We start from the raw sequence: 144179 nt of genomic DNA, 5'->3' as shown, positions 1-144179 counted from the left end.
TTGAACCATAAGGCAAAACTGTTTTTTGCAATATGGTTCAATAATAATGCGAAAAATTACGTGAATTTTAATAAAAAATAATTATTTTAGTGTAAAACAAGCGTTATCTGACCTGTGCGCAATATTGGATAACTTTGCGCGTCAATAAAAAAATCAGCGTTGATCGTCGTACGAAAAAAATACAAGGGTTCTTTTTTGTTGCAAATTTTGTCCACAACAAGATGCATACAATAAAATTCGTCTCAAATAAATTCAAAGGCCTGAATAAAACAGCAAAAAATTAAGACTATTCCAAAAAATCTAAATTTTTTGCTTACAGCTAAACTAAAAAAAAAAGGTCTAAAGAATCGGTTACACTGTGAAAAGTATTCTTTGTAGTTCTCAGATGATGTCTCATTTTTGGAGGATTTTTAATTTTATTTTAAATGACGGAAAAAAATCACCGGCGCAACATAAAAAAACGATGAAATCGAAGGTTTTCGGGATCCAAGTTTTGGACTTTGACGGCGCGTGCAAGCTAAATGACTGACTTGACGATAAATGTTGTTCAGATCATTATTGTAGATAATTTTACGCTCTACAAAAAAGATCCGTATAGTTAGTTACCCTATCTTGCTTAGTTTTTGAGATATTTGAGAAAAAATAAAAATATCGCGTTTTTTGTTAATAATATTGTTAATAACTTTTTATTGCGCGTTAATTTTGCTTAGCAAAATAAATCCCACTTATAGCACCTCAAATCAAAACGATTCATGGTGGTTGCAACCTGGGAAGATTAATTGGAAGGTCAACCTCCTAAATTAGTCTAATATTAGACTAATGTACGTACGATAACGGTTACACTGCAGTTATATAACAATAATGCTTTAAATTATATTACTGCCATATAAATGTTATATAACACCGCTATATTTATATTATATAACTGCAATAATCCATGAGTGGGAAATTACAACTAACGTGTACATAACCTGATACAATTGTGTTATATAGCGTGTTACATTTGGTTATATAATGGCAATATAATTGTTATATATCTGTGTTATATATCTGGGATATGACTGGCCTAGTATTGCAACTGTTTTATGGCCGGTATTCATAATCAGGTCTTATTTCAAGACCGTCTTAAGTAATATTTTAAGATGCTAATACGGCTCTGTAATTGGTTAATGACATCTTAAGATTGTACTTAAGATGATCTTAAATATAAGAACCGATTATGAATACTGGCATATGATTCGCTGCTGAACGATTCTAAACGCACCTAAAGTCTCAACACGTTCACTCAGCAGTTGCCATGATTTTCAGCGAATTAAAAGTACGCAAAACGTCAAGCTGTTAAGTCCCCATCTACAATAGGTGTTTTAAGCCCTAAGCCTTAAGGATGTATCACTGGTACAATCTTAGACAAAAGTGCATGAAATTTGAAATACTTGAATATCTACGCCTAACGCATAGTAAATCTAGATGTAAGATACTCAAATGATAGTAGGAGTCTTATTTTTACTCCTACAAAGGTATTTTTTACGTTACAAATGTTTTTTCCAGTATTATTTGCAATTTTTGTAATTTATGAGCCTAAACTTTTGGCAGTAAAAATGCCCTGATTTCAACTTTATAACGTCAAATTATTAATAAAATTAATTATTAATTATTAATTAATAATTAATTATCATTAATTATTAATTTATTTCTTTAAAACGGTGTAGTGAAGACAATTGAAACTTGACAGATAGTTTCATCTATTTGTATACTAGATGTACAAAAAAATTCAAAATATTGGTAGCGCTCCTTCAACATTTTTTTAGCTGTTTTATCCGTCAAAATTGTCTCTTCCCATAAAAATACGTGTAAAATCAGTGAAAATTAAAATCGTTATATCTCAGCAACCGTTTAGTGGATTCGTTTCTACTTTTTTTGTAGCACATCAGGAAGACTAAAAGAACATTCTTACAAATTTTTATCCACTTGGTAGCGCTTTGAAAATAGAAATGTTTCTGAAATCTCAGAAATATTTCTGAAATGCTTCAGAAATATTTCTGAAATGCTTAAGAAATATCTCTGAAATGCTTAAGAAATATTTCTAAAATGCCTAAGAAATATCTCTGAAATGCTTCGAAAATATCTTTGAAATGTTTCAAAAATATATGGGAAATATTTCAGATACTTTTTCTCATACAAATTGTTTCGGATCACCCTGTATAGGGTCATCCGGAACAATTTCCTGTCCTTCGTAAAACATATTCTTGATCATAGTCATGATTTTGATTCGCCGGAGGCCTGTTTATATTAGATCCCAACTGAAATTTACTTGCGAGTTAGTCTTACCATTATGCGCCGCCTAGCGACGTCGTTGCATATTTCTCTGAAATGTTTCGTAATATTTCAGTGAAAAGGGTCATAAATGATTTCGATGAAACGTTTCAGAAATACTTCTGAATGATTTCAATGTTACATTTCAATATTAATTTCCAAGTTATCTTTTGGAAAGCTTTCAATGATATGATTTTGATGAAACATTTCGGAAATACTTTTGAATAATTAGCAAAAAAATTATGTTTGGCCCAACTATGTTCGTAGAGATGTAAAAATTGCAATGCTACGTTTATTGGGCAGACAAAAAGACATTTGTGCACACGTCTCAAAGAACACTAGAACGATATCAGAAAACCGGCGAGCAAGCATTCTGTAGTGAGTGAGCATTGAACATCCTATGGGCATGATTTCGATTGGGGGAAGCCAGAACTAATACATAAGAAGAGACAGATTAGAAAGAGGGAATCAGCGGAGATATTTTTTATTAAAAAATTTGCTGACACCATTAATTTACAAAAGGACACGAAGAATCTTAACGCTCTCTACGAACATATTATAAAAAAAACATAATTCTATCTCCTTCTTCTCTGTTTCCCTCTCCACGCTCTGGCTTTTAATATTGACATCATTAGTTTGTTTATTACTTGTCTGTTCCTCGTCAGTTACAATGTTACCACCGCACGGCTCTTACATGCCCTTTGACATAAATGAGTAACGAAAATGCCGTTTAAATTGTATTTTACTTCTGTGAATTTAACGCACAAATATGTAAGTTTTGATTTATATAATTATTTTTGGACTTATACTTATATTGTTGCGTGCCACAATTTTTGATGTTTAGTTTTTAGATTCGGCGTAGTTTGGACATTATGTCTGACTAATAATTAATATTAGTGTTTCTATACGCTTGAAAAGGACCGAAATCTGCGGTCGAAACGTAGCGTTTTGTGAACAATAAAATTTGCCAGTTGGGTCGAACATAATTCTTTTGCTAATTGTTAATTATTCACTGACGATTCAAGTTTTTACTTCTGAATAATTTCAATGTTACATTTTAATATTATTTTCCAAGTTATCTTTCGGAAAGCTTTCAATGATATGTATTTTAGACATTACGTACAAAATATTTCTCTGAAATATTTCGTAATATTTCAGAAATATTTCAGTGAAAAGGGTCATAAATAATTTCGATGAAACGTTTCAGAAATACTTCTGAATGATTTTAATGTTACATTTCAATATTAATTTCCAAGTTATCTTTTGGAAAGCTTTCAATGATATATTATTTTGATAAAACGTTTCAGAAATATTTCTGAATGATTTCAATTATACATTTCAATATTAATTTCCAAGTTATCTTTCGGAAAGCTTTCTGAAACAAGTTTTGCTGTGTGAGATTGGTCAATTTCTTAGGGCTTAGGGCTAAAAACACCTATTGTAGAAGAGCACTAAGCAAAATAACGTCATCGACATATAGTACCCAGTAAGCAAGGAACATTAAATTTACGTTTAGAAATATTGACTTTATGTGTATTTTTTAAACGTTTTTTAATAATATTATACACATATTTGAAAAATATTATTTCGTAATATGATTTTTCTGAATGTTGTTAAAATATTTTAAAAACGTTACAGAAAATATTTTTCAAATGTTACTCTGACATTTATTTGAGATCAATGCAACAGTTCAAAATTCCTTGTAATTTGGACTTGGAAATAACGTTGATAGTATATTAATTTTCTGTTGTTAGAATGTTATTGTTTCATATTGTGCGCAACGCTCATCGCGACAGACAACAGCCATGATGCGTACATTATCCTACGTACGATGCGTGAGTGCGTATACACGCGTGTGGATCGAGCAGTGCGGAGTGCTCTTTATTTACAGTATATTTATATATAAGTAAGTATATTAATAATAAGAACTCAATTAACCATACGTGCTATGAATAGTCGTAGCTGATATAATGATCTATAACCTATAATTTAGGTTAACTACAAATAACGTTCTTTGGGTATCGGTAGAAGCTATATAGTGGAATTATTTGCTATTTTCTTGCAATTTACTGCCGATTATTTTCAGCTGTTTGAGCGCGTCGAGATCATGAGCAGACGCACGCTTGTCGCAACAGCCAATCGGAAGCAGTAATAGTTCTGGAGACTGTAGTCGCATTATCTTACATATACGTATGATGCGTGAGTGTGTCATATATACGTATACGTTTGTGCTTGTGCTGTCGAGCACTTTTAATTGTATACAACATTTTTATATGGGTAATTATTATATTCTAAAACTTGCATATTAATGATAAGAACTCAATTATCTATATGTGCTGTAAATAGGTAGCTGGTGATTCAAGATCTATTTTTCGACCTATATATAAGAGAGAGATTTGCAGAAGAAAAGAAATATACCAAAGTATTAAGGATCGAACATATTTTTGATGTACTCGGACCGCGAGGCTGAACAATATTCTGAGGAAAGTATTATACAAGATACAAAGATTGGACAATATCTCCCCTTATCTTCCATTGACAATTTGAAGATATGCTAAAAACTGATCCAGAAGCTTTCATGCAAGTTGTAAGTAAAGCTGCTTATCACAATTATAATTAATTCTATAAACATTTACAAATAACATTTCGGGTTAGTAGTTACATAATCGTAGTAGATATAAATTTACACAATAAAATCAGACTTTAAAAATTTAAGAATTAAGAAAAGACTGTAAGAGATATCTCCTCTCCCTCTCCCTCTCTCTCCCTCTTTCTCCCTTTCTCTCCAAGAGTAGTAAATATAATATTTGCAATTTAGAGTCGACAAAGAGATCACCAGGACTTGTAATTTTTACCGATTTTTTGGTATTATTTTCAATGTAGTGCCTATAGCAAAGATAGTAATTGCGCATTATCTGTATCTACTATGTTTATAGTGATTTTGATTGTGGCGTAACATATGCATATATTTTTTGTTTATGACACAATTTATTACATGAAAAAATAGATGAAAACTCTAAAAGTGTCAGTAACATACAGACAAAATCATCCAAACGTCATATCAAATAAGTACTAACGCATTCACACTACATTGTTCAAGTCTTTTATGCATATAGATATTCTATATATAAATGTGTGTTGCTTTGTTTTACCATATTTAGCAGAAAGATTAAGTATTTATATATAAAAATCTTTTTGCAAACTTTTCGTATATTTTTAAGCTTTTAAATTTAATGGAAATGGTACAGTAATATTTTTTTACAATTTTCTTTAACGGACCAAACATACTGATAATATATAAAAGTTGTACAATTTTTGTAACAGATAAATATTTACATTGACAGCTCGAGATCTTTACTTTGAAATTTTTTAATCATTTTTGTGATATATTGAGCAAATGCTCTAATTGATTTACACCTATTTTTATTATGTAAAAGCATTTGTAATTCTATGCAACCAATGCGATATATGTAAATTTTCTAAAAGAAGGTAGAATTTTGTCGGTAAAGTTTTCAAATATGGTGTCCTTCAAAAATCAAAATGTATTTGTATTAATCTCTATAATGTATTCAACTGTATGTTTTATGTATAAAACGATCAAATAGAATCTTGAAGAGGAGCACCCAATGGGTCTAAAACCAAAAATGGTTACTCTGACTCTTTTTACAAACTTATATCTATAATATATGTCCTTTAATGTGTTCTATAATATCCCATAATATGTGTTATTATATTTTAAAAGTCTTCTGAATTATTTTCCTTGCAATTTATAATAATAAACTGCATTATATAGAATCCACTTTTAAAAAAGGCGTGTTACCTGAGTGAATTTCGTTTGTATCGTAAAATTGAAGCCTCCTTTTCCGCGATGCCGATTGGCTATCTCGATTGATTGCCGCGCCGCGTAGCTTGCTTCATCCCGTGAGGGACTGTCATCGCGGAGTGTGGCGAGTTTCGTGCGTGTAGTGCGTCGTGTGTGTCATGATGTGACAGCTCGCGTCGTGTCGCGAGGTTAATCGTCCCGCGTCGTGTCGCGATTATTATATAATAGCATAATGTTAAAGTTAAATGGCGCGCGCGAAGCGCGCGCGTCTGTAGTGTCTAGTTACAAGTATAAATTTTTCAGGTGAACAAGGTTATGTTAATTGGAGGGAAACATGAAAAGGATTTTATTAGAAAAAGTTTGAGTGCTACATTTTCTGATGTAAGTAAGTAATTTTTTAAGAGATGTATATATTACTTGCAGTATTAAATGCTATGTTTTATGTCTCAGAATTTATTAAAATTGTCTCCTATTTTTTTGTGGCAATCATCGTTAAAAAGCAGGACACACATACACGTTAAAAATTCTTACAAAATAAAAGAAAAATATATATATCCATAAACTAATACTTTTGATCGATTTAGTATATATGTAAACTATTCCGGAAACTTTTGTGTTATTTCAATAATTATCATAAGTTTTAATTGCCGTTAAATTAACATTATTTATTTCTTTCATCTAACAATAAATTGTATTGAATTTTTCTTATTCCAGAAGCTTTTAGAGCAATTATTCCCTCGGAATACAGAAAAAGATTTTGAACACTTTGTAATGGAGTGGTTCAGATTCGCAAACGTCCGTAAGGAAAGAAAAAAACATTAAAAAGGTAATGTAATGTATTTTGGTATATACTCTCTATAAAATAAAATTATTATAGTTTGCCGCGTTATAATTTATAAGTAGCTTTTTCACTAATTTAGTTCTACTTTTATTTTTCAGGAAGTGATAAATATATTATCTTACTTGCGTGGCTCCGCGCGAGTGATTATTATAGTAACAAATTTTTTTATTTGAAAGATGAGTTTTATCCCAAAACCTTACGCTAGGATCAGTGATCTTCACCAAAGATATTATTGTGATAAACTGAAAACTGTAATATATGGTATATATTATTTTTATATAAATAAAACTTTTTTATGATAATTAGTGAATTATTCCCTAATGCAGATTGGTATATAACAGGCCTGGGCAACTTCGAGCTCCGGAGCCACGACACTCCCCTACTTTCCGTGGATAGAAAAGAAGTGTCGTGGTTCTGGAGCTCAAAGTTGTCCAAGCCTGGTCTATAAAAAAGCAATCTAAATAATAATTAGACAATAAATATTGAGATATTTTATTACTATTGCATATTTATTGAAAACATGTTGCCTGTAATAGAAATAAAACATCAATAAGAACTTTAAATAAATGTTAGAATTAACATTACGGTAATCTTAATATAATATTGTAATAAAGTTGTAATAAAGTTGATAGTACGTTTAAATTTTGATCTCAAAAACATTACAGGAATGATAGAAAAACCTTAGCGCAATGTTATTTGCAACGTTATGGCACTCCCATTTCAACATTACTGAAATTTCGGAATCGTGGTCAAAGTATGTTCATAATGATGTTCTATACAACATTAAGAACTACATATTTAACAACATTACAAGTTCTAGAATATCGTTGCAATAACATTGTAATAATGGTTTTTTGCTTACTGGGTATGGACTACGCGATGTATAAATATGTATGGCCCAGATAACAAAATGCCCGCTAAGTGAGCTCACGACGCGTGCACGTCGTGCGGGTAATTTGCACGGCGTGAACTCATATAGTGCTAGACATATGCGTCCTCAAATAATGCTCATATGACTCGCACGCGTGAGTGCCGCATGCGTGCGGGTCATATGAGCATCAATTGCTCTCATCTTGTACCCTACTTTTTAATCTATGTAATATGTACTATTGCAGTTATAAAAACGTTAAATTAAAGAAACAAAATATATTTTATAAACATTTTTATTTTAAAATTTGCACACGTGAGTGTCGCATGCGTGCGGTCATATATGAGCATTAATTGCTCTCACATATGTATACATACATGCTCTCATATATATACGCTCTATATACATATATTACGCTCTCTTATAATGCTTCACGTTCTCTGGTGCTGATTTTGTCCCATTCACCCTCCTCGAAGGCTTTTTTAGCGGCCCTGATCCAGCATAAAAAAAAGCATGATATTCAGCTCTTGACTTCATTTTATAAACATTTTTAAAACATAAACGCTAAAACATAAATGCTATATATAATAGTAGATAAACGCGTTTAATTATCCGATTCGTATTCGGTCATCTCCTCGGATGTAATGTACACTCTTGATCATCATTGGTTCCATCATCTTCGGGATCCCCTGCTCTTCTGTTACAAATGCATTTTTTTAAATCTAGTACGGATTCTCTGCTTTGCCGCACGCAAAACCTCCTGGCGATGTCCATTTTAAATTCCATTTTGCTCTCTGGCCCTTTGAAGAACGGACAATTTTGAGCTGCAACTGAAAGATAAAAATAAACATTTGAAAGTTACACTACAAGGCTAATTCACCAATAAATTTTCGTATAGTCGGTTACCTTAGTTCCTTTATTGCTTGTTTACAAAAATCAACGAAAAAAAGAAGTGAGAAAACCGTATGAAAATTCATGCTGTAGATTTTAAAGAGTTAACCAATGGAAAATATTTTGGCACAACTCCAGTCATTTGCCATTTGGTATAAACAAATAAAAATTGAGTGGAAATTTTTCAATGAAAATTGTAGGAGAATTTTTGCAACGATTGGTTGTATATTATATAAAAAATGTCTTACGATATAATAAGATATGGACAATTTTTGTATCGCCAAAATTTTTTGACTCAGCACCACCAGACCACGTAAACTTATTGACCAACTCGTCGGTCATAATCTTTTTTAGAGAGGAATGTAAGAAGTCACGCAATTTTGAGCCTCCAAACTTTTCAAATAATATGATACTGAAATAATAAAATAAAGTATGTTTCAATATTGTATCCAAGTAAAATTCAAGTAACTAATAAATATCTATTTCATTATAGGGATAATAATAAAAAAATACAATAGTGCTGCCTGTGATCGGCCTCTGGTCGCACGGTCGCATAGGGAGGGATGACGCACACAAGCGAGCGACCGTGTGCGCTCGGCACTTCGGCCAGCTTCGGACGGTAGAAGATTGCGGACATATGTATGTACAATCTGCTGTCTCTTTCTTTCCCGCTATAGCTATAGCTAATGCCGCCAGCCGCGAGAATCGTACTCGACGCTCGTATGTCTCTTTTCGTACCTGTAAATAAATCTGTAAATGGAAATATATTCTGTACATAAAAAGATAAAATAATTAAAGAAACAAAGAACAAAAGAAGCATAAATGATAAATGAATATTAGAAATCCACTCTTGGCCAACATGTATATATGTATGTCTTTTCCTTGCAAAAGTTCCGTTGTTAAATTGGAAAAATAACTTATTGTTAGTACAATAAAAATTAAATTAAATGTTATTTGTGTTATAAAAATTATTCTGTTAATATACTTTTTACTTTTATAACAAATATAGTAAAATTAAAGGGGAAAAATTATTTTTGCAATAAGTTTTGGTGTTTTTCATTTTTACGAATGAAATTGTTGCTCGACAGAAACCGCAAGAAGGTGGTGGTCTTTTTCGTCATGAAAATTTAAACAATTGTTAAATCGACAATTCAATAATTAATTAATAAAAAATATAATTAAAAAATAACGTTTTATAATTGTAATGCATGTTACAATTATTATTGCATAGGAATATATATAACTACTCAATATATATACTCAAGTATTAATATTATTACAATATTAAACAATTGTTTATATTTCTTAATAGTATATAGTATATTGCAAAAGGAAAGTTATGCAGAGTGTCGCGCGATTACTTACATTTAATAAAGCGTTCATATTTTACGTAATATAATATTTAAAAAATGATACTTTCAGTAAAAATAGTTTGCAAATTACACCAGCATATGAATGAAACACACATTACATAAGTAATAATTTATTGAAAACAACAGATAAAATACAATTTATTTATCACGGATCGCTATGTATTTATTTTTCACGCGTAATAATCCGTGCAAAATAAATTATTTCTAATTATTTGCTGTTTTCAAAAAATTAGTTATGTCTGATATTTCTGACTTTTGCGATGTCTCATCGCGGTAAATAAACTGTATTATTAGGTTTGACTTTCGGATTGAAGCCATGTTCTTTTTGGTGTAGAATCGTACGTTTCGTGAACATTTCAGTTCACTTTAATAGGGTGACAAACAACTTGATATATTGAAATATTCACAGGATGTCGGATACTAAATCGAGTACAACGTAGCTCCAATCTGAAGCCAAATCTAGTAGTTAGTATGTTTACTTCGACAATTATAATTATTTTTGTTACTTTTTAATAACATTGTTCAAAAAAGTTGTGAAATTCTTTTATCTCGCCAACAAATGTCACATTTTTAATTATTTTAATGTGGGCAAAAAAATTTGAGTAATTTTAAAACAGCATTTTAAAGAGCAAAGCTTATCTTTTGAAGCGTTTTTTCAAATGGTTGGAATCTTTCTTTCCCATGAAACTGTGTATCTTATCAAATAAGGGATTCTCTTCCTGAAAAACCATTTTTAACGCATTTTTACATGAAAAATTTCTTTCGCGATATGCATTGCAACTATACGGAAAATTGAAGTTTTCCTTTTTTAAATATATTTTTTTTTTATATTTTGTTTATCAAAAAGTTATATGATTTTTAAGATACTTGATATTTTTACTAATATCACCGTACATCGCGTTATGATACATAACACTACGCCTAAAGATTAATCGGTCGTTTTATTTAAATGTGTGTGGACGAGAATAATAGTAGAAATAATAAATTTCTTTTGCCAGTATAGAATAACAATTCAAGTAATTTCTTTAAATCGACCGTGACTGGCAATATATAACGTCTTTTCGATATGAACATTGAAAAACCGTGAGCCAACTTGGTTTGTTGGATTCACACAGCACTTTTTTTCGGATCAATCATCGAGACATTATTAATTTCGACCATGGGTTTTGGTCAGTTGATGTAATTTCTAAATTAAATAGTTTTAAATTTTTATTGCGAAAAATATTACCCCAGTCAGGGTTTGAACCTGGAACCTCCCCGTATACCGTGCGGATGTCGTGCCAATTCGAGAATAATAGTGTTTTTTGTTTCTTGGATAAAACATCTTGCTTCTTTTACTAGTGATCTCGTCGAGTTAATATTCCATGTTCTCTCGAATCGCCTTCTCCCAAATTTTGTATTACGTTCCAATTTTGTGCAAGTGCTTCTTTTAATTCTACGATATTTCTGCACGATTCTTCTTTCTCCTCCTTTAATACCATTTTTTTCCTTGATACATATATCCAATGGAAAATCTAGATTATCCATAATATAATCTAGTAATGCTTTACTGTCGTATTGCTTGAAAAAATCGTTTCTTGAAGTTACCCTTGCTTTCCTGGATGATCAACTGTATCTGGAAGCAATATTTCACATGATCTGTGTGCAAATTATTGCACTTTTTTATTTCGGCGTTGCCCTTCGTTTTTTTTTCGAAATTCCAAGGTATAGTTGTTGGCCTTTGAGGTAATGCACATAAAATAATTAAAAGTAATATCCCCTATCGTTAACGATTCTTGAAGGGACACCAGTAGTGCGATTCTGTAACTCGTTATGCTGTCGTTATGTGTTTATAACGACAGTTGCGCAGGTATACTATATAAGAAAAAAGCTGCGCAACTGTCGTTATGAGCACATAACGACGCATAACGAGTTACAGAATCGCACTGCAGTACCCCTATTCTGTATCTCTTAACGACAGTGTTGTTATCGTTATGATGTCGTTGCGCGGGTATATTATATAGAAAAAAGCTGCGCAACGACGAATAACGATACCGATACTGTCGTTAGAGTTACAGAATAGGGCTACTGCAGTGCGGATTACGGATTGCGTGATTACACAAGATTCATCTGCTAAATCGTACAGAAGCAATCGGTGATATATTTTCGCCGATTAAACGCTGGCCGTTGCATGCCATGGTAGGCGGCAGTGGGGGACACATTTATCTCTTCTTTAACAAACTCTCCTTTAACATTTATTGTTGATGCTATACTGTTGCATTAAAAAATCAATATATTGTTTTGATAAAAGATTTACAGCAATATATTATATGGACGTTATGAACGCGTATTATACGCAATATATATAACTATCACCAATTTTCCAAGCATCTTTGCAGCAGATGGATAAAAGCAAAATTTGTCGAAGTAATTACGTTGACTGTGTTGTTATTCAGTCTATTATTTGACTGGATTAATATCCTGGGCAATCATACGATGATCAAGCGTTCTGTTCAGGATTCCCTAATTTTATACGTTAGGCATATATAAAATTCTTTAGATCGATATAACATTAGCGTTATATGCCATTAAGTTACGCGATCCGATTTGCGGGTTTGAATCTGCTGTACGTAAATCGCTTAAGTTCATGCTCACACGCTCCGATCATGTGGTTCTCTTGTGCTCCTGTCACACATCGCTTTCAAAAATTTCGTGTTTTGCTAGGAGTAATTCTCTCACGACTTACGGAAGTGTAACTCACCGATTTTAATGAAACTTGGCATACTTGTAGAACATCAAAAAATAATCGAAACGTATTTTTTTATTTCGGCAATGGTGCGAGTTTAAGGATAGAAACCATCCTTTGAACGTTAGGGGTGGTCTTCAAGCATAGACAGAAAACAATCATTTAATTTAGAAGAAAAAATACTTCTAGGGAGGTTTTAGTACAGCTGATTCAGAATCTGACGTCAAAATTACAAAATTTAAAATTGCGGATCCAATATGGCGATTAAAATTACAAAAATTCTTCTGGTTTGAAATGCTCTGCAGTAAGCCAATAAAAATTATAGTTTTCATGGTTTACTGCGAGAAGGTTGCAGACCGATTTTAAACCCCTTTCTGTACTTATTTTAATGCTTGATTAAAGTGAGTTCCCTCGCCTCTCAACGTACTATTCGGGGTGCTTGATTAAAGTGAGTCCCCTCGCCTCTCACTATTCGGGGTGCTTGATTAAAGTGAGTCCCCTCGCCTCTCACTATTCGGGGTGCTTATTTATAGTGAGTCCCCTCGCCTCTCACTATTTTAGAAATTTATATATCCTCAATTTTTATAATTATTAATTTATTGAGAATCAAGAGACACGGTAGTGTCTCGCGCCAAGTACACGCGGAGCGAGACCGACCGTGACTCTTTTACGCGACGCGACGGGTTGCGAGTACCCGAGATGTTGAGATCTCGATAACGAGTGAACGGATCGAGTTCTAAGTAGGCTTGATCGATAGCTTGGGGTCCAATTAGGGGGGGGGGGTTTCTCTCATAATATTCCGCTACGTGCCCTACGAGCGGAGATATTGCGACGCAAAGTCCAAATGGGAAAATTTATTTTTAAGATACTCCTCCTCCTCCTCCTCCTCCTCCTCCTAACGCCGACGTCTCAATATTATTATGATTATCACAGAAACGTCCCTTTCACTTTTTCGACGCTGGCGGCGCAGGTATCGCCAGTTTCGATATCGCGCGCGTATTTCGAAATTAGGTCGATAGACTTATCGGTCAGGAGGAAGATTTCTATTTAGGTAAATTAGGTAATATATAATATATATTGAGTCAACGGAAAAGAAGGTTCTCTACGCTTGGCAGAAAGTGCCGCTAGGGAATTTTTAAGTCGATTCTTATGAATCAAGCTTGATATATTAAGTCAACGGAAAAGAAGGTTCTCTACGCTTGGCAGAAAGTGCCGCTAGGGAATTTTTAAGTCGATTCTTATGAATCAAGCTTGAATTCGATGTCTAGGTATCCCAGGTTGCCGATGAGGAGGTCCAGATAGTGCGCTTCATAGTTTTCGGTGTCCAGGTGTAATAATACGTTGAATTCGATGTCTACGTGTCCCAGGTTGCCGATGACGAGGTCCACATAGTGCGTTCCGTAGTTTTCGGTGTCTACGTGTATTAATACCTTGAATTCGATGTCCACGTGTCCCAGGTTGCCGATGACGGGATCCAGATAGTGCGCTTCATAGTTTTCGGTGTCCATGTGTAATCGTACGTTGAATTCGATGTCTAGGTGTCCCAGGTTGCCGATGACGAGGTTCACATAGTGCGCTCCGTAGTTTTCGATGTCTACGTGTATTAATATATTGAATTCGATGTCCACGTGTCCCAGGTTGCCGATGACGGGATCCAGATAGTGCGCTTCATAGTTTTCGGTGTCCAGGTGTAATCGTACGTTGAATTCGATGTCTACGTGTCCCAGGTTGCCGATGACGAGGTCTACATAGTGCGCTCCGTAGTTTTCGGTGTCTACGTGTATTAATACCTTGAATTCGATGTCCACGTGTCCCAGGTTGCCGATAACAAGATCCAGATAGTGCGTTTCATAGTTTTCGGTGTCCAGGTGTAATCGTACGTTGAATTCGATGTCTACGTGTCCCAGGTTGCCGATGACGAGGTCCACATAGTGCGCTCCGTAGTTTTCGGTGTCTACGTGTATTAATACCTTGAATTCGATGTCCACGTGTCCCAGGTTGCCGATGACAATATCCAGATAGTGCGCTTCATAGTTTTCGGTGTCCAGGTGTAATCGTACGTTGAATTCGATGTCCAGGTGTCCCAGGTTGGCGATGACGAGGTCCACATAGTGCGCTTCGTAGTTTTCGGTGTCCAGGTGTAATAATACGTTGAATACAATGTCTAGGTGTCCCAGGTTGCCGATGACAATGTCTAGATAGTGAGCTCCGTAGTTTTTGGTGTCTACGTGTATTAATACCTTGAATTCGATGTCTAGGTGTCCCAGGTTGCCGATGACAAGGTCCACATAGTGCGCTCCGTAGTTGTCGGTGTCTACGTGTATTAATATCTTGAAATTGATGTCTAGGTGTCTCAGATTGCTGATGACGAGGTCCAGATAGCGCGCTCCGTAGTTTTCGGTGTCTAGATGTAATAATACCTCGAATTCGATGTCTACGTGTCCCAGGTTGCCGATGACGAGGTCCACATAGTGCGTTTTGTAGTTTTTGGTGTCTAGGTGTATTAATAACTTTAAATCTGAATGTAGGACACGTAGATATTGAATTCGAGGTATTAATACACGTAGACACCAAAAACTACGGAGCGCACTATGTGGACCTCGTCATCGGAAACGTGGGACACCTAGACATCGAATTCAACGTATTATTATACCTGGACACCGAAAACTGTAGAGCGCACTATCTGGAACCCGACATCAGCAACCTGGAACACGTGGACATCGAATTCAAGGTATTAATACACCTGGATACCGAAAACTATAAAGCGCACTATGTGAACCTCATCATCGGCAACCTGGGACACCTAGACATCGAATTCAAGCTTGATTCATAAGAATCGACTTAAAAATTCCCTAGCGGCAGAATCAAGAGACACGGTAGTGTCTCGCGCCAAGTACACGCGGAGCGAGACCGACCGTGACTCTTTTACGCGACGCGACGCCGACGGGTTGCGAGTACCCGAGATGTTGAGATCTCAATAACGAGTGAACGGATCAAGTTCTAAGTAGGCTTGATCGATAGCTTGGGGTCCAATTAGGGGGGGGGGGGTTTCTCTTATAATATCCCGCTCCGTGCCCTACGAGCGGAGATATTGCGACGCAAAGTCTAAATGTGAAAATTTTTTATTAAGATACTTCTTCTATCTACTTCTAACGCCGACGTCTTATATGACACTACAAAAAGGCGTGATATCCGTACAAAATTACCTTTTTCAAAAAAAAAGGTAAAAAAATGCGCCAAGTACACGCATAGTAGTATATATGTATTATGTTGTTACCTCGAAAAAAACAAAGTGGTAGTATTATACCTCAAAATAACACCCTGTACATATTGTTTATACAATGTGTAACACTACAAAAAGGCGTGATATCTGTACAAAATTACCTTTTTTAAAAAAAAGGTAAAGAAAGGCGCCAAGTACACGCATAGTAGTGTATATGTTGTTACCTCGAAAAAAAAACAGTGGTAGTATTATACTTTAAAAAAATCTAAGTAAGAAGTGGTAGACGAAATCTTTGTATCTTGAAAAATCTCGAAAAAACCTAAACAGTAGTATCTTCACCTCGAAAAAAAAAACAAAGTAGTAGTATTATACCTCGAGAAAACCTAAGTAACAAGTGGTGGACGTAATCTTTGTATCTCCAAAAATCTCGAAAAAACCTAAGCAGTATTATTTTTATTTCCAAAAAATTATTACTCAAGTGATACACATCACAAAATTACGTTACCTTATCAAAAAATGAGTCGCGCTTCAAGTGATCTATTATTACAATTACAAAAAAGAAATGATATCTCTTTTTAAATTACAGCGCCAATTACAGAGAACATATATTTTTCGAGATACAAAGATTACGTCTACCACTTGTTACTTAGGTTTTTTCGAGGTATAATATTACTACTGCTTTTCTTCGATTAGAATAAAAAATTGAATCATGAAGAATTACACAGAGGTAACAGTACAAAATACAAATATTTTATTAAAATATTTAAACCCAACAAGGAAATACAAGGTATTTAAATACAAAGTTTATATATGTATTTTAAAAGATTTAATCGCATCGCAAAGAATTACAGAGGTAACAGTACAAAAAATAAGAATATTTTATTAAAATACATAAATTTTTCTTGTCAAAAAACTTGGCGCTGCTAGAGAGAGAGAGAGAGAGAGAGAGAGAGAGAAAGAGAGACCTTTTACAAATGTAGATATTATATACTTATTCTATACTTATTCTATACTTAATTCTAATCGCTTTAAAAATCTAAACTTATCCTAACTTATCCTATACTTAGTAATAAGCCGCATTATTCACCGTCACACACACACACACACATACACACACACACACACACACACACACACACACACACACATCGCCCACACCCACTCGCTCGCTCGCACCAGGCTGACCTAATTTTAAGGTCTAGCAGCGCCAAGTTTTTTGACAAGAAAAATTTATGTATTTTAATAAAATATTCTTATTTTTTGTACTGTTACCTCTGTAATTCTTTGCGATGCGATTAAATCTTTTAAAATACATATATAAACTTTGTATTTAAATACCTTGTATTCCCTTGTTGGGTTTAAATATTTTAATAAAATATTTGTATTTTGTACTGTTACCTCTGTGTAATTCTTCATGATTCAATTTTTTATTCTAATCGAAGAAAAGCAGTAGTAATATTATACCTCGAAAAAACCTAAGTAACAAGTGGTAGACGTAATCTTTGTATCTCGAAAAATATATGTTCTCTGTAATTGGCGCTGTAATTTAAAAAGAGATATCATTTCTTTTTTGTAATTGTAATAATAGATCACTTGAAGCGCGACTCATTTTTTGATAAGGTAACGTAATTTTGTGATGTGTATCACTTGAGTAATAATTTTTTGGAAATAAAAATAATACTGCTTAGGTTTTTTCGAGATTTTTGGAGATACAAAGATTACGTCCACCACTTGTTACTTAGGTTTTCTCGAGGTATAATACTACTACTTTGTTTTTTTTTTCGAGGTGAAGATACTACTGTTTAGGTTTTTTCGAGATTTTTCAAGATACAAAGATTTCGTCTACCACTTCTTACTTAGATTTTTTTAAAGTATAATACTACCACTGTTTTTTTTTCGAGGTAATTTTTACAGTAATGATCTTCCGTAAAAAAGTGTATGATGCATAAAAATTTCTTACACTACGCACACCTTATCACGGCAATAACTGTGCACAAATCGCAAAATGCTGCACAATCTTGGAAACAAAATTTTACGGGATTTTCAGACTCAGGTGGTTTTTCTTCTAAATAACCGCTTTTGTACCACGCATAACTAATAAGATTTGAAAATCCCGTATAGTGAGAGGCGAGGGGACTCACTTTAATCAAGCACCCCGAATAGTACGTTGAGAGGCAAGGGAACTCACTTTAATCAAGCATTAAAATAAGTACAGAAAAGAGTTTAAAATCGGTCTGCAACCTTCTCGCAGTAAACCCTGAAAACTATAATTTTTATTGGCTAACTGCAGAGCATTTCAAACCAGAAGAATTTTTGTAATTTTAATCGCCATATTGGATCCGTTATTTTAAATTTTGTAATTTTGACGTCAGATTCTGAATCAACTGTACTAAAACCTCCCTAGAAGTATTTTTTCTTCTAAATTAAATGATTGTTTTCTGTCTATGCTTGGAGACCACCCCTAACGTTCAAAGGGTGGTTTCTATCCTTAAACTCACACCATTGCCGAAATAAAAAAATACGTGTCGATTATTTTTCGATGTTCTACAAGTATGCCAAGTTTCATTAAAATCGGTGAGTTACACTTCCGTAAATCCCCTCAGTGGGCTCTGAAGTCTGATTCGTGGCGCGAGTCAGCCTTGCCAGCTGATCTGAAACAAAAAACACAACAAATTTATTAAACTAGACTAAATTTGGGGAGGCCTTATAGTTTTCCGATTTTTAAAAAACCCCCGGAAAACAAAATGGCAGCTATTTGAAAAAAAAACCCATTTAACGGAAACAATGGGTTTTTTTCAAATGGCTGCCATTTTGTTTTCCGGGGGTTTTTTAAAAATTGGAAAACCATAAGGCCCCCAATCTAGTTTAATAAATTTTTTGTGTTCTTTGTTTCAGATCAGCTGGCAAGGCTCAGGAGCGCCCCGCGCGCATAAACTCACGTCGTTTGTGGCTTCATGGCGTGGAAGCGAGAGCCGCCATTTTGACATAAAAAAATAAAAATTTCTTATGTAACAGTACAAGAATAAAACCTCTTAAAAGTTTTTTTCAAATTCATTTATTTTATATTAAAAAAATTCCTGAAAATCATGCATTTTTTAGGCCTCTGAACGGTAACCTCCCCTTAAGTTGCCCTAAACAAAATTACTATTGTTCCGGTGACAGCAACATGATGGCAACTGAAGGGAAACTTGTGCCAAACAACCATTTCCTTTCTTATGCTAAAGAACGCTTTGCTATCTGGGACGTTTATTTTTTTATGCAAATACGAAGTAAAAAACATTTAAACGTAAAAATATTTATGAGAAATAAGACAATGTAAAAGTAATCTTTTGAACAATGTTTATTATATTAAGAAATACAAGACAAACAAATACACATAATTTACATTTATATAATATGCATTTTTTATATCGGCAGAATTTAAATTACATGATTATTGTTATGTGCAATGTCGATAATTTTGCAATCTTACCGGTAACGCATTCACGTTTCGCGCGATGCGATTTTGTTTATCCTAGCCTCTTTGCCGTCTTGCAAATTGCCGTGTACAAAGGTACAGAGATATCTCGGTATTCCTAGCGATTTTCAAGGTGAAAGAAGATATTTTATTCTCTTTTTTGCATTCTTTTCGCAAGCATTCATCATTACTTACTCTACGCACACATACACGTAAATAGAGAGGGTTTGGAGTCGGTAATTACTGTGGGAGTGACGAACCACGGGGTCCTGATCTCTATTTGCAACACACACTACACACATAAATTTCTTTTTACTTCTTTCATTTTCATTTTTTCTTTATTCATTTCTTTCGCTTTTTCTTTTTATTGCTTTGTTTCCGATATGAAAACGTGTGATGCATTGCCCAAAAAACCTAATCGACGTTTTGTAGAAGCTTGGCGCTTATTAGTGATAAGCGTTAATTATAAAGATTGGATACGTAAAGTATCATCTAATAAAAGTCTTTTTATTTTTGTACTGTTTGCAATAAAAGTTTTTCCTGCAATGCAGCACATGTTAACAGACATGCAGGTTCTGCGTGCCACCGAAAGAATTTAAAAGAAAATGTGTCATTATCTAATGATGATGACGTAGCTGTACAACATAAAACACCGAAAACGTCAGTGTTTAAAATCGAATGGTTATATATTGATGATTTTAAGTTATGGTTACGTGAGGTTCCGCATGATAACAAAATATGTTTTTGTGCAATTTGCGATTAATATTTTGCTGCTCATTTATCGCATATTCGTCGGCACGCAGAATCTGAAAGTCATTTAAGCTTAATCTCCTTTGTCGTTAGATGAGCGTACAAAATCAGTGAAAATAAAATTAGCCGCTTTTGTTGCACAGAAAAATATTCCTCATCAGACGACACAAGAATTTCTTCAGTTTTTTCAACACATAGGACAAGATCCTGAAGTGTTGTAAAAGATGAGGATGGGTCGAACGAAATATAAAAACATAATTTCTAACGTTTTGTATCCAGTTGAGAATGAACATGTCGTTCAAAATCTTCAGAGAACACAATTCTCCGTTTTTGTCGATAAGCATCTAATATTTGCAACGAAAAATGGATGACATTTTTTGCTCGGTATATTGATCCCGAGACATTAGATGTTCGCTCGCAATTAATGAAATTAATCAATATTTATGCGAGAGATTCGAGTGCTGAAAAGTTATTCAATGCATTTAAGAGTGAAATGTGTAAGTTACAAATTCCCTTCTTAAATATTGTTGCCCTGTCATGCGACAATGCGTCGGTAATGACAGAAAAACATTTATCGTTTAAAACGAAAGTATACAACAGATGTGCAAACATCTATTAACATTTCCATGCCCATGCCACTCAGCCGCGTTAACTGCGCACGCTGCATGTGCGAAAATACCTTCATTTTGTGACGAATTTATAAAAAAATAGCTTCTTACATTAATAGTAGCTCGAAACGTACGGCAATTTTTCATGAGTTTTGCAATTGTTTTCAAGACAAATATCGCAAAATTCTAAAATTGAGTGAAACGCGCTGGCTGTCTCGCCACGCATGTGTCGAGAGACTTTTAAAATCATAGGATAGGATCCATTATTTTTTATAGGAAATGGTTGTGAGCAAGAAGTCTGGAGAACATCTTTTGTCTATGATAGATAATTTAGAAATAAAGGCTTATCTTCTATTTCTTAAATATATATTAAATTTCTTTAATGCATTCAATGCATTTTTCCAATCGGAACAAACAAGAATTCATTTATTGCAGTTAAAATCTGCAAACTTTCTCTCCCAAGTCTGCGAAAACTTTGTTAAAAACGAATTTCTCTAAAAGACGTAGCCACAAATATTAATTTTTCACAGAAAGAAATTTAGAAAGATATAAATGAAATTTTTCTTGGAACAGATTGTGAAGAGTATCTTAATAATCTAATGATAGAAGGTTATGTATATAGATACAGTTGCAATCGTGCGACAAAATTGTTTACAATTTTACCTTACTGCTGCGGAGGAAATACGTAAAAGATTGCCTATTACGAATGATTTTTTGACAAAATTACAAGTTTTTGAACCATCTACAGCTTTATTCTGTATAGTAATAGGGAATCTTCATTCCAGCATGTTTCTTCCGTTGCCATTTCTCTCGGTGGTTTCGATGAAGACTCCTTAAGAGAAGAGTGGCTTGCATTATCAGCAGATTTTACTGTTGAAGAAAAAGAGAATTTGTGCACATTAAATTTTGATAAGATGTGGAAAGAAATTTCAACGCCACTTGTTGAATAATACTTACAAGTATCTCAATTTGAGGAATCTTCTGAGCGCTGTTCGATATCTTCCCAATTCAAATGCAGATCCAGAGAGAACGTTTTCAGTTTTAACTGATTTAAAATCTCGACTGTTAGGTGGAACGCTCTCGAATAATCAATCCGTTGGTGAAACTAATTATATTTCACATATAAGTTATTTAGCAACTTATAAATTGAGATTAGAGATTTTACAATGACCAGATTTCGGCCAGGCAACAATGGCTTAAACGACGAACAGCGAAACGAAGATCTTGCCCGCGCACGGAAATCTTGACGCGCAAACGGAGATCGTGCCAACGATTAATCCAACCATTAATTACACAACAGTATCCACGATTATGGCTTAGCAATTATAACGATATCGCGACGTAATTGGTAGGTGCGTTACTCGCGGCGAGCGCCCCGCGCGCATAAACTCACGTCGTTTGTGGCTTCATGGCGTGGAAGCAAGAGCCGCCATTTTGACATAAAAAAATATTTAAAAGTTTTTTCAAATTTATTTATTTTATATAAAAAAAAATTCCTGAAATTCATGCATTTTTTGGGCCTCTGAACAGTAACCTTAACGGTAACGGTAACTCTTGCGATCATTTTTTAAGGTATGACAATTTATTTTTGTTTAATTTAATTCTTCGTATGGAATTAAGGTAACAGTCACGTTGAGGATACGAGATCCACACTCTCATAATCGGAGAGCGAAATAACTGCATTTTTGACTACTTGTGACCACTGCATTTCACTCGACCAGCTATATGTACTGAGAAGGGTCCAAACCAAGGACCGAAACGTTTACTTTGTTATATATATATTTTATTCAATTTGTAATATTTTATTACTGTCGCCCGTCTATCGTCGCGAACGAGCTCTCATTTGCCTTGTTTTGTTTATTTATTGACAGTATTTTCGTAAGCTGGAATAATTTACAGGATTAAACTATAGTTTGAAGTTAAAATGTTAATTTTCTTAATGCAAATTGAAGAAAAACAATAGAAACAATTATGTAATGCAAGGCAATTACGCTATGCAAGATTATAATCTTGCATAGCATAATTTTCTTGCATTACATAATGGTTTCTATTGTTTTTTTTTCGTGTTTCTCTGTATTTTTATTTTTTCTATGAGCTTTGTCGTAGCTGATGTTCGGTCGCTACAACACTAGCGGCGAGTGAGTTTCCGATATGGTTCATTATATTTTTATTTGCACTTGTAATCGCTTTGCACTTGAAGCTGCGTTTTATAGTACATGTAACGTGCACTATAGAAATTCCCAGAAAACAGCTACTTCAGGTGGAAAGCATTATTGACCGCGACTGTACATCCAAATGTCTGGTAGTATAGATATAATAAAAAATTCAAACATTTTTATGAAAGCATGGTTAATAAAGTCATATTAAAATGTCATCTCACAGTGTACACTTTATGCCAATAAGTCATACTTTGCAATGCATATCCTTTTTGTACGGAGACTGCAATAGCTTATACTTTATTGTATATGGTTTAATTTTCTTCTTGAAAACTACTTTCTTTGCATATATTTTTGTATTTCAAATTAAATCTTACTCGTCTTTAATATTTATATAACATATATTTTACTAATATAATATATAGAGAATATATACAGCATAAAACCTGCGCTTCACAGTTTAGTGCATAATGTTTTAAAACAGTTTATACATTTACTGAATACCAAAACCTAGTTGTATGTTAATGTAGTCACTTATATTAATTTTTTTTATAACAGATCTGAATCTAATAATTTAATAATGAAGATCCAGTTTGAAGCTTTCAATTCGCGCTATTACAAGCCTCTTCATGCGGTATCGAAAAGACAACAAAGATTAAGATTAGCCCGCCGGAAGCAAATTATAAAAAAAACAATTGGTGTGACAAAATCACTTTTGATAGATAATAGTCTGATTTGTCCTGTAAATACTTAGCGTGAAAATATTACTTACTTAACTGAAAATATTATGAAACCTCAAAATTTTGAAGACTGCAACGTAAATTATTTTGTACAAGAAAGGCTTGCTCCGGTTGCACACCTTCCTTCAAATGAAGAATTTCCTTTATGTACAAACAACGTAGGTAGGGTAGACGTTATGCATAGAAGTGATGAAGCAATTTTTCAGGAAAACAGATGTTTTAGTCGATGCAAATCACGTTCTTGGTAACCATATTTTAATTGTTCTAAGAACTCATAATTGCTTCACATTTCTACCTAAAGATATACGAATGCTCTTCACACCACAAATTCGCCTAATTCTACATAAAATTGAGCCAGGAGAATATTTACATTTTGGGATAAAAAAATGCTTAGCCCGAACCTTTGAATAGATAAATTTTTCATCAATTCCAGAAGTTTTTGAAATTGACATTAGTACGGATGCACAATTGCACAGAAGTAGAAAACATCACATCTGGCCAATTCAGTGCAGAATTGCTAATATTCCAAAATCTATTCAAGAAACTATAAGGGTGTACAAAGGTCCATAAAACCTAACAGTTTACAAGAGTTTTTCCAGTATTGTAACTCAGATTTACATGAAATTTTTAATAGGGTGGTATCATCTTTAAAGATAGAAAATTCTCAATAAAATTGCGATGCTTTATCGCAGATGTGCCTGCTAGAGCGTTTAATTTAGGGCATAAAAGTCACCGTTCTTCCTGTCCATGCTCAAAATGTACAGTTCACGGGTTTAATATTGGAACCCACACAGAACCAAATATCCATTGGACGTCCATAATTGGTCCATAGGTCTGCAAAACGTCCACATCCACGATGGACGATATATGTATGTCATTTAAACGTCTACAGCAGGCTCTTAGTTGGATTTGTCTCGATGAATAAAAGCGGGACATCTATTGCACATACATGATACGTGCCGCTTTGAACGTTTATAATGGATGTAAAATGGATGTCCATAGGACATCCAGAAGAATACCTTGATTAGCTGCAACTGTAGTACTCTAACTGGACATCTAATAGACGTTCTAAATCCGTCTTCAAGGAAACGTATTTGATGGACGTGAAGGGAATGTCTATTGGATGATCAATCCAGGATCCTAAATGGACGTTATGCAAGACCGTAAAGTGGCCATACACCAAACATCTAGAAGAATACCTCGATTAGCTGCAACTGTAGTACTTTAACTGGACATCTAATAGACGTTCTAAATCCGTCTTCAAGGAAACGTATTTGATGGACGTGAAGGGAATGTCTATTGGATGATTAATCCAGGATCCTAAATGGACGTCATGTAGGACCGTAAAGTGGCCATACAATAAACATCCAGAAGAATACCTCGATTAGTTGCAACTGTAGTACGTCAATTGAACATCCAATAGACGGTCTAAATCCGTCTTCGAGGATACGTACTTTATGAACGTGAAGGGAATGACTATCGTATGATCGATCCAGGATCCTAAGTGGACGTCATGCAGGACCGTAAAGTTGCCATACACTAAACATCCAGAAGAATACCTCGAATGGATAATTTATAGACGTTAACTAGACGTGTTTAATGGAGCTTGGTGGATATCTAACGACGCGACCGCGAGCGTTAGTAACGCGCACTGCCGCGACGCGGCTACCATGCGCCAGTACTTTCTCGTAATAAAAAAACATCACGCGCTAGTATAAGAGGCGAGCCGAGCCTGTGAGAGACCTGACTGCGATAATTCTTTGCTGCAGATCATCTAAAGTGATACCTCAGGTATCACATAGCAGGGGTCTGCAAAGCAATTTTTGATAATTTGTTGGATACGACTTATAAATAAATATCTAATTTGTTATATCTATCAATACGTCTAATGGAGGTCAAATGGAGGTGTGAAATGCGGAACTATGAATGTGCAGTAGACGTCCGTGGGAAGTTACATGGATGTCTAATGGAGGTTTTTAATCTCCATGATGGACGTCTAGTAGACGTCTATTAGAGCTTTTTGTTCTGTGTGGGGAGGACATGCATAAGCATCTATCAGCTATCTACAAACACTGGTAATAAGCACCAATTCTATGTAATGTCGTCGTCCTTTGGACATACCGGTAGATGTTTATTAGATGTACATTCTACGTCTGTTGAACGTATAATATTGAACATCCATGAGACATTTGATGTACGTCTAATATATACCTCGCGGTACGTTCAAAGAACGACCACATTACATAGAATTGGTGCCGATTACCACTTTCTGTGAATATGTAGTGGATGCCCACGGATGTCCCCGGGACGATTGATTCATCCATCATGGATGTTTAATATTATACGTTCCATGGTCGTTATGTTCTGTGTGGGAAGGTACATGGTACTTAGAGGTATTGAGCATAGGCATCGCACAAATGAAGATTACAGACGACAAATAGATGAGGAGCATCATAAATGCTCAAGTCCATTATCTCATTTACCCTTTGATATGGTCAAAGATGTTGTTTTCGAATATATGCATAGTGTTACCTAGGAGTAATGAAAAAAATAATTTTAACATGGTTACGCGGAACTTATACAAAAAACACTAAATTAAGAGGGAGTCAAATCCAAATTATTTCAAATATTGATGATTGAAGGTTCTGTCAAAGTACTGCCCACGAGAATTTGCACGCCACGTTGAATCGCTTGATGACTGTGATCAATTCAAAGCCACCCAGTGGCGTTTAATTATGTTATATGTTGGAGTAGTATGTTTCAAAGAAGTTCTTAAAGATTATGTATATGATCATTTTTTGCTTTTTCACATCTCCATGCATATTTTAGTATCGTCGGTATATAATACAAATAGAAATCTTGTTTTTTCCAAAATGGCTATCAAAAAATTTGTGTTACTTTGTGAAGACATTTATGGATCAACTTTTTTATCATACAATATGCATGGAATTATACATTTAGTTGAAGATGTACTCCGATTAGGCCCTTTAGATAGTTACTCAGCATTTCCATACGAAAACAACATGGCTTATTTCAGAAGAATGTGTAGAAAACCACATCTTTCTTTGCAGCAAATTGCTGCAAGACGTGCAGAGCAAGAGCAGTGCAAAAAAAGAACTATTGTACAACATAATTATATTAAAGTGTGGAAAAAACACGAACAAGGTCCATTACCTTTACAATAATTTTAGAACGTATGACCAATACAAATTTTTAAAAACTCCGGATATGACAATTGGCGTTTGTGTACGCGACAATTGTTGTATTTTATCAGACTTAAGTATATGCTGCGTAAAAAATATTTTACAATATGAAAATAATTATTTCATTGTCGTTAAGAAATTTCTGCAAGTAGTAGATTTTTATAGTATTGGCATCAGCTCATCTTCAGTCGGTATTTACAAGTGTTCTGAATTAGCTCATGATTGATATTATTCCATTAGAAAATATTAAAGCTAAATGTTTTAAAATGCCTTATTGGACTTGTCTCTCTGTTTGAAGTCAACGTATAAAGAGAGAGAGAGATTGTATAAGTACAGCCATCTATGGCATTCGTCTTGCGGTAGGTCAGAGAACGATAATGTTTATGCGAAAAATAGGTCCCGACGCGTAGTAATCCAGGCGTTTGAGAACGGCCGAGCGCGGGCTTCCCGCGCGCTTGCGTAAGGATATTGGGAGGGGCGCGCAGCCCGGGCGAGCGAGCATTCGTTACCCAGATCTCGTGCACGATACATCGTGCGTTATATCTAAATTTCGATACGTAATTGCGTCATCTTTTCGCGATAAAGTTGTGCGGTCGCTGAAATCTGCCTATTTCGTGTGCATTAAGAAAATATAACTATTTATCATACATCAATTAACGTGGTTGATACGGACAACTACGATCGTCACCGAGAGGAATCCAGGGATATCCGTCCCAGCGAGCCATGCCGGCACGTGGAACGAAGGAAGGCAGCCATTTGCTGCAACGTTCGAGAGAGCCTTTTCGACAGGAATCACGAGCCCTTTCGAAGTCTTGGATAAACGAGAGAGATAAGGATTGAGCCTTTTTGATATATACTCATTGTGTGAACATCCTAGGTGATGTTATCGTCTATGAAAGGTAAACTGTTTAAATATACTCGAGTGGAAACGTTAGACTTTCGTCTACCGTTACAGAGAGGGAACGTTAGACCTTCGTCTACCGTTACGAGAGAGATAATCAATCCTCTCAGAGATCACGAGAGCAAGTGAGAGGAAAACTTCCTCGCCTTTTGAAAAAGACAGTAAAAAGTTATCTCGAGTCTAATTATAATACTGAGCTCAGTCTAAAGTAAAGTAAATAATTAATCGTTCGGTTGCAACCATTTTCGTGACAAGTAAAAAACTTTATTTCTTTCTTTTGTGCGTCTATTTCATTATAATTGATTATACAATATCTCTTATTGTTTATTACGTTACTTTGCGAACATTCTTTGCATTCACTTGTAATACGTATTAAATGAAAATGCGTTCCTTGCGAAATATATAAATCGTCTCTTGCGTGATGATAAAACTACCGAGTATTCGTTTCCGTGCGTTGCTATAAAAGTTATTTCTCATTGACTTGATAATTATTCTACTAAGTATTTTGCGAATTCTGACTTATTGAATGTTATGTTCATACTAAAGTGAATTAATGTGTCAATCGAAAACCTAAGGCCTAAGAATATGAGAAATTGAGAGATTCTTATACTTTATTTTCTTTTACTGAATACATGATTTTGCTGAAAATGAGTCATTCGTTCAAGAACAAACAGTCTATATATGGTAAATCGTAAAAAGCCAATTAAAATTAATTATTATAAAAATTCAAAGATTGATACATTATTTTAGTGATTATTTCAATTATGTTTGAAGTGAATTTTATATTCTGATTGATTTGCAGGAATAATTGAACAGTCCTTTCTTGATATTACGTGATTTGTTTTATTTTGACTACGTCAAGAGAAATTATGAGCTTACATATTATTAATATTCCCTTGATAATGAACCTTATTACATAACAAAGAAATGCATCAGTGAATGCAATTATATTTTGCCATAAATAAAAGGAAAGGACTGTACTATAATAACCATTTATTTGTATCTTTTATGTGTTTTATACATTTATTGTATTTCTATTGTCTTTTATATTACTTATGTATAATTTTGTTCACGAATACTGGGAAGGTTTTCGGGCAGTTTCCCTTCTCCTATGCAACAAATGTTGGTATTCTTTGTATAGTTCTGCCCACTCTAAACTTCTTCTTTTTTTGAATTACATATAAATTACGAAACGCAATCTCTCTCTCAATAAACGGATCCTTTATTATTTGTTCCTTCCTCATCTAATTCTAGAGTTCAGGCTTGTGCGCAGGCTTGTGCAAACACTCTCTAGTAACGAAGTAATGCAAGATAATAAAATGGTAAAACACGAATTTGTCGTTGCAGTAATGCAATAATAACAAACAAAACAATTTATAATGAGTGAAATAGGAACGCGATATGATATACAATTAATTAAAGAAAATGCCTTTTACTGTCAAGACTGAATCTTGGTTGCCTAATACATTATTCGCGTGATTTTTATGCACAATTTTTAGCCTTAGGAAACCACGCCCCGTTACTAACGGTCTTGAAAGATCTGAAGACATGTTATCTATTCTATACATCCGTACTTCCCTTATCGTATATTTCTAATATTCTAATGATTTGTGTTAGTGTAAATTAATTATTAATTAAAAAATGTGATTTACACTGTTCTGGCTTTAGTTAATTAAGCCTGCGTTTCACCGTTAGTAACGGCGTATAGTTTTCTGGGACTAAGAATTGTGCATAAAATTTACACAAATAATATTATTAGGCAGCCAAGATTCAGTCCTGACTTTAGAAGGCGTTTTCTGTATTGATTGTAAAACCATTGATTTTGTTAATGTTGGTATACTAAATAAAGTCTGCGTAATATATTTATGTAAATAATAACAATGAACATTACGCTATCAAAAGTGATTGTAAATATTTTTTGCGTCATATCACGTATCCTCACATCGACCATTTTTAAGTAGGGGAGACCAGGGCTATTCGTGACACTGCTGAAATTTTGTTGCAAGCCTAACTTTAAAATACTTGCTGCTAGAAACCTATATATAATATCAATCACAGATGTTCCTTAGTGTCCTCTAGGTACCAATGGAATGGCATTTGCGTGTCAACCATTTTTCTCTCTCAGTGACAGAAAGTTTGATTTCAAGTGCTCAAAGTAAATTTTTTCAAATCCCAAAAATTTGTTTTCTCGCCGAATAAAATAATAAGAGATCCGAAACGGTAAGTTGTATTCAGTCACTCGACTTCACTAAGCATAATGCATGAGTAGATTTTATGGTATTCTTTCTTATCTGTAAGTCACGGATCATGAATAAGGAAAAATCACGCCGGGGCATTTCGTGACACGAGCAATCGGGGCAACCAAAAACGCCACGAATAAGCGTTTAAAGGAAAAACCAATTCGCAGGGGCCGCGGACGCCTTCGAGAAGTGGTTTCCCGTAATCGAATGTGAGCAATGAAGGCAATTAATGGAACAAGCGTTACATTTTTCCTTATAATTTTTTATACATATAATATGTAAACTCTGACAAATAAAGGCTTTTTCAAAGTATAAAGTAGATAAAAATTGCAAAAATAAAAGAAATCTATATAGTTTGTTCAATCAGAGAAAGTGTTACGCATTATCCCGTGGTTTGTCACGAATTACCCAGGCTTCGGAGCAATTCGTGACACATGACACAGCGATACATTTCTTGATATATTTCGAGACTCGTGCGAGAAAAACCTATATATATATATTTTTTTTTTAACTAGAGAGATGGACGATTACATCGCACTAATAAAAATTTTTTAAACATTTATACAAAGCAAGAAAAAAATTCGAAACAAAAATGTGTCACGAATAGCCCTGGTCTCGCCTATTTGAAGGTTTGTAATTGTAGAATTTCTACTTTTCACGACGCATGCATTTTCACGTTGTATTTCAACTCCTGTAATGTAACACGTAAATTGTGAATAAATCTTTTATTCACAAGTGTACAAAGAAAAAAATTTATTTTTACTTTCTACACGAGAATATGATTCTGAAGTATGTCATTGTTAACTTTGAAATAAGTCCTGTACGTTGCCCTTACGGAAAAAACACCCAATTTTTGGTGTAAAAATACTCTCAAAAAGACCATCAAAGGTTTGGTGTAAATTCGGATCAATTGACGGTCAACACCGAAATGAGGGTTAACCACGAAAAGAATCCTCAAATAGGGTACTCTCAAATAAGTGTAGCCCCCAAATAAGGTACTCTCTAATGAGGAAATTCACCCGACATAAAGAATTATATTTATTTTTATTACTACTTTTTAACTAAATTTGTTTCTTACCCTTATGGAAAAATACACTCAACTTTGGTGTTAACCGTAAAAAAAACACCATAAAAAAACTCTTAAAGTTGGGTGTGATTTCGGACCGCCAAATGAAGATTAACCATCATTTGAAGGTTAACCTTCAATTGGCGGTCCAAAATCACACCCAACTTTAAGGGTTTTTCTTTGGATGATGGTTAACCTTCAAGTGATAGTTAACCTTCAATTAATGGTTAATCCTTAAAAATGACGATATAAACCTTAAAAATATGAACCCTCAAATGAAAGTAACACCCAAAGAGAAATAAACCCCATATTTAAATGTTCTCAATTTGCTTCCGCCGATAATACATACCCGCAAAAGAGAACATCACCACACACTATGCAAAGTTTAATATATCTGAGAGAATTGGTGGAAATAATTGGCACACGAAATAAAACCTTACAAATTCATGAATTTTACAACTGCAGTTGCAAAGCAGCTTTCTGCTGAATACAATTATAATTAGTATAATTCCTGTATATAGGTGCCTATATAAAAACTTTTTTACTTTCTGTCTTTAATATTTATTTATAATTATTTAATTTTTTTATTTAATTTAATTATGTTTAAAAAGTAATGGCAAACACGGCAGGTTTGTCTAGAATTCTTAGATAGGTGAGCGACAGAAAGAGAGTTCCTTTAAAGTCAATTTTGTCTTTATTATGTGTAGTTATCTTTACAAAAAAAGAAAATATGTTGACGTGAAAGAAATTGAGAGTAACTAAAAAGTTTTTATATTAGTTGAAATAAAAGTAAACCAAATCAGTAATCTGTCCTGAAGATGGAATAGAAAATAAATGAACTAAAATAAAAAACCAGATCTTACAGGACGGAATTAAGATGTTTGGATTACTTATTAAAAATGTGAGTCCAAATGTTTACTGAAACGTAATACCGATTATGAAAAAAAAGAAAAAAGAAAAATGAAAAGAGAGGGGGGCCTCTGCATTAATGTCTATCTCTATAAGATCGGTTCTTGGGCTAGAATTTCAAGCCAGAGCCATAAGAATGAAAGTAATTCTCAGATCTCAAGACGAATATAAACTTTAGCAGAGGCCCTTGTACTTTTTTGACTAATGTCTGTTTTCAAATGAGAAGGCGTCTCAATGAGAATCTCTTAAGGGCCCCGCTCGCTGGACCGGACTTCTCGCCTCGATCCTCCCTCTCGGACGCTAGCTGTCGCAGCTCTCCCTTTCCTGGCGGTGAGCTTTCCCTGGCGATCCGACTCTCGCTCGGTTGGTCTCCAGAACACGTCTCGACACGTTCGAAGAAACGCAAGCAAGTGCGGCCATGACACCTAACGAGTGAGGAAGGAGGCGGGGGCTTTTTAAGAGTGGCGACTCGCGCGTGGCGCCATTTAATGTGAAACGATCGGGCGTTGTAAAACGCGAAAAGAATTCGAGCGCAATATCTGAACAAATTATTTAATTTTTAATAAGTCCAATTATTATTATTTATTTTCATAATTCAACTTATTTTTTATTTTAATAAATGTAAATACAAATATCTTATTGTATTAATATTTAATATTAAAAATTTAATTAGTTGCTTAATTTAACTTCTTGTTTAATAAATGAGCTGATGTAGTACTGAAAATGTATCTATTATATAATATTTTAATTTTCAAAATTGTCAAATTACAAACAGAAATTTTGTTGTGACTTTTACAGTTATAAAGTAACTATTAAATGGAAATGGAAGCCTTAAAAAATTAATATTGTAACACAATTATTATAATGCTCAAATCATAAAATATTTACATTATCCATGACTGCCAATACAATATAATGTTTTATTCATATTGCATTCTATATAATGGCAATATGTTATTATATATTTGACAGGCAAATCAAAATAGCTTCGAATCGATATCGAAATGATGAAATATATCGATGTCTTAACAGAAAATACATTATTGCCTGTTTACAGTCCGGCGCGATAAATGTATGTCACAAATAATCTCTTTTTTTTTTAAATGTCATAAAGCACAAACATCGAAATAAGCTTCAAATTTCGAGCATCGATATGATGTAATATCGATGATTTCGACGTTAATTAGACGTCGATTCGATGGGTCATTTCTTGCTGGGTAAGGCTTAAGTTAAATTTTTTAAATGAAAACTCCTATTTTTTATTGTACCATCTTTCTCTATTAATTAATTTAAACAACTTTTGTTTAAAAAAATTTTTTATTTGCCTAATACTTTTTGAGATATTCAAGAAAAACTTGGTAACTTTTTCAATATTTAGCTTATGATATTTTGATAATTGTTTGCCAGAGGAAAAAGTGGTATAGAGGACTTTTTGACTTGATTTTGTTTTAAGAATATGCTGTTGCAATACCACTCCAATTTTTTTAAATATTTGTAAACACTCCAAAAAGATGCATACACAAATATTTAATAATAGACAATATTTATAACCATTTGTAACATTAATTTTAGAACTATTATTCATTAAATATTTATAAATTTTTAAATTATTAAATTAAAAACAGTTTATTTATTTGATAGCTTATTCCCAAAAATTTAAAATATTTTTATAACATTAAATAATATTATTTCATATAATATTCATATAATATTATCAGGAGCGGACATATAACCATCTATTAATATTACTAGAATTTTGTATTTAATGTTCTAAGATTACGCCTAGAATATTACTTAATATTAAATAATATTATATACGCGCTTAGAGGGTTGGGATACATCTAGTTCTAAAAACAAGCAAATTTATTTATTTTATAAATATGTAATTTGCAGAAAAATGTATACTCTTAGTTTATCTTCATACTTTCTATTATTTTACTGAATTCCAAAACTTTTTTGGAATCGCCTTCTATCTATTTATCTTCTCTGAGAAAAAATCTGTGCATTAAATATGCCAAGCAGGAATTTTGATGTCAAAGATTTTACTTGTAAGTTTTACAATTTTACAATGCTTCCGAAATATATCATATTGCTAAAAGCTAGGATGTTGCGAATTACTGTATACCTATCTTTGTAATGACTTTATAATATATTACATTGCAATTTGCAACGTTGCAACGTTGTTGCGATGTCGTTGCAATTATGGTGGAAAGCACTTTCTTTCCCAGATGGACGCAATGTTTTAAGTGGATCTTATAAAGCCGTTTGTAACTAATTTGTAAAATATACCAAAAATTCTCTTTTTATTTTGTTATTTAATAAATAACTATATATCTGCAGATACAACTTATGCACAACCAAAAACGAAATGAGCTATGTTTACAGCTAAAGACAAATTAATAAATATATATAAATAAAATATATAATTTAATTCCTTCCCCCGAAACAAAAAGATAGTTTTTGGTATATTTAAACACATCAACTGTATGTGTCCATGGTGCATAAAAAAACGTGAATATGAGCAAATCAAATTTTTTTTAAATTACAATATATATGCAAAATAATTAAAAGATTCTAATTATTACGTATTGATAAGCACATTTATGATCAAAATTACAAATGACTGTTATATAGACTTCCTTTAAATTATTAAATTTTTGTTAGTTATTGCTTGTTTTATCATAACATTTACTTTATAAGTTTTAGTATTTTAATAACTTCTTGAATGTGTACGTACTCATGAAGACTCTGGATTATTGTGTCATGTTTTCTATTCAAATGTCGTTTTAAATAGACATAATCCTTTACATAATGATATTACTGTACCGCATTCATTACATTTTGCCTTATGTTCTGGTAAGTCCGAGTAATATTGCCGTAGCTTTTCAGATAGTGTGAGGTCTTTATCGGGAAACATTCCGTGTCTACTTAAGTGTGTCCTTAATATGCTTTTCATGTTACCTTCCTGAGAGATCCGAATTTTTTTTTTATATTCTCTGCACTTTACCAGTAAATGTTAAATTCTAATCGATCGAAATAATCCCACAACTCCCTGCTTTTTGGCCGTTTCCCCTGAGTTTTATTAAAATCGAAATAGTATTACAGTTAAGAAATATAAATAATAGACGATACGAGTCAAGCGCGGTACGTGGTGCGCAAATAGAGAATTAATAGTTACAGAAGTAACGAATTAAAATGTATATACGCGTATATACATATATTCCAACTTAATAAACTGCGCGCCGATTATTTGTCGGACTTGAAACACAGCTATCGTTGGAACATTAATATTTTTCGCAATAATTTCTTTACAGTTTTTTAAATAATTAAATCGTGTAGATTTAATTCCGGGGAGAGAAGAGTATTAATGTTCCAAAGCTATGTTTCAAGTCCGACAAATAATCGGCGCGCAGTTTATTAAGTTGGAATATATGTATATACATTTTAATTCGTTACTTCTGTAACTATTAATTCTTTAATTTGCGCACCACGTACCGCGCTTGACTCGTATCGCCGTCTATTAATTTATTGACATTTTCACGAGTCTAATGATATATTTATATTCTAAAAATTATATTTTTTACATTTTTTGGAAATTTTATTGTCATTTTAAAATTAAAATTATTTATATATTTTTGCTTCCTCATAGAGGAAGCTTTGTTTCCGTGAATTTTGTATATGAACCTTTGATTGCGTATAAAGTTGGGTCTAGTCAACCAAATTTAAATGAATTATATATGAAATAAGGGTAGAAGAAACTAAAGAAAAGATTGTTTTTTGAGTTTTTGATGCCAATATGTTCAGAGTGTTTTAAAATGTCGAAATATTGCATTAAAATCGCATGTCCGTGCGTGCGTGCGTGCGTGCGTGCGTGCGTGCGTGCGTGCGTGCGTGCGTGCGTGCGTGCGTGCGTGCGTGCGTGCGTGCGTGGTGCGTGCGTGCGTGCGTGCGTGCGTGCGTGCGTGGTGCGTGCGTGCGTGCGTGCTGGGCGTGCGTGCGTGCGTGCGTGCGTGCGTGCGTGCGTTGCGTGCGTGCGTGCGTGCGTGCGTGCGTGCGTGCGTGCGTGCGTGCGTGCGTGCGTGCGTGCGTGCGTTCGGGCGTGCGTGCGTGCGTGCGTGCGTGCGTGCGTGCGTGCGTGCGTGCTGCGTGCGGCGGCGTGCGTGCGGCGTGCGTGCGTGCGTGCGTGCGTGCGTGCGTGCGTGCGTGCGTGCGTGCGTGCGTCTGCGGCGTGCGTGCGTGCGTGCGTGCGTGCGTGCGTGCGTGCGTGCGTGCGTGCGTGCGTGCGTGCGTGCGTGCGTGCGTGCGTGCGTGCGTGCTGCCGTGCGTGCGTGCGTGCGTGCGTGCGTGCGTGCGCGTGCGTGCGTGCGTGCGTGCGTGCGTGCGTGCGTGCGTGCGTGCGTGCGTGCGTGCGTGCGTGCGTGCGTGCGTGCGTGCGTGCGTGCGTGCGTGCGTGCGTGCGTGCGTGCGTGCGTGCGTGCGTGCGTGCGTATGCAGATTTGATGTCTGTGGTTGCTCTAACTTCGGCAAATATTGAGATATCGGGCTGTTTTTTTTTTTTTTTTTTTTTTTTTTTTTTTAATCGATAGAGTATCATTCAAGGAAGGTTGGTATTGAATTTTGCGATGATCGGTAAAGTTCTTTTTTAAAAAAATTTTGAATTTCTTTAGAAATGTCCGTGGTTGCCCTAATTTTTTATATATTTAATTTTATTTTCTTTTATGTGGGGGGCTTCGCTCCCCACACCCCTCTCCCAGGGGCTTCGCCCCTGGACCCCACCAGGGGCTTTATTCCTGGACCCCACCGAGGGCTTTACTCTTGGGCCCCACCAAGGTTTCGCTTCTGAACCACACATCACTCTCTTTTTCTCTTTCTATTTAACTACACGCGCGTATAAACTGTATGAATGGAACATCAAACGCATACACTCTACAGGCATTCAAAAGTCGAACATTTCCGTAAAGAGGTGTTGTGAAAAATATCGTGTGCACCTCGGGTCGAAAGCTTTTTCAGACTCGTGTGATTTGCCGCCCATTCTTCATACTCGTCTGAAAAACGCTATTTTCGCCCCTTGGTGCACAATATACTATAGTGACTGGCAGTCCATACTTCTATAGTCAAATGTCGAACCATTTTAAAGTTCTCGGACGATTCTGTATATATTAGTGTCACAAATATTAATATTTTTGTCGTTTTGATAGGATTTCGATATCTCTAATACGCGAAAAAGAACGTTATCTAGGTGAGCTTTTTTTAATGCAATAAATACTTGACAATAACGATGAATTATCGCCAGAGATATATACTTTTTTTTAGATCCGTAAATTTTCTCTGGATTTCGTGTTCTTATTAACCATTTCTATGTCGAATCGCACGGAATTTGCTTGTGGCGCGAATGATTCATTGGTGGCCGTGTTACAGCCAACGTAAGAAGAACGAAAAGACAGACAGATGTGAGAAATGCGAAGAGTAACGCGAAGGGATTTGAACTAGAAAGATTGAAAAATAGGCGAGACGCGGCCGTGCAAAATGAGAATGTGCAAGAAGCGCATCTCGGTTTGAGAGAACGACACGCTAACATCAACTCGCAAGATGAAATCTGTTAAGATTGTATCTCTTTTATTTTACCATAACGCTTTTTATTATTTTATTTTTCCTTCTTAGGTTATTTACTATACATACGTATGCGCCACTTTGCACTAGAGGGCCTCTAGATACGAGGGGCGCAAACTGATTGACTTGAAATTGCTGCACAAAAGAATAAAGCATGCAACATGGCGATCAATACCCAGTAAACACAAAGTAACAATAATATAATTGTTAATTATTATTAATAATTAATTAATAATAATAAAAATAAAGATAAATAATAAGAGTAATAATATTAATAATAATAATAATAATAATAATTATTATTATTATTATTATTATTATTATTATTATTATTATTATATTAATATTTTATATATTAGTTTTTTATATATTATATTAGTTGTTGTTTTACTATTTATTTATTTACTTATATTTATTTAAAATATTTATTTATTTAGTAAAAGCAAAGGAGATAGTTTACCTGACAGAGATAGGAATTAATAGAAAATTTGTAGTTTGACCTATTGATGTTCAAAATCCATAATTTTTGAGTTTCAGTGTTAGAAGGAAACCTTTTCATAACATAACTGTCTGATCTATTTGAGCAGTTTAATGCACAACACAATGCCATGATCAGGAATAGTAGGAATTACTAATAGGCAAGGAGAATATAAATAGATTACGGAAATGTTAAAATTAGAGAATAAATTTAGATTACGGAATGTAAGATTAGAGGATAGATATAGGATAGATATATACTTTTTAAAAAGTTTTTAAACTCCAATGAATAACGAAAACAGAATATGTTTGTATCGATTTGTGTCGCTTGCTGAAAAAAATAAGATATGTATATATGTAAGATATAAATAAAGACAAAATTGACAAAATATAAATATATATAAATATATATATTTATTACAAAATAAAATATTACAAACATTAGAAAATGTTTATATTGCACCTTTTCAGGAGATTACTTTCTAACGCAATAAATCAGATAATTTATAATTCACTGTTTGACCATTTAATTTGTTCGTGGTATTCTTGATTTTTCGTTCAGACTTTCTATGTCCCTATTAATATAAAATAATCATATTATTTAAAAATATTTTCAAAAATACATAAATAGATATTAAACAAGTTCAAATCATGTTAGACAAAATCTAATACAAACAAAAATTTACCTCTTCCTTTTTCCTCAATCTTTTTCGTCGTATCGTTTTCAATTTATATAGCAAAAAATATATTTTTTTCGTAAACTTGCGGTTATGCCTGTCATACTGTCATCTTTTTATGGGCTGACGTTATGCAAGTATGTATGTGCTTATGAAAAGAATAAAGCATGCAATTCACGCGAGCCAATCAGCACTTAGATCAACTGTTGCGCCCCTCGTATCTAGAGGCCCTCTACTTTGCACGGCCGCGTCTCGCCTATTTTTCAATTTTTCTAGTTCAAGTCCCTTCGCGTTACTCTTCGCATTTCTCACATCCAACTCACATCTGTCTGTCTTTTCGTTCTTCTTACGTTGGCTGTAACACGGCCACCGATGAATCATTCGCGCCGCAAGCAAATTCCGTGCGCGGATACGGACGATTTTGATTTCGAAACAGATTTAAGGTGGTCCTTTCGTGAGAACAAGTATTAGATAGATACCTAAATTTGATATATGTTAAATATACAGTAATAAGGGGCATGTGTACGAAAAATCAAGTAAGGTTACCGACACTTTACAAGAAATAAGTCATTCTAAATGTGCGTTCGCGGAGCGTGCCATTGTCATTCTATCCTTGTTTACATCTAATGAACGAGAAAGATAGAATGATGCAAATCGCCACGTCCGAGGTTTTCAACGAATAATACATGTACTTAGCGATCAGATGAATACATTATTCATGTCTTAAAATATTCCCTGAAGTTTCCGGATTTCGTACATACCTTGAAAATAAGGGCTTGCCGAATGTTTTGCTCTGATATATGAGGTTAAATAAGTAGTGGTCCAATCGCATATTGCTTTACTCGTACTGTCATGCCTGACCTAACCTAAATCGAGTCCAACCGCACTACTATTGTGATATTTTTTTAATTAGTAAATAATTAAATACGATTAAATCGTGCGTGTAAAATCATATTATATTATTATAATTATTGGGATGTTGTGTAATGTTTGTCAATATGTTTGTTTTCAATTACCTCATGACGGACTGTTACTTGACTAGCTGGGTCCGCGAAAGGACCACCTTAAGCGGGATTCACGGACCGTCCGTCGAGGTTGTGGCAAAAGTGGACGCGCGAGATTTACGTACTCGCCAGGTGCGTTTCTAGTTTTCCCCCTTTTTTTTAATTTTTTATTTTTTGTTTTCCAGTGTATACAGATGTCGGGAACAAAAAGCCACTGCGCGTGTTTGCCGAATAATTTATAGTCGTGCCACGTTGTTGCATTATTTGAATATATCCTCGCATGTGGCGCATGGGGTGAATTTCTACCGGCTGCTCCGAAATTACTATCTTCATGACGTTGCGTTCTAGGTCCAAAAGACTGGTTTGAATGGCCGTCACGCTTCACTATGTCGTTCAGCCAAATGTTCGCATTGTTGGAAATTTCATGTTAATCGACGAGAAATAGCTTTCGCGTCCACTCGATCGGCAATCGTTGTTGGAATTTTTTCGCCTGCCACGTTGCTGTCTAATTGATCGAATATGCCATCGCAGCTAAAGGAATAAATAAATACAATAAAATTAACTACCGTGACAGCGAATAAAGTATATGCCAAAGTTAACATCAGACCGAAGTAGAAGAAACATTGTGCGGACTTGCGCAAAGAATATTTGAGAAGTACTACGCGGGATGTATTTTCGCGCGCTACTCGTGAGAAATCAACCTTCGAGCAGGCGTTTATTGATATTTATATGCCAACTTTTCCGCAACCGAACCGGTACACAATCGCCGCGGGTACTTCCGAGACGATATTTTCACTCCTATCTCGTCGAAACTTTTGTCCGGGACTTCGCTGTCACATAGAAAAAAATGGTGCAAATTAGAAATTTGCACTTGGCTTCCTCATAGAGGAAGTGACGTCTTAAGATGCTAATACAGCCCTCTGATTGGCTGATGACGCCTTAAGACTATACTTAAGACGATCTTGAATATAAGACCCGACTATGAATACCGGCCTTAAAGAATTATATAAAATAAAAATAGAGAAGACTGAAGAATATAACAAAATTAAAAATAGACCGATATCTTAAAATTTACAGAAGTTAAAGCTATTACAGACATTTTTTCTAAAAATTAGGGACCTTTGATCGCGTATAAAGCTGAGTCTAATCAACTAAATCTTAAAGAATTATATATGAAATAAGGGTAGAAAAGACTGAAAAATATAATAAAATTAGCAATAGATCGATATCTCCAAATTTGCGGAAATTAAAGCATAAACAAACATTTCTGAAAAAATTCAAAATTTTATTAAAAAAGAACCCCTTGATTATTAGCAATTTTTATTAATTCTATTATATTCTTCAGTTTTTTTTACCCCTATTTCATATATAATTCGTTAAGATTTGGTTGATTAGTTCTGGACTTATAGAAATTTCGGTAAATTTGGCACATACACACACACATACACATACACACACACACACACACATACACACACATACACACACACATACACACATACATACATACACACATTTTTTAAAATTGCAATTTTTCGACGTTTTAGAACATTCTGAACACATTCAAAAAAAAATTTTTTTTAACGAAAACAAAGCTTCCTCTATGAGAAAGCAAAAAAAATTGGAGTAATACTATTGCAACAGCACATTTTTGAAATAAAATTAAGTTAAAAAGTCATTTGTACTACTTTTTTCTCTGGCAAACCATCATCAAGATATCACAAGCTAAATATTGAAATAGTTACCAAGTTTTCCTTGAATATCTCAAAAAGTATTAAGCAAATAAAAAAATTTTTTCAAGCAAAAGTTGTTCAAATTAGTTAATAGAGAAAGATAGTACAATAAAAAATAGGGGCTTTTATTTAAAAAATTTGACTTAGGCTCTATTGGGCTCAATACAGGCCCTGGATCCAAAATCCAATAAGGTCGTCTATTGGCCTTCTTTAAACCTTTCAACTTTTATTTGAAACACTTTTCCAATAAACCAAGCCGTCAATTGACACTTAACGAAGATTAACATAATAACATTTAAACGACACCCAACGATATAAAGGGATTATGGCGACACTGATTAAATCGACATAGAACATTAAAGGTTAACACCCTGTTAACACCAAACCAACATCCAACGACGAGGATCAATCTCCAACCTACACTAAACATTGAGGCTTAATTCCCAACCTACACTTATCATTGAGCATAAACTCCTAATATACACTCATCATTGAGGATTAAACCCACAACTTACCTAAACCTTAATGGTCAACATTTAATTTACACCTAAATTTAAGTGTTGACACTTAACTTTGATGACAAACACTAAACTTACATTTGAGTGTTAACCATCAAAGTTGAGTGTACTTTTTCATAAGGGTAAGATGCAATCTATGATTATAAATATTTTCTCGTACTTGAAAAACACACTTACCTTGATGGGATTCGAACTCGAGACCTCCCTTTATATTATACGCTTACATGCGTGAGCGCACGTGAACAGGAAGGCTTTTCCCCCCTGCACTCCCCCTCCATTCATGTACTTTATAATTTCGCTTTACAACTTAGCATGTACTTTATGTTGTAAAGCGTGGTCCACGCTGCCTACCAACGGGGTGGGTGCGGGGGAGGGGGGCCCCCCGCACCACCCCGTGTGTGTGTGTGTGTGTGTGTGTGTGTGCGTGCGCGCGCGCGCGCGTGTGTGTGTGTGTGTGTGCTTCCCACGCATAATTAAACTAATGAAACTCCCAGCGTGAGACCTAACTGCTTGAATCGAGATGCTTGGTTATTCTGCACGATTAATTCATTTAAAATTGGCGCAGTTTTACATGCGCGTGCGACTGAGCATGACCATTCAGATTTACCGTATTTCTGAAATGTTTCATCAAAATCATATATCATTGAAAGCTTTCCAAAAGATAACTTGGAAATTAATATTGAAATGTAACATTGAAATCATTCAGAAGTATTTCTGAAACGTTTCATCGAAATCATTTATGACCCTTTTCACTGAAATATTACGAAACATTTCAGAGAAATATGCAACAACGCCGCTATGCGTGTTTTAATTAAGAAAAACTCAAAAAAATAAAAATAAAATTATCGTGTACCAAATTTGGTCTTAAAATAACGTCTAATTTATGTCCTTTTCATGACGTCATACTTTCGTCCACAATAAGACGCCAAATACACGTCATATAAATGACATATGACGTCTTGGACGAAAAATGACCTTTAAATTGACGTCAAAAAGACCATGTGCGCTACCTGGGAAGTTGCTACAGAAGTAACGCTCGCATAAACGTAGTAGTAGGGCTACGTCAGTTAACGTGTAGCCCTACGTGTACTTTCCTTCGCTGAATACTTTAACATGAAATAGTGACAGTTGACGTAGTTCTACGTTGTGCGGCACAGTTGTTACTGTGCCCGTTTATTTTTTTAGTTTTCGATTTTTTTTTTTTTTTTTTACAATGGTAAAATAAATAAAACAATTTTTATTAATTCTATTATATTTTTCAGTTTTTTTTTACCTTTATTTCATATATAATTCTTTAAAATTTGGTTAATCAATTCTTGATTTATAGAAATTTTGGTAAGTTTGGCTGTTTTTTTAAACAGAAATCGGTAACCCCTTTATTATTATCAATTTTGCATTTTTTTTTTTTTTTATGCGATATTTCGACGTTTTAGAACATAAGAAACACATTGGCATCGAAAACTACGCAACCGGTTTAAAAAAAATCGGTATCGAAAAATTAACCCCACCACCGCCATTCCCGGAAAATTCTACCTCTGTTTCATATATAATTCTTGAAAATTCTTGAAAATTCTTGAAAATTTATTAACAAATGAATAGTTCGCAGAAAACGTTGCAAGAAAAAAATCGGTAACCCCTTTTAAAGACTTTATAGACTTTAGAAAGAAAATGAGACTATATAAGCTATCAAATGACAACTTATTTAGGCAATTGTAAAGAGAATATATGTATATTGCTTTGAAAGATAATTGTTATGCAACTATACTTTAAAGAAATAAAACCCAAGTGGTATCTTCGTATTCCTATTCAAGGGTCTTCCTATTCTAACCCAAGTGGTAATAGCTTCTTAATTCTCTTTAACAAATTTTTAATATTACAAAGAATCATTTTAATTACAAAGAATTAAAGAAGTAACAGTACAAAATAAAAATATTTAATTAAAACAAAATAAATAAATTTTTCTTGTAAAAAAACTTGGCGCTGCTAGACTTTAAAATTTAAACATTAAAATTTAAACATTAGTACTAAGATTTTTGATTGAATAAAAAAACAATAAACATAATTTAGGGAAGAATGCGACAGGAGTAAAAAAGCATAGCCAAGTTTTTTTACAAGAAAAATTTATTTATTTTGTTTTAATTAAATATTTTTATTTTGAACTGTTACTTCTTTCATTCTTTGTAATTAAAATGATTCTTTATAATATTAAAAATTTGTTAAAGAGAATTCAGAAGCTATTACCACTTGGGTTAGAATATGTATTTCAAAAAAAGATGTGAAATCTTTAAATTAAATTGCGCCAATTGTAAATCTCTCTGTGTAAAGAAAATATATGTATATTGCTTTGAAAGATAATTGTTATGCAACTATACTTTAAAGAAATAAAACCCAGGTGGTATATCTTCGTATTTCTATTCAAGGGTCTTCCTATGCCACTTGAGTTAAGTTAAGGCCATTGCACGTAACAAAGATTTAGCCATAATCGTAAGGCCGTAAGAAAATTAACCAATCACAGTCGATTATTCTCCTCGCGCTCGAAGAATAATTGAGTGTGATTGGTCTATTTTCTTATGACCTTACGATTACGACTAAAACTTTGTTACGTGCAATGGCCTTTAGATAATATAATTTTGTGAAAAAGAAAAGAAAGATTTCATATCTTTTTTTTTTAAATATATGCCATGTGACCGCAGCCGGGTGCCGTCCCATGGCGCGTATCGGGCGTATCGAACCCTGCGACCAATCACAGACGATCCGCCGTTTTTGATACGCTCAACAATCCGCTGAACATTATGTATTTTCCACGTAACGCATATCCGCGTAACCAAATTAGAAGCGTTTCGCATTTTCGGTTACGCATATTTGCGCTTCTGATTGGTTACGCGATACGCGTTACGCGGAAAATATCAGTCCATATGTGACCGCACCCTTTTAAGGACATTCAATTCCGCGTAATAAAAAATGCGGAATGTCTCTGATTGGTTACGCGGTTACGCGTTACGCAGAAAATACATGCCATATGTGACTTCAGCCGCACTTCCGGCGCAAATTTTTGCTGCTCGAAATTCGGGCTCAGGGCCATATTCACCAACCACGGTTAGCTTAACCGACGGTTAAAGTTAGCAGGATTGACCAATAGAAATGAATCCACCCTGCTTTCTATTGGTCAATCCTGTTAAAGTTAACCGTCGGTTAAGCTAACCGTGGTTGGTGAAATTGGCCCGAAATTGGCCCTTCAGTATTGGCTGTATAGAATCAATTTCATAAGCAGCAAAATTTTCTGCCGGAAGTGAGCTAAACATTTCTAGGAAATTACTAAAATGCTACTCGCTGCTGCTGCATTTCACTGCCCATGAAAACCTACCTTTAGGGTGTATCCCGATGGAGAAGGAATAGCGAAACGGAACAGTAAGGGCTCAGTCACAATGAGAGGAATAAGGAATAAGATAAAGGAATAAGGAATAAGGGAATGTCGCATCTCACTTCAGTACACGTACATTAAAGTGAGATGCAATATGCCTTATTCCTAATTCCTTTATCTTATTCCTTATTCCTCTCATTGTGACTGAGCCTTAAAGGCCATTGCACGTAACAAAGTTTTAGTCATAATCGTAAGACCGTAAGAAAATAGACCAATCACAGTCGATTATTCTCCTTGAGCTCGAAGAATAATCGAGTGTGATTGGTCTATTTTCTTATGGCCTTACGATTATGACTAAAACTTTGTTTGTTACGTGCAATGGCCTTAAGGGCTCAGACACAATGACAAAAATAAGGAATAAGATAAAGGAATAAGGAATAAGAGAATGTCGCATCTCACTTTAGTACTACATTAAAGTGAGATGCAACATGCCTTATTCCTAATTCCTTTATCTTATTCCTTATTCCTCTCATTGTGACTGAGCCTTAACGGAAAAGAGACATGGTGGGGGTTAACCAATCAGAGTAGTTCCGTTTCAATTCCGTTCCGTGATGATGGCTGGATTCACCCACAAGCTCCCAGCCAGCGACCTCTACAGTAATGAAACTTACGATACATGAAAAAAATCTGCTTAATTTGCTCCTTCATAATATGCATGTTTCATAATTTGCTCCATTTTACTTTTTTTATAAATAAATGATAAAGTTAGTAACAATGTAAACGTTAATATAAGCGAAAATCATTAGAATTTGTAGATTCGCAAGGTACAGAAAAATTGCTCCCTTTTCGTTTGAATTTGCTCCACCTTTACAAACTAATTATCTACAGTATTTATTAAGAAAAACGTAAATAATTGCTTTATGCAGTTCGGAGGTTATCAAGAAATTGTGCGCATGCGCAGTACTTAGCGCCTGCGCAACAGAAATCGAGCGCGCCATTTTTTAAATTATTCATTTTTCTTTAATTTGCTTTATACAGTTTGCGGGATATCAATCATTAGAATTTGTACATTCTCAGTGCACAGACAAATTGCTCCATTCTTGTTTCAATTTGCTCCGCCTTTACAAACTAATTATCTACAGTATTTATTAAGAAAAACGTAAATAATTGCTTTATGCAGTTTGGAGGTTATCAAGAAATTGTGCGCATGCGCAGTACTTAGCGCCTGCGCAACAGAAATCGAGCGCGCCATTTTTTAAATTATTCATTTTTCTTTAATTTGCTTTATACAGTTTGCGAGATATCAATCATTAGAATTTGTACATTCTCAAGGCACAGACAAATTGCTCCATTCTTGTTTCAATTTGCTCCACCTTTAAAAACTAATTATCTACAGTATTTATTAAGAAAAAAATAAAAATTATCGTTTTATGCATTTTGCAGAATATCAATCATTGGAATTTGTACATTCTCAAGGCACAGACAATTTGCTCCATTCTTGTTTCAATTTGCTCCACCTTTACAAACTAATTATCTACAGTATTTATTAAGAAAAACGTAAATAATTGCTTTATGCAGTTTGGAGGTTATCAAGCAATTGTGCGCATGCGCAAAAGTATTTAGCGACTGCGCAACAGAAATCGAGAGCGCCATTTTTAAAATTGTCATTCTTCTTTAATTTGCTTTATGCATTTTGCGGGATATCAATCATTAGAATTTGTACATTCTCAGTGCACAGACGAATTGCTCCATTTTTGTTTCAATTTGCTCCACCTTTAAAAACTAATTATCTACAGTATTTATTAAGAAAAAAATAAAAATTATCGTTTTATGCATTTTGCGGGATATCAATCATTGGAATTTGTATGTACATTCTCAAGGCACAGACAATTTGCTCCATTCTTGTTTCAATTTGCTCCACCTTTAAAAACTAATTATCTACAGTATTTATTAAGGAAAACATAAATAATTCCATTATGCATATTGCGGGATATTAAGAAATTGTGCGCATGCGCAAAGGTATGGGCTGCGTTCAGCAGAAGTCAGCGCTTAGTAAGCGCTTTGGGCTGATTGGATTAAATTTGTAGATCCAGAAGAATAGTCCTATCTCAATTAAGATGTAAAAAGGTTTGTTCGCGTCGCATGCCCCACCATGCTCCTACTCACTCCAACGCACTCCAAAAACTCATCTGCTCCAATCGCAGCCTTTACTCGTGATCCAAGTGCTCTCTGGTGTATATTGGAGTATGCGACGCGAACAAACCTAAAGTCTAAAGGTGAAATTTCATGGGCAGTGAAATGCTGCAGCAGCGAGCAGCAGTTTAGTAATTTCTTAGAAAATTCCTAGGAAATTACTAAACTTCCCTAGAAATTATTAAACTTTTCTAGAGATTACTTAGTAATTTTTAGGAAATTACTAAACTACTGAAAACCCACAGTCCGTATACACTAATAGCTGTAGTAAGCCTCAAGATGTAAGAAATTGACCAATCACAGTCGATTATTCTCCTCACATTCGCCTGTAATTGGTCAATTGCTTACGGCTTGAGGCTTAAGCGGGGAACACAGACTTTTGCATAACACTTAATACGTAAGCATGAGAAAACTGATTGGTCTATTTCCTTATGCACATTTGTATGAACCAATCAATTTTCTTATGCTTACGCATTATGCGTTGTGCAGAAGTGTGTGCTCCCCGCTTTACTACACCCATTGTACCCATTGTAGATACGGACTTAAGGCCATTGCACGTAACAAAGTTTTAGTCATAATCGTAAGGCCGTAAGAAAATAGACCAATCACACTCGATTATTCTTTGAGCTCAAGGAAAATAAACAACTGTGATTGGTCTATTTTCTTACGGTCTTACGATTATGACTAAAACTTTGTTACGTGCAATGGCCTTTAGGCCGGTATTCATAGTCGGTTCTTATTTTAAGACCGTCTTAAGTAATGTCTTAAGATGCTAATACGGCTTTGTGATTGGTTAATGACATCTTAAGATTGTACTTAAGACGGTCTTAAATATAAGAACCGACTATGAATGACCGGCCTTAGGGTGCCTCCCCATGCAGGACGACATTTCGGAAAACGGAATCTCGGAATCATTCAGATTGGTTAGCCTCATGAGACTAACCAATCAGAATGATTCCGAGATTCCGTCCTGCATGGGAAGACACCCTAACGCCTTGTGTCCTCCAGCTCGAAGAATAATCGACTGTGATTGGTCTATTTTCTTACGGCCTTACGATTATGGCTAAAACTTTGTTACGTGCAATAGCCTTAACAACAGAATAAAAATATAGAATTATGATTGGTTGATACCTATATGCGTTATGCAAAAGTCTGTGCTTCAGCATTCAGTTTGTTAATTTTTTAATAAAAATGCAATAAATCATTAAAGTAATGATGGAGCAATTAAGGAGCAATCGTTTTATGTTGGATATACTTGCAGAGAACTATAGGAAATATGTTATTCCAAAGAAATAAGTGGTTTTTTGCTAAAATATCATTAAAAATTAATTATACGAATGGAGCAATTGAATATCCCAATAGAGCAAGCGAGAATCAGTTATTCTAGCAAAAATCAATAGGAAATATTGACTAAATTCTTTGAGATATAGTTATAAACAATAGAGCTGTTATATTACGTTTGAATATTTCCGCCAAATTGTCTGTGCCTTGAGAATGTACAAATTCCAATGATTGATATCCCGCAAAATGCATAAAACGATAATTTTTATTTTTTTCTTAATAAATACTGTAGATAATTAGTTTTTAAAGGTGGAGCAAATTGAAACAAGAATGGAGCAATTTGTCTGTGCCTTGAGAATGTACAAATTCTAATGATTGATATCCCGCAAAATGCATAAAGCAACTTAAAGAAAAATACAATTTTAAAAATGGCGCTCTCGATTTCTGTTGCGCAGTCGCTAAATACTTTTGCGCATGCGCACAATTGCTTGATAACCTCCAAACTGCATAAAGCAATTATTTACGTTTTTCTTAATAAATACTGTAGATAATTAGTTTGTAAAAGTGGAGCAAATTGAAACAAGAATGGAGCAAATTGTCTGTGCCTTGAGAATGTACAAATTCCAATGATTGATATTCCGCAAAATGCATAAAACGATAATTTTTATTTTTTTCTTAATAAATACTGTAGATAATTAGTTTTTAAAGGTGGAGCAAATTGAAACAAGAATGGAGCAATTTGTCTGTGCACTGAGAATGTACAAATTCTAATGATTGATATCCCGCAAAATGCATAAAGCAAATTAAAGAAAAATGACAATTTTAAAAATGGCGCTCTCGATTTCTGTCGCGCAGTCGCTAAATACTTTTGCGCATGCGCACAATTGCTTGATAACCTCCAAACTGCATAAAGCAATTATTTACGTTTTTCTTAATAAATACTGTAGATAATTAGTTTGTAAAGGTGGAGCAAATTGAAACAAGAATGGAGCAAATTGTCTGTGCCTTGAGAATGTACAAATTCCAATGATTGATATCCTGCAAAATGCATAAAACGATAATTTTTATTTTTTTCTTAATAAATACTGTAGATAATTAGTTTTTAAAGGTGGAGCAAATTGAAACAAGAATGGAGCAATTTGTCTGTGCCTTGAGAATGTACAAATTCTAATGATTGATATCTCGCAAACTGTATAAAGCAAATTAAAGAAAAATGAATAATTTAAAAAATGGCGCGCTCGATTTCTGCTGCGCAGGCGCTAAGTACTGCGCATGCGCACAATTTCTTGATAACCTCCGAACTGCATAAAGCAATTATTTACGTTTTTCTTAATAAATACTGTAGATAATTAGTTTGTAAAGGTGGAGCAAATTCAAACGAAAAGGGAGCAATTTTTCTGTACCTTGCGAATCTACAAATTCTAATGATTTTCGCTTATATTAACGTTTACATTGTTACTAACTTTATCATTTATTTATAAAAAAAGTAAAATGGAGCAAATTATGAAACATGCATATTATGAAGGAGCAAATTAAGCAGATTTTTTTCATGTATCGTAAGTTTCATTACTGTAGAGATCGCTGGCTGGGAGCTTGTGGGTGCTGGATTCGGGGAGCGCGCTATTAGCGCTATTTCCTTATTCTATCCTTGTTTTACATCTGATGAGCGATAAAGACAGAATGATGCAATAGCGCTAATAGCGCGCTTCTCGAATGCAGCCATATAGCGTTTTCGATTTGCGACTCAAACCGACTCGGGTCGCATCATGTATACAGGACTCTAGCATCATTGACGTGGAATACATACATATCTATGTATGTATTTCACGTCCATTGATGCGACCCGAGTCGGGTCGAGTAGTAAATCGAAAACGCCAATAGTGTGAGTGGGTTCCCCATGGCACAGAGCTGTTACGGAACGGAAAAGAAACGGAAAAATTTGTAACCTATTCTGTCGAAAGTTTGCGAATAAGTGCTTGGCAGTGGATCGATCGCTTTGCAACATATTTTTGCAAATAAAGAGCAATATATCGTCATTGCTAAGTAATATATGTGAAAATAAAATATATATGTTAAAATCCTATGTTAATATGTTAATGCGTTATATGTTATATGTTAATATAAAATTAATGAAGAAAGAAGACATTGTCAAGGAGACAGCAACAATTTAATTAATGAAATGGCAAATAATGATTCCTTAATTTTATATTAACATATAATATATAACATAAACATATAACATATAACATATAACACCAAGAAATGCAGATCTTAATTTATGTGCTATTTCTTTCTATTTTAAAGGGTGTTTTTTGGCGTTTTTCACTGTTTGAGGGTGGTTTTTCTTGCGATCCTTTTTTGTACCTACAGAATTTTGACTTTATTTCAAAACGTATACATAAACTGAAGGTAAACAAAAAAATTCTCCCTTTTGTGCTCATTTTTCATTTTTTCGTAATTTTGGCACTTTTTGACAGGGTGTGTAGCTGAAGGGTTGCTACCCTCAAATTCATATGAATTTTTATGGAAAGTATGATTTTTTAAAGTAGGTTTACATATCGATGGGCGGTGGCACATTTTAAAATTGAGGTATAGAACTCGACATTATATATAGAGAGTTATATCTTTTTTCAGCCATTTGGGATGGATTGGACAATTGGGAGCGAAAGAATTCGTTCAAGTCCAAAATAAGCGCGTCTAATATAAATATAAATATATATATATATATATATATATATATATATATATATATATATATATATATATATAGTGGAGGTACTCAACAGGGTGCAAGGTATCTCCCTATATTAATCTGCCGCGCTCGAGTAAATCGCCATTTAGCCTTCAGGGGCTCACCTACTACTACACACTTTGATCGTCTACCATTTTAAATTGACAAGTGCAATCAGCTTGAAAAAATTTCCAGATGTACTTGGAACATTAATTGTTAAATCAATTGATATAAATAAAAAGTGCCGTTGGAATTATTTACATATTTAAAAAAATTTAAAAAAAATCATTTTTTTGAAAAACATTTTTTTAATTTTTGAGTTTTTTTTAAAAAAAACGTAATTTACGAACAAAATTTTATTTTTTTTATTAAAAAAAAAACAAAAGCAAAAAAGCAGGGTCAAATTGACCCAATGTGTTCTCGGAGGGATATGTATATTATAATTATCTGCTTTTGACAGATTTTGTTATCAGAGGAAATGTATTTCTTAAGTATAAGTATTAATTATAAATGTTCGTGTCGTGATCGCAAGAGCGAGGGTGTCGAAAAGTTCCAATAAAAAAAGGATTCGATTAGTCTCGTTTCACTGTCTTTGTTGTAATATTAGAAATAAATATTTACAAGTTCAAAAATTTCAGACCAATCTATAGTTACGACTGAGCCCGGAGTTTCCGATACGCGATCAAAAACTCGCAAAGACGAATTTGCTCGCGTTAAGCGCGGATCTTTATCGCGAACACGCACTGCGCGAACGGATCGCAAATCGCAAAATGATTAATTATAATTCTCTATTCTACAAGCCGTGAGACTGCGAATGGCGCCGGAGCTCGGAGGCGCAAAGGCTCGATATATATTTTATTTCCTGGGATTTTGAGAAAATTCCGGCCTTCGCTTCCCCCCCCCCCCCGCCCGGTAATAATTATATTACACCAATAATCGAGTTGACGAGCAAAGAAATCTAAATAAAAACAAAATTATATAATATAATATATTATCCCCTATAAATAATATGATAATAATATATGTTATATGTATATAACATATTATATATATATATATATATATATATATATATATATATATATATATATATTATATATATAATATGTTATAATATTATTATATAATATAATATTGTGTGATAATATTCATAAATAATTATTAATTATTAGGTATATATTTATTATTATAATATTATAATAATATATTAATTATTTTTATATTTTTTATTTAATATTTATAATAATATTATTTTTGGATAATTATACAGTTTAGGGGCCTCACCTCAAATATCGATGAATTTATGCTCAATTAATCGACGCGTTTTTGCACGAAACGAAAGAATCTGGCAGAAAAAAGTGTCGCTCTGCCCCGCGACACGAAATATTAATTTAGGTTAGGTTAGGTTAGGTTATATATTTATATATATATAATATTTATATTTGTTATCATTATTATTATCTATATACATTTATTATACATATTTTATATTATATTATATCATATATTACATTTTTATTTTTATTTCTTATTATATTTAAAATAAGAATTTAAAGCATTTATAAATATCAGCGTAGCCGCTGTTCTGCCGGTAATGCTCTCCAATTTCTCTTATCTAGATGAGGTCGCATTATATCTAATAATTTATTAAAAGTAAGGAGATTCATCCTTGTGTATTTAAAAAACATAATTGCGTCTTCTTTTAATTCTTGAAAAAAATGTTGGAAATCACCAAATTGTGGTCGACGTCTGTATATGGATCGTACCCATAATCGTTTCTTCTTAAATTGTTTGCGCCTTCGCAAAAGTACGTAACTTGCAGCTATTTAGCACAGCGTAAATTATGCAGTCATCCGTGTCCATTTTGACAAATTTGACACATATTAATATTTCGGTTAGGAATATATGTCAATTATTTTTCCTCAATTCTGATTGGCCAAAACTTATGTCTATGCACATTTGTGTAGGTTGCATATCTATGCCATGCTTATGCTATGTTAAGGCTCAGTCACAATGAGAGGAATAAGGAATAAGATAAAGGAATTAGGAATAAGGCATATTGCATCTCACTTTAATGTACGTGTACTGAAGTGAGATGCGACATTCCCTTATTCCTTAATTCGTATGTATTTGACCGGAAATAAATGTCCGGGAAAGAATCTATCGTATGAAATCGTTTGTATTTCGTATGAAGACTTTTGAAGTGCAATTGAAAAGGTTTGTGAGTCATTATTCGTTTAATTGTAATTAATTAATTATTTTTGCATTTAGCCGAAATAGATAAATTAATAAAAGTTTTTATACGGAATCGTTTGTATTTTGTATGAAGAGTTATGAAGTGTGATTAAAAAGGTTTGTGAGTCACCCAGATAATTTTAATTAAATATTTATAAACTCGGTAATTAGCCGAAATATAGATTTTTAGTTATTCATGTTAAAAAAAGAAGGCGCTAGTGTTCCCGAAGGTCCGTCTGCAATCAGAATTAATATGAACGTTTTAAAAATTATTTTATACTGAAATAAATAAATATACAGGCTAATAAGCCTGTAGCTATAAGCGATAGTTGCTAATTAAGTTTGTCACTCATATTTCCATCTTGCAGAGGACCTCCGTAACGAGATCAAAGATGTACACCAGCTGTGCAGGGTGCAAGAGGTTATCTCAAACGCCCTTAATTGGGCCACAGTCCAATTAAGAGCGACTCAAATGTCATTACCGCTGAGAAGTACTTCTTGCCATTTGAGTCAGCATGTCAGAGCTAGTCACTACGGATTGTGGTGACGCAGCACTGGACTGCCTGCAGAAGTTAATCGCATATAGCTATCTCACTGGCAATGTGCCTGATTCAACGGAGCCTAACAAGCTGCTGATTGTGCGCATTGTCGAGACAATTTGCGGTTGCTTCACCGGTCCACAGACCGATGAGAGTGTGCAGCTGCAGATTATTAAAGCTCTGCTGACTGTAATGACAAGCCAGCATGTGGAGGTATACGAGGGTACGGTACTGTTAACAATTCGTACTGTTTACAATGTTTACTTGTCGTCGCGCAACCTGGTGAATCCAACAACAGCCTGTGCGACTCTCACGCAGATGATCAACGTGATCTTCGCGCAAATGGAGACTCAGGCGGAGGAAGAGAACGTGAGGCTTGATAAGGAACATCAGCAGGAGGGTTCTGTCATAGCAAACGGCAAAACTGAAGCTGAGCTAAGTCTTAGTTAGCTAAGTCTAACTAGCTCATCTTCATGAAACTTTACGTTGCGTGCGTCTATTTAATGACGATGGATGTAGAAAGCTCTTCAAATCACTTCGAGAGGATTATCAAAAGCGATCTCCTTATATCGCATATTTAATCAGATGTCGTCAGGGATTGCTGTCGACATTAGCTCACTTAGATAGGTACTGTTTATATATAAATATCATCTTTGTATGTAATGTATAAGTAAATGTAAGATGTTTAAATGTAAGATGTTAACCGTTTAATAATAATATTTTTCAGATTATGCGTGCGAGTTAAGTGCGATCGGGATGCTATCAATAATCATCTTGTATCCGTTTGTGTGAGGGTATTTTTGGAAAAAAAGAAGGCTTTCCTCCTGCGTTTCTGCGAAGAGTTTAAAAAGCTTACGCTAGCTGACGAGAAACAGGATCTCGTGGATAATTTTCTAGGGAAGGTCCACGTGGAAATGGACAACGATCCGATTTGGCAATGTACATGAATATAATTATTTATCTCGCAATTGATCTTAGCGGAGTGCTCAGAGACGTCTGAACTTACTTCTTACTTTCAGCGGCAAGCGCCAACCAGTTAGATTTGGCGAGAGTCGTGGTGGAAAGAACCGTCATGGCACGGGTATACCACAATGCGCTCTATCTAAATGAAGATGGAGATGTATATAGGGACCAGCTTTTTCACGGTCATATCAATAAGTTGGCAAAGGTCCCGTAACTTCAAATCACAGGGACCTACGCATTTCAAAAGTTTATCATTATATACGAATGCCCCTGGTCATGGGCGCAGGCTGAGTTGGCTGTGATATCGGCGTATAAGACTCCTAGGGATAAGTTGCAGTGTGTATTTTGTTGCGCGACTACCATCATGAATCTCTTCTCCATGGCATCGGAAAGAGGCATACCTGCTGCCGACGATCTGACTCCCGTGCTGGTCTACAGGTATGTCATAATCAAGGTATGCGATTGAAAAGAAAATTGTGATTTTAGCAAGAAGAGTGATTGTTAACGTGTGCTTAATTTCAGACTAATCCGCCGTCGTTGTATCGACTGTTCAATATGTAGACAGCTTTTACGGGAATCGATTGGAGGGAGAAGAACAATATTGGTGGACGCAGTTCTGCGCCGCGATCGAGTTAAAACAATGGATTAACAGTTTCTCAAGAGTATCACGATAAATAAGATTAGATTCGATGCTGGTGATAATGTAGAAATGTATCATAATCATAATTTGACGATTTCATAAAGAAGAAGACCAATATCTTGTGTAAAGCTAGCTAAACAGTTTTATGCTTCCAGTATCAATTAAAATTCTTAAATAGCCTCTTAAATAGTCTAACTGTTAGTTCTTTCGCACGTTATTATGTAACATTAGCAAAGACTGAATCAGATTATACGTAAAGTGTGGCTTTATCTTTATTTGTAACTCTATTGTACAATGTCACAGGACATCGAAAAAAAAAAAAGAAACGTTTAGATATTCTATAATTTATGTACAATACAGAACTTATAGAGAATTGATAACCATTTAGCAGGATAAACTGTGTTGGCGTACTCTTTCTACATGCGCACCTTCCTCAAGAGCCGAGACTCGAACCAGATCCGTGAAAAATATCGCCAGTTTCGTAGAGCTTTTGTACAGTTTTACTCTAGGAATATCGCGAGAGAAAGAAAGACTTCGGAGATTTTTATCTGAATCGATCGACATAAAGGGAGAGCATAGTAAAGAAGCTATTAGCTTTCGAGAATTTGAACGCATAATACTTTGTTATAATACTATGAGCGAATTAGTTTACGTCACTCTGTCAAATTTTAATATTAAATTACTAATAATATGTCGATATCGGTAGTTTAATAATAATACATTTAAAAGCGCTCAATTTAAAAGTAGGGCAATCCTAATAAACGACTGTAAAAAAAATTCAAGGTGGAACGCAATGGACAATCCGGTTGCTCTGACATGCTAACTTAAATGGCAAAAAGTACTTCTCAGCGGTAATGACATTTGAGTCTCTTTTAATTGGGTTGTGGCAGGGCGTTTGAGATAACCTGCTCTTCACCCTGCACAGCTGGTACATCTTTACAAACTTAATTAGCAACTATCGCTCATAGCTACAGGCTTATTAGCCTGTATATTTATTTATTTTAGTATAAAATAATTTTTAAAACGTTCATATTAATTCTGATTGCAGACGGACCTTCGGAAACACTAGCGCCTTCTTCTTTTAACATGAATAACTAAAAATCTATATTTCGGCTAATTACCGAGTTTATAAATATTTAATTAAAATTATCTGGGTGACTCACAAACCTTTTTAATCACACTTCATAACTCTTCATACAAAATACAAACGATTCCGTATAAAAACTTTTATTAATTTAGCTATTTCGGCTAAATGCATGGTGTAAAAATAATTAATTAATTACAATTAAACGAATGACTCACAAACCTTTTCAATTGCACTTCAAAAGTCTTCATACGAAATACAAACGATTTCATATGGTAGATTCTTTCCCGGACATTCATTTCCGGTCAAATACATACGAATTATTCCTTATTCCTTTATCTTATTCCTTTCCTCTCATTGTGAGAGCCCTTATGTCTATGTTCTATGCATTTTGTGTGCGATAGCCTTTACTTCTAGGGATTTTAAAGGGTGCATCGCATGACGCCCTCTCGCGCGAAAGAATTGAGTGATTGTATGCGTCTCTTCTACTCTAGCGCTTCTCACTTCGCACTGCTTCATGCTTACAGTGCTTGCACTGTAAAATCCATGTAAAATCCATACAACTTTAAATACTTTTATAGTTTTTCGTCTTTTCTCTGTACTCCGCTTTGCCTCGTACGTATGTGAAATCGTCGACGGCTGCGAGTAATTACAATCGATGATCTTATTTCGACTGTGCAGTTGCGTTAACGACGATCAAAGTACGCGTATAGGGATCGTTTCTGCAGCTGTGATCGTTATGCTTTTAGGTTAGGACGTAATAATCAGAGAATGTGTATTGCATTGGAAAATCGTCGAGTGAAAGTGCTTATTATCGGAAATTTTTTATTGAGCAAAGGACTGACAACGTTATTCTTGAGCGTCCTAAAACAGACAGCATTCTAGAAAATGTTTCGTAAAAAACTTCAGCGGAGGAATTGGCGGTTTCTCCGTGGATGAATCTTCTCTAGCATTCATCGCTTCTCGGACAAAAGAAAATGTCATAAGTGAGATCCGCAGGTTGGTGTAATTTTAAAGCTATATATCTTTTTGAATTGTTATACATGATTTACCAAAGGTAGATTGTCTGAACAGATCAGTAATTTATAGATCCGTTTGTCTTGTTGATTGTTATATCTTGCAAAGTTATAGGAGGCAAAAATAAAAAAAAAGAGTTTAAAGAGCACACAAATATTACCAACATATTTATCAATTTTTTTTATTTTGAAAAAGAATAGATTGTTTCCTGTACATTATTAACTATATAAAATGATTGTTAAATGTTAAAGTATCTAAGAAAGAAGATAAATAACTGGAGTTGAGATTAAATTTCACTATGTATTTGAAAATCCGAGTCAACTCCAATAATTAAGTTTCATTTTCTAGGATTCGAATAATATTTAATATATTATATATATATATATATATATATATATTTTTTTTTTTTAATATTCGCTGCAACTTTCTATATCTTAAATGGCTACTTAAAAGCTGACTACACACACAGATATATATCAAGAAACGGTATCGTGACACTGTCTCATGAGACATGTCTCATTGTGTCTAGGTATGTCTCCAAAGGTTTCATGCGGTACTTATCAATAAGTATCAACAAATATCGATACATGAATCTAGTTTCCCGCTGTCGATGGAATACATAGGCCTAGTTTACACCGATCCCTTGATACGCGTATCAAATAGTATATTTGAACTGATCAGCCAATAATCCGACTTATTTACTAGTTATTTACTATTTAATACGCGTATCAAGTGATCGGTGTGAACTAGGCCATAAAGACTGAAACAATGATACTGAGATAATGTCTCAGCTTGTTTTCGAGTGTGTATGGTAATATCGCGACAGATCCCCGCTAATCGCCACCGTGAAGTTGACACCTCACTTCCAAAAATTATGTACTCAGTACTAGAGACAAAAGATACCTGCTACATATTGCGGTGTGTGTATAGTGCATACTGAGACATGTCTTATCGAGTCGGTATCATGATACTGTTTCTTGATACCTACATATCTCTGTGTGTGGAGCCCGCTAAAGTTGTAATTTGAAAAAAAAAATTATTACAAGAGACATAAGATTAAATAGTAAGATCAAAATCTTCGAAGCACTCTCCCATAAAATCATATCTTTTGATTTTTATGTATCTTTTACTTAAGAACACTCTGAATCAATTTTGATAATTTTTTTCTTATATCTCTGCAAATATATGAACTACGATCTTTCGATTTTAGAAAATTCTTATTTTATCAAAAATTACAAGCGATCAATATTATGGGCTGCGTTCCAAAATTTACTCTGAGTAACTAAAATCTATAGTTTACGTTATGTACACTATAGCATTTTAGTTAACTGAAGTTAATTTTGGTACGCAGTCATGAAACACTGATATTTTTTTGAATAATTAAAATTAAAAACAAAAATCTTATTTAAAAGAAAGCATGCATCAAAAGATAGCCAATTATGATACTATAAGAAAAAGAAGAAAAAAAAGATTTGAATATCTTATTTTAATAATGAGAAAATGGAATTCAAAGATATGTAGTTTTGTTCTACAATATGTAGTTTTGCAACTGAATCCTTTGCTTTAAGGATTTCTGATATTTTACAAAGGTAAAAAAGGACTCCAAATACATAAAACGCATTTGAAAGTGTATTTGCAATAAGAATTTGTCAAAAATCTATGCAACAAAAGAGTATAGCAATGTTTACTAATTTTAAAATTATTTATCAATTTAAAAAATTCTTGAAAAACCTAAATATTAATTGCTTAAAAATGGATGTATAATTAGTGGATATGCAATCAACTTGATCATATCCTATCTTATTATAATTGATATTATTTGTCGTATTTTGCGCAAGTTGTAAGAGATAAGAGTCAAAAAGAAAAACAAAAAAATGTTTAAGTTGTTTAAGTGGAGATAACACCTTTGAACACGAGAAAAGATGAGTGCGGTAAATTGCTTACACAATTACTCAGCAAGTATAAATAACTTTTTTAAAATAGTTTTTCTATACATTTAAGAAGAAAATGTAATGTCGAACATGTTCGGCCATGTAAAAATGTTTGTTTATTAAATAATACAGGCTGAAAGAAAATCTTTTTTGTCATGTAATGTTGTGTCAATCTGGCATCTCATTTTGCGGAAACTCACAAACTATTGAGAGTTCTGGCTTCCTTTTTAATTATAGTTTCAATTAAAGTTTCCGATACGTTATAAACAAATAGTTTTGCCCATCGACCTATACTTTATAGTAGTCTATAGTATGGACTTCGCGATCTCTACTTTATTTGCATACGAAACACGTTCTAAAATTGAGTTAGATACAGCACGTGTGCGGCCAATCTCTGTCTCTTTTCGACTAATATTACAGTGTTGTGTAGAATGCGATAGATAATGATCGCAATCGCCTGCTGTCCTTCTTGTACATTGATACACACTTTCGACTTACATCATGCAGTCCATACTATAGGTCGATGGTTTTGCCTATTAAACAGAAAAAATGGGGCCGGACAAACTGAGACGCCAGGTTCACACAGCTCACTAGCAGTCTCACTTTGTTCTACACGAGTTTCGTCACTATATCTTGTCAGATTTTGCGAGATCTATAGTTCTATACGAATTCTATAGAGTTCTGCCATATAAAAATAAAAAAATTAATTATAAGGCAATAAAGACAAAATTACAATATAATAAGCATACTAAGTTGAGATGCTAAATCTCGGAGGTCCGGCTTATATAATTTAATATTTTTCGTATAGTTCTGAGCATACATAAGTATTTTCTATAGAATAATAATTTAGGACTCTCGAAATTGGAAATTCGTAATAGGATGGCTATGAGAGTCAAACGCAGTTGTCTGTGCGTAGATGATCAGAATCACTGATTTATTCCAAATCCATTCAAAATGAATTACGATCGAACGTTTCAGCTCATAGATCGAGTCATCTTCAACGATATCAAACGACGATAAAATTAAAATATTACACAGTTCTCCATTCTAAAGTGGTAAGTTTTCTGCTTGGAGATTTCAAAAACGAAATTGAAAAAGATTACTAGATCCATATCTGTAAAAATAGTTACCTTATTACACCAAGTATTAATTTAAAATTATATGGTAATTTACCAAGTAGTCTGGAGAACAAATGCATCAGAATAAGCCAAGCAAGGCGGGTATATAAATGCGGTGTGAACATCACAGAGAAAAATGTATAATCTGCACAAGGGATTCTGAGATCCCGACGGCACGACGCACGAAACGGTATTAACAGGAAGAGGTCTTAAGTCAAATTATACAACGTGTAGGTCAAATAAGTAAGAAATAAAACTAATAAATATTCGGTGTATAAACAATGAAAATTGTAAACGTGTAGGTCAAGTCAAATTATAAAACGTGTCGGTCAAATAAGTAAGAAAATAAAACTAATAAATATTCGGTGTATAAACAATGAAATTATAAACGTGTAGATAAAGCCAGTAAGAAATGAAACTAAATATTCTATGTATAAGCAATGTCAGGCGGTACGACGCAAATTGTTTCTGGGCATGGTTTACAATTTATTTAGAATAGACACGTATGCATGGCGCATGAACTCTGTATCCGTTTGCAAGTTGAGACTATTTTTTTGTAGCTTGATATGAGACATCTCTGAAACAAGTCGTTTTCCTAAATATCGTTCCCTATCTAGGATTTCAACGTTTTCCCAAATTCGTGGTCGAAATTAATTTTATGTTTAGTAATAACAGACTAGGTTGTTGTATTTCTGCGAATATGGTTACGATGTTCCGAAATTCTCATTTTTAATTGCCTCATCGTCTGACCAACATATGACGCGTCACAATTTTTACATGAAATTTTATACATTACATTTTTATTTGATTGGATAGGGAGAATGTCCTTCTGCACTTTAATAAACTTATCAAGTTTATTCAGACCTCGATTCAGACTATAGAACGACAAGTTAACATCTGTAATAACTCTTTTAAATTTTTCGGATATATTAGAGACATATGGTACTGTAAACCATATAAGTTGTCTCTCTTCGTTTGTTGATGAAGGTTCATTCTGTTTTCGAGTGCATTTGATTAGCAGAGATTTAATTCTAATATTAATAGTGTTAAAAATGAATGTCAACGGGTAGTCATTCTCTAAGAGAGTGTCTATTACGAATTTAAGATTTTTTAAATGATATGTCGGATGTGAAAGTAGAAATGCCCTATCGACCATGCCCATAACTGTGCCTCTTTTTGGGAAATAGGGTGCTGCGATAAGAAATTAAGATAACGGCCTGAGAACGTCGGTTTATGAAACTAATCAAATTCAAGAGTATTATTGTTTTTTATCATTGTTACATCTAAAAAGTTTAATCTGTCACCTCCTATTTCATAGGTAAATTGTAACCTAGGGTGATAAGAATTAAATACCTGTAGTATTGTGTCAATCGAATTAAATGGTACAGCCATAGCAATATCATCTACGTATCTGAAGTAAAACGGTAAAAACAAAGTAAGTGATCGCAACACCCTACTTTCCAGATCCTGCATCACCATATCGGCAGCGATGGGAGACAACGCTTTGGAATAGAGAATTGTGCAATATTTTAATTTTATTCGTCGTTTGATATCGCTGAAGATGGCTCGATCTATGAGCTGAAACGTTCGATTGTAATTCATTTGGAATGGATTTGGAATAAATCAGTGATTCTGATCATCTACGCATAGACAACTGCGTTTGACTCTTATAGCCATCCTATTACGTATTTTTTATAAAGTTCCGGGCAGTAGCATTGTTGTATGATTTCTAAATAAATTAATACCACCTGAGAGCCGAGTACTTGAAGAAAACAGAGTGAAACGTTGTGCGAAATCTCGGAGTTCCGGTTTATGTAAAATGTTTTTCAAATAGTTCTAAGCATACTGAAGCATTTTCTAAAGAGGTCCCGGCACTATCAATGCTGTATGATTTTTTAATAAATTTATATCGCCCGAGCGCTGAGTATTTAGAATAGAGTGACACGCTGTGTGAAATCTCGGAGTTCCGGATTATGTAAAATGTTTTTCGAATAATTCTAAGCATACTGAAGCATTTTCTAAAGAGGTCCCGGCACTAGCAATGTTGTATGATTTTTTAATAAAAATATCGCCCGAGCGCCACGTACTTAGAGATAATGGAGTGAGACGCTGTGCGAAATCTCGGAGTTTCGGATTATATAAAATATTTTTTGTATAGTTCTGAGCATACTGAAGCATTTTCTAAAGAGTTCCGAGCGTTAGGATCTTTGTGTTAATTTAAAAAAATTAATGTTATCCGAAAAGTAATCATGACGGAACAAGGTTTCCGTCGGAGTTCTGGTCCTCCTAAAATTATTCTCGTATAGTTCTCAACATATTTATGCATTTTCTAAAGAGTTCCAAGTGTTAGCACTGTTGTATAGATATATTTAGAAAAACCAGAACTCCGGTATTTCGACCAGCATTTCATCTTCTTCTGACATAATGATACTTGTCGGATAATATTAATTTTTTTAAATATAACTCAAAGGTCCTAACGCTCGGAACTCTTTAGAAAATGCATAAATATGTTGGGAACTATATGAGAATAATTTTAGAAGGACCAGAACTCTGATTTTGACCAGCGTCTCACCTTGTTCCGTCATAATGATTGCAATATATAGACATCGGATTTTTTTTATATGCAGGTTGGAAAGAGCAATTAATAACTAAGATTACGTTATTTATAGTGTCCAACATATTTATACCTAGTTGCATACATAAGTTGCAGTGTAAAGATGTTAGGCATTATAAATAACATAATCTTAGTTATTATCTAATCGCTTCTTTTCACCAATCTGCATATAACAAATTTTTTTTTAAATAGAACCGAATAGAACTAACTTAAAAAAGCTTTAAAAAGTATAAAATAATACTTTTAAGAATTTCTTTCAATTTTTTGAAGTCGGCGCCCAATTAATTTAGTAATTATTAATTTGACGCTGACCTCAAAAAATTGAAAGGAATTCTTAAAAGTATTATTTTACGTCTGTGAAGTTGGCACCTCTTTTTCAAAATTTGAAAAAATTTATTAGTTCTGGATACCCCAGCAAGAGTTCTAGAGTTCTCTATCGATTTTAGAAAGAGTTCCGTCATTTAAAGTTAAAGTGACGAAAACACTATTTTAAAAATGGAGGGGCTAACTTCACGGCACCCTCATTTTTGAAAAAATAAATCTTTTATGGTAGATTCGGAAAGATTTCGATGAGTTCTAGAGTTTTCTATAGGTTTTAGTAAGAGTTCCGTTCAAATAACCCTAAAAATCGATGGTAAAGTGGAACCAATAATTTCCCCATTTTTAAAAAAAAATCAATTTTTTACGGTAGATTCAGAAAGATTTCAATGAGTTCTAGAATTCTCTATAGGTTTTAGTAAGAGTTCCGTTCAAATAACTCCAAAAATCGATGATAAAGTGGAACACATAATTTCAAAGTTGCACTAATTTTCAAAAATCCGCAGTTTCTGCGGGTGCCAGTTCAAAAATCCGCAGTTCTGGTAGCCCCCCGAAGAGTTCTATCGATCAATATTATGACCCAAAGCACTACTAATAGGGGAGACCGGGGCTGTCTACACTTTATGCTTTTTTCAAGTTTACTAAAAAACTAATAAAGGTATTTGGCTAAACATTTTAATGGTGTAGCCTTTCAACCTTGTTAGAAAAAAAAACAATTAGAATTATTCATCTTTTATTATTTTAAGGAGGTTCGCCTATTAATCGAAAGTCAACTTAGAGTTTTATTTTTTTTATATGATTTACATAAACACTTTACACAAATAATCCAAATTATTCAGAAGTTTACCACTTTGAGCCTATCGCCTCATGAGAAACGGTCGCTCTGAGGTAGATGATTACTGATTTAGTACACACTTAGGCAACTTAGGACTTTGAAAAACTAGCATTTGACAGATGGAACATCAAGGATTGTGTAAATTTAAAAATCGGATTTTACCGTGTAGATTTAAAGCTTTATTGTCACAAAGTTTACTTTTATTTCGCGGATTGAATTAGCAGTGACAGACTTGGCAACGCCGCAGCGCAACACCTGATACGAACCCAACCTCACAAACAATGTTTAACTATATACTAGTCATGAATCCACGACACGCAATCATTAATGTATTAATCATTTTAAGTCTTTAGTATTCTCTGACGATGATTTATACCTATAGGTTTTTATAATTATTTGTGATTTTTTTTACTTTATAGTTGGATAATAAGTACCTGACAACGATTCCCGAGTCGTTGACGCTCTCATACTTCGGCATACATTTGTTAATATTCTAATAATTTACACTAATAAATTATACTAATAATTTACAAAGAATAAAGTACATAAGTAACATTCACAATTTATTATACTAATATTGCATATAATTCGAGTTTGCTGTAATGACATTATTTTTCAATCGCATTTTTGACTCGAGAATAGTAGGCGAACCTTCTTAAAGAGGTAAATTTTTTAAGTAGGCAAGTCAAGCGTAGACAGCCCCATGTGCGGGGCTATCTATCCATATTCGAGGGGCTATCCGTCCACGTAATAAAAAACACATTATTTATATTAATTTTTATACTTATATTTTTATATTTATAATATTATTTATTATTAATATATAATATTTAAAAAATTGCTTAGTCGTAGTCAGAGCAATAGTAGGCACTTTGTGTAGATTTTTTGACAGGATTCCTGCGTGGAGCTGAACTTTTCTTTATATACGGTGGCATCAAACTGATTTTGAGTCTGTTGCAAAAGCAATGTGATGAGTTTCTTTTGTCCCTTTAATTCTTTAATCTTTTTTTTTATTTGGGGCCTTTACTTTATGCTCGGTAGCTCGCTCGGTAGCGTTTGAAATAGAAAATACTTAATAATTTAAGACAAACTCATATATTTAACTTAGCGTGTATTTTTAAAATAAAAATTGGGTAACGATTCTTGAATTGCAGGATCAAGTAGCTGCTCATAGGTCACTTTTTTACAGTAGCGAGTGAGAGCCCGAACATTTATTCCAAAGTCTAACGCTGTTTTTACGAAAAGATTCTCGCTCGATTTTTATTCTTTTAATTGCTCTAAGTATAATTTTATTGGATGTCTACTTTATCCGTCTTAAGGAAAGTCTTTATTTTGCAGTTACGCACCATTATCTATTTAAAAGAACAATTTGTCATTGAAGTGTGGACACATTGCCCCATCAAAAATAGGACAGATAGCCTCGATGACGTTTTTCAGTTTTTAACATGTTGTCAATTTTAAATTATGCAGAATTAAGATCTGACGCTTCTCACACCTGATAACTATATATTAATTGATAATATTATGAACTGTTTACTTCAATTTGAGTTAAACTACTGTCGCACAGCAAATTTCTCGACTGTCGAAAAATGTGAATAATTGTTTTTGCTTATTTTTTAACATATATAGCGTCTGCGAGAAGCATCGCTAGAAAACAAACAACGTTTGAATCTCTTATGTAGAGCACTTTTGAACTATTTGTTAAAATAGTAGAGACATCTGTCTCTTAAAGCCTCAGATAGCAGTACTGTGGACACATAGCTCCCGTAGACAAAGATATCCCCGGTCTCCCGTATAGCTGGTAAATTGTATCAATTATTTTTTCTTTAGAACTTTTTCTATTTTGGCAGTGTGCTATGAAAGATCACAAAAAACTCCGTATTTATTTTTCTTCTATAAAATAAGTGAATTACCTGATTTTATTCTGGCAATACAAACATTTTGGATCGGCCATCTTGAATCCGCCATGTTAGATTTTTCTATTTAATTAGTTATGAGATTGCTCACTCTTTTTTCTTCTAGAACCTTAGACTTAAGAAACATAAAGCCCCAGGGATCTCTGTATTAATTAGAGAAAAAAGAAAGTCATCAGGGGGGGATACAGGAAAATGAGGTATATTAAGCTATTTAATTGTAACTATTGTAAGTCAAATTATCAGAACACAATAAATTTATATACACAATTAATTTGCTAATTTTTGCTCATTTTTGCTTTTAAAAGGAATTTTTTTGCTGCAACTATTAAGGAGGTTGTAAGGAGAATGCAATATGTTCAGACTGGCAACTTTGTGATATAATTTTATTTACAAATAATGGTTACATGTGAATTTTTACCTCTATTAAGCTGGACACCCCACTATCGCAAATCAAGTTTGCACTAGGTTAAAAATTTAGTACTATTTAGGTGCTAATTAAGTGCCCTAGGCCGAATTTTTGTGCTCAAACCATTTAGTAGGAAATCGCGTAAAAAATGGGAGGATCCAGTTTGCCATTAAGCTGGACTCCCCTATATCAGAAAATTGTCCTATATAGAAGATAAGTATACTATAATTTAGTGCTAATTAGGTGCTCTAAGATAACGATAACATTGACAGAATATAACATTTTTTAAAATATACCACTATATACTGAACACAGCACCGTCGCGTTCGACACCAACACTTAAAAAACTTGCTGCATGAATATATTCGTTACTAAAATGATCTAGAAAACACATATTATTAAAATATTCCAAGATCTGAGTTTATTGCTAACAGTAAAACAATTACGATAATTAACTTCCAGCCGTTGGCGCCGAGCACTAAGTTCCGTCACCTGATTGTCTACGAATTAAGCCCCTTGCACAATGCCAGGCAACAGGCAATAGGAACAGGAAATAACCAAAAAATCGTTAATTACAACCTAAAAAATTTGAATGCTATGATTGGTCGGCAACAGACAATAGGCACAGAATTTCCAACGTGACGGAAACTCTGTGTCTATTGCCTGTGTCACTGTTTTTTTCTGCGTTTATACATGATTTCTGATTTCTATTCCCTGTTCCTATTGCCTGTTGCCTAGCATTGTGCAAGGGGCTTTAAATGCTCGCATGATTATAGTATTAAAATAATTCTCAGACACCGTACTTTCAAAAAATATGATTGGAATTTAGTGCTAGCTGCATCACGATTAAAATGGCTATCGGTTATTGAAATAAATTTCGCATATCTCTATCCACGCACGCACGCACGCACGCACACACACACAGGCACACACCAGCATGACCAGCATGACCGTACACATCAAGGACTACCATGAGCCGATGACCTATTTTTCCGATGTTTAACACTCTGTAACTCGAAAACTGTCCATTTTTGGACTTCATGCCCATAGACACTTTTCATAGACATCATAAACTACATCATACTAAATTTTCAGTCAATTTGACCGGGATCCATTTTCCCGTGGTTTTTTGCGGGGTCCTTTAACAATGTGATCAAGAGATCAGCGATTGAAAAAACGCTGCATTTAATGTAATGAGCCTGGAACTAACAGTAGAAGTCTCAGTTGATAATATAATCATTTTTTATCATTTTCTTGGCATTTGGCCGCTATTTAAATTCCGTCATTTTGAAATTTGATATTTTTAGTGCAAATTCGTTACCAGGGACGAAGAAAACATTGTATCACTGGATTTCATAAAAAAAAGCAACCGCTTTAGTACGCTCTAATGAGCGATATTGCTTTTTAAAGTTCAGTTTTTCCAGGTTTTGGCCGCTATATTAGGTCCGCTATATTGTTTTTTAAAAAGGCCTGAGTTAAAACAAAAGTACATGCATATAGCAATAAAATGAGCCCTAAAAGAAATTTTTCGTTGGTGGGGAGAAGAAAAGGTTAGGAGAAGTGATCACGTGGTTATTGACGCCTTTAATCTTGCTGCGGGAAAAATATCATCGTGCAATACATTGTGCAAATACAATACTCATAAAAATACATGTAAAAATGGTTTGGTATTCAAGAATCAGACTTTATTTATAGTGATACACAATGACAAACTCGTATATGCTCTTAATAGTTATTCGTTCATAATGTAATTATTTATTATAATTAGTTCAACATGTAACGTTTAATTATAATTTTTTAAATAAAAGTATTTAGTACATATGAATAAAATTAGATAAGCAAAATAACTTGTTGCACATGTAATTAACGTAAAATACATGTTTTATCTATAAAATATATAATATATTATATTCAAATATAATATCATAAATCTGCAAAAATGTAAACAATAATATGTGAAAATATAATTATTGGTTTTGAAAAATAACAATTCGATTGTGAAAACTTCTTATTCGTTTTACATTTTCACTTAAAGTTTTGCCTTCGTGATATAATCTTATAGAAAAATATTTTTTCAGAATATTATTTAATAATTCGTCTTTATGATTATTAATAAGGGATTTTTCAATTAGAAAATTTAACTTTTTAAACATATAAATGACAGTAATAATTTTTTAGCACAAATCATTAATTTTAGCAGCACGTTCTTTGTAGATAAAAGATGTTTTACTTCGCAGTACTTTTTCTGCAGTTTTGCAAATTTTTATTACATCAGCAGATGGTGACAATAAACCTCTTCTATTTTTCATATTATCTAACGTAGGTGCTCTATTTTTAATTTTTTGAAGTTCAGAATAAATTATATCATTTTCCAAACATTCTATACAAATATCACATTTCAACGTTTTTTTTTTTTAACTGTTTACTACAGCACCAGCAATGTACATTAGCCATCTAATAAATATGTTTTTGGATTAAAATTTTTTTTTCTCAGTGTACGTATAATAACTGGTGTTGGAACGAATATAATTCTGAAGTAGTAATGTTGTTCTTTCAAATAAATATTTTCTTTATCTTTAATTAAACTCCCCCCCTCTAAAAAAATTTATTTGAAAGAAAAACATTGATATTATGGACAGGTGCAATTAGGAATGGCAGTGCTCAATTTAAAGTCAACTTTGTTTGTAATATATTCTGCTTTTGATAAAAATTTATTTATTCTAAGGGTAAATCGAAATGAAATATTTCTTACCACAATGTTAAAAAAATTTAAAAAAGTATACTATGGCATTATGTTGCGTGAAATCTGTTTAAGAACTAAAAGTTTAATAAAAGATACTAGTGAAAACATTAAATCATAGGATTATAAAAGAGTTAAAAGTTATAAGATATAGAAATGATTAAAGGTTATATAAAAGATTATATACAAAAGTTTTCAGAAATAGAAAAGGGTTAAAAGTTATAAGACATAGAAAGTCATTAGCATGATGTAAAAAGATAGGTGTAACATTGCGCATGATCGGACAGCCAATAAGAAATTGGTCGCAAATGCAGCCGCGAAATTTGAATGTAAGATAAATTATATATACTAAAAATGTAAACTATAAAATTAAAATCTGTTAAAATACAATGCAAAAGCGCGGCGAATAATGAAATTTGTAAGATTATTGTTTTATACATACATAATATCAATTTTGTTGTTCTTATTAGTGATAAAACAAAACTGTTCCAGTGAAATATATTTGATTTCCACAGTCATATATACATGAAAATGTATATAAATATATAAATAATGAAAAGATTAAATTTATTAATTGTATTTTTAAATATACCATAAACATAAACATGTATTAAAACTGCTAACTATATGACATTGTTTTAAACGTTGTACATATATTTTACTGTAATATTAGTCATACGTAATGTTTACTATAGAATATAGAAAATATGCGCATATGCGTTTTACAGAACCCAGGGATTGTAATAAACAGAACTTTGTAATTTTATGATATTGTAGATGTTATATGAAGTAATCTTTTTCATTCCTGGACTCCTGTTATTTGTACTATTTTATCACAAGAATATTAAATTCTGCTAAACCGAATGAAAAAAGAAAGTAGTATTAATTTGGGTTTATTTATTTTAATGACTGCACCTTATTAAAATGTTGTTTCTGGTTATTTTGTCACATATTTACAATCAACTCTTTACATATAGGCTATTAAAAATATGACAGGAGTTTGATATATTATGAATAATTTCTTTATTCCAATTGATGGGGATTTCGAAGGTCTCTCGGTTAGATTTCCGTCTCGTATGGTATAATCAAAAAGCTAGAGTATATTATAGGTAGATTAAAGGTAGACTTTCTTAATCATAAATCAATCACAATCGGACAGATTTCAATATACAACCACAGTTTATTGCCAGACACAAGTATAAAAAAAATATCGCGACGCATACAGTACTCACAACAGTATAGCAATAATAAGTTTATCAAGCAAGTGTAGTCAAGCAAGTGGACTCCCTCAGTTCCGCCTCCCGCAGACCAAGCTACTTGATCCCAGCCGCGAGATACGGGTGTTGAGGAGAGACCGCTCCTATGGATCGCTCTTTAATATTCTGCGACCAGGGTAAACATGAAAATCATGATTCAGCATTCGCAAGGCTAATCTTCGGCGTTAATCGGCTTCAAAATGGGCGATAGATTTGTTGAACAGTTGCTCATTAAATTGTCCGTTGTGTGTCTCTTAAAAAGCTGAGTCTTCCCTGAAGCAAGATCGGATTGAGTTTCTAATCCGACAAGGCTAGTTTCATCCGCGCCTCTGATGCTAACATGCTATCATCGCCACCTGAAAACAAAGTATTCAAGATTATATGTTCAAATAATTTGCTAGAACCAAATATAGATGTATTATAATATTATAATACATCTATATTTTTTGTGTCTAAAAAGTTCTATTGTTATGTCCTGTAATAATACTACACAACACTACATTAACTAACACTACACAACACTGCACACAACACTACACAATAGAACCCCAGGTAGAACAGCAAATCACAATAAAGTCAAAATGATATCAAAATGACGATTTTTGGTCATTTTATCATTTTGATGTCATTTTGACTTCATTGTGACTTTCTGTTCTACCTGGGACACTACATTACACTTCACAATACTTCACTTCACTTCACTTCTCTTCACTTTACTATTTTAATAACTGTTTAGTGTTTATAACTTTTCCCGCTTTATTGCCCGAGAATGACAGCTAACAACAACAGCTGTTAGCAGCCATATTGCTTTTTAGCATTTGCGACCAACTCCTGATTGGTCCATAACTTTGGACGAGTGCGCATCCACGGGAATGTTACACCTATCTTATTACATCATGGTCATTAGATATAGGATTATAAGATATAGAAAAAGTTAAAAGAATGAGTATATATTTATATTAATGTTAACATGTTAATGTGATACAGTTTATTTTAAAAGTTGATATAAGATGATATATGTTTAACATATAAACTACTTGCTGTTACTCATTAGGTGAAATAAAATAAAAAATTCAACTGCCAAATTAAATTTTCGAGAGATAAAATCGAACATTTAAATTACGATTAACTTTACTTTTACAACCGCGAACTGAACACTTAATTCTGCTCGTAAATTTACAATGCGGAGAAAATTCCATATTAATAAAAATACAAAGCCCAGTAACGCAAAGCCAGTATGACCGCACGTCAAGCCTGTACAATGCCACGAACCCTGTTACCATTCACTGCTTTCACTTTCGACCACCAGATGTCATGGCGACGAATGTCAGATCCCAATTCTGTAAACGTTAACGATATTCGTTACGTGCTTTGCGCTTCTTTCCCATGGCATATTACATCTGCGCAAAACACACATAATTGATATTGTTAACGTTTACAAAATAGGCCTTTTAGTTTAACGTTAGTTACAATACAGTTACACACGCACACACACACACACACACACACACACACACACACACACACACACACACACACACACACACACACACACACACACACACACACACACATATATATATATATATATATATATATATATACGCGCGCGCGCATATACGCATATAAGCATATACATGCGAGTGCAAACATACATGTAAAAATCGGCTCTTTTAAGGTATTCCTTTTATGACACCAAAGTCTTAAAAATTAACTGATTTTTTGGTACGAAAGAGTTAAAATGCATATCTTTACGCCAGAAAAAAATTAAACCACATTACCGAACATATAAAGAAGAATTATGACTTTGAAAATTCGATATTTTATATGTGACGTTATCGAAAAAGTCGATTTTCTACATTTCAATGTAATAATTTGTTTATCAAATATTTTAAGATATTAAATATTAACTGCGCTACATATTCGCTAAACTCTATACTTTCGATAGTGCCGATAAAAATACAGAGTCACCGAATATTTAAACAAAATATTTATGTTAAAAGTTGACTTGAAATGTGGTTTATAGATGAATATTTTTAATGGCGACTTTCAAGGAATTATTTGGCAACGCTGCAAGCTGTGCGCTCATATCACACTTCAGTTCATCACGTACGGTTTATTATCAACTTTTATTTTCACAAATTGTCCCTTATTTTTGCCCACATTACTCCTCACTTTATGTTTCTTATCACTCATTATTATTATAAAATCTCTTTTTGATAAAAAGAAAATGTCACAATATTCTTTGATTAATGAAATTGACACTTACATTGACACTTTTGTTATCAACTTCACATTTTACAATCGGCGCCTTAAAAAGCGCAGCGTTGCCATATTGTTCTGACAGTAAAATTTACCGAAAAATGAAAAATTTCTAAATACACATAATATTTTCACTTTTTTCTTATAATTAAACATAATAATCAATTATAACTTGATTTTATATAAGTTTAATGCAATATACAAGAGTTTTCTGAGGCCCTGCTTAAGCGCCTACAAAATACGCTCCTCCGTGAAAGGAATATCTTAAGGGCCAAATGATGTGCGAAGTCCGATCACGCAACCTCCCCGCGGTGCACATTACTGCACATTGGATAACGCCAATGCCGACAGCAAAATACGCACGCTTATACGCGTACGTACAGTCACGCGAATACACTCATACGAACACAAACATAACACAAAATATAATACATATATATTTTTATTTACATTGTATTATAGGTCAGACATACAAACACAGACACACGCACGCATGCACACACGCACACATACGCACTTACTCAAATACTTTTAGTTGCACAATAGACCTGGTGATGTTGTTGCTGTTATACTATAGTTATTAAGGGCAACGGCTTATGGAGGTTAAAAGATTGATTTTTGGGGATCATGCTTATGATGATTTTTGATCAGCATCACATAAATTATCTATTTCCAAAGTTTCAGTCAATTTCACCGAAATCCACTATCCCACAATAGTATTGAAATAACACTTTATTTTGAACAATAATAGCATCTAAACGGTTGATTTTTATTAATATTGCTCTTGTGACTTTTAATCAGTATCACATAAACTATTTATTTCCAAAGTTTCAGCTAATTTCACCGAAACCCAAAATACATATGATTATGGCAGGGTCCTTTGTTCTAACAAATAAACATCGTGACTAGCATCATGTGCACCTTCAACAGGAAGTGATAGCTCCTCCGCGAGAGTAGTTAACGTACATTGTCCTTTTTTCGTTTTTCCGGAATCTGATTTCTAATTAATGATAGAGTATTACAAAAACCGATGATAACATCACTGAAATCTTCTAATAAAGGCGATTTTTTAATACTGCATATTAAACGTGGAACATCAAAAGTGCAGTTATGTGCTACTAGAATGCACTTTTTATCGAAACTTTTCAGAATGTTTAACATCTCTCCTAAAACTAATTTTAATAGATACGATTGCACTTTTAATCCATGTAAATACAGTTTGTCCTCGACCCAAGATAAACCGTTGATTTCCTATACTCGTTTTGGTATAGAAGTATTTGGTATAGAAGTATTTTGGATTTATATACATGTTAAAAGTTGTAACTCCGCATTACATAGCAATTTAAAGCATATTACAATGTAAGTGCAAGCCAGAAGTTTTTAAATAAAAAAAAACAATGGTATACGCGGTAGACGTAAATGTTTTTTGTACAATACACTTAGATGAACTGACGATATTATCATCTTTCTTGCTTGCACTTATATCCAAAAGACTTAAATTTGTTTTATACGCATTTCCCTCTGTTGTTTCTTTTCGATTTTTTAATTGAGTTCGTTGCTTTTGCAAAATATTTCGCCTTTGTTTAAATTCTTGAGTTTGTGCCTTGTTAAACCTAGTTGAGGCACATATGTTTGCATATTTGACGTATTCTGACATATACTTGCTACAATTCACGAAGATAAAATACGTTTTTTTCCGATGAAATCAATGTTCGATATTAATCCGACGAAATTTGAACGATTAAATAAACGGCGACTCATTTTCTATTTACATATTATCGGAAATTACACTTTATTGGATAAAGGCATGTATTACTTCATCCGACAGCTCCAAATCCGTTTGAAATATATCGGAAAGAGTAATTAAACGCTTTTTTCCGATTAATGTTGCTGGACATTTTTCTCAGTGCATGGCAGACATAGCACCATTTAGGCTTTCGTTTGCCTGACTCGACGCTCCAGCCACAAATTTCTCTGAATTACTTGACAATTGTAAAAAGAGTACTTCCCAGCAAACACAGTTATGTAACCGTTATATTGGCGTAATAAAACGAAATGTAACGTGCAATGTAACCTGGAGGTTTCAGTTATATATATGTTAATTGTAATTTCCCATTCATGTGACATTGTGTGGACATAACAGCAATATAACGCATTATATTGAAATTATATAAAATACTCTAATTTAATGTAACTGCTATATTAATTGCCGAAAATGTATATAACTGCAATATATATACTACCGAAATACTGTTACATATCTAGTATTGAAATTTGAAATAGCCATATAATGCCCAAAGTTATTTGTATCTATAATAACTGTAAAGTTAAAATTTATATCTTTTATGCAGATAGTATAATACAACAACAGCAAATTATATAATACAACTTGTAACTTAATTTTATCTAAAATATAAGTAGAAAGGGCTGTAAGGGTCACAACGCGGATCACGGTGCGTTCAGATATAATTGTGATTTATTCCTCAATTTACAAAAATCCAAACGTTTCAGTTCCTGTCCGAGCCATAGTGGTATAATATTAACATCAAAAATATATATTCTCCCTTAACATGGTGTTAGATAAAATTAAGTTACAAGTTGTATTATATAATTTTCTTAATATTTCCTTGATATTTCCTTTTGTGACCGTTTAAATATTGATAGCATAAATAATTTATTGATTTATGTTATACAATTTGTGTTATACTCGTGTATAACACGAAGAAGTAATGTGGCACATTTGTACAATTGCTATACAAATTATTAAAATTTATCTGTATATATTTTGTATATACCTAACCTAACCTAACCTATATATATATATATATATATATATATATAATTAAAAAATATATAGTGCCAATAAATAAATATATAGCGCGCGTCTGGTTGTACATTATGTTTTATTTCTATCTCAAATGTAACCCTTGTTGTTTATGCATGCGTTTTTGCGCGTTATAACGCACGTCAAACATGCGTCTCCATACATTATCCCAATCAAAACGCGCGCGTCAGACACGCAACGATAAATTAGAAAGAGAGAGAGACTTATAACAGTGAGAGGAAGTGAGACAGATTATCGGTGCTCTGATTGGTTACATATCTTGCACGCGCATGTGCAGTTCATTTTCATCCACGCTGAAATCGGGAGAGTTGCGCTACTGTATATACTGTGGTAGCGCGGCGTCTCGGTACTAGATAGCCTTCCGTCGTGCGCGGGTGACGATCCGGCCAGGTATCGATCACTGAAAAACTCGTAGCGGTTTTTTTCGCAGCCGATTGTGCTGGTGGTGTCGTAGTTGCTCGATGATGGCTCCCACCGATGCTTCTACGATTCCTGTAACCTAACCTCTTCTTTCGATTTGTCTATCGCCGCAGTATCTTCTGGTGATGCTTTTGCGGTTTCTCGTGGCTCAGTTTCTCCTTCTTTCGAAGGAATACTTTCGGAAGCGACACTTACGTTGCTTGTTGGATCTGATTAATATGATCCGCGGATCCGCGAGCGCGCGACCGTCCCGGCCGAAACGTGATGGAATACTTCCTAACCTCTGTCACCATGCAATGCATGGCAATGGGCGCGTTCAGCAAATACCAACTGTTGAGTTCTATATAAAATATATAAATAAAACCGCGGCGTCTTAGAATAATTGTGTATACGTACAATTCTAAAATAAACCAAAATATATGTATTTTAATAACTTAAAACATACTTAAGACGAATTAATAAAAGCGAGTCAATGCCGGTCATAGTCTGAATTCTAGTCTTATATAAGTATGTTTTATGTTATTGTTAATATACATATTTTGGCTTATTTTATAATTGTACGTACAATATAATATTTTAAGACGCCGCGGTCTTGTTTATATAACTTATATTTATATAAATAATAAATCCTATAGATATCAATATATTGCATGTTTTGTCAGTATATATCTCTGAACGTATTATGTTGACGTTATATTGTTGTTATTGTGTGTCACCAATCAATAACAGAGCAATATAACTATTACAAAACACAGTTATATTACTGGTACAAAAAAGGTTACATAACTACTACATATATATTACATTACTGTAGTTATATTACATGTTACTTTTGTGTTATATAATGGTTATAGTTTGTGTTTGCTGGGTTCTAATTTATTGAAGAGAATTTCGTTTTTAATTCCTCCGGAAATGACTTTATGATGATAGTGTTTTCAGAATTGTTTAAAAAACCACACCAGTTTCCACAGTTTTCATGATAATTGAATGCGTGATAAGGAATATTTTTAATCGCACCTGATAATTCTAACAAATTTTCTTTGTGCTGGTGTAAAGCATAAGTAAAACAACGATGTAGATATTTGATTGAATCAGTTGTAAGTTCCTTGTCAGGGTCTTTCTGTCAGTAGAAAGTTTGTACAGTATGCTCTTAACGCCTTTTGAAGTATGATTAATATCGAAAAATTTAACAATTTTATGTGTGCTGTTTTTTCTAATGTCATTATCACCAACGACAATACCGACCTCCAAATTTGCTGATTTTAATACAGACCCAGTGAACACAGTAATATAGTAGCAATGCAACGGCAATGTAACCGAATATAACAGGTTATATCAACCAGAGTGTTACATGTAACTTACATGTAAGTTACAATTTCCGACTCAGCAATATAACATGTTACATAACGTGTTATTTAACTATTACGTAACAGTTACACCAACTGTTGTACTAGCTGTAATAATGAGCGTAAAAAATATTATTTTTTTTCGAGATTTTATTACAATTTTATAACTAAATTTGTTTCTTAAGATGCAGTCTATAATTATAAATATTTTCTCGTATTTAAAAAACACACTTACCTTGGTGGGATTCGAACTCGGGTCCTCTAGATCGTGAGCCAACTGCCTTACGTGGTAGGCTACTTCTTAATTTGATGTAAGTGTTATATATAGTCTACATATGTCACAACCAGCGCAAATATATAATTTTTCAAAAATCATCTTAAGAAACAAATTAAGTTTAAAAAGAGTATATAGCTGCACAAATTTTTAATATTGACATTATATCTATTATATGTACATAGAAGCAGTACGTAAATGCATTCTACTAAATTGGTACATGTAATGGTAATATGCATCATGATGATTAATTACGTTATTTACCGATATGGATGGATGATTATATAAATTGATCATATAAATTATAAATATCTTTTAAATTATTAATAATTATTAATTATAAATTATGTATTTTGTAAATTATAATTTTTGCCTTAAGGCAAACTAAAGGGCCTCTGCACAATATTAAACCTTTCAAACAAAATATATATATTTAAAAACAATTGAAAATTTATGATGAAAAGCGCAGATTATTATTAGTTCTAGCAAAATAAAACGATGCAGGGTTTAAAAGCCCGGGCACATAGAAAAACGTGAGCAGTAAGCAAATCAACAGTCCTGATATTGTATATGTTATTCCGTTACACTCCATTAATATTACCAGAATATTACTAGTTATACTAACATTGATCCAAGCGTGTTACGTAACAATTACACAATTTTTGTTACATAACTGTAACGTAAAAAAAATGTATAACAGTTATATTACCTGCATATAACAAATGTTAAATTGCATGTTTCTTCCATGTTATGTAGCCCTTATATATCACAAGAATAACATTGTGATATTACATGTAACTTCCATGTTATATTGCCGTTATGAAATGTGTTCACTGGGGAGCTCTCATTAACCAATTTGTTAGCAGAATATGGCTCCATAGCCTTAGCACTTCCATAAAAATTTTTGCGACAATCGTGATCTTTTTTATTATGTCCTTTATCACACAAGCAACATTTCCTGTTGCATGTTATGAAGTCTAAGACTTCACCCCTAGTTCACTGAATTGAAATAAGTAGGAAAAACCGGGGCGAACTCGGCCCTTTTTTTCGGTGCCGATGTTTAACAACAAAATAAATTATTTTAGTGAAATATAACATACTATTGTAAAGAGTGAACCTTTAGCTACAAAATTTATACAGGCATTTTTGGTCTACGTCGCTTTGTTCAACCGGTATAGAATAAAAACGACAAAGGTGCAAAAATCGAAGTCAAAATTCACGGGGCGGAGAAATTCGTTACACCACCGGGACGGAGTCGTGTATTCATTCTCGGACTGGATTTTAAATAAAGATACATAATTTTGATCATAAAAAATAATAGAATACACTTTATTCAATGTTTTTTAGTAGAAAAATAATAATTTTATCAAGAAAATCAATTTTCTTTTTTGCTATCAGTATCATTGAAACAGTTAAAACATTTAAAGACAGAATCTGACGAGCGCACGCACTCGTTGTGTGCCTTACGCCTGCACGAATTGCACTGTTTTTTCCGTCAGCTCTGTTTTCTATCATGTCCGAGCATACGCAGCACATATTATTTAATTTTCTTGACTTCGTTTTTTGCCCACTGCTCGTCGAAGGCTACGATTCTGACTCCGTTTTTCGCCCACTGCTCGTCGAAGGCTGCGGTTCTGATTGCGTAGCATTTTTTTGGGGCCGGCCTCTCTTTCTCGGCATAGTGGTAATGGTCGATTTTGTCATTCTCTTCCTTGTAGCAGATTTCTCATCTTTCTTCCGCTTTGACTCTGCCTGCTCAGTCGCCAATTCCTTAATTTGAGGCGAGTCAGTAAGGATGGCGGTCGTTCTTCGTTTTCGTCCTTTAGAGTGCCTTAGAGTTGTCTGCCTTGGAGCGGCTTTAGAAAACGCTTGAATACTTTCAAGCGTCGCGCTCAAGTTCCGTGTATCATCACGACGGGACATGGAAGAATCCGTGAAATCGAATTCATTTTTATTCTGTTCGGCTGCGTCAGGTTCGGCTGATGTATCCGGATCGGCTGTGTCAGGTTCGATTGATGTACCCGGATCGGCTGCGTTAAGATTGGCTTCTTCGGGACCAGCGGAAGTAGAAGGTTCTCTTTATCCGTAATGCTACTCGGCAAAAATTCGTATTCCTGGAAAATGTCCGGGTTGAATGGAGAAATTCCAGTGCATTCAAATCCGGACACAATATTTTGATGCGTTACGGCAAGTGGCAGTGCCTTAAGGCTATTCTACAATTGCGTAAACGTAGGGTTGTAGGAGTAAGAGTAAGAAATTGACCAATCATAGTCGTATTTGAGGAGAATAATCGACTGTGGATTGGTCAATTTCTTACTCCTACTCCTACAACCCTACGTTTACGCAATTGTAGAATAGCCTTAAGTCACGATTCCAGGGATGTCATATATCGTCATAGTCCTACCAGGATTCCACAAGCTGCTCCTTGTCGACGGCAGCCGTTTTGCGATGGTACGTGCGTACCATTTTCCTGCAATTGAGAAATACAATGACGCATTTGCAACGGAAAATAGAGTGAAATCACCAGGACTAATCCGCCCCGGTGGCTTGGTCACGACTTCGCCCCGAACACAAGTTTTAGGTTTGGTCGCTTATAAAATAATAGAAATCAATGAAAATAAAAAAACTACACTGGATTCGCGCGTGTTCAGCATGCATTACTCTTTAGAATTACTTACTTTGAGATTTGGAGAGACAATAATACTAAATACTAAAGATATTACAAACTTTCGACGCGAAAGAAATTTCACTTTTGACCTGCGAAAACATGTTTGCTTCGATAACAATCACAACATGGTACGTAACCTCACTAAACTCCGTTGGTCACGTGGGCACCATAAGCCGCCTTTACACTATTAATGGCGAGTTTACACAACACATATTTCGAGATAATTGCAAAAACGACTTCGCCCCGATCTCCCTTATTAAAAATTCGCACTGAAATATTATTATCGACACGAACATCCAGTCACGGCTCTTTATAATGGATAGATTATAAAATTTAAAATATATGAATAGTAGGATACCTCGATCAAACATGCAAGGGTATCGACGCAAATCTAATTGTTATATCTCTTTTTTAGGTTCCTATACATATTGAAGACATCCATATATTTCTGAGTATAAGATATCTCAGTAAATAAAGAAATACAGCTATTATGGCGGACGAGGAAGGTACAGAGTGGCTTCAGGAACTGTTACATGATGTGCAGCTCTCTCAGTTCTTTACACGAATTCGAGACGATTTACAGATTACTCGTCTGCATCATTTTGATTACGTCCAAGCAGAAGATTTGGAGAAGATTGGTTTAGGTAAACCTGGCGTCAGACGTCTGTTGGATGCGGTAAAGAAGAGACGAAACGCTCAATGGAAGAAGAGTTTAATTACCAAAATTAAACCTGGTGGCAGCAGTAAAAGCAACAAGCGATCCTCGCAGCCGATCGAAACTTCCTCGGTGCTGACATGTCTCATACAAGACAAAGATGTGACACTGTCCGTTAAATTAGGCGATGGAAGCTTTGGTGTAGTGAGAAGAGGGGAATGGACTTCTCCTTCAGGACGAACTTTGCCCGTCGCTGTGAAAGTCCTCAAAGCAGATGCCCTCACACAGCCGAGTGTTATAGAAGACTTTGTTTCGGAAGTTCAGGCAATGCACACTTTGGATCATCATAATCTTATTAGATTGTATGGTGTGGTGTTGTCGCAGCCGATGATGATGGTGACTGAGCTCGCGCCTTTAGGCGCATTACTTGATTATTTACGACAGCAATGCGACAGAATCTCGATTCTCACGCTCTGTAATTATGCGTTACAAGTTGCCACGGGTATGGCGTATCTAGAAGCGAAGCGTTTTCTACATCGCGACCTGGCATGCAGAAACGTCCTGCTGAGTACCATCGATAAAATCAAAATCGGCGACTTCGGTTTGATGAGAGCGCTTCCTCAACAAGAAGACTGCTATGTCATGACGGAACATAAAAAAGTACCTTTTCCTTGGTGTGCCCCCGAGTCGCTCAAGGCTCGACATTTTAGTCACGCGTCAGACGTCTGGATGTTTGGTGTGACACTGTGGGAGATGTTAACGTTTGGCGAGGAACCCTGGCTGGGGTTAAACGGTTCCGAAATTTTGCGTAAAATCGATCGCGAGGGCGAGCGGCTTCACGAGCCAGAAGCAATGCCTCCATATATATATGAGCTGATGCTTCGTTGCTGGGCGAGAGAACCTTCAGAGAGACCGACATTTGCTTCGTTGAAAGAGTCCTTGACTAGTATGGTGCCGTCTGTAATGAAGGCTCTAACCTCCTTTGAGGAGGCCGGCAAAATGTCCATCGAGACGGGAGACCAAATTGCAATCATCGACGGGCGCCCGGAAAATTACTGGTGGAAAGGTCAGAATCAGCGAACTTTTCAAATAGCGCATTTTCCGCGTTGTCTGGTTGATCCAATGCGCCGAAAGCAGCCAGAAGACATTAGCAAGCCATTGGAGAATTCTTTCATTCATACAGGACATGGAGCGCCCTTTGGCAAGAGCTGGGGCAGTCCCGTTTACATCGACGATGTATATTTAAGAAATCCAATGGATCCTCCGGATGTATTGGTAGCTGCCTCGGCTGACAATCAGACAAAAAAGAAATTCTCTTGTGGTACTCCACGTACCAGAAAACAATTCAATTACACGAAATTGCACAACGATGCTAGGTCGAGCCCTATCAAGGTCTCGCAAGTGTCATCGACCTCAGACATTAGCCAAGAAGATACTCTGATCGATTTGTCCGCCGAGGAATCGGCAAACACAAGCATCTACGATCAAAAGGTCTCATGTAAACGAGTAATTAACATTCTGGATGAACCTATCGATGTCGAGAGGTTTTCCTGGCAGGATGAGGAAGGCAGAACATATGCTAATTTTCCTGGTAACGTGGCTCCTGCGTATTCTGATCCTTTTGATACTTCTGCGGTATTCATGAAGCCACCACATTCGCGATATTATAGTCATGTGCCTGCTGAAGTTGCTAATCGTTATCTGAAGACACAGACGTATGGAAACGTGAGCGATCAAGAGGGAGGAGATAATGTTCAAGATACCGTGAATTGTTTTGTCCTTAATTCTGCTGATACAGAGGTACGTTCTTATAGTGATGTATTGGAGACACATTTTCGAATTACTCGTAATGATAAAAAAATTTCGAAGTTTAAAATGTAATTATTATTCAGACCAAATATTATTTAAAATCAAGAGTTTTCTGAATATTTTGAATGTTTTAAAAGTTAACTATTGTTACAATGTTATTATATTATATATATATATATATATATATATATATATATATATATATTACTATTGTTATTATACAGCCTTAAGGTGATGCTGGAGCCGTCTGTACAACCGACAAAATTACCATTTTCTATGTTATCGACTATATCTGTCCTTGTATAGACAAGGATAGCACGCTACATTGCACGCACACATACGCACGATGCACATCGACATTATACTTTTATATTACGCTTCCAAATCTTGATTTGGAGGATTTATCGATGTTTTTTTTTTTTTTGTGCAATTCGGGGGAACTTGTTTTCGCGTTCGTACCAATGGTATATCTCTTATATAAAATACATCTTGTGACGAGCTGATAGCTCGCCACAACTCGAGACGCCATATTGGGATAAAAGTAGGATAAGGAAATCTGTACTTCCGTAATTTTTTCTCGTTTTCTATATAAAATCGGAGTTCCCCCGAATCATTAATGTATGTACTGCAATTCTGGAGAAGGATTTTTAATTCTGTCAAATTAATACAACGCTACGTGACGACAAAAAATGCCGGTAAAACAGACGGCTCCAGCATCCCCTTAAGTATAATATTTAAGGCAACTCGCATCTTCATATGATGGAATTGCTTCAAAAACGGCTTTGGATATTGTTAGTAATGTTACCGACGCATTTACTTTAGCTTTCGTGTATTTCATTTAGCAACTGTCTATCTAATTGCAATTTAATATTAATTTTCATTCATAATGACTTACATGTGACTACACATAGCTGTACAATATTGATATATATATTAAATTAGTAGACAGTTTATAGAACTGAATACATCTCCCCTGTTAATCCGTCTACATAACAAAAATTTAACGATATAATTTTTGATTATGCATTATTTACATTTTCTTAAAAATTATTGAAAAAAATTTGCGTTTTTTTTTTAGACGAAAAAGATTGTTTTTATGGAAGGCTAAGATAGACAGTGAATTTTCTGCACATTAATAACGAGTTAAATTACAAAAGAAATATGTAGAGATTTATACTCTAATTGTGTGTAGAGCCTATATAAAGACAGAAGTGACTTCGGACCTTCACCTTCAGCCATATTGGGACCGCTCCAGTTCTGTCAAACAGATCAAACTCCACTACCTCTAACCTAAACAATAAGGCAACCTAAACAATAAGTTCCGATATTCGCTGCCAGTACTGAAAATCTATAGTTTACGTCACACTTTTCAGTACTTACAGTAAATATAGAAATGCAGCCCAAATGCTAGCTGTAAATATCGAAATATATTAACTTCATTCTCCGGTCTCAATATGGCTGCTTCAATTAAGTGGGGGCATTAACCAATCAGAAATCGTGACGCCGGAGTCACTTCTCTCTTTATATATGACTACGTTTACACAGCGGCTTTTAATCCAATTTAGGCTACATTCCGATATAATTCACTGTCAGTACTGAATATCTATATTTTTCTATATTTTACGTCACGTATACTATAGATGTTCAGTACTGACAGTTCCTGACAGTAAATATCGGAATTCAGCCTTAGTAACTACCGTATACTATCTGATCCAAAATTTTTCTTCTTTTGATCATAACGATCATTTAAATATGAATCTGTTAACTGTCTTGTACTATTGACTCGCGGTATCTCAACTCGGTCTCGAAACTTTGTCGCGGATGGTTCGTCGGTGGCTCGTAGGAGTTCTCGATTCGGAGATAAATAATCACACGAGGCGTCGGTTTTCCATTTTCGTCTTTAATTAAATCACGCTGATTACACTTATTGGAAATACACTCGTTTCGGGCCTCTGCCCTACGCTCTTAGTTCGCGCTCGCTCGTTAATCTCGCGTTACTCTCTCGTCTTTCACGCACCTTCTACCTTCCTAACTCTCTGACTCTCTCTAACTCACTGACTCTCTTACACACACACACGCTTACCAACGCTCACGCTCTAGTGCCATCTCGGCTCCCTCCTTCGCTCGCTCATTGGCTGTCGCCATTACTCCCTATAACGCTCCGTCTCATCGTCTCATTCGCTCGCTTACAATCGCTATCGTTATCACTCGGCCATTTTGTTTATTACTCGTCCTCGGGTAATAGTGTCTCATAATCCCGTAGATACACAGGCACTCGTCTCTCTCGCTTCGAACGTCGCGTCTGCGGGTTCTCGATCTCGCCCTCCTCTGCATCTGGTTGGTTATCAGCTCGTTCTCTCGTTGTCTCGCTATCTTCTTGCTCTCGAATCTGTTTTTCCTCTTGGTTAGACACGTTCTCGATACTCTCGGACAATTCCAACTGCTCATCTCCGTCGTCGCTCTCATGGTGGAATTATAAAAGGTGAGACATTGCGCATAATGGCGGCATGTGGGGAGGGACCGAAATTTCAACCAATCAGATTTTACCCATTTGGTAACGCGCGTATTTTAAACGTGAATGACTAATCAGAAATAAGAACATAGTATTTATATATAATATATATATATTTGAAGTAAAAATATATGTGTATTTATAAATATTAACATAAACTCATATTGTACACTACTGAAAACTAATAAACAATACAATATTGAAACAATACAACAGAAAATAAAACTTATAAATAAATGAAAATATAAGAAATATATATAGTGCTATCTAAATAATAATATTGCACATATGCTTCGTTTTTTCTTCTATTTTTTTTTATATTATTCATTTTTATTTCATTATTAATTGTTCTTAACCGTGCATATTCTTTCTGAAAGTAATTTTAATAAAAATTACTTTATTGTATTAAGAAATTTAGGTTATGAGCGTTAGGTTATGGGGTTATATAACATAATTTAATAATAATTATACAATTTAATAATAATAATAGCGATATAATAACATATTTTAATTACCATTTTTATCTTTGTATTCCTTATTTTTTTGACAAGCTTCCAACCATTTCGATCGCAAATCCGGATCTTGGGGAAATGTATAAAATACAACTTTTTTATTGAAGACATGAGACGTCCGATTTTTGCAATTGTTTACAAAACATTTCGGCATGATGTCCGAAATAATAATAAACTATATAACACTATACGTAACGTAACGTACACTATAGATTTTCAGTATTTGCAGTCAATAACGAAACGCAGCCTATATATCGCTGAGCACAGCTGAGCATTAAATACATATATATCAATCATATGATCATGGTGGATTTGCAGAATGGGTAAAATCTGATTGGTTGACTACTCCCCACCACTTTCGGACGACTGCGCATCTTCCGGAATGTCTCACCTTCTATACTTCCACCATGGTCGCTCTCATCTTCAGACGAATTGTCTTCCTCATGTGGCCGCCAAATCTTTAGTTGACTCGCATGGGCAGTCGATGCGTAACGTCGACCCGGTTCTTCCTGTCGCAGATCAGCTACTTTGTAGGTGTCTTGGTGTAACACTTGGGTGACGGTCAGCGGTCCTCGATACTTTTGCTGAAACTTAGTGCTTTCGCCTGTGGCGATTGGAGCAACTCTCATGTATACAATATCTCCTACGTTGTATCGAACGTTCTTCGCGCGATTCCGATCATATCTCTCCTTTACTCTCTTTTGCTCAGTGTTGATCCTCTCTCGTGCTGTTTGCTGTAACTCTTCTGGTAGTGTATACGAAGTACTCTCGTCGGTAACTTTACGTAGTTCTCCTTCATTCCTTCGGGCTTGGTACCCATAAAGCAACTCGAAGGCACTCTTTCTGGTCGTCGCATTTGGAGCATCATTTAGATTTCTTTGAGCCTCCAATAGTTTATTGTCCCAATCTCGTCCTTCATTATCTTGTAGACTCGCTTGTAGCACTGGTATCAGAGTAAAGTTTACCCTTTCTATCTGGCCATTGGCTTGGGGGTGTCGTGGAGAATTCAACGTGTGATGGATTCCGTGCTCGCTACAGAACTCGGCAAACCGACTGGATGTGAAGCACATTCCTCGGTCCGATATAATTTTACGAGGCGCTCCATATTCTTGAACAAATTTCTCTAATGCTCGTACTACTCCACTCACTTTCGTGTCTTTGGCTGCGTGCAAAATCACGTATTTCGTTAGATTATCGATTATCGCAAATATTAACTTATTACCCTTCTTCGTAGTCACAAACGGTCCCGTATGGTCCACATGTATCACTGCAAATGGTCGTTCGCCTGGCGGAATCGGATGCAATAGTCCGCTTTGTCTGCCAGTTTTGACCTTCGTTAACGCACACTGTATACAGGCTCCGATGTGCTGTCGCATGTATCTCCTCACTCCTGGGTAGTAATAATGTTCGGTTAACATGGCGATTGACCGGTCCAACCCTGGGTGACCTTTCAAATCGTGGAAACGTATGGCTAGTCCCTTTCTCATCGCTCGCGGAACTGCAAAGAGTAATCGTTCTCCTTGGCGTTTATATACTATTCTATTTACTAGCTCATAACCTTCTATCTCGCTTATCTCATGCTTACTTCTCTCATTTACAGTTTTTCTAAGTATTTTGCTCTTACGTCCTATCGTTTCATCATTATTCTGGTTCATGGCAATTTCATCATACTCATTCACTAATGTAAACACACCATGCTCATTCATTTGATCGCTCTCACCTACTGGCGCTCGACTCAATGCATCTACATGTACAAGTTTTGTACCTGGCTTATGCGTAATATTAAAATTAAATTCGCTCAACGTTGTTCCATCGCACTACTTGCGGATTCACAGTCTTCTGGGTACTTAGGTACAATAATGCCTGGCAATCTGTAACTATGGTAAATGGTATATTTATTAACATGGTTCTCAGTCGCGTAACCGCCCAAACGATCGCTAGAAGTTCTAATTTACTGGAATGATAATTTTTCTCGGGTTCACTCGTTCGTCGGCTAATCGCATAGACTAATCGTAAACATTTTTGCTCATCACGCTGGAACATCATCGCCGCTAGTCCCAAAGCGCTGGCATCGGTATGTAACTCGGTTTCTCGTTTGGGATCAAAGGATTGCAAAATCGGTTTATTCGCTAACATCTCTTTTAATTTATCAAACGCTCGTTGTTCATTTTCGCTCCACGTAAATTTCACTTCGCTTTTTAGTAACTTATGCAATGGAGCAGCTATCTGTGCAAACTTCGGGATAAATTGCCTAAAGAAGCTGGCCATGCCAATAAATTGTCGCGTCTCATGCACGTTAGTCGGTGTCGGATATCCTATTATCGCTTTCACCTTCGACTCTCCTGGCTCAATTCCCTTGTTCGATATCTCAAACCCTAGATAACTAACTCGTTTCTGGAGGAACCTACATTTACTTAATTTAATAGTCAATCCTGCCTCACGCAATGCTTTTAGTGTCAACACTAATCTTTCACGTAAGTCTGTCCAATTGCGACCTGGTATAAATATATCGTCTAGATAATATAATATCACCCGTTTTCGTAGTAGTCCTACTGACTTATCCATCGTTTTAGTGAAATACGCAGGCCCATTTAACAACCCAAAAATCATTCGCGTACACTCTACAGTTTCGTCTGGCGTAATGATCGCAGTTTTTGGCATTGCTTCCTCGGTCAACGGAACTTGTAAATACCCATGCGCTAGATCTAAAGTAATAAAAAGTTTACAATCTCTAACTTGTTCTAAGTGATCATCCGGATTAGGCATAGGAAAAGGCACTCGTACAGTTTGTCGGTTAAGTTTACGGAAATCTACAACAAGACGTGATTCACCATTTTTCTTACGTACCAATAATACAGGACTCGCGTAAGGGGAATCTGTGTCCCGCACTATTCCCGCTTCGTGCCACTCTCGAATAATTCGACTTATTCCCTCTCGCTCAGAATTGCTAGCTCGGTATGGTTTTGACACTACCGGTTTACTACCTGGTATTTCTTTAATGTCCATAACAATGTTCGTCGCTAAACCTAACTCTGACAAATTCATTGCAACGCAGTCACGGTACTCGTTCATTATGGAGACCAATTCTTCTATCACTTCTTTCGGTTGATCTTCACCGATGATCAAATCTTGGCGTGTGATGGGTTTCTTCGCCGTCCCTCTCGGAATCGTTGGCAAACGTGAAACGTCGCCTCGTTCAACACATTGTCCCTTGGTCACGGTCTTAGGAGTAACTCCCATGTTCAATACCGCGAACTCATAATGTTTGTTATCTGATATTGTGTCAATAAGTTGCATCGAAGACGGTGCTATGACGTCAGTCGGTACAATAGCGTCCATCGTCGTACTCGCGGTCTCACTCGGTTCGATAACGGTCAGATATGCGTCCTCCCGTTTCGTGAAGGTTAATTCGTCACCGCTTTTTCGATATTCAACATACGGTTGTTCGGTAAACGAACGTCCAATAATCGCGTCATAACTCTGCGTGTCATCCGGCACTACTCGCACTAGTATGTCCGGTACTACCACATTGTCAACGTCTATTTCAGCTCGCACAAGTCCCGGCAATGTCACCACGTAATGTGCCGGTCCAAACCCTTTCAGATCGGACTGCACCGGTATCACTTCGAACCGCTCGATTAAAACTCTCGTCGCCTTCACTGTACAATCTGAGCTACCCGGATCAATCAAAGCTCGCATTTGTCGTCCATTGATTTTCACTAACTTTATATATTTACCGATTGTATTATTACTCGCTTCGTTTATCGTGTTCACTTCCGCTTTACTCGTCGGCTTAACGTCAGGGTAATGACGTTGCGTATGTCCCTTCTTCTTACACTGTTTGCATATTAACTCGCGTGGCTCTTCTGGGCAGTCACGTGCGATATGTCTGAACGCTTTGCAATTATAGCATTTCGGCTGTCCCTCGTCATTCGTCACTGGAGGACGTTTATCCGGATTGGCCGTTGTAGAAGGGCTCGTAGACGGTCCCTGCTTACTCTCCTTACTCGTACTTGTTATCTTCGATGTCGAAGTTCCCTGCTGCTTCGGTTTTCCTGGATCCTTACCGGCTCGTATTCTCGTGGTGCGTTGAGTCAACACCCGTTCGTTAGCTATTATGTCGTGTAATAAATCATCTAACGAGAGATGATTTCTCGCCATTAAGGAGATGCACAACTCCTTTGACCACAATCCATCGAGCACTTGTTCTTTAATGTCACGAAACTCGAGCCTCAAGTCAACACATAATTTTGTCTTCGCATGAAAGTAGGCACTCAACGATTCGTCTTTTTGCTGCACTCTTTTGATCATTCTCTGCCATCGATCAGACGTACTTTCCGGTATCACAAACGTAGCCTTAAACGCTAACTTAAAGGCTTCCCAGTTTACTAGAGTCGAAGCGCGTGCGCGATACCAATCGCGTGCTCCTCCTCGCAAGTGCATGCGCGCCGTTTTCAACGCAAAGTTCTCCGGCCATTTATGAATTTTCCGCATACTCTCGATATTATTTATCCAATCCTTGGGTCGCACACCTTTACCATCGCCCGTAAAGTTTTCAATGTTCTTACTCAAGTCTGGTATCACATGATATAACGGCACTTCGCTACGCGGCACTTCATTACGCGGTTGCTCATTACGCGATTGTTCATTTAGAAGCGCACGTGCGAGCAGTCGAACCAACATGGTTTCCGTGCTCTCTCCTTCCTCACGTCTGATGGTACGCAGCGCGTTGTCTAATACCGATCGTGACGTGGATGGCGCCGCCGCACCTAATGCCGCACCGTCGATATCGTGGGTTTCATCGACAGTTACCATGTCCTGATAGTCGTCGTTCGACTCACTTGTATACGATCGTTGCGTACTCTCCACTACCACTTCCGGAAACAATCCTGCGTTCCCGCCAACACCACGGTCCTCCCGCGCTTTTCGACGCCCGTCGCCGCCATCTTGGTCCCGCGGCCGCATCGTATTTTCTAGATCTTCCCATCGAGATGTTTCGTCTCCGCTATCGTCCGAATCTCGTTTCGTTGCCATCGTTCACTAATCACCGAATTTTTCGAAAACAATCCCACTTCTGAATGTTAACTGTCTTGTACTATTGACTCGCGGTATCTCAACTCGGTCTTGAAACTTTGTCGCGGATGGTTCGTCGGTGGCTCGTAGGAGTTCTCGATTCGGAGATTAATAATCACACGAGGGGTCGGTTTTCCATTTTTGTCTTTAATTAAATCACGCTGAATACACTTATTGGAAATACACTCGTTTCGGGCCTCTGCCCTACGCTCTTAGTTCGCGCTCGCTCGTTAATCTCGCGTTACTCTCTCGTCTTTCACGCACCTTCTACCTTCCTAACTCTCTGACTCTCTCTAACTCACTGACTCTCTTACACACACACACGCTTACCAACGCTCACGCTCTAGTGCCATCTCGGCTCACTCCTTCGCTCGCTCATTGGTTGTCGCCATTACTCCCTATAACGCTCCGTCTCATCGTCTCATTCGCTCGCTTACAATCGCTATCGTTATCAAATCTATTTCGATACTCTAAACATTTGAAACAATTTTTGATATACACTGCTCAAAAAAATTAGGGGATCACTTTTTCTCAGTAAAGTGCCTATTTTTGCCACAAACAGCGAATTAACGTAAAAAATTTTAAAAGGATTTTACAGGACAAACTCTCTACTATAAGGTGCTTTTGTTTAATTTTTACTCAGGTTAATACTCAAGACGTGATCAGCTTTGAATAAGGACGTATTTAAGATATCCAAAATCTTAGAATGCAGTCTTCCGCCTAACAAAAAAATTAGCGAATATAATCATTGATACTATCTCAAAGTACGGACTTTGCCCTTTTAAATGAAAAAAAGCTGCCCTATGCTGATTATTTAGCGAGATATATCAATTTAAAGTAACCCCTGTTTTTTTATGATTCTAGCACGATACCGGCTTTTGCGTAATGTGATGTGCATCACGGGAAGGTTGTTTGGTCGGATTTTGCACATCATGTATGTATGTGTATGTGTATGGAATGTATGTACATGTGTTTGTGTACATGTAGAGTTTTTTATTTTGTTATTTTTATTTATTTATAATTTTTTTTAATAAGAAGAGTGTTATCACCTCTTCGCCATATTACGTCGCTCAATCTTAATCTCATATTGATGCATTTTTTTTTACATCAAATTGAGAAATTTTATTCCAAATTTGACGCAGTGCCTCTTCAATCTGATGTAAAAAAATGTATCAATATGAAATCAAGATTGCGCGAGGTGATACGGCGAAAAGGTGGCAACACTTCTTACTAAAAAAAACCTCTATGCACACATATACATGTACACTCCATACACATACACATACATACATGATGTGCAAAATCCGATCAAGCAACCTCCCCGTGGTGCACATCAGGTCATGCAAATGCTGGCGGTGAAATCGCGCTGAAATAATAAAAAATAGAGATTACTTTGAATTGCGATATTTCGCTAAATAATCGGCGTAGGACAGGTTTGGTTTTTTTTCCATTTGAAAAGGCAGAGTCCGTACTTTGGTATCAATAATGATTATGTTCGTCAGTTTTTTTTTGGCGTTAGGCGGTGGAAGACTGCAAATTTCAAGATTTTGGATATTTCAAATACATCCTTATTCAAAGTTGACCACGCTCTTGAGTACTAACCTGAGTAAAAATTAAACATAAGCACTTTATAGTAGACAGTTTGCCCTGTAAAACCATTATTTAAACTTTTTTACGTTAATTATTTATCGCTGAGTAATAATTACAGTTTAAAAATTGGGCAAAAGTTTAAGAGAAAAGTAATTCCCTAATTTTTTTTAACAGTGTATATTGTATACTAAAAGTTGTAGTTTAAATATCGAAGAAGCTCATATTTAAATGATCATTATGATCAAAAGAAGAAAAATTTTGCATCGGATAGTATACAGTAGTTATTAAACCAGATTACAAACCGTCCGCACCGTATAAACCTAGTCTAGGACTCTAATTGTGTGCTTTTGGTATCAAAGTAATTTTAATTTTTGCACTTGCTAAGGGGCTTTCTTCGTAAGACAAAGAGTCTTTCTATAACTCTTATAAAATTGCAAAACTGGATAAATTAATCACGTATGCTAAATGCTTTTTTTATGTATTATATCAAAGTAATTTCTATTTTTGTTGCGGATATAATCCTTAAAAAACATCCCTTCTAAAGCAAAAACGGCAAGTGTCATTAAGGATTGTAACACGAACTTGATTGTAATCTAATCAACTTTCTATCGAAATAATTATTTTTTGGCTAAACGAAAGAAAAGCAAAAAATTTTTCAAACGAATCAAGAAAACAACAGTTACATAACTATTGTTATATTTGCATTATGTTATGAGGTTAACAATAACATGGTTTTCTAAAAATATTGGTATGTACATTCACAGAATTTATGTTAAAGTTATTTAAAAATTAATAACTTTTTTTTAAACAATTTGCATAAATTTTTGAAAAATAATTTATTTAAGTGAATTGAAAAGAGTTATAACTAAAAATAAATTAATTAATTTTTAGTTACCTGTATTTTATACTATTACTATCTGTATACTATTTTATTTTGTTATTCTTTTTTCAGGAGACTCGGCATTACTCGATGAATTTAAACAAGGGGTGTCAGCAGGACCCATTAAATTTGAATGTGAACGTGAAAGATAACGACTTCGCAAATCACTATAGCGAAATAGATAAGGTCAGCCCATGTGGATCGAATTGGTCTACCTGGCCGGAGGATCTGCGAAATACTTCCACCTCGCAGACGTATGTTAATGTTTCTAACAGTAGACCCACATCGTCGTTCGCTATTCCAACTCCACCGCCTCCTCCTCTTCCTCCTTCCCTTGGCCCGAACGTGAGTCCGCCGAAGCCTAAGTCCAATTGCGAGCTCGCGCAGAGCATGAATGAGCTGTCTTTGAATGTTAATTCCGATCATCAAGAAGTTGCCGCTGTTGTCAAGAAACTGGATCCGCTTTTTTTGGCCGAGTTGGAGAAGCATTTGGGCGAGAAGGAAGCAACGAAGAACATGAACGCTAGCAACGATAAACGCCAACAGCCGGGAATTGTTTCCGGGAATTATTTGAACTGCTCATCGTTAGAGAAGCTGCAACAGAATACGTCTACTCAGCAGCAAATTTCAACGATGGAAGATGCTGCTAGGCCTTTGTCAATCATTCCGGCATTGAAGCCACCACCACAGGGAAAACCGAGATCGCCAGTTGCGACAATGGATCGAGCAAACGCTTCATCAACGCCACCTAGCAAAGTGCAGAACTCCTGGCAGCTGAAGAGCATAAATGTTCAAAGACCGCGACTCCATAATGACCAATCTGTGTCAGAATTGGCCACTGAGGCTATAGTGAACCAAATTTGGCAGCAAACACAAACTCTATCCCAACAGCCAAATGTTTGTCTGGTCAGTTCGGCTGCTAACCAGATGTTAATGTCCGACTCGGTGTCCCAAGCGAGCGTTAATAATCAGGTTCAAGAAATCACTGGCAATGCTTCCGGTAGTGATATAAACGATCAAAATCAGTATGGTTCTTGCAATGTTACCAAGGCTACTTTTATACAGACACAAGATTGTGTGTCAAATCAGAATTATCCTCAAAACATGTTGCACGTCAATCAGGATAATATCAATCTGCTTGAAGGACCCTCCGATAATATTACCGACAACATGAACGAGACTCAACACGGACCTTGCAATGTCGCCAAGACCGCGTTTAACCAAATACAAGTCTGTTCGTCAAACAACCAAAGTTATCTTCAAAATTCATTGGGCGTTGACCAAGATGTCAATTTGCGACAAACTGTCATTAGTAGCATCTCTAATGCCAGGAATTATCCTCAGTGCGATGCAGCCAATGTTTCTAAAGTGAATCAAACCCAGGCTTGCTCGTTAACTGATGGGAGTCAGAATTATCTTCATAATATCGGTTTTAATCTACTTCAAACGACTGCCAATCATGTTTCCGACAAGAGCGTGAGCGAATTCTCCCAGCACGGACATTGCAATATTTCCAAGGCTGCTTCCAATCAGGCGCAGATCTATTCGTCATCAAGTCAAAATTACTTATCGAGCGTGGTGCCAATTCCTCATCTGGGTGATCTTGCGTTGCCCCAAACCTGTCTTCAAAACGTGCCAATATTGTCCAGCTCAAGTAACACTCACGGAATCACTCATATACAGAACGATTTGCAGCAATCCCAACATTTAAAGCCCGCTACATTTTTATCTGAACAAGTATATGCTGAATTAAAACAAACGGTATGTAATATTTTAAATAAAAATTTTACAGAGTTTTACAGAAGAGAAATATAATATTTGCTACAAGTTTTTTGTTATTAACAAGAAGGACGCCGCATGATTCATATGAAAAAAAGTTTTCGATCAATTTGCTTAAATTTTTAATATTGTAATTTTTGTGTTTCTTATATGAAAAGTTTGCAATTTTATCAACTTTCTATGATTAGTTTCTGAATTATTGGAATTTGAAAGTCTCCTTCACAAAAATGGTTCGTATATTTGCACTTGTGTGTGCTTGCTCGCATATATATATATATATATATATATATATATATATATATATATATATATAATATACATATATGCATTTGTACAGATTATATGACTGTATATTCTTTTAAAAAAATTATATTTTTGTTTAAAAAAACACAGGTGTGATGTTAATTAGAAAAAACATATTGTAAAAATTTTGTCATATTTTTTATTAGAACTTTGAAATTTTTTTAAATAGATTTCTTGATAAATGTACATATAACAGAGACATTTTAGATGTCGAAATTGAATGTTTTTGTTCTTTGGTACACAATAATAATGATGATAATGTAAAAATAATAACGCTTACCAAGTTTATTTTTAACAAACTTTAGGATTTAAAATATAAAAATTAATAAATCTTATAATTGTAATTATTTTACAGGTTCCTAATCTAGAGCAGCTGTCTCAGAATGAATTTAATACACTTTACAATAAAACTGTTCGGCAGAACATTCTCCGAAATTACTATTCAAATAATCTGAGCAGCAAGCCCAGCCAAAATTATACTCAGGAAACTGCTAGCAGCCAACAGCAACAGAAGAGTATTACCGGCAAGAATCAGCCTACTCCAGGACACACTTGCGACTTTAGTCCTTATCTGAAACAGCCACCGATTTATAACCCTCCTCCTCCTCCTCCTTCTACGACCCAGAGTCCATTTAAATCTGGCCAAAACGGTTACGTGCAGAGTCATTATCCCGCAGCCAAATGCAACTTAAGTGGACCCTGTAATCTACTGCAAGCTGAAGCTTCTACATCAACTAAAAATGCATCGGCGACATTGAATGACTTTGTTGCTGCCAAGACGAATCTATTGCAGGTTAATCTGCACTCAGTCGGCACTAGTCCACCGCTCACCGCAGCTTCTCAGCAATTGGTGATGTCACTGAGCGATGAGTTTAGAGCGAGCAAAGTCATGAAAGTGCAGAAAGACACCGTGGATGCGTCGCAACAAGAAGTATTAGCCGCGCTGCAGGCAACCGGTTGGGATACGAATCAAGCCGCCAAGCAAATTGCGAAGGACAGGCAGGCCAAACTGGAGAGTCTCATGAGGTATGTATCTCGAAAGTTTTCTGTAAATTGATTTATCTTCGTGAGGATATTTGCACTAACCAATCAAAAACATATATATACAGGGTGTATCAGAGCGTTCGTATCAGGCATTTTTTAAAAGAAAACTACGCATTTTCAAGAAAAGTGTTTTATACAAAGTTGTAGGATTTAAAAAGATCTATTTACTGATCTTATCAGTGTGATTTTAGGTGTCGTCGCCAAGGTCAGGATAAGGTCACTTCAAATTTTTTAAATGCGACCCCCTATGTTGTAGTATATTGTTTGAAAGGACATAAAATAAGAAAAATTTTGGCGCGAACCAGAGGTCGATATGTTGACGCGTTCGGGAGTTATTTAAGATCAAAAATTGGCTTTTTCGAACTTTGACTCTAAATAACTCTCGAACAGATCAACGTATCGACCTCTGGTTTGGGCCAAAATTGTTCTTATTTTTTGTTCTTTTAAACGATATACTACAATATGGGGAATTCCATTTAAAAAATTTGAGGTGACCTTGTCCTGCCCTTGGCGACGCCACCCAAGACCACACTGATAAGATCAGTAAATATATATTTTAAAACAGAATAATAAATTTCTTTTGCCAGTATAGAATAACAATTCAAGTAATTTCTTTAAAGCGACCGTAACTGGCAATATATAACGTCTTTGCGATATGAACATTGAAAAACTGTGAGCCAACTTAGTTTGTCGGATTCACACAGCACTTTTTTTTTATCAATCATCGAATTCATATCGGAAAGACGTTATATATTAATAAATTTTATTTTAGGGGGGGAAAGTTTAATTAAAGATAAAGAAAATATTTATTTGAAAGAAAAGTATCGATATTATGGACAGCTAGGTGCAATTAGAAATGGCAGTGCTCAATTTAAAGTTAACTTTGTTTGTGATATATTCTACTTTTGGTAAAAATTTATTTATTCTTATTGAATCGAAATGAAATATTTCTTATTACAATGTTAAAAGAATTTAAAAAAGTATACTATGCATTATGTTGCATAAAATCTGTTTAAGAACTGAAAGTTCAATAAAAAATGCTAGTGAAAACATTGAATCATAGGATTATAAAAGAGTTAAAAGTTATAAAATATAGAAATGATTACAAGATTATATAAAAGATTATACACAAAAGTTTTCAGAAATAGAAAAGGGTTAAAAGTTATAAGATATTTAAAGAAAGTTATTAACCTTTAGAGGGCGGGGGTGGTCGAAATATCGACCATCCAAATAACACAAACTATTTGATGTTTTTAGGCAAAATTTGGTGGGTTAAATAAGGGAAAAATAGTAAAAAAAAAAATTTTTTTCGCCCTCTAAAGGTTAGATATAGGAAGTCATTAGATATAGAATTATAAGATATAGAAAAAGTTAAAAGAATGAGTATATATTTATATTAATGTTAACATGTTAATGTGATAAAGTTTATTTTAAAAGTTGATATAAGATGATATATGTGTTTAACATTTTAATAAACTAGGTACTTGCTATTACTCATTATGTGAAATAAAATAAAAAATATCAAAAATCCAACTGCCAAATTAAATTTTCGAGAGATAAAATCAAACATTTAAATTACGATCAACCTTACTTTTACAACCACAAACTGAACACTTAATTCTGCTCGTAGATTTACAACGCAGAGAAACTTTTGTTTAAACTATTTTTTATATTACTAGAACATTACAAGCGCGCGCTACGCGCGCGCCATTTAGCTTTTTTTCTATATCATTACACAAAACAATATTTGCAACGCTATTGCTCTTTAATAATAACACATTAAGAAAAATTTAACGGTATATACATAACAACATGACTTTCAAATGACTTTGTACAGAAAAATCTTTATTTTAATTAATTTCATGTTTTTTGCAACGATATAAATACACTTTGAATAATTAATTAAAAACATATAAAAATTAGATATGAATTTTCCGTAACATCTATTAATGCTCGTATAATGGTCTTACTTTTCATTATAGCCGTAATTAAAAACCTCAAAAAAATACGTACAATTTTTATATACAAAATTTTTAACATGCTTCTTATCTCTTTGATTACGAAAGTGAATTCTTAACTCTTCGGCCCCGCCTCTCTCTCTCTCTTTCTCTCTCTCTCTCTCTCTCTCTCGTTCTCTGTTTCTTTCTTTTTCTTTCTCTCTGTCTCTCTCGACTTTTCTTCTTTTTCTTTTAGTTGTCATCTTTAACTTTGTCATATCCAATCATGGAAAACGAAGAAATTACGAACACACACGCTATCACCATTTTCATCGGCGACGAATTACGCACAATATAAGTTTAATTATTATTTTAAGGCTTACCTCTTTTCCTCTCTCTTCTCTCTCTATCTATCTCTCTCTCTCTCTCTCTCTCTCCTCGCTCTCTCTCTCTCTCTCTCCTCTCTCTCTCCCTCCCTCCCTCCCTCCCTACTCCTCCCTCCCTCTCCTCCCTCCCTCCTCCCTCTTTCCTCCCCTCCCTCACTCCCTCTCTCCTTCCCTCCCTCCCTCCTCCTCCCTCCAATCTCTCTCTCTCTCCCTCCCTCTCTCTCTCTCTCTCTCCTCTCTCTCTCTCTCTCTCTCGCTTTCTTTCTTTCCCTCTGTTTTTCTGTCTCCTGCTGTCTCCTGTCTCCTCTTGTCCGTCATCTTTAACTTTATCATCACATCTAATCACGGAGAAAAATCATTACGAAGAAACATGTTATCACCAACTTAGGGCCAGTTCCACAAACGTCGGTTAACTCTTAACCTTAGGTTAACTTACTCTTTGTCTCTTTCTAATGTCCATTTCTGTCAACGCAGGTTAATTTTGATCTTGGTTTAACTTGCCTGTCATCTTTTCCTAGTTCTAAAAGTTAGAAAAAGATAGAAAGTAAGTTGAACCGAGATTAGATGTTAATCTACATTGGTAGAAATGGGCATAAGGGGGACGTTAGAAAGAAACAAAGGATAAGTTAACCTGGAGGTTAAGAGTTAACCGACGTTTGTGGAACTGGCCCTTAATCGTCGACGAGTTACACACCTGCCTCTCTATCTATTTTTCTCTCTTTTTCTCTTTCTTTCGCTGTCTCTTTCTTTACCTCTTGTTCATTATCTTTAATTATATATGCAATATCTAATCGCAAAGAATAACAAAATTACAAACAAACACGATATCATCATCTTCATCGTAGACAAATTGCACACAATATAAGTTTAATTATTATTTTAAGGCTTACTTTCTTCTTATTTTTTCTCTCCCCCCTCTCTCCCCCTCTCTACCCATCTTTCTCTCTCTTTCTCTCTGTTTCCTTTTTTTCTTTTTCTTTGTCTTTCTAGACTTTTCTTTTTTTCCTTTCGTTTGTCATCTTTATCTTTGTCATATCTAATCACGGAGAACAAAAAAATTGCTAACACACACAATTACTATCACCATCTTTATCGTCGACGATTTACGCACAATATAAGTTTAATTATTTTTTTAAAACTTATTTCCTTCTCTTTTCCTCCATCTTTCTCTCTTTTTTTCTTTGTCTCGTTCTTTTTCTCTTGTTCATCATCTTTAACTTTGTAATATCCAATCACAAAGAATGAAAAAATTATGAACAAACACGTTATCATCTTCATTGTAAATGAGTTACGCACAATATAAGTTTAATTATTAGTTTAAGGTTTACCTCTCACTTTTTCTCCCTCTCTCCTTCTCTTTCTTTCTCTTTTTTGACACTTTTCAATTTGCACACACTGTCTGCACTGAGCGCACACGTGCGTATAGGTATATGCAGCCTCTTTACAATATTCTCAAACGTTATCAGGTTTCAAGATAACAACCGTTCACAGACACGCGCTGCGCGGCGCGGCAATCAATCAAGATAACCAATCAGCATCGCGGTAAAAAGGCAACAATAAATTCGACTATCGACTTAACACGCCTTTTTTAAGAGTGGAAAAATCTTTTTTTGTTTCAATAATATTCGCTTAAGAATGTAAAAACTGGTTATTTTCAAGGGAGTGTTTACACCCCTAAAACCATTTTTTAACCTCAATAAAAAATTATTTTGTTATTAGGTCCTACTATTCTATTATTATGCAAAGTTTTAGATTTTTTGAATTTTTGAATTGCCGAATGTCCTTTCAGTTTTTCATGTGGATTATGCGATTTTTTACATCAATCGAACACCTTGTATATGTTTTTGATTGACCTTTTATACACACAGGGTGTCTCATGGCTCGAAGTCCATACATTAAGAGTGTGTTATTGAAGTCATTTAGAGTTTAAATTGTTTAATAAACGTATGTCCGTAAATGCTTCCTAACAGAACTACAACCATTGAAAGTTGATGTAAATATTTGAAAAGAAAAGAAAAAAGATATTTAATTTAACTTGTTCATTTACAAATGTATTACAAATTTTGTTCAAAATTATCTCCTGCAGATTCAATACAAAGTCTTGCTAAATGTTTCAAATATTTACATGAATTTTCAATGGTTATATAGTTCTGTTAGGAAATATTTATGGGCATATATTTATTAAACAATTTCAACTCTAAATGACTTTAATAACACCCTTAATTTATGGACCTAGAGTTCTGAAACATCCTGTATAATACATGTGCTTGCACGCGCGCGCATGTGTGCGTGTGTTTTTGACCGCAAAATATGGCATAACTACGAACGAAAGCCATCAGCATTCGTTGTGTAGGATATATAACACAAAATTCGCACAATTTTTGAAACACTTGCAATAATGCAATGAAGAAAGAAGAAACTGCAGTTTCGTACATGTACGCAACGATTTTATCTATATACAGGGTGTTTCCTAAGTAATGTCGAAAATTCCTTGGACATTACTTTTTTCTTTAAAACTGTCCAAGAAATGATTTCTTGGACAATTTTAAAAGAAAAAGTTTCTATAAACAAAGTTTTATTTTTCTGTAACTTTGAAGTTCCATAACCTGCAGGAGAGCATTTCTGGACCCATGTTCTTAGGAACTTTTTTCTTTAAAATCGGGTAATTATGCAGTATAGGGGACCACCCTCCGATGATCTTGACCTTGACATATGTTGTCAAGATCACTCTTATGAGTAACATTTAGAAGGTTTTAGCCCTCGGTCATTGTTTGTTAAAAAAAAATTAATGAAAGAGTTTGAAAAGATTTGTCAGTTTGTGTCAGTGCTAAAGGAAGTTATTTGCTGGCATGTGTATATAGACAGTACACATGTAGGCGGGAGTGGACCTCGATTTGCGTGGAAAGTTAAAAACCCATTTTTTCTTCTTTTCTTGCTTTATGTGGAAATTCTTAATATCTGTAACAGAAACAATTTGTTAAAGCAGAGAATAGTTAGTATATTGAAAAGTATATATACAATTTTATAATTTAAAAAGTATAAATACAAAGTATTCTTTGCTTTACCCAATTTTTCACGCGAAACGAGGTCTACCCCCACCCCCTGCCTGCGGGGGAGGGACGTAGTCCCTCTCCCGCCTATATGTGTACTGTCTATACACTGTCACGTCTTTTTATTCATTAATCGCGTACGAGGCGTAAGACAGATCAAAAGGGGAGGTAAGGAGAGAAGGATGACGGGCCTCTCCAATGGTCCCTCGCACGGTCCGATTTGAAAGAAAAACATTAATATTATGGACAGGTGCAATTAGGAATGGCAGTGCTCAATTTAAAGTCAACTTTGTTTGTGATATATTCTACTTTTGATAACAATTTGTTTATTAAAGGGTAATCGAAGAAATGAACTAAGGATAAATCAAAATAAAATATTTCTTACCACAATGTTAAAAGAATTTAAAAAAGTATACTATGGCATTATGTTGCGTGAAATCTGTTTAAGAACTAAAAGTTCAATAAAAGATGCTAATGAAAACATTAAGTCATAGGATTATAAAAGAGTTAAAAGTTATAAGATATAGAAATGATTAAAGGTTATATAAAAGATTATATACAAAAGTTTTCAGAAAAGGGTTAAAAGTTATAAGACATAGAAAGTCATTAGATATAGAAAAAGTTAAAAGAATGAGTATATATTTATATTAATGTTAACATGTTAATGTGATACAGTTTATTTTAAAAGTTGATATAAAATGATACATGTGTTTAACATTTTAATAATGCTATTACTTATTAGGTGAAATAAAATAAAAAATCTAACTGCCAAATTAAATTTTTGAGAGATAAAATCGAACATTTAAATTACGATCAACCTTACTTTTACAACCGCGAACTGAACACTTAATTCTGCTCGTAAATTTACAATGCGGAGAAAATTCCATATTAATAAAAATACAAAGCCCAGTAACGCAAAGCCAGTATGACCGCACGTCAAGTGTACAATGCCACGAGCCCTGTTACCATTCACTGCTTTCACTTTCGACCACTAGATGTCATGGCGACGAATGTCAGATCCCAATAAGAGAGGAAAATACTTCAAAGTGATTCCAATCAAGAAGCAATTATACCGAACTCAAGATTAATCATTTTTGTATCGAAAAACTTGTTTTACTCGAGTTTTAAACATAATCTAATAAATATTAAAAGAGAAATTGCAGACTATGTAAATGGATGCATCAGTGACTGCCTGATTTAATTTTGGATATATCGATCAGTGATCGTCGTTTCGGTTCAATTAGTGGTATATTGTATTTTATAAAGAAATTACTCAATAATTGAATAAGTAAGTAAGCAAGTAATTTGAAGCCGTGGTCACAAATCGGCATAAAATCAGTATAAATCGATATAAAACACACGATGTGTCGGTTAACCCAGAGTGACAGCGTTGTCGCTAGAGTTTTCTCTCGAGCATACATCGAATATTTTTTCGTTTACTCGTACAAATGCAATGCATTTACACCCATCTAGAAGCGTATGGAGATGGGTATTAATTATGGTTTTTTTTTTTAAAGCAGCGAAATTTACTGCTATGACTAGTTTTCTTGAGCCTGTCACTGATGAATCCATACGTGTTTTGTTGCACCGCTCTATAACGTTCGCCTATATACTCAAAACAACCACCTTTCTCGGAACCCACGAATAGTACAGATCCTAAACTGATCCAAATTACCGACAATTGCAGGGAGAGCTCCAACTTTGAGTAGACTGCACAGAACTTAAAAAAATTTATACACAATTGAAATATGCACGAAAACACATCGCGCGAGTGTTGATTTCAAGACAAAAATCAAAAAAATTAAAAAAATACATTTTTGAGCTGTCACCTACCGTAAACGTTTGCTTAATACAGGAGTTGTACAGTTTGTATGTACAAAATAAGATACACTCGCCATTCGTATAATGTGAACAAAGAGTACCGTACATGAAAAACTAAAATTAATAACGTAACAAAAAAGTTTGAGCTTTTGCTACTATTTTGTGCAAAAGCACATGCAGGTTTATAGGATAAGCAGTATTGCGTGTAGCGAGAGATGGCGCAGCGATCGAACAAGGACAGATTACTATAGTTAAACAAGGACAGTTATAGCAGAGAGAAACCTGAGAGCGGCCACCGGGATCATTCCGTTCCAGCGGACGTATACTGACGCGCCGCCTGAGAAAGTGGACGTCAACTACGTCGTTACGCTCGGTAACGGTATACACACATGGTTCGTGTCCGGCTATGGTTCGTGTCCGAATTACTCAGATGGAGGGGATATGCCAGTCAGCTAACTCGGCACTCGGCAAGCTTCGAACGGGGAGAGAAGGGCAGACATACGATCTGCTGTCTCCTTCTCGCTTGAGCTGTGACGTAGCTGCTTAGCACGCGCCGGCTATGCCACGATGCCATGCATTTCGGGTATCGCTCCTCGCGTCTCGCCGAATGCTGAGTCTCGCGTTGGCAAATCGACGATGCGCTATACGTTACATTTACGTTTATATTTACAAATTTTAATTTTTATATTTATAAATAAATAAATAAATAAATATATGTATATGTATATATATATATATATATATATATATATATATATATATATATATATACATATATATATATATTTGAAATTTATAAATATAAAGATTGAAATTATAATTAATTAAAAAAATATTTATAAACATAAAAACTAAAATTCGTAAATGTAATGTATAGAAATCCCTGTTCTGGCAAATTTGCTCTTATATCAAAAAAAGGCTTACATTAAAAACCTTTACTTTAGCATAATAGTATTTAAATTTAATATTTAAATGCATAACAATAATTACATATTAACTATATCGAGAAAAAAAGTAGTTTATAATGTTCTTTTTACTCTTATTAAATTTATATTAGCTATTATGTCTGTGAAGTTGGCCTCCCTTTTTCAAAATTCGGAAATTTTTATTAGAGTTCTGGATTCCCCAGAAAGGGTTCTAGAGTTCTCTGTAGTTTTTAAAGAGAGTTTCGTCATTTAAAGTGGTGAAAACACCATTTTAAAAATGGGGGGGCTAACTTTACGGCGCCCCCCATTTTTGAAAAAATAAATTTTTTATGGTAGATTCAGAAAGATTTCGACGAGTACTAGAGTTCCCTATAGGTTTTATAACGCTCCGACCAATATTTCAAAAGTTACAGGCCCTCAAAGTACCGCACCTCGAAAATATTCTAAGTCCCGAGAGGTAATTTTTTTTTCAGAAATTGGCAGTTCTCGCTGGAGTTCTGGTGGCCCCCGAGGAGTTCTATCGAAAACTATTAGGGTCCAAAGCGCTCCGACCAATATTTCAAAAGTTACAGGCCCTCAAAGTACCGCACCTCGAAAATATTCTAAGCCCCGAGGAGTAATTTTTTTTTCGGAAATCGGCAGTTCTCGCTGGAGTTCTGGTGGCCCCCCGAGGAGTTCTATCGAAAACTATTAGGGTCCGAAGCGCTCCGACCAATGTTTCAAAAGTTACAGCCCTTCAAAGTACCGCGCCTAAAATTAAAAAATTATTTTACCGGAGTTCTCGCGGGAGTTCTGGTGGCCCCCCGAGGAGTTCTATCGAAAACTATAAGGGTCCGAAACGCTCTGACCAATATTTCAAAAGTTACAGCTTCTCAAAGTACCGCAACTCGAAAATAATCTAAGTCCCGAGGGCTAATTTTTTTAAATTGGTCGAAGCGCTTTGAACCTTAATAGTTTTCGATAAAACTCCTCGGGGAGCCACCAGAACTCCCGCAAGAACTCCGGTAAAATAATTTTTTAATTTTGGGCGCGATACTTTGAAGGGCTGTAACTTTTGAAATATTGGTCGGAGCGCTTCGGACCCTAATAGTTTTCGATAGAACTCCTCGGGGGGCTACCAGAACTCCCGCGAAAACTGCCGATTTCGGAAAAAAAATTAACCCTCGGGACTTAGAATATTTTCGAGTTGCGGTACTTTGAGGGGCTCTAACTTTTGAAATATTGGTCGGAGCGTTTCGGACCTTTATAGTTTTCGATGGAATTTCTCGGGGGGCCACCAGAACTCCCGCGAGAACTCCGGTAAAATAATTTTTTAATTTTAGGCGTGGTACTTTGAGGGGCTGTAACTTTTGAAATATTGATCGGAGCGTTTCGGACCTTTATAGTTTTCGATAGAATTCCTCGGGGGGCCACCAGAACTCCCGCGAGAACTTCGGTAAAATAATTTTTTAATTTTAGGCGCGGTACTTTGAAGGGCTGTAACTTTTGAAATATTGGTCGGAGCGCTTTGGACCCTAATAGTTTTCGATAGAACTCCTCGGGGGCCACCAGAACTCCAGCGAGAACTGCCAATTTCTGAAAAAAAAATTACCTCTCGGGACTTAGAATATTTTCGAGGTGCGGTACTTTGAGGGCCTGTAACTTTTGAAATATTGGTCGGAGCGTTATAAAACCTATAGGGAACTCTAGTACTCGTCGAAATCTTTCTGAATCTACCATAAAAAATTGATTTAAAAAAAAGTGGAAATTTTTTGTTTAACTTTGACATTGATTTTTGGGCTTATTTGAACGGAACTCTTTTTAAAACCTATAGGGAACTCTAGAACTCATCGAAATCTATCCGGAACTACCATAAAAAATTTATTTTTTCAAAAATGGGGGGGCGCCGTGAAGTTAGCCCCCTTATTTTTAAAATGGTGTTTTCACCACTTTAAATGACGGAACTCTCTTTAAAAACTACAGAGAACTCTAGAACTCTTTCTGGGGAATCCAGAACTCTAATAAAAATTTCCGAATTTTGAAAAAAGGGGGCCAACTTCACAGACATTTAGCTATTAATGTTTATAAGCGGCCAGGAGCAACAACAGAGAGATATTGAATTAAAATAAAAACAATTTCTTAAATAAACAATACACATGCTTAACGTTTCGACTGTACTTAGTCTTCTTCGGAACGGATTACTACGATAGAAGAAGATAAATATAAAAAAACATGATAATTAATGTTCAAGTTTACATACAAAAACATTAAACATTAGTCTAGACTAAAACATTAAACAATCATCTAATAATATAAACAAAGTAAACAATAATCTAATTAAATCACAAATATAAAAACGCCGGAATAATCGAATAAAACCATAACAAGATAAATTTATATTTATATTGAGAAGTGGTAAAATCTCTTCTGTCAGGAAGAGAATGTAAAGAATTATTAGCGGAGGTATTCTGATTCAAAAGATCTTTAAAATATATATTTTTCAGGAACTTTTTATAGGGAAACGAAGAAAGTGAATAACGTTAAACTTTGCATGTTCTGTTCACCTTATTTTAAAAATTTATTTTTATTTTTTAAGTAACAAAAATGCTCTTCTTTTCTGTTATATCCAAGTCACCATAAATGACAGACGGTGTAAATAATTCTAGCTGTTCTAGGTATCTGAAACGCAAAAAGCTAAAATTTTCTTATTCAGAAGAAGTATATGTGGCTATAGTCTGAACTAGAACTAAACCAATATTTCCATTCTAGGTTCTAGGCGGCTTTTTTATCAAAAATATTATTAATCAATACTAAATAAACTATTTACGATCTGACCTTAGATTTTATAGTAGCCTAATAATATATTTTGTATACTATATTTACATATTTTTCCAACTTTAATCAACTACGCGCCGACTAACTTGTCAGACTTACAACACAGCTCCTATTGGATTAATAAAATCCCCTCACACCCCTCTAATTAAATCGATTTAAATAATAGTAAAGAATTTACTACTCCAACAGGAGCTGTGTTGTAAGTCTGACAAGTTAGTCAGCGCGCAATTTATTAAGATTGGAAAAAATATACGTGTAATTATACATAAAAAACATTATTAGGCTATTAAGATCCAAGCTCGGATCGTACACGGCTTATTTAATATTGATTGATTGTATAACGGTCATAAAACGGTCTTATTTCTCTTATATTATTAAAAATCAGAATAATAAATTTATTTCGCCAGTGAATAGAATAACAGTTAAAGCAGCTTAAATCGACAGGTGTCAGAAACGTAAAAACCAAAAATTTTCTTATTCAGAATAAGTGATATGGGTTAATTATCGTCTGAAGTAGAATAAACATTTTCTTTTAATAAAATACTAATAAAATTTTGAAAAAAGTTATAATATTTTAAATAAAAAAACCGCTCAGAATGGAAATATTGATTTAGTTCTAGTTCAGACGATAGCCATACTTTTCCTGCAGAATAAGAAAATTTTAGCTTTTTGCGTTTCAGATACCTAAAACAGCTGGAATTATTTACATCGTCTGTCATTTATAGTGACCAGGATATAACAGAAAAAAGAGCATTTTTGTTACTTAAAAAATAAAAATAAATTTTTAAAATAAAGTGAAGAAAACATGCAAAGTTTAACGTTATTCACTTTCTTCGTTTCCCTATAAAACATTCCTGAAAAATATATATTTTAATGATCTTTTAAATTAAAATATCTCCGTTAATAATTCTTTATACATTCTCTTCCTAACGTGTGTGTGAAGCTATCGTCTCGTTTTGCAGAAACTCACAAATTATTGAGAGTTCTGGCTTCTTTCAAAAAACGCGTCAGTACAAACTGAGACGCTATGTTCACGCAGCGTCTAATTTTGTCCTACACAAGTTCCACCACTGTATCTCATCAGATTTTGCAAGATCTATAGTTCTATAACAGTTCTATAAAGAGTTCTGCCATATAAAAGCAAAAAAATTAATTATAAGGTACTAAAAAAAATTACAATGCATCGAGTATACCGGTTGAGACGCCAGTTGAAATCTCGGAGTCCCGGTTTATGTAAAATATTTTTCGAGTGGTTTTGAGCATATTGAAACATTTTCTAAAGAGTTCCGAGCGTTAGAATCTTTGTGTTATATTTAAAAAAATTAATATTAATCGAAAAGTAATCATGACAGAAGAAGATGAGACGCTGTGCGAAATCTCGGAGTTTTGGCTTATATAAAATATTTTTCGTATAGTTCTGAGCATACTAAAGCATTTTCTAAAGAGTTCCTGCCACTAGCTACGTTGTATATATATGTTTATTAACTTTAGCAAACACTAGCTACATTGTATAATTTTTAAATAAATTAATACCGCTCAAAAATCAGGAATTTATCGAAAATAAGGTGAGACGCTGGCCGTATTTCGGCAGTTCTGTGAGTTCTGCTATAATTCTCGTGTAGTTCTGAACGTATTCTAACGTTGTCCCATTTTATTCTGGCAATAAGCATTATTTATTCATTTTTTAAATAATTCTTATCGCTCGAGAAAGACCCTATTCTCGATAAATTCCTGACTTTCGTGCGTTATTAATTTATTTAAAAATTATACAACATTGCCAATGCCCGGTACTCTTTAGAAATTGTTTTAGTATGCTTAGAACTGTACGAAAAATATTTTATATAAGCCAGAACTCCGAGATTTTCTACAGCGTCTCACCCACATAGCCGTAAATGCGTCTTTCTTGGGCGATAAAAATTATTTAAAATATGAATAAATAATGCTTATCGTCAGAACTCTTTAGAAATAAACGTTAGAACACGTTCAAAACTATACGAGAATTATAATAGAACTCACTGTTACCCATGTGTATTGTTTATTTAAGAAAGTGTTTTTATTTTTATCCAATTATCCTTCTGTTGTTGCTCGTAATTTGGTCGCTTTTGAACATGCATAGGTAAAATAAATTTAATAAGAGTGCAAGAAATATTATAAACTACCATTTTTTTTTCAATATAGTTAATAATATAATTATTGGTATACATTTAAATATTAAATTTAAAATTTATTATGCAAAGTAAAGGTTTTTAATGTAAGACTTTTTTAGATAGAAAAGCATAGAACGGTGATTTCTATACATTACATTTACGAATTTTAGTTTTTATGTTTATAAATATTTATTTAATTAATTATATTTGCAATGTGTATATATTTATAAATTTCAAATATATATATATATATATATATTTATTTATTTATTTAATTATAAATATAAAAATTAAAATTTGTATACAAGCAAATGTAACGTATATAGCGGGTATAGCGTATCGTCGATTTGTCAACTCGAGACTCGGCACTCGGCGAGACACGAGACGCGATACCCGAAATGCGTGGCATCGTGGTATAGCCGGCAAGCCGGCCCGTGCAAAGCGGCAACGTCACAGCTCAAGAGAGACAGCAGATCGTATGTCTACCCTTCTCTCCCCGCTCGAAGCTTGCCGAGGGCCTAGTGTACACGGACAGAGGAAAGGCTTGCGCGACCAGCATATCCCCTCCATCTGAGTAGTTCGGACACGAACCATAGCATGGATACGAACCCATGTATCGTTACCCGAGTCCTCTCTGATCGTTACCGAGCGTAACGCCGTAGTTGACGTCCACTTTCTCAGAGGGCAGATTAGGACAGACGTCCCCCGAAGCCGGATGGCCGCTCTCAGGTTTTCTCTCATAGAGAAAACAGGATTAGAAATTTTGACATTACCGACATCGAGGAAGTTCGGCCTTCGCTATAGGATCCCCTTAAGGGGATCCTGCAGTGACTGGCGAACTTCCTCGATGTCGATAATGTCAACCTTTCTAATTTTGTTTTCCCTATATCTGTCTTTGTCTAACGAAATGACATCTGTCTTTTTTTCGATTGCTCGCCATCTCTCGCAAGATCCGGCAACTACTGTTGCTACTCTTCTTGTCATTTGCATCCGTATTTGCATTACTAAAATAATTTTTCGATGGATTTTTTTTTGTACGCATTGAATCTTACTTCTACTTGCACGATATTATTCCATGTTTTCCCAAGGGCAGATGATAAAAATTATGTATGTATAAACTGCAGAATTTTTGTTTTAAGCAAATATTGTCGTCAGGTGACAGCTGCGTATGTGCCCAAATAAGTAACATTTTTAATTTTTTGGCGTTTTTGATATAAAATCGCGTTTTCTGCCCTAGATTTTTGTGCGTACTTTAATTCTAGACCAAAAACTTGCAATTCTGTAAAGCCAATTAAAAGATCCATCGAAAAACGATAATGTCGGTAAATCATACGGCTGCAGGATCCCCTTAATTAAGGGGATCCTAAAGACGTTTGTATTACCAATCGAATTCTATATTTGTCCTTGTATAGACAATGATGATAGACAAGGATAGACATAGTTATAGGTTATAATTTCTTCGAAGCTCTCATTTTTATTCCAGGCTTTCAATCTCAATTTCAAAGATACGTTATTGTTTGTGCACGTCTTCTGAAGGGTGGGAACATTTCATTTCGTACATATTACTTATACAACTTAAGGGGATGCTAAAGTGACTCAATTACCGACAATTACAGTCAAAGGTCTAATTTTGAAACGGCTTTATAGATCGCAAAATCCTTTTACAGGAGTAAAGTATAGGTACTAATGAAGGGTGGGAATGTAAAATAATTAGTAATAATTGAAAAAAATTAAAAATGCTGTTACGTCATTTTCTAATATAAACAGTTGTATAAGTAATATGTACGAAATGAAATGTTCCCACCCTTCAGAAGACGTGCACAAACAATAACGTACCTTTGAAATTGAGATTGAAAGCCTGGAATAAAAATGAGACGTTCGAAGAAATTATAACCTATAACTATGTCTATCCTTGTCTATCATCATTGTCTATACAAGGACAGATATAGAATTTGGTCGGTAATACAAACGGCTTTAGGATCCCCTTAAGGGGATGCTGGAGTCGTCTGTTTTATCGACAAAATTACTATTTTTGTAGCCTTAGTCTTTCGTCACATTAATTTGATGGAATTGAAAATGCTTCTCCACGATTGCAGTACATATATCAATGATCCCAGGAAACTTTTTTTTTATATGGAAAATCAGAAATAATTACAGATTTACATATTTCCTTACCTACTTTTATCTCAATATGGCGTCTCAAGTTTTAGACGAGCTGTCAACTCATCATAACATGTATGTACTTTATATAACAGTTGCACAGTTTGTACGAACGTTGAAAACAAGTGCCCTGGGATTGAAATACGTGAAAGAACATTGTCGAATCCTCTAAATCGAGATTAGAAGTGTAATATAACAGTATAGTTTATACTACGATTTGTGCGTATGTGTGTGTACCATAACCTTGTCTATCCTTGTTTATATCCTTGGCTATACAAGGACAGATATACGCCGGTATAATAACATAGAAAACAATCGAAATTATCGACATCGCGCGAGTTCCGCCCTTGGTATAACATCCCCTTAATCGTTTACTGATAGTTTTGCGCACTAATAGTTCTCCAACGCTTGTTTTTGACGACGTAACAAAACTGTGACGGTGTCGTGCCAAACGTCAGATATACTATCGTCATCAGTAAACATGCGTTTGATCTGTCACTGGTACCGACACGACCGCCTCATTTCTCATTTTCAGAGTATTTGTTAGTCAAATATCACTAAAACCATATATCAAATCGTGGCTTATTAATCGCAAAACATGATGAATGTGCTTTTTGAAGGTGAATTACTTAAAACTTCTGACTAGTTTAATAAAAGTCCGCGAGTGATCACAGATATGATCAGGGTCACAACAAATAGGTGCGTTTATCTTAGCGGAAATTGAAAATTAATCGGAGTAGAATGATTGAATAACGGAAATTAAATAATTATTTTGAATCAAGTAATTGCACTCAAGAAATAGCAGAACTACATAGTTGAATTAAAGAGGAAATCGAATATAAGAGTTAACAAAAATCTATAAGAAATTGCATTGAACGTGGATCGAATACTAGCGGTGAACGTAAGAGAGAAAACATCAATTACGAAGTCTATTAATGACATATTACGTGGAAGTAAACGCAAAATAATAGTAGTAAAAAGCATTAAACAGAAATTAGAATTACATGTAAGAGAACTGAAAGTGAAATACAATCGAATATGAGATCATTGCTGCGCCACGCTCGGGGCGCAAGGATTCGACGTCCGAAACCGCGATTACGCGAATTGTTCTGCCGCTGCGGTATGCGACGCTGGAAGAAGACGCAGTGACTCTAAACACAACAAAATATAGTACGACTATTAACACGAAAGTATGACACGCGCGATAACAGTTAAGACGACGCAAATTACAGTGCGCGATAACACTAAATAGAACGCACAATAATAAACGTAATATAGCTCGCGATGACACTTAATATAACGCGGGATATAGCAATTACACCAAATACAACGCAAAATAGGGAACGCGAACACGAAAGCGAACACGAGTACACCGCACGACACTAATGGCGGATATACGATTCCCGTACTTCGGCCGCTGCCGAAGGCTCGCCTCGCCTGCGTCCACTCACGGTCGCGATCTCCAGGAGCCTGTGGTAACCGATGATCCTTTTTGCGAACTCCCCTCGACGAATCTATATTCCGATATAGATTCGTCGGTCCCTCGCGCCTGATGCCGAACGCCAACGCTAACACCAAAATTACGCTTTTTCGGCGATTTTCACGAATGAATCGCGTGTCGGCATCAGAGCGAACGTGACCTGGAGGGCTAGTTCGTGGCTTCACAAAGAGTTTAAGGCAACCTCACCGGCGTATGAACTCCTTTCTTGCGCCGCTGCTCTCAATCCTCAAGGCTCAGGCCAGAACTTTGCCAATCTTACGCGGTAGCCAAAAGTGCGCGAAACAACACGACTTGTCACGCCGGAGGATAACCAGCACATGGATTCTTTAACTTCTTAATGACAGTTTCGGTATCGTTGCGCAGCTTTTTTACCATGTATAATACCTGCGTAACGATACCGAAACCGTCGTTAAGGAGTTAGAAAATTTCTATGCAGGAAGAGATCGAGCGAAATTCGTTCGATAACGAAATCGACGGCGCGTCTCACCCAGGAATTGCGCGGACCTTCTGCGCGATATGTTACGAGCGAGAAGCCACGTAATGTTATGTTGAAATGATTGAAGGCAATTGTCCATAAAGACTTTATTCAGAGACAGGCAAATGGTGCTCGAAGGTGTAATCGCTGAGACTGGGTTTGACGACTGACTGAGCAGAACTCAACAAGACAGACAAGACTGGACTTGACAAGAACTAGGCAAGAACTAGACAAGAACTCGACAAGAACTGACTCGAGCTCAAGAGGGATCTTCTTTTATACGATTTTTCACCAATAAGTCCTAACTAATAACGTAAAGCGTTTTAATGTCGGTAGTAACGATTGGAGCGGCTGATTAAAGAACAATAAAATAGAAAAGTTTTTAGTATTTGACGAAAAGGATTGTTAGCATAGGATTAATTTACAGCTGTGATCAGAAGATTTTGAAAAAGGAAATTTGAAGTGAGTCACGTAAAGGACAGTGCCTAGACAAATAGTGAGAAAAATTATCGTATAAGAATTTAGAAACGGAATTTGTAAATATGATAATCTAGAGTTACGGCACGTAACACCTTCCCCCTTAGTTTGAAGATCCGTCTTGACTTGATATACATCGAATTCTTATGATCTAATCGCAAATTATAATGAAATTGAATTTGGTATGACATAGTAGTAATATAGTAATTACTATATTACTACTAACCTTGTTACCGATCGGTAATAAGGTTTCTTGGAGCAGGATACTGTTTTACTGCTTTTATTTTTTTTTGAATTAGGTTATAGATCTAGTATAAGATACTTCCTTATCTGAAATTATGTGACCTAAGTAAATCAATTCTTTTTTGAAAAATTCACATTTATCTGGTTGTAAACTAAGACTTTGGTTGGCTCCAAGACGGCTTCTCTCAGTCGCTCAAAAAGTAAATTAAGTATTTGTTTGTGCTCTTCTAAGTAGTGATGCCGCTGATACAAGAAATTCGAGACAAGACGAGAATCTTGTCGAGATTTTTTATATATCTGAATCAAAAATATATTTTTTTTTATCACTAAATGGTGGACTATTAAGAGTGAAATAACTTGTCGTAAACAAACTCTCGCAGTTTTATAGAAAGAAGGTAAATAAGGGACACGTAATATACAACTCGAGGAACAACCCAAAACATAAGTAATTTCTTATACACAGTCGTTTATTTATTTTAAACAGTTATTTATTATAAATACTATGCCAATGTCAGAATTTCATAACGGAATTTCTCTTATGGCTTTACTTGGCTTCAAATTTTTTTGAAGTTATAATTCCAAACTGCACGACTTCCAACACTCCATATTTTATATAAGCAGTAAATATATTTAGATCAGGTAATTGTCTTATTTATTAACGGAAATAAGGATTAAACTATATCTAAAATTTTATTATAGAATTACGAGATTTTTTGAGACGAGACGAGATTCTCGTCTCGTCTCGTCTCGCGGGTCTCTGCATGAACGATAACATCGTCTAAATAAACAAGGACTTTTAAGCCCATTAAAACATTATCCATTAAACGTTGAAACGTCGATGGGGGATCTTGTTATGTTCGTAATGACCGTTAGGTGTACTGAAAGCTGTTTTTGCTGAATCTTGTGGATCCATTGGAATTTGGTGAAAACCCGAAGCAAGATCGAAGCATGAAAAATATCTATAGCCTTACCTAATTGATCTATAATATCTGTTACATTAAGCAGGGGATAAGCATCGCCGATCGTTTTATCGTTTAATTTACGAAAATCTATCACTAATCTCCACCGTTTATTACCGTTAGCGTCAGGTTTCTTAGGCACCACCCATAACGGCGAATTGAACGGTGAAACAGATGGTTGAATGATATCTTGTTCAAGTAATTTATCAATTTGTTGTTTAATTTCCTTCTTGTGAATAGAGGGGTATCTGTATTGCTTAACATTTATAGGAGCATTATCTGTAGTGGGAATAGAATGTACAATTCGATTTGTTCCCTTTAATTTATCTCCTGGCAAATAAAATATATCATTGAAGTTTTCAATAATAAGAGTGATTATTTGACCAAACTGACGTTTAATATCGTAGAGTTACATTAATTCATTCGACGTTTCGACACTAGTTTTGTGTCCTTATCAGTGTCCTTATAAGGAAAGAATTTTATATCTTTTCAATAATAGGTAATATAGAATGCTTTTCCTCTTCATTTAAATGATCTAATCGTAAATTTTTTTTTAATTTGTTTAATCTATCCGTTAAATTATTCGAGAACACCGAATTTATTACGAATGCAGAGCTGTCCCTCGGGCTCGTGTCGACTGACACTGACTCTACATCGATTGTAGGTGTCTCAATAGTTAACTCTTTTTCTGTCGTATTAACTAAGCAAGTATACACATTACCATCAGTTACTTTTACATGACTCCATAATAAAAATACCTTCCGATATTTCTTGTCGATTTATTAATCCGCTATCCATATTTTTTTGTTTAGTTTTAACATTACATGAATATATGCTTCTAGCTTGCAAAGTTATTGAATTACTAAATTCAAATGGATATACTTTATTATTCCGAATTTTAACTATTTGTGTTTTGTAATCTATATCTGCATTTTCAGAGTGTAAAAAGGGGTTACCTATAATTCCTTGTTTTTTTTTAATGGAAATTTACTTGATACTACGTGAAATTCGTGATTAGCATTTTCTAAGTTTAAATATACAGTTCCGAGAGTTTTGCACTTTTTCTTCTGTTATAACCTGTATTTCAACCTTTTTGTCCTGAGATACCAAAGTATCGTGCTGTAAAGCATTTGCTTTAATAATATTTATTTCGGCGTATCTAGTAAGAATTTGTCTGTTGAGTTTCTAAGCTCATTGAAAGGGATAGAGATAATGTTTCGAGAAGCTGTTCGGATTGTGTATGTGCGGAATCTGCTATCAGCAGATCTTGAATCAGATTCGCGCAACTTGGAAATTAGCCTGGGCGTTGCGCGCTTTTCGCTTGGCCTTGATAGTTTAAAATTTGGTTAGATTGAGTATTATAATTAGTTGAATTACTTGAACTATATCTATTATTAAAATGTCCGTTATTAATTTTGTGTCAATTAGTTTGTATTGATTACACGCTTCGAACTGTACACTTCGTCAGCCATCAGACGCAACTGAACTCACCGCAGAGAAAGCGGAAGAAGAAGGAGGAGGAAGAATACTGGAGTCAAGCGAGTTTACAATAAATAGCGCAAAATTCAAATATTCCAACATTAAATCTATTTCCAGAATTATTGTCGAAATTTTGCACATTGAATTCGCGTCTATTATGATTGCTATGTTGAAAATTAGAATTGAAATTTTGATTTTGATTTTGATTTTGTAAATTGAAAGCCTTTCTTCCACATTCGCTTTCTGAATGACTGATCTTTTTACAGTAGTTACAGGTTATAGTTGGCTTGTTAAAATTATTAACTTTGAATCTATCTGCGTGGTATTGTGATTTTCTAATAAATCTAACTGTGCTTTCGATTGCGTCTTTTAACGAATCTAACGTATTTAATTTCTGTGCCAAAAGATGTTGACTGATATGTTTATGTAACCCGCCTAAAAAGTGATCTATTAATTTGTTAGTGGCAAAAACTCTTAATCCTTTTCTAGCTGCCGGATTAGGGTAATTAGAAATCGCAATTATCATTTCCGAATTTAATTTTCTTACTTTAGTAATATATTGTTCAATGGATTCGTCTCTATTTTACCGGATACTATTTATTTCAAGTTCCCAGTGATCAAAAGTTTTGTAATTTCCGAATTCTTTTATTAACGCGCTACATAATCCGTCGAGATTCGTTATCGTATATAGTGATCTGATTAATGCAGCGTCTCCCGTCAATTTCGTTTGTAAAATTGCTCTAAAGAAAAATAATCTGTCATCTGGTTCGACTAATTCGAAAACTCCTTTACAATCGGATATGCATTGGTGTACCGGAATGTTTGTGCCATTAAGGAGGTTCAATCATTACTTGTGAGTCAAAAATGCGATTGAAATAAATGTCATTACAGCGATCCCGAATTATATGCAATATTAGTATAATGAATTGTGGATGCTACTTACGTGCTATATTCTTCGTCAATTATTAGTGTATAGAATATTAACAAACATATACTGGGGTATGAGAGCGTCAACGACTCAGGAATCGCTAAAATTGCTTATATTCTACGCTAGGACCTGAACTTTGTGACGATAAAGCCTTTAATCCACACGGTAAAGTCCGATTTTTAAAGTTTCTCGAGTATAGAAAGCTTATTGTCACAAAGTGACCAGTTATTCTAACCTATAATGTTGGCCAAATAAGCAATTCCCGAGTCGTTGACGCTCTCATACCCCAGTATATGTTTGTTAATATTCTATACACTAATAATTGACAAAGAATATAGCACGTAAGTAGCATCCACAATTCATTATACTAATATTGCATATAATTCGGGATCGCTGTAATGACATTTTATTTCAATCGCATTTTGGACTCACAAGTAATGATCGAACCTTCTTAAAGATTGGCAAAAGCGTTAAACTATGCCGTACAGAAAAATAACTATTATTTGTCGAGAAAGAGGATCTTCGACTTTGTTGGTCTGTATCGAGACGGTTCGGCCTATCCATAAAACCTATCGGAGATGATGCTTGATTATTCATGGTCGGTTGATTTAAAAATATATTATTGAAACTATTGCTTATATGTACGAAACTATCTTCAGAGTCCATATTATAGTGGGAGTAGGATTTCTATACATGGATTTACAGGAGTAGAATTACGATGTACATTGTAACGCTGGCTGGTCCAGATGATGCTGTCCGAAGTTCGGTGAATGGTGAAGTACGGTGAAGTAGTATAGCCCTTTTACGTGCTGGCCGTTCACAGAGTTTTGTCGTTGCTGTCGCGATGTCGTCGTCGTCGTCCGTCGTCGTCGTTGTCGTCCCGAAGGTCCGCCTCGTTTCAAGAGTCTCGTGCTTTTTCCTTCGTTCGTCAATATAGGCTACTGTACTTCTGCGGCTCCCTGACCTTTTACCTCGGATATCCAAGGTTTTATCGGTGGATAAATCGGCAGAATTATGGCAGTTACGCCTATCGTTACAGGAACAGTTGTCGTTTAGCCTTCTGTCTTCTACCTCAGTGTCCTACTGAGATGTGAGGTTTACTCGATTCAGGCTTCTTTTCGATCGTTTGTCCTTACTTCATGCCTTTACAACAATTCTGACTTTTGCGAGTAACAGAGCGGAGTGTTGATGGAAGTCTTTAGTTTCCTGGACAATTGGGTACAGCTGCCACCAGTTGTTACGAGCGAGAAGCCACGTAATGTTTATGTTGAAATGATTGAAGGCAATTGTCCACTAAAGACTTTATTCAGGCACAGGCAAATGGTGATCGAAGGTGTAATCGCTGAGACTGGGTTTGACGACTGACTGAGCAGAACTCAGCAAACCAGACAAGACTGGAGTTGACAAGAACTAGACAAGAACTCGATAAGAACTGATTCGAGCTCAAGAGGGATCTTCTTTTATAGGATTTTTCACCAATAAATCCTAACCAATAACGTAACACGTTCTAATGTCGGTAGTAACGATTGGAGCGGCTGATTAAAGAACAATAAAATGGCCGCCCGCGAGCCCCGTTAATAATCGCCTCAACGGTCTATTCCTTGTCTCCGGCCCTCTCCTCTGTTCTCAAATCTCTCAATTAGCCGCACTCCGACGGAGACGTCCCTGTATGTTTTCGCCTCGGCGAGGTGCCAATAATTATACAAAATAAAAGAAAGGGATCAGTAATAGAAGACGTATGCAAATATCATTAGGCCCCTGGAGATTTCAATCTTGCTCCACTGGATCGTCCTCGGGCGCGAACCCGCGTCTTGTGACGGTGGCGAGGACACTGCTAGGATGCAGCGGAACTGCAACATCACAACACACATCAGTAAATTACTCGTTTGCTTTATGAGAAAAGTTTTAATTGTATATAATTAATATGTAAAACTGTGGACCAAATAATAGTTTTATAAAATATTATAATGTACCTGCCTAATACAGCATCAAGCGTCTAGACATTGGACACATGCTGTAATTTAATATTTAAATTAAAAATTACCACACATACGCGCACATGCGCGCGCGGGGCGGGGTGCAAGAAGGGGCCTTCGATCCCCTTTCCGCACCCCCCTCCGCCGGTAGTCAGGGTCGATCTCGTTTCACAACTTACAAAGTACATGCTAAGTTGTAAAGCGATGTCCACCCTGCCTATCGGCGGAGGGTTAGGGGAAGGGAGGCCGAAGGGCCCCCCTTGCACACCCCGCGCACTCGCGTGCGTGCGTAGGTGCGTGTGATAATTTTTAATTTGAAGATTAAATTACAGTATGTGTCCAACGATCGCCATTTTTAAGTTTCATATTCATCGTACAAAAGCGTATCAAATGAGCATAATTTAATCAATATTGGAGGTAAAGAGCTTTATACATTACATTCTTTTATTTATACACTATATTCTTATTTACTTAGCGTTGATGGATACATTGGATGGAATATTACTGAATGTCTTTTTTTGATTTTTCATTCATAATTTCAGTCTGCTTATAGGGCAAAACAAAATTTATTATTGGTTCGGGTTTTTAACTTTTCCTGCAAACCAAGGTCCACCCCCACCTACCCCCGTCTACATGTGTACTGTCTATACACATACCAGCAAATTACTTCCTTTGGCACTAACACAAACTGGCAAAATTTTCAAACTTTTTTGTTTAATAACTTTTTAACAAACAATGATCAAGGGCTAAAACCATCTGAAGGTCACTCAGAAGGGTGAGCTTGACAACATATGTCAAGGTCAAGGTCATCGGAGGGTGGTCCCCTAGCTATACTGCGTAATTGCCATAAAAAAACTATAGTGCTTTGTTTTTCATATAGATCTTTTTATTAATTATAGAAATCCGTAAATTAAAATTCGAAGTATAGGCTCCAATGGAAATCCACTAATATAGAAAACGGGCTAACTAAGAACCAAGTGCGGTAAATGATGCGCAAAAGTTTTATTTTTATTTTTATTTTACATATTTTCCAACCTTGACTGTGCGCCGACTAAATTTGTCAGACTTGAAACACAAATCGAATTGATTTAATTAGGGGTAGGGAGGAAATTTTACTACTCTATTCCGGAGCTGTGTTTCAAGTCTGACAAAGGACCCGACGATACGTTGCCACCGTCAACGCGGAGTTCTCGGCTCAGGGACCAGGAGCCTTAACCCTAATGGAGTCACTTCCTGAGAATCCTGTACCGGTCACACTGGGTGAAATACACCCCCAGCGTGTTTGCACGTGTATAAAAAATTGTAGGTGACCTTAAAAAAAATAAAAAAAATATCCTGTTGTAGTTTAAGTCTTCCTTAAAAGGACTATATAGGTTTGATTTGCAAAAAATTAATTTGACATATGTAAAAAAATTGTTGAAAAAAACAAGTCGGAAAAGTGACTTTTCACAAAAACTAATGTAACTTTTTCAATTTTTAAGATATTTTAATTTTTCAAACGGTTTTTTCATCCTCAGATGACGCACTTTTCACTAATTATTGCAGTTTATGCGGCCGTTCCAAAAAGTATATTGATTTTGAGGTTATGAAGGTGCGATTTTTTGCGGAAAAAATGCCGAGAGAGAACTAACGGGCCGAAAAGTATACCACCGACGGGGATCGATACTTGAAGGTCCCAACTACCTGTAGATGACGGCACAAGGCCCATTTCCATTGGTTTACTGGGTCGTTTTCGAAGTAAAAAAACGCTGAGGTGTATTTTACCCAGTGTGACTCAATAGGGTTAATAACTATAGTATAACAGCAACAACATCACCAGGCCTATTGTACAACTAAAAGTACTTGAGTAAGCGCGTGTGTGTGCGTGTACGCGTGTGCGTGTGTGTGCGCGTGTGTGTGGGGGGGGGGGGGTTGTGTGTGCGTGCGTGCGTGCGTGCTCGCGTATCTGTATTGCAACTAAAGCCAGCAGCACACGGAGCATGTTTTCCTGCTGGATTGCTTGCGATCTAGTAAATTACCAGAAATCTTGAGTGCTGAGTGGTGCAATTATAGTAATTTACTAGATTGCAAGCGATCCAGCAGGAAAACATGCACCGTGTGCCACTGGCTTAACGTTAAACTAAGGGGCCTATTTTGTAAACGTTAACGATATCGTTACGTGCTTTGCGCTGCTTTTCTATGGTATATTATATCTGCGCAAAACACATATAATGCCAAGGAAACGGGCGCACGCACACATGCACACACGCACACACACGCGCTTACTCAAGTACTTTTAGTTGCACAATAGGCCTGGTGATGTTGTTGCTATTATACTGTAATTATTAAGGGCAACGGCTCATGGAGGCCAAAAGGTTGATTTTGGGGATCATGCACGGAGATAATTTTTTCTTAAAATTTACCCTGAAATCATGGTAGTTGTGGGACAACATGTACTACCAAGAATTTTATGCGAGCTATTCTGCTATTCTGCGAGCTATAAATATCCACTATATAATAAAAAATATTAATATCTATTACATTAAAATATAAAATATGTTTGATTAATTTTACTAAAATATATCTAGGAAATTTCAATAATTTTTCAAAATTTACCAATCTGCTTGGTAATTTTTACCACGTTGTTTGTAAAATGTCTTTTGTATATATTTTAAAAATTCCTTGGTTGCCAAGTTGTCCCAAGTTTGTAGTGAATTTAAGGGTAAAATATAACAAAAAATTCTCTCCGTGTGCTTATGATGACTTTTAATCAGCATCACAACTATTTAGTTCCAAAGGTTCAGCTAATTTCATTGAAACCCAAAATACGTATGATTATGGCGGGGTTTTTTAGTCAGCGCGCAGTCAAGGTTGGCAAATATGTAAAATAAAAATAATGTTCGGGCGCGTAGTGAGTTAAGTGAGTACGCCGAACGGAACGCCGGGACCGTCCAGAGAAGACGCGAGGTCTCACGTGCGGCTTCGCGTTGTGTTTTCGATTGTGCAGCGACCGAAGTTTGTAGTTGAATGCGGACTAGCTCGCCGGGTCAGGAGATTGAATGGAAGGCCCAATGTACAATAAATTGCAATGTACAATAAATGTTTATTCGGTAAATTGATATAAAATGACGGAACGCGGTATGTACAGGCGATAGTAGTTCGAATGCGCTTGCGCGCGATACGACGGACTCACGGAGCTCGGTCCTTTACAGAAAATGGTAGTGCTGATGCACTCGGCGCGATTTGACGGACTCACGGAGCGCGGTCCTTGACAAGAATGCATACGGAAGCGCGATGTTCCCGTACGATCTTTACTACGCGGCGCGGTGTATGTATGTACATGGCACGGTATTAGCACGCGGGCGGATGCGCGGTAGATATAGCGGAGTCCCGGTGTCACGGCAGCGAGCAGAGCTCTCGTTGTGAGGCCGAGCGTGCTCGACCCCGTGAATCCGTGGCCGTCGAGAATTAGATAGGGCAGGAGTTCGGGGACACCTGAGAGCCCTCAGTCGAGACTCGGAGCACCGGACCTCGTTTTGTGTGTCGCCTTGGGAGTTGGGACGGTGGGCTTCGTCGGGAACAGCGGAGCGCTATCGTGAAGACGAAAACACGAAGTCCCGGCTCCCGTCGCAGCGCCGGCTTAAATACCCCGGCGCGGCGGGTTCGCTGGGAGGGAGGCCGGTTGTCAGGCGAGCCGCGTGGGGATATGCTGACGCGCTCTCGCCTTCGGCGCAGATCGGCTCCCTCCGGCGTTTCCGAACTTATACATATTTTGCGTGAGCGATAGAAACGAGGAAAAGTATATGGCAATACATGAGACGGACAGATACAAATTTTTACATTAATAAATTGGGGGAATCCCCAACAAATAAAAATAAAACTTTCGCGCATTATTTACCGCGCTTGATTCTTAGTTAGCCCGTTTTTTATATCCGTAAATTAAATTTTATTGTAATTTCAGGTTGGGATTGGCTACTAGACAACAATGTGAGAACGCTTTGAAGCAGACTAAATACGACGTGGAAATGGCAGCTTCATTATTGCTCGATCAGACCAGATGAGAAACAACTGCAGTTAATGTCCTGACATGTCCTGCACAACTGTAATTCTGAGTACGCGTTTATTTATGAATGAACATAACAAGGGGAAACCATTGTGCTCAGGAAGCGAAGATCAATCGGATTACTTGCAAATGTCTTCTGTGTTTCGATTTATGACACAAATTTAGCGGCTGGTTGATGCTAGCTATTGGGTCGAAATAAAAACTGTTGCGCATAATTGAGAGGTGATACTGGTAAAGGTACCGCCAATGACTACGTTTACACGGTTCAATTTAAACCGAAGTTATAACATCGATGCTATAACTTTGGTGTAAATCGGGCCGTATAAACGTATACCAATGACATTATTCTTAAGACGTATATATAATATAAGACATAATAACATATATAATTCTGAAGCTGTGATATGTTATTGATCTTTATCTGGATTTACGACCTATGAATGAACTTTTCGCGTTTTATTTAGTGCAGATAATGGGCGCGTTCAGTAGAAAAAACCGCTGAGTAGCAATTGAACGTGATTGGCTCTTACTTGTATCGCTTGCGGGAAATCAGCGTATAGCGTGTTAACAAAACGACACTCAACAGTTGTGTCTGCTGAACGCGGCCAATGATGTTAAAATAAGAGGATTTGAAATTAATAAGTATAATATTTAATTACATAAAAAGACACATTCTCATATATACACACGCGCATACACTTCTCTCTCTCTCTCTCTCTCTCTCTCTCTCCCCCCCTCTCCCTTTCCTTCCTCTCTCCTCTCTTCCCCTTGACCTTTAATGTTTGAATATGAAATAGCATAATATTGTCAATTGTTTGCGTCTGTATAGTATAGTCGGAAATCTTTTCCGCAAGTTTCAGGTATCAAACGATTGTACATACAATATCTACCTAGGTATAGAACTTTCACTTAGGCGTCGCTAAATGTTTTTCTCAGACTTATATTATTATTTATTTAGAAACAATTATTTCATAGTAGATAGAAGAAATACGAAATATTTTGAATGTGTATGTGCCACAGCGAGCATCTTACGTTGTTTGCGCTCATACTCTCAAAAAGTTAATGCCTTTAGGAGCTTTCCCGCAAGCGATACAAGTGTCGTTGTCTTTGTTACTCATTGCCAAAAGAGAAAGATAGAACGACGTCTGTGTCGATTTGTGTCGCTTGCTGGAAAGCTCCTTTTATATATAAAATAATGAATTGATTGATATAAAGAAGGCATAAGTATATTTAACTCTTTTGCTACGAACACTCAGCGAAATTAAATTATTATAGGGTAATAACATTTATATGTTGTCATAACGAACAAAAATTATTATAAGATATGGACTTGTCATATTATTGTGAAGTAACGAACTTAAACTTTGCGCATGGCCGAGCATTCACAGCTTGTACTCTCTCGTATAATGATAGTGTTAGGTTGGCCGTAGCGAAAGGGTTAAGAAAAGTTCTGCTGTGTACAATTGCATACTTTCTTTTCGATACATTTACATGTTTTTATTACGTCAATCGATTCTTCGTATGATATATTAAAATAAGGTAATCGAAAAGTGGATAATTTGCAAAACATTTCAGGTCAGAATATGTTAGGATAAAATGTGAAATATTTCATAGATTATCATAATTATTAAACAGTTTCACTTTTCTTTCATCTTACTTTAATATTTTTATGTATGGAATGATCAACAAAATCGAAATACTACGTATAAAAGATATTATTTTATTTAAAAAATGATAGCATTATGATATATCATAAAAATGTATGCTATAAAAAATTTGTTTTGTACATTATGTTTTATTCTAAAAATTCCAACTTTTATTTGAAAAATTTTTTTAAAAAACCTCTAAATATACATTCTCGATATAACTGTGGCTTCTGACTTTTTTTTACTTTATTATATGTATACATACAGGGTGTCCGTCCATAAATGTCCAAGCAAATATCTCGAAAAATATGGAAGATATGGAAAAACGTTTTAGACAAAAGTTGTAGGATATCAAGAAGAATAAATAATGATAAAACCAATTTTCGAAAAAAATCAATTTTTTTAAGGTCACATAAAGGTCATCGTTATTTTTTTAAATGGAATTGTATGATTTTTGCTTCCTCACAGAGGAAGCTTTGTTTTCGTGAAAAAAATTTTTTTCAGGTATCTTTGGCAAAGTGTTTAGAATGTGCGTGCGTGCGTGCGTGCGTGCGTGTGCGTGCGTGCGTGCGTGCGTGCGTGCGTGCGTGCGTGCGTGCGTGCGTGCGTGCGTGCGTGCGTGCGTGCGTGCGTGCGTGCGTGCGTGCGTGCGTGCTGCGTGCGTGCGTGCGTGCGTGCGTGCGTGCGTGCGTGCGTGCGTGCGTGCGTGCGTGCGTGCGTGCGTGCGTGCGTGCGTGCGTGCGTGCGTGCGTGCGTGCGTGCGTGGTGCGTGCGTGCGTGCGTGCGTGCGTGCGTGCGTGCGTGTGCGTGCGTGCGTGCGTGCGTGCGGCGTGCGTGCGTGCGTGCGTGCGTGCGTGCGTGCGTGCGTGCGTGCGTGCGTGCGTGCGTGCGTGCGTGCGTGCGTGCGTGCGTGCGTGCGTGCGTGCGTGCGTGCGTGCGTGCGTGCGTGCGTGCGTGCGTGCGTGCGTGCGTGCGTGCGTGCGTGCGTGCGTGTGTGTGTGTGTGTGTGTGTGTGTGTGTGTGTGTGCGCGCGCGCGCGCGCGCGCGAGTGCGTGCGTGCGTGCGCGTGTATTTAACGCTTTTGTTGTCCGTTTATGTTCTAACTTTCGTAATTTTTTAGATATCAAGATGCATTTTTTTAAATCAAGAGTATCATATAAGGAAGGTTGGGATTGAATTTGGCGATGATCGGTAAAGCGGTTCTTTTTAAATAAAGTTTAGTATTTTTGTAGAAATGTTAGTGGTTGCTATAACTTCCGTAAATTTTAAGATATCGGGCTGTTTTTAATTTTATTATATTTTTTAGTCTTTTTTACCCTTATTTCATATATAATTCTTTAAAATTTGGTTGATTAGATCCAACTTTATACACGATTAAAGGTCCATATACGAAAGTCCATATATGAGCCACGTAACTTGAACTCCCAATTAAAGTCAATATCGATTTGACATTGCGTCAATTGTAAAACCCCACTTGTGCTACTAAGGTAACCCTTTTTCAATTCATGAAAAGGTTAAAAAAATGAAAAAAAGTGCAAATTAGAAACTTGCACATTTGCTTCCTTATTATTACAGATCGCTACCATTGCTTCTACTTTATTTCGCTCATAAAGCTTCCTCTATGAGGAAGTCAAACTAATACATACTAATAATTATGCATCAAATAAAATACAGGCTTCCTCATAACAGGAGTTTTGTGAGCAAAATAAAATAGGAGCAATGGTAGCGATCTGTAATGATGAGGAAGCAATGTGCAAGTTTCTAATTTGCACACTTTTTCATATAATCTTTCTAATTATTCTACATATAAAAATATTAAGGTAGAGTTATAAAAAAATTAATAATTTACGAGATATTTCATATTTTGTTTGATATAAAATATAAAATATCTCGTAAATATTTATTTTTTGGTAACTGTATGTACATACCTTAAGGTGATGCTGGAGCCGTCTGTTTTACCGATTACTACGGCATTTTTTTGTCGTCACGTAGCATCGTATTAATTTGACAGAATTAAAAATCCTTTTCCAGAATTGCAGAGTACATACGAATGATTCAGGGGAACTCCGATTTTATATAGAAAACGAGAAAAAATTACGGAAGTACAGATTTCCTTACCTACTTTTATCCCATGCAATATGGCGTCTCGAGTTGCGGCGAGCTGTCAGCTCGTAACAAGATGTATTTCATATAAGAGATATGATATACCATTGGTACGAACGCGAAAACAAGTTCCCCTGAATTGCACAACAATAAAAACATTGATAAACCCCCCAAATATATTAAGATTTGGAAGCGTAATATAAAAGTATGATGTTGATGTGTATCGTGCGTATGTATGCGTGCAATGTTGCTATCCTTGTTGATCCTTGTTTATATCCTTGCGTCTATACAAGGACAGATATAGCTAGGTCGTTAACATAGAAAATGGTAATTTTGTCGGTTATATCCCAGCGAGAAATAACCTATCGAATCGACGTCTAATTGACGTCGAAAACGTATATCAAAAAGTAATTGAAATATTCATTGATCTCGATTGAAATGTGGTACCACTTTTGATGACTTTTCAATTCAGAATAAATCGATTTCGACTCGATATTGATTATTATTTCCTCACTGTAAATATGGTCCGAATCACCGTCTCCGATTAATATGATGTGTGGGATAGGATATAGGTGAAGGTGCGTCGATTCCCACAATAATCAATCGTTTAATTAGGTAAAATCTCGCTAGGTTTATTCATGCTCTTGGTATATACAGGATAAATATTTCTTTGATGTCTATGAGTAGGTGGTCGTGTGTGTCAGTGTAGGTAATTATTGTGTAGTGTAATATTCTCATTTAGGCGTCCTTAAATTCCTTAAACAAGGATCTCTTCTTTGTGGAGAGATTCTTTCGCGGGATATATAGATTCCGTCCGAGAGTCCCTGGCTTGCCTCTAGGAGTGGACGGAACGGGACTGTATCGTGCCCGAGGAAATCGAGGTCGTGGAGGAGTCTTGAAGTCTTGAAGACGTGGTCCGTCTGTGTTGCCACATAATTCCCTGGTTCGCCTGGATGAGGTACGTGCCGGATGCACGGTGCTCGGATTGGTAGAGCGATCAGGTGTAATTTCCACGGAAGGAAAGTCTCCACCATAGAGATCGGAAATATATCCTTTGCCTGGATCTCAGAAACAGGAACGGTAACCGAGGTGAACTTCCACCTCGTCTTAGTCTCAGGAGCCGGGATGGTGATCGGGATAAGCTTCTACGGTGGAGTCTTTTCCTCAGAGGCCAGGTTAAGACTCGTGGATTTATCCTCAGGAACCGGAGTCGGAGTCAGGATCGGAGTTGAAGTGGATAGCGTCTCAGTCTTCACCGATTTCGAGGATGGGTCAGTATGACCCCAGTTGGCAATTGGTGTAAACTTCCACTTCGTCTTGGTCTTCGGGATGTACTTCCACAGAGAAGGAGTTTCACCTTGGAGATCCGGTGAGGAACCTTGGATTTACCCTCAGGAGCAGGAGTCAGAGAGTCGGAGTCGGAACCGGAGCTGGAGCCAGGATCGGAGTTGGAGAAGGCAGCGCCTTGGTCTCCACCGGATTCGGTGTTGCCCGACGGGCTGGGTCAATATGACCCTGAAAACCTTTCCTGTCGGTTGACTCTTACCGAAGAGAGTTAATGTCCTGCAAGGCAGGTATAAACGAAGGCCCGTAGTGTGCACGCTCCGTGAACGAAGGCCCGAAATGAGCACACTCCGTACAAAAGAGGGTTATGTCAAGGGCCCTATGAGCACACCTTGACTGGCGAACCCGACGATCGCTGGAGAAGCCCCGCTGAGCAGCCCTTTATATAGCAGTTGGTGTCGAATCTTTCTTACGAGAGAATCGGCCGGCGATGCGCCGCGTAGCGGGCGCGCGTTGAACTGCCCGGCCGATCGATACCAGGGCCGGTAAACTCCCTTGTTCTCGCGTTGCCAGTGTTTGTAGCGCCTCTACAAATCTTGCCCCACCTTTGAGGAACTAAAATTCAATATGGCTGTCGATTGTTGTCAGCTGCGGTCAGCTGCTGTTGGCTGCTGTCGTGAACTTTTAGCAACGTGGTTCGCATTCAGTTCACATTGTCTGTCGTGGTCTGTCGTAGTGCATTGCATAAACGTAGAACGTTTAAATATATTTTTTAAACATTGCTAAAGGTAATTAGAAGTAGTGTGAAATAGAAAAATATGGCAAGATCGTGCTGTGTACAAGGATGCAAATCGGGCAAGATAGTGCCGTCACATGGGATTCCTACCAATAAAGAACGCCGCAAACGATGGTTACAGATTTTGAAGCTTAATATTACAGATGAAGACGTTATAAAACAGTTACGAGTGTGTCATAAACATTTTCGTGAGAATGATTACTCTTGCAGTCCAAGATATCGAAGATTATTAAATACTGCTGTCCCATGCATGGAATTAGCATGCTCAGAAGAGGCGGGTACACAACTCCAGCAAGAAGAAGTATTCCAGCAACAGACAGAAATGACAATATCTCAAAATAGAGAAGAAATTCAAGAGAGAATGGAAGTGCTGCATCAGCAACAAGAGAGAATGGAAGTGTTGTACCATCAGCAACAACAGGAAATGAAAGTATTGCACCAACAGCAAAAAGAGAGAATAGAAATGCTGTCTCAAAAGCGAGAAGAAGTTCAAGAGAGGATGGAAATGTTACATCACGAGCACGAAGAGAGAATGGAAATGGTGTCCCAAGAGCAAGAAAAAATTCAAGATAGAATGGAAATGTTACATCACGAGCACGAAGAGAGAATGGAAATGGTGTCCCAAGAGCAAGAAAAAATTCAAGATAGAATGGAAATGTTGCATCACGAGCAAGAAGAGAGAATGGAAATGTTGTCCAAAGAGCAAGAAAAAATTCAAGAGAGAATGGAAATGTTGCATCACGAGCAAGAAAAGAGAATAGAAATGGTGTCCCAAGAGCAAGACAAAATCAAGAGAGAATGGAAATGTTGCATCACGAGCAAGAAGAGAGAATGGAAATGGTGTCCCAAGAGCAAGTAGAAATTAAAAAAAGAATGAACATGTTGTATCACGAGCGAGAAAAGAGAATGGAAATGTTGTTTCAAAAGCAAGAAGAAATTCAAGAGAGAATGGAAATGTTGCATTACCAACAACAAGAGGAAATAGAAGTATTGTCTCAAAAGCAAGAGGAAATAGAAAAGCAATTAAATAAAGACAATAAACATACTTTATCTGCAAGAAGAAGACCTAATCTTTTGAAAATTACAAGACAAAGTAAATTAAATCCACAAGCCCGATTGTTTTATCAGAAAGTAATAAAATTACAAAAAGATCAAAGACGATTAAAGCAAAAGATTCGGAAAATGAAACAAAAACGTACATCTAACAGAATAATACTTAGCACTACAGATCATAGAGGCAGACAGGATAAAACTTCCTTAATACGACAACAAATACTTGATCTAATAATAAGACATGATAAAGTGGCACCTCAGGTACATTAATATCTTGATCAATATTGTATATCCTTCGTCTATATCATTCTTCAATCATGTTTGCAAATTTATTAACAATATTTTTTCTATTGTTTTAGTTATTTTTTCTTTCTTTTTCTTTCTTTTTTCTCTTTTTTCATGCTATTTAATAATATTGTTTGCAATTGTATTTATTTTATTTAAAAATTATTAAAAATTGTATATATAAAATTAAACATAAAATTAAAATTTTGATGCATATATTTTGTATTATTGCATTCTATGGATGATATTTATATAATCGGTTCTTATATATAAGACCGTCTTGAGTACAATTTTAAGACGGTCTTGAAATAAGAACAGACTATAAATATTGGCTTATGATTATTTTCTTATATATGTTTATTATGTTGTATTATGTCTTTATTTTCAACAGGCTAGACGTTACACTCTTGAAGAAAAAATGTTTTGCTTAAGTCTCTTTAAAAGATCTCGTACATCATATAATTTTCTTTCTAAATATCTACACTTTCCTTCTCATGTCACTTTAAAGAAACAATTACGAAATATTCCTATTGATACTGGGTGTAATAAAAGTATTCTACAATATTTATGTTTAATTAAGAAAGAGATTGATCCTAAAGATTTATATGTGGTGCTTATTTGGGACGAAATGTCTATACAACCTGCTGTCCAATATGATCCAAAAAATGATAAGATAATTTGGAACGCGAAGAGCACCGCAGTTGCGGCGGTGTCCGGATCTTCCCCTCGGACCTTGAAAATCCAGGAGAGGGCCACGTGGAGGTGTCGCGCCGGTTCGTACCCATATCCGCAGCAGGTCTCCAAGGTAAAGAGCCTCTAGTCGATAGACTAATGTAGGTAAGGGAAGTCGGCAAATTGGATCCGTAACTTCGGAATAAGGATTGGCTCTGAGGAGCGGGGCGTGTCGGGCTTGGTCGGGAAGCGGGTTTGGCTGACGTGCCGGGCCTGGGCGAGGTGAACCGTTTTATATAAATTGTTTTATATAAAACTGTTGCGCCTAAGCTCGCTCGCCACGAATACGACGTGCCAGTTGGATGTCTTTCGGCATGATGGTGACTCGCTTAGCGTGAATAGCGCACAAGTTCGTGTCTTCGAAAAGACCCACGAGGTACGCCTCGCTAGCTTCCTGGAGAGCCATCACAGCAGAGCTTTGGAAGCGGAGGTCAGTCTTGAAATCCTGAGCGATCTCACGAACGAGTCGCTGGAATGGCAATTTACGGATCAACAATTCCGTACTTTTCTGGTAACGACGGATTTCACGGAGGGCCACGGTGCCGGGCCTGTAACGGTGAGGTTTTTTCACACCGCCGGTGGCCGGGGCACTCTTCCTCGCAGCTTTAGTGGCCAATTGTTTCCGGGGCGCCTTTCCTCCGGTCGATTTGCGAGCAGTCTGCTTGGTACGTGCCATCGCAACGGTCAATCGATATGAGTCAATACGTCAATGCGAACAGCGAACAAGCGATTCGAGCGAAGATCCCTTGTCAGATTGCTTACCGGCGATGTTGCCATCTCCCACTTATGCTACACCTCTCATGTCTCCTTACAGTGCCAGACTAGAGTCAAGCTCAACAGGGTCTTCTTTCCCCGCTAATTTTTCCAAGCCCGTTCCCTTGGCAGTGGTTTCGCTAGATAGTAGATAGGGACAGTGGGAATCTCGTTAATCCATTCATGCGCGTCACTAATTAGATGACGAGGCATTTGGCTACCTTAAGAGAGTCATAGTTACTCCCGCCGTTTACCCGCGCTTGCTTGAATTTCTTCACGTTGACATTCAGAGCACTGGGCAGAAATCACATTGCTTGGAAGATTGGGGTACAAAACGAACTAGAAAGATAGCAGATCATGCGATTGTTTTTTATATAAGATGTCTCGCCTCTGGAAAGCACATGCCAATTGGCTACGGATACAGTCATGGTGCAACAAATTCAATTCAATTAGCCAGATGCATCAAAGAATGGTTGCTAGCACTTATAAAGTGTGGTTTCAAACCAGTTGCAAGCGTTTGCGATCAAGGGGGAACTAATATTGCAGCGATCAATTTATTGATACAACAAACGCGACCTGCACTACATGGTAATGGTGAGTAATTTACATATGTATTGATATATGTATTTATGTGTGTACCTGTATTGTATAAGTACTAAACATGCATTAAATTTTTTTCAGAACCACAAGGACATATAAAAGATAACACCATTTTTCTTAAAAATCACAAAATTATACCACTCTTTGATTATGTTCATTTGCAAAAAGGCGTGCGGAATAACTTACTAACTAAACATTTAATGCTTAACAAAAATGTATCAACAGATTTGAAATGTCCATACGCCACATGGGATGCTATCGAACGTTTGTATACTATCGATAAACTGAACAAATATTCAGATATTCAACAACGGATGATGCCTAAATTAGTGGATAAGCATATCTATCCAGCTTTGATTCCAAAGATGAGAGTAAAATATGCTGTCCAAGTGTTAAGCCATACTGTGGCTCATTACATGGCTATTGTCGTATCTTATAAACAAGGTAAATAATAATGGTCATTTATCAAAAAAATGCTGGAAAATTTTAATTTGCATGCACTGTAGAAGCAAAAAAATATTCTGACTTTACGCATTATTTATTTATATTGCAGGTGTTGTTGAAACTATAAAAGGCACGATACAGTTGCCAGAAAGCGCCGCTGCTACATCAAGAACGCTATTATTCTTTGATGAATTATTCGATTCCTTTAATGGCAAACAAGGACAAGGCCTTAGTAGTATAATTAGTCCACAAAGCACGCATAAACGTTTTTGGCAAAAGGCATTATTTACGTTGGATAATATGCAATTTGTTGAAAAAACAACACTAAAACCAATAAGAAGAAATGCACCAAAGTGCTTAAAAAATTGGATGTGGACGATCCGAGGTGCTGCACGTCTATGGGATGTCCTCCAGAGAAGTGGATTTACACATCTTAATTTAAAATATATAAATCAAGACGTACTAGAAAATTTTTTCGGCCAAATAAGAGACGTAGGACGTAGGAATGTCAACCCAACTCCTTACCAATTTGGAACGGCATTTAAAACACTAATTACTGCTAATATTACGTCCAAGCATTCCGTCTCTTCTAATTGTGAAGAAAACGAAACGGATAGTTCCTTAGCATTAATGACTATGTTTCGCGCAGCAGAAATTGCACGCATGGAAAATAATGACACCAACATAGATTGTGCTGAAGCTGCTGTACCAATAGTAGAAGCAAGAAATGTTTTTGTGAATGTGCACAAAATATTGAGTTTTATGCGTAAAAAATGGATACCTATATGCAGTGATTGTGCAAAAAAATTAGAAAATGAACAAATAACAAATATATTACAACAAGCGATATATATAACTGAAGTGCAATTTCCAAACTTTTGCCACAATATCAAATTAAAAGAACAAGTTTTAAATAGCATGGCGACGGAGACAAATTATTTAATAATGCACTGTAAGTCTGCTTTGAAGGAGTTGTTGGATATGGTTGCAATGGAATTTATCCAGCAGTGGTGCAATTTTCTTAATAAAATATTAAATAAAAAAATATTAGCTGAATTCCAGCCAAATTATATGTATAATCAAGCTAAATCATTGGCAATGAGATATGTTAAGAAAGGTAAGAAGGGGAAGTATTATGTTTACACTCGCAAATAAGGGAATAGAATGAGTTATTTATTAAAACAATTATGTTTTTTTTTGCAGGTACTTTATCCAGGTATACGCATCTAAATTAAAATATGTTTATACACACACACATACATATACACACATATACACCGTACATACATATAAACACATACACACATGTACACATTCTATATCTATTTTATAATTTTATATATTTTTCCTATTTCGAAATATTTATAATAAAACTTGTAATAATTAAATTGTAACAATAGCAGTGTAGCTTAATTTTTGCTTCCTAGCCATTTTTCTATCATAATTTTTATAAATAGCAATAATTATAATATGAAAAAATCAGCTATTATGGATTTAAATCGAGCGGTTCGACAGCCATATTGAATTTTAGTTCCTCAAAGGTGGGGCAAGATTTGTAGAGGCGCTACAAACACTGGCAACGCGAGAACAATGGGAGTTTACCGGCCCTGATCGATACCGTGCCGCCGCTTCGCGCCGCGCGCCTCCCGTCATACTGCCGGCGTCGCGCGCACCGTCGCGCGTTCGTGGCGGACAGCTGACCGCCACATGATGCTCCGATTAAACTCTTCGGCTCTTTCTAAGGGGGGGAGATCCATAGACTTGCAAGTTGCAAGGAGAAGACGGATGAATTGATGAGGGGGATTATTTAAAAATGGGAGAATATCTCTTGGAGATTGAGGATAAGTTTTCTCAATGTATTTGACTAAATAAGAGGCTTTACTACAGTATGTGCAATCCGCAATTAAATATTATACATAGTTAATATTTTGCATTGGGTTGCTGCAAGGGCAGCGTTCGGCTGATGACAAAGAACGAGACGTCTGTCGTAGCGTGGACATAAAGTAAAGCATACATATAATTCTCAGATCTCAAGACGAATATAAACTCTAGCGGCCCTTGTACTTTTTTTTACTAATGTCTGTCTTTAAATATGGCGTTCCAATGAGAATCTCTTAAAAGGGCCTTGCTCGCTGGACCGGACTCCTCGCCTCGATCCTCCCTCTCGAACGCTAACTGCCGCAGCTTTCCCTTTCCTGGCGGTGAGCTCTCCCTGGTGATCTGACTCTCGCTCGGTTGATCTCCAGAACACGCGCCGCAACGATCAATCCGTCAAGAAAGAGATAACGGACTCGACACATTCGAAGAAACGCAAGCAAGTGCGGCCATGACACCTAACGATCGTGAGGAAAGAGGTGGGGGCTCTTTGAGAGTGGCGACTAGAGTTCCTCTAGTGGCGACTCACGCGTCGCGCCATCTAATGTGAAATGATCGGGCGTTGTAAAACGCGAAAAGAATTCGAGCGCAATATCTGAACAAATTATTTAATTTTTAATAAATCCAATTATTAATATTTATTTTCATAATTGAGCTAATTTTTTATTTTGATAAATGTAAATACAAATATCTTATTGTATTAATATTTAATATTAATAATTTAATTAGTTGCTTAATTTAACTTCTTGTTTAATAAATGAGCGGATGCAGTACTGAAAATGTACCTATTATATAATATTTTAATTTTCAAAATTGTCAAATTACAAACAGGAATTTTGTTGTGACTTTTACAGTTATAAAGTAACTATTTAATGGAAATGGAAGCCTAAAAAATTAATTAACATCATTGCCGAATTTTTCTCAGGAACATAGGCTCTCAACAAAAGATTTCCACCTATCTCTGCTCCTCGCCAGGAATCTTAGTTCGCTAATAGATTTGCCAGTTTCGCGCGTGACTGTCCTTCTCCAAGTTGTTCTGGGGTGTCTTCTTCTCCGCGTACCAACGGGCTGCCACTGCAAGGTAGCATAAGGTATTTCATCGTATTCCTTTCTCAACGTGTGCGTGTGGCCAATCCAGTTGTATTTGCGTCTTTTTATCTCCCTGTGAATGTCGGATTGCCCCGTTACCTGCCACAGCTTCTCGTTTGAGATTGTTCTGGGCCACCATATTCTGAAGATCTTTCGCAGGCATTTATTAACGAAGACTTGTAGTTTGTCTCCGTCCATGTCTCCGACCCATAGAGCAAAACGGACTTTACACAAGCGTCAAACACACGCAACTTGACTCACATCAGAGATAAGGTTCCCGACTTCCAAATATTTCCAAGGGACGCGAAAGCCCAGCCAGCCTTCTGAATGTGGTACGCGACGTCCTCCGCCTGTGTTCCGCCATTTGGGGTCACTACTCCACCCAAGTAAACGAAACTATTCACTTCTTCGATCTGTTGCCCTTCTATCCAAATGCGAGATTACTGCTATGGTTAACCCCCATACATTTGGTTTTGCTGATAATTATTTTGAGTCCTCGTCTATTGGCTTCTAAATTTAGATCGTTTATTTTGCCCTGCATATGTGCCCTACTATTTGCTAGCAGTACTATGTCATCGGCGTAGTCTAAATCCTCTAGGTGTTGGTTTACCCTCCACGGGATGCCTCGCCTCTTTTCGCAGGTAGCAGACATTGTTGTCACAGATGAATTATCGAGAGATGTAGATAGGAAGTGAGGGGGTAGCCCGAATGAATAAAGCAGCTCGGTTTCGTATTTTCTATGTCTCGCCGGCTGAGCCGTACGCTCTCTTTTTATTCTTATTCACACGAGGTCTGGTTGTAATGGCGTTCCTGACGACACTGCTCGGTCGGCGGGGCAGCTCGTGGTCGCACATGTGACGCTCGCAGCGCACCCGACTGTAGCCGAACATTCTCGAGCGTCTCCGATCACAGCATCAAGGATGCTCGGCTTCCGGCTAAAGGCCGATTCGCAGATGCGCGTCAAACTATTTCGCCTTAAGGGGATGCTAAATTCGTATGTATTTGACCGGAAATGAATGTCCGGGAAAGAATCTACCATATGAAATCGTTTGTATTTCGTGTGAAGACTTTTGAAGTGCAATTGAAAAGGTTTGTGAGTCATTCGTTTAATTGTAATTAATTAATTATTTTTACACCATGCATTTAGCCGAAATAGATAAATTAATAAAAGTTTTTATACGGAATCGTTTGTATTTTGTATGAAGAGTTATGAAGTGTGATTAAAAAGGTTTGTGAGTCACCCAGATAATTATAATTAAATATTTATAAACTCGGTAATTAGCCGAAATATAGATTTTTAGTTATTCATGTTAAAAGAAGAAGGCGCTAGTGTTCCCGAAGGTTCGTCTGCAATCAGAATTAATATGAACGTTTTAAAAATTATTTTCTAAAATAAATAAATATACAGGCTAATGAGCCTGTAGCTATAAGCGATAGTTGCTAATTAAGTTTGTCACTCATATTTCCATCTTGCAGAGGACCTCCGTAACGAGATCAAAGATGTACACCAGCTGTGCAGGGTGAAGAGGTTATCTCAAACGCCCTTAATTGGGCCACAGCTCAATTAAGAGCGACTCAAATGTCATTACCGCTGAGAAGTACTTCTTGCCATTTGAGTCAGCATGTCAGAGCTAGTCACTACGGCCGATTGTGGTGACACAGCACTGGACTGTCTGCAGAAGTTAATCGCATATAGCCATCTCACTGGCAATGTGCCTGATTCAACGGAGCCTAACAACTCTAACAAGCTGCTGATTGTGCGCATTGTCGAGACCATTTGCGGTTGCTTCACCGGTCCACAGACCGATGAGAGTGTGCAGCTGCAGATTATTAAAGCTCTACTGACTGTAATGACAACCCAGCATGTGGAGGTATACGAGGATACGGTATTGTTAACAATTCGTACTGTTTACAACGTTTACTTGTCGTCACGCAACCTGGTGAATCAAACAACAGCCTGTGCGACTCTCACGCAGATGATCAACGTGATCTTCGCGCGAATGAAGACTCAGGCGGAGGAAGAGAACGTGAGGCTTGATGGGGAACATCAGCAGGAGGGTTCTGTCATAGCAAACGGCAAAACTGAAGCTGCCCTGGTAACCATTGCAGTTTGGTAGTTCAGATGCGTCCCGAAGAAGTGCGCAAGAAAACAGTTCAAAATTGCGACAAAAGTGCATAATATCTGTGATTGAACGAGTACTTACTGTACTATTGCAGTAGTCTGCTGTAAGAAGCTACTGTGAAATTTTATACTATTTGTTAAAAGTAAACATGTAGCAGAAATGTGAAAACAATATGGAAGTATCTTTTGAGTACAGATCCAACCAGCAGAAACGTGAAAAGAACGTACAAGCATCTGCCCGTGAAAAAAAGAGCAGTCGAGTGTGCTAAACGCTTGAAACATATTTGCAGCAAAATTTCACAAGTGTATGTCGCTTAAATTGTTGTTTTTGCCGTATAGATCCGATCGTGACAGAAATGCGAAAAAAGCGTGCAAGCATCTGCCCGTCAGAAAAAGAACAGTCGAGCGCGCTAAACTCCCAGACAGCACAAAATATTTATAAAATATTTATAAAATATTTATAAAAAAGATTTAAATATTTTGAAAATATATACGTTCAATATTTTGTAAATATTATAATGTCCGGAAAATGAAAGTATCTAAAAGATTATAATAAATATTTTAAAATAAAGTGTAAATAATTATCATCAATATTATTAAAGTTGTTTTTAATTTATGTTATAAATATTTATAGAAATAATTACTGGTAAGTTAAGTGGAGATTGTGAAACTGTTATAGCTTCGTGCTGTGAAATGTAGGCCATACGGTCCATTTTGGCGTTACGAATTTCGAAAAATGTTTGATTGATAAATCAGATGTACGGTATATTCTGTCAAAATAACAAAGATAACGCTCTCAATAACGATAAATAAAAAAAAACAAGGCAAATGAGAGCTCGTTCGCGACGATGGACGGGCGACAGTAATAAAATATTACAAATTGAATAAAATATATATAATAAAGTAAACGTTTCGGTCCTTGATTTGGACCCTCCTCAGTACATATAGCTGGTCGAGTGAAATGCAGTGGTCACAATAAGTAGTAAAAAATGCCGCGTAATACTTATTGTATTACGCGGAGAGATGGTGTCGTATATCTTATCAATTTGACTGTCAGGTAACTCTTGTGATCACTTTTTAAGGTATGACTATATATATTTGTTTAATTTTTTTTTTATGGAATTAAGATAACAGTCACGTTGAGGATACGAGATCCACACTCTCATAATCGGAGAGCGGAATAACTGCATTTTTGACTACTTGTGACCACTGCATTTCACTCGACCAGCTATATATGTACTGAGGAGGGTCCAAACCAAGGACCAAAACGTTTACTTTAATTATTATATATATTTTATTCAATTTGTAATATTTTATTACTGTCGCCCGTCCATCGTCGCGAACGAGCCCTCATTTGCCTTGTTTTGTTTATTTCTGCCAAAATCATTTGTATTTCTGCTGCTCTACTTCTAAAGGTGAAATTTCATGGGCAATGAAAAGTAGCAGCAGATCGTACTGATTGGCTACAAAATAGAGAAGTTCTAGGAACTGGAGAAAAGACGAACATTTTCCGCCCTTAGTCATTAAAATCCGTTCATACCAATTTTGGACAGATGGGGGGTAAGGACAGTCTACGTTACTTTTACCCCCCATCTGTCTAAAATTTGTATGGACGGATTTTAATGACTAAGGGCGGAAAATGTTCGTCTTGAAAAGAGCTTTCGAAAGGCGTGTGGCATATATGCGCAATTCAACATGGCGTCATAGTTATGGCTACTTAAAGGAATAAATTCAAAATTTCAGATTCAACATGACGCCATGTTGAATTGCGCATATATGCCACACGCCTTTTGAAAGCTCTTTTCAAGACGAACATTTTCTGCCCTTAGTCATTAAAATCCGTCCATACCAATTTTGGACAGATGGGAGGGTAAAAGTGACGTGGATTGTCCCATATATACATATATATATAAAACCTCTTATTTTTTACAAATATACATATATATGTATTTATATTCGTATTATATAGAGAATCGCTATAACATTAAATGTAATAATAGTTATAATATAGAACTATTGTCTCCTATTTTTGAAATTTATTAAATATGTATTTATTGATTAAATACGTATTTATTATATTTAATGTTATTCTTGTGAATTCTCTATGTTAGGTAGATATAAATACACATATATATCGTATATATACATATATATATAATATTAACATGTTTTTTAAATCATGTTTATCTGCAATAATTAAATTATTTATATTAAATCAATTATTATTTTTAAAATAAAAAATTTACCTGACAATGTGATTATTCCTTATCCACTAATTATTAATTTTCAAATAAGTAATAATTCATGTATTAAAAACACATGAAGAATATAAAACGATGCAAAACTGGAAACTACTGGAACAGATTCGGGTCTGGACTAGTTATTTATTGGTTCGGATTCCTTTGACTGCTTGAACAGATCGACTGAGAAAAAGTTTATTATAATGGACCATTTTCCCGAAAATATTACATACATGGATCCAACTTGTATCAAATCTATGAATAATACGTGATTATAATCGATATAATTGTATATATTTATTTTTGTACAGTTATCTTCAAGAAATGACAAGAGATGATACATCATCTAATATTTGTAAATAGATTTCTGTTAGAGGATCTGATCATGGATTAATATTTTAATACTGTTTCTGATTTTTATCGCAATGAATTAAAGTATTTGTATTTTCATATTGTAATTATTATATTCAAGTCATTAAACTATTCATGTATTTTTATTTTCCCTCCAAATGTTTGCGAAAACTTAACTATTTAGTAGAGCTACATAATCGAGTAAATGAATTAAATATTATCACATAACTGAATGAATTAAAATCACAGTCCTTAAAAATACAATGTAGCTACAATCTATAGGGTTGTGTGGGGTGATGTGCAACACGTTCACTCGTTGCTCGGAAAACATATCCAAAAATCAAATTCTTGAATAGATCATGGCTGTATAATGTAGAGGAAGGAAAATACTACAATTCTGTGTGATTAGATTTTCAAAATTTTAAATTTTTCCTAAAAATTTTTCGAGTTTTCAAAAAAACGTCTGTTTTAGCATTTTTAAATTTTCTTGGGGTGATGTGCAACACAGGTAAAAAATGCATGAATATTGACATCAATCGACTTAAATGTCAAATTTGGGCTTCTTAAATACAAATTAATCGAAATCTGGTGAACAAAAAATTTCACTGTATTGTAATCGACCTCTGACAAATGGAAATTTCACCAAAAAAAATTCATTTTTTTTATTTTTTATTTATTTATCGGCTTAAAAATTAATATAATGAAAGGAAAAACGCAACCGGATGATCGCCTTTCAGCAATTTTATTGCTGCCCAAATTAGATCGCAATTGACCGAAACAGCGATACCCTTATTTTTATACTTTCGTGGCATAATGACTAAACACATTGAAAAATACCGGAAATAAGTTGGCGCTGCAAGTTCATATTTTTTTATGAACTATAGCTCAAACGATTGCTCCCTCAGAATCAACAATTGCTCCCCTTTTAAAATTATTATTTTTTGAAATATTTAATAAAAACGAAAAATTTCTAATTTTTATTGAAAAACATATTTATAATAATTCTATATAACTAAATCCGGCATAGAACAATTGCTCCTTATTGCTCCATCATAATTTTAATGATTTATTGGATTTTTATTGAAAAATTAACAAATTAATTATTTCACAAGTAACGCCGCCGCCGCTACTATCGGCCGCCTATTGTAACTATGGCTCGGCAGCCATTGGCGGAAATATTCAAACGTAATATAATAGCTCTATTGTTCATAACTATATCTCAAAGAGTTTAGTCAACATTTCCTATTGATTTTCGGTAGAATAACTATTTCTCGCTTCGCTCTATTGGGATTTTCAATCGCTCTATTCGTCGCTGCTTTTCTGTAAGAGCTGCAAGTTGATTGGCTTAAACCAAAACTCGAACGCAGTTCTAGCAATGTGGACACAAGGCTTAAGTGCCCATCTACAATAGGTGTTTTAAGCCCTAAGCCCTAAGAAATTGACCAATCACAGTCAATTTATTCTCTTCAAATTCAATTGTGATTGAACAATTTCTTAAGGATTAGGGCTTAAAGCTGGCCACACACACTTTTTCGTAACAGTAACAGTAGGATTTCGACCAATCGCGTTGCTCGATTCGAAAACGTACGACCGTACGTCCCCGAATCGAGTAACACGATTGGTCGAAATCCTACTGTTACTGTTACGAAAAAGTGTGTGTCCGAGGCCTAAAACACCTATTGTAGATGGGCACTAAGGCTGAGTTTCCACTGAGCGCGTCACGCATTGCGTTATCCGTCGCGACCAATCAAAACATCTTATTTTATTACATTATTTGTAATAGGATGTTTAGATTGGTTAAGCCCCTTGCACAATGCCAGACAACAGGCAATAGGAACAGGAAATAACCAAAAAATCGTTAATTACAACCTAAAAAGTTTAAATGCTATGATTGGTTGGCAACAGGCAATAGACACAAAATTTCCAACGTGACGGAAACTCTGTGTCTATTGCCTGTGTCACTGTTTATTCTGCATTTATACATGATTTCTGATTTCTATTCCCTGTTCCTATTGCCTGTTGCCTGGCATTGTGCAAGGGGCTTTAACGACAGATGACGTGACGCGCACAGTGGAAACTCAGCCTAACGTCAATAAAGGCTCATGCACAATGCTGACAGGTAGGCAATTAAGGAGCAATCGTTTTATGTTGGATATACTTGCAGAAGACTGTGAGAAATGTATTTTTCCAAGAAAATAAACAGTTCTTTGCTAAAATATCATACAAAAT

The 144179-nt window shown here is 35.5% G+C and overlaps 4 protein-coding genes, 1 long non-coding RNA gene and 3 pseudogenes across 9 annotated transcripts; 6 read left to right on the top strand and 2 right to left on the bottom strand.

The window, feature by feature from the left end:
* Nucleotides 1-4015: 4015 nt before the first annotated feature.
* LOC139813267 (uncharacterized) lies at nucleotides 4016-7279 on the top strand. Of its 2 annotated transcripts, none has more exons than XR_011732104.1 (6): nucleotides 4016-4219; nucleotides 4400-4590; nucleotides 4660-4900; nucleotides 6440-6517; nucleotides 6851-6962; nucleotides 7076-7279. It is a non-coding gene; the product is annotated as an uncharacterized lncRNA (long non-coding RNA). The 2 variants fall into 2 exon arrangements; XR_011732103.1 differs by having other exon boundaries at nucleotides 6440-6521.
* An 18980-nt stretch (nucleotides 7280-26259) lies between these two features.
* On the top strand, nucleotides 26260-27573 carry LOC139812775 (uncharacterized; annotated as a pseudogene).
* A 26534-nt stretch (nucleotides 27574-54107) lies between these two features.
* Nucleotides 54108-56318, top strand: LOC139812524 (brefeldin A-inhibited guanine nucleotide-exchange protein 1 pseudogene; annotated as a pseudogene).
* Nucleotides 56319-57640: 1322 nt separating this feature from the next.
* On the top strand, nucleotides 57641-126603 carry Ack (activated Cdc42 kinase). Of its 3 annotated transcripts, none has more exons than XM_071777368.1 (6): nucleotides 57641-57748; nucleotides 57883-58132; nucleotides 81515-83554; nucleotides 94203-95891; nucleotides 96568-97238; nucleotides 124476-126603. In XM_071777368.1, the coding sequence occupies exons 3-6, from the start codon at nucleotides 81590-81592 to the stop codon at nucleotides 124573-124575; spliced, it is 4425 nt and encodes a 1474-aa protein (XP_071633469.1). In that variant the 5' UTR covers nucleotides 57641-57748; nucleotides 57883-58132; nucleotides 81515-81589; the 3' UTR covers nucleotides 124576-126603. The 3 variants fall into 3 exon arrangements, with proteins under 3 accessions (XP_071633469.1, XP_071633470.1, XP_071633472.1); XM_071777369.1 differs by having other exon boundaries at nucleotides 57659-57813; XM_071777371.1 differs by lacking the exons at nucleotides 57641-57748; nucleotides 57883-58132 and adding an exon at nucleotides 80731-81012.
* Nucleotides 69256-76332, bottom strand: LOC139813391 (uncharacterized; annotated as a pseudogene).
* A 5955-nt stretch (nucleotides 126604-132558) lies between the features above and the next one.
* Nucleotides 132559-133541, bottom strand: LOC139812837 (histone H3). The gene has a single exon (XM_071777936.1). The coding sequence runs from the start codon at nucleotides 133150-133152 to the stop codon at nucleotides 132742-132744; it is 411 nt and encodes a 136-aa protein (XP_071634037.1). The 5' UTR covers nucleotides 133153-133541; the 3' UTR covers nucleotides 132559-132741.
* A 7-nt stretch (nucleotides 133542-133548) lies between these two features.
* Nucleotides 133549-135719, top strand: LOC139812835 (uncharacterized). The gene is made up of 4 exons (XM_071777933.1): nucleotides 133549-133823; nucleotides 133911-134273; nucleotides 134383-135390; nucleotides 135477-135719. The coding sequence occupies exons 1-4, from the start codon at nucleotides 133631-133633 to the stop codon at nucleotides 135506-135508; spliced, it is 1596 nt and encodes a 531-aa protein (XP_071634034.1). The 5' UTR covers nucleotides 133549-133630; the 3' UTR covers nucleotides 135509-135719.
* Nucleotides 135720-137731: 2012 nt separating this feature from the next.
* Nucleotides 137732-141469, top strand: LOC139812836 (brefeldin A-inhibited guanine nucleotide-exchange protein 1-like). Of its 2 annotated transcripts, none has more exons than XM_071777934.1 (2): nucleotides 137732-138326; nucleotides 138714-141469. In XM_071777934.1, the coding sequence occupies exon 2, from the start codon at nucleotides 138860-138862 to the stop codon at nucleotides 139352-139354; it is 495 nt and encodes a 164-aa protein (XP_071634035.1). In that variant the 5' UTR covers nucleotides 137732-138326; nucleotides 138714-138859; the 3' UTR covers nucleotides 139355-141469. The 2 variants fall into 2 exon arrangements, with proteins under 2 accessions (XP_071634035.1, XP_071634036.1); XM_071777935.1 differs by having other exon boundaries at nucleotides 137732-139123; nucleotides 139214-141469.
* The last annotated feature ends 2710 nt before the right edge of the window (nucleotides 141470-144179 follow it).

This window comes from Temnothorax longispinosus, chromosome 5 (genome assembly GCF_030848805.1).
Source record: "Temnothorax longispinosus isolate EJ_2023e chromosome 5, Tlon_JGU_v1, whole genome shotgun sequence".
Taxonomy (NCBI): Eukaryota; Metazoa; Arthropoda; class Insecta; order Hymenoptera; family Formicidae; genus Temnothorax; species Temnothorax longispinosus.
Note: the sequence above shows the minus strand (reverse complement) of the source record. Positions and strands in the feature narration are given on the sequence as shown.

Bases quoted from the DNA above. Each gene is read 5' to 3' on its own strand.
- LOC139812835 (XM_071777933.1), top strand. From the start codon at position 133,631: ATGCCAATTGGCTACGGATACAGTCATGGTGCAACAAATTCAATTCAA. The intron at 134,274-134,382 runs GTAAATAATAAT...TTTATATTGCAG, and splicing joins TGTCGTATCTTATAAACAAG to GTGTTGTTGAAACTATAAAA. The intron at 135,391-135,476 runs GTAAGAAGGGGA...TTTTTTTTGCAG, and splicing joins AATGAGATATGTTAAGAAAG to GTACTTTATCCAGGTATACG.
- LOC139812836 (XM_071777934.1), top strand. From the start codon at position 138,860: ATGTCAGAGCTAGTCACTACGGCCGATTGTGGTGACACAGCACTGGAC.
- Ack (XM_071777368.1), top strand. From the start codon at position 81,590: ATGGCGGACGAGGAAGGTACAGAGTGGCTTCAGGAACTGTTACATGAT. The intron at 83,555-94,202 runs GTACGTTCTTAT...TTCTTTTTTCAG, and splicing joins TTAATTCTGCTGATACAGAG to GAGACTCGGCATTACTCGAT. The intron at 95,892-96,567 runs GTATGTAATATT...ATTATTTTACAG, and splicing joins ATGCTGAATTAAAACAAACG to GTTCCTAATCTAGAGCAGCT.
- LOC139812837 (XM_071777936.1), bottom strand. From the start codon at position 133,152: ATGGCACGTACCAAGCAGACTGCTCGCAAATCGACCGGAGGAAAGGCG.